At 41.6% G+C, this 115,141-nt stretch overlaps 4 protein-coding genes and 2 long non-coding RNA genes across 10 annotated transcripts; 3 read left to right on the forward strand and 3 right to left on the reverse strand.

Annotated features, from left to right (window-relative positions):
* The first annotated feature begins 2,265 nt into the window (after positions 1-2,265).
* On the forward strand, positions 2,266-7,609 carry ndufv3 (NADH:ubiquinone oxidoreductase subunit V3). Its single transcript, XM_053440279.1, has 4 exons — positions 2,266-2,461; positions 3,867-3,978; positions 5,440-5,667; positions 7,313-7,609. The coding sequence occupies exons 1-4, from the start codon at positions 2,417-2,419 to the stop codon at positions 7,480-7,482; spliced, it is 555 nt and encodes a 184-aa protein (XP_053296254.1). The 5' UTR covers positions 2,266-2,416; the 3' UTR covers positions 7,483-7,609.
* Positions 7,610-7,937: 328 nt separating this feature from the next.
* pknox1.1 (pbx/knotted 1 homeobox 1.1) lies at positions 7,938-32,944 on the forward strand. Of its 5 annotated transcripts, none has more exons than XM_053440274.1 (11): positions 7,938-8,133; positions 9,542-9,654; positions 10,740-10,867; positions 12,196-12,367; positions 14,121-14,321; positions 15,011-15,161; positions 15,278-15,375; positions 22,245-22,373; positions 22,460-22,536; positions 28,911-29,077; positions 31,119-32,944. In XM_053440274.1, exons 1-11 carry the CDS (start codon positions 7,953-7,955, stop codon positions 31,298-31,300), a joined length of 1,599 nt encoding a protein of 532 aa, XP_053296249.1. In that variant the 5' UTR covers positions 7,938-7,952; the 3' UTR covers positions 31,301-32,944. The 5 variants fall into 5 exon arrangements, with proteins under 5 accessions (XP_053296249.1, XP_053296250.1, XP_053296251.1 ...); XM_053440275.1 differs by lacking the exon at positions 7,938-8,133 and adding an exon at positions 8,189-8,268; XM_053440276.1 differs by lacking the exon at positions 7,938-8,133 and adding an exon at positions 8,290-8,511.
* A 93-nt stretch (positions 32,945-33,037) lies between these two features.
* On the reverse strand, positions 33,038-92,765 carry tmprss3a (transmembrane serine protease 3a). Its single transcript, XM_053440261.1, has 14 exons — positions 92,741-92,765; positions 92,535-92,584; positions 91,622-91,835; positions 79,391-79,504; positions 62,906-63,022; positions 61,591-61,714; positions 60,575-60,694; positions 43,724-43,770; positions 41,328-41,493; positions 40,864-41,033; positions 40,152-40,247; positions 39,876-40,018; positions 33,747-33,899; positions 33,038-33,133 (listed from the first exon to the last, which is right to left on the reverse strand). Exons 1-14 carry the CDS (start codon positions 92,763-92,765, stop codon positions 33,089-33,091), a joined length of 1,584 nt encoding a protein of 527 aa, XP_053296236.1. The 3' UTR covers positions 33,038-33,088.
* Positions 48,761-50,401, forward strand: LOC128456191 (uncharacterized). The gene is made up of 3 exons (XR_008341803.1): positions 48,761-48,795; positions 49,485-49,564; positions 49,806-50,401. It is a non-coding gene; the product is annotated as an uncharacterized LOC128456191 (long non-coding RNA).
* Positions 80,315-81,956, reverse strand: LOC128456192 (uncharacterized). The gene is made up of 2 exons (XR_008341804.1): positions 81,863-81,956; positions 80,315-80,375 (listed from the first exon to the last, which is right to left on the reverse strand). It is a non-coding gene; the product is annotated as an uncharacterized LOC128456192 (long non-coding RNA).
* A 17,217-nt stretch (positions 92,766-109,982) lies between the features above and the next one.
* Positions 109,983-110,995, reverse strand: fgf9 (fibroblast growth factor 9). The gene is given in 3 exon segments (XM_053440262.1): positions 109,983-110,165; positions 110,608-110,711; positions 110,845-110,995. Coding segments are annotated over 3 exon segments (438 nt in total).
* Positions 110,996-115,141: the final 4,146 nt, after the last annotated feature.

The raw sequence follows: 115,141 nt of genomic DNA on the forward strand, positions 1-115,141 counted from the left end.
TCATCCGCACAGCAGTGGAAATTTACCGAGTGTGTCCTGATAATGTTTCCTAGTGGAAGCATATATAATAAGAATAAAATTGGGCTGAGCACAGAGCCCTGTGGAACTCCCAGGTTAACTTTGGTGCGCACAGATGACTCATCATTAATTTGCACGAATTTGAAGCAATAAGAAAAATAAGATTTAAACCAGTTTAGGGCGCTTCCTTTAATGCGAATTAACTGTTCTAGTCTCTGTAATAAATTGTGATGGTCAATTGTGTAGAATGCTGCACTGAGATCTAACAGAACTGTTGTTTTATTATGTCTGAAGAAGTGGTCACTTTGGCTGCAGCACTGTTAGCGGAGAGAAAGATGAGCTGGATGTGGTGGAAACGTATGTTACACACTCCTATGCACCTTTGACGTGGGTTTGTACCCTGCCATTAAAGAACAAGGGGAAACCGTTGGTTTGGGGAGGAAGTTGTGTCTTGTCGAATGGTTGGACCGGAAAACTATTTTGTTACTTTGGCTTTAATTACGATTTTGGGATTTAGAATTCGGCGGGTGGCATTAACTGGTTTGTTACTGTATAAGGATGGCGACTCAGGATGATGATGATTTAAATTTAATAAGGAGCTTAGTGAGAAGTGATTCAGGGGCAGATAAAACATTTTTGAAGGCCATACATAGGTCAAACAAAGATGATTAATTAGATCATCATTAGATTATGGCTGTGTTGTATATGGATCAGCTGTGAGCACATCTCTAAAAGAAAATAGATATCATTCAATACCAAGCAATGGGATTATATACATGTGCTTTTAAAACAATTACAACAGCATTATACAGGTTGAAATGGGAGAAATGCCTCTAAATATGAGTAGGACTGAGCTTGCATTCAATTACCGGGCTATTTTACAGGGACACAGTAAAAAACATCCAGCATAGGACATTTTGAAACAAAAGACTTTGAATGGATAGTAGCACAGGGGGGGAAATAACATAACATAGCAGAATTAAATTTCAGTCCAGCATTACTAGCAATAGCACCATGGATATTATCCAATGCTAGTGTAGATTTCACACTTTAAAAAAAATGAAAACAAGTATAGAAGTGCAACAGATGCATCACAGACTTTATTCAATAAGGTCGGAGTAACAATTATTATTTCGGAATGTCATATTAAAATAGGGAGAAATAAAAGTGAAAGGCTGTCAGTATGGTATATATAGGCGAAATGATGCAATAATGTCAGCACTACAGTGCATAGACACACACAATCATTAAGAGCAATTATTTGTTTAGATTCAAGTTCATCATTAGCCAGCATACCAAAAAAACTTTATACAGAATCTGTGATGCCGGTAACGCTTTACTTAGTAACGCGTTACTCTAATCTGACCACTTTTTTCAGTAACGAGTAATCTAACGCGTTACTATTTCCAAACCAGTAATCAGATTAAAGTTACTTGCCCAAGTCACCTTGCGTTACTATTTCGGTATTTGTGGTTAAACCGCTGGGCACGTGCCGCGGCTGGGGGAGCAGTCGCCCCGTCGCCCTCCTCACCACGCCGCCGGAGGTTCGGTGTGCGGCACGCCTCAGCTACGTCCCCGTTGGGGGAACCCTCCGTTCGCGCGGGGGGGGGGGGGTTTCTAATAAAGTGACTGTTGGCAAAACCGGTAGGCATTTTTATGTTGAGGCGGCGGAGGTGTTGTCGGCAGCTGTTGAATGTAACTAATAAAGTAACTTGTAATCTAATTTAGTTACTTTTAAAATCAAGTAACTTGTAATCTAATTTAGTTACTTTTAAAATCAAGTAACTTGTAAAGTAACTAAGTTACTTTTTCAAAGTAACAATGGCAACACTGTACAGAATTCAAATGATGGGCCTGACAGTAGTAAACTTGCCGGCCATTCTCAGTAAAGCAGAGACTAAGAGCACCATGAAACAGAGCTGAAGGAAATGTAGCAGAAACAATGGGACGAAGACAGGAAAGGAGTATGGTAAGGAGTAATTCAAAGGAAATTGCGAGAAACAAGATGGGCAGGAAGAAACAGGAAGGAGGTAACCATAATATCAAGACTTAGATTTGGACACACAGGACCAAAAAGTACTTTGCAATAATAAGAAACATGATCCAGGAAAGTGTGATTATTGTGGAGGACATATTTTTACAAATCAAAATGCGAGTGTTATCGAATACTATGTTACTATCTGAAAATAGAACAAATACATCCTGAGCCACACTCCATACTAACAGGTGGCGGTAATGCACAAAATTGTTGTTTACCAAAAGCCCAACGCAGAAGAAGGAGCAGAAGCCGAAGCCGAAGAAGAAGAAGAAGAAGAAGAAGCAGAAGAAGAAGCAGAAGAAGAAGCAGCGTTGTGTTTACCTTCAGTTTCTCACCGGAGCAAAACACAGGGAACACAAAATGGCGACATCCATGCTGCGATTAGGTCGAAACGGTTGTTTCAAGGTAAAAACTAGCCATTTCTTTTCTGCCGTTTAATGTATCGTATTTGGAGCATACACAAATGGAGAGCAGCATAGCGTTTATTTAAGATAGTGCAGGCGAAATTCTGACCCCGGACCCTTAAACAGTTGGTGTGCTCCAGAGCCACCAGCTAGCATCTGTTCAAAAACACCTTACCTACCCACATCGTAACACCATGACATTTATACAAATGATCCTTCAGAAACTTGCTATCGATACATCGCATTTAATTTATTTGACATTGTCCAGGGTCACACAAGTGTGCTGTGGTGATGCTTATAGTCTGGTCAGAAAATATGACCTTAACAGGAAGCATTTATGTAGTAATACATTATTGCGTTAGTTTTCTTAGAAACAACACAGGTATATGATTTTTAGAAATGCAAACGGACCTTGCATTACATAACCAGTAATTCAGGTGTCCTTTACTGAATGAACTGCAATCTTGGTCAGAGAAATTGCTCAGTTCTACTGGAGATTATGTTCTCTGAGAAATAATACAAAAAATGTACATGATTTTTGCAATTGATATATGTGGCATTAAATTATATTTTAAGTCAATTACTGTAACGTAAACATTTTTAAGATAAACAATAGTTCTTATTCAACAGATACAGTGCCTGGAATCAGTGAGCTTATTGGTTGCTATTCATGGTGAATCACTGAAAGGATCAAAGTACAACTTCCTGTCATAGTCTCATCTTGTGTTATTTTGAGCTACAGAATATTCCGACTGTGTCCCTGTTCATCCTGGTTTGTCCAAAAATATTTCAAGGTACCTAAGGAACATTGTTATTTGAGAGGTTTGACACAGAGGGGTGGAGAAACTACGTGGTCATCTTTTTGTATACTTTAAGTGTATTTGTTTTACGAACAGATTGCAGCAAAAGAAGCAAAACTTGGCTTATGACTTAATGAAGTTTCCCAAAAGCTTAGCCTAATCAGTCACTGCCTTCATCTCAATCAGGGTTTTGAGAAATTCTGTATTTGCTGCTGTGTTTACCTAAAGGCTGTTCTAATTTTTGGATAACCAACCAAGGCAGGCAAAGCTCTGTAGACAGGGTTACGAACATCTTCCTGTATGAGAGACTCATCAAAGGCCACACAATAGGTGGGAGTGCAGTGCAGCTTTACTGATAGTTCAAATTTACTCCTTTTATATATTCACAATATATATACAGTTGACTTGAAAATGTTAGATTTACTTAACAAAGTCTATTACCACTTAAATGTCGACAGAGCACGTTGACAAAATAAATATGTACATGACCATGTTAACAAGTCAAAAAAAAATATCTGATGATCAGGGTCCAGAATGTTGTGATATAAGACAGTACATAGAACATGTCAGTGTTTTGGCTTTTACTCAAAAAGAGCTCTTGTTCAGTGTCTCCAGTTGGAGAGCTTGGGCGTCCTGAGGAGTGGATCAGCTGCTGCGCTCTGCACTCAGGCTGAAGAGACAGCCAAGTCAACCAAAAATACCAAGGCTGCGAGCAAGAGTAAGACCTTTTGATTATGTTGCTTTGTTTCAATTTATGTCAAACGTTTTACTAACTGGTTGATATTGTGTATTTTCTCTTTTATCCACAGTGATACATACTATATTTATATATATGGTTTGCGATTTAAAGCTTAACATGTAACTTTATTTCACAGAGAAAGGTGTAAAAATTCTCTCTTCCAGTCATCCATTCTACCCATAATAATTCAGTTTAAATCAAATTGAATATTATTAAAATTGTATCTGATTGTGTTTCTGATTGTGTTGAATTCTGGATGGAGATACGTTGACACCATAAACAAGTTAAACAGCACTGGAAGTGCATGTTATTCTGATAAATCAATTAAATGCTGGGAAGGCAGATTTCGTTGTAACATGAAGTCTAAGGAATTTCACTGTGTATGTTATTAACTACTCTTGTCCCATTTACCATTTTCTTCAGCAGCAGAAACACCAGAGGAGAGAGCAACTTTACTAACCTACAAGACTGCAGTTGCCTTCCCAGTTAGATTTTCACAGCCTGGGTTTTTTCCCGCACAGTCTATAGGGGTAGCTGTACCAGTGGCCAGTTCCACTGCCACTACAGAAGCAGAAACTGCTGCAGTAGCTACATTGCCTGTCACTTTTGTCAGTGATCCATATTTAGATATGACACAGGCAGAAGAGACTCCATCTGGTTCTTCACATCCAGCTCCCAGCCCAGATGTTGCTCAGGTTGTCGATGACACTCCTCCATCTGTAGTTGACACAACAGCTGAGTCCCTGGTCTATGCAGCTAGCACAACACTATCACCATTCGACAATCCAACTGCAGCTGCTCCCTTAGATGATGCAGTCCCAAACACCACAGCTTCCTCCGATCTTGGTGATCCAGCAACTGATATTTCTTCATCCTTATTGGACAGCTCAGACTCTGACTCTGACTCTGACACTGACACTGACTCTGACACTGACACTGACACTGACACTAGCTATGGGGATGAGAAGTCAGAAGTGAGGACCGAGACCAAGACCTCCCCACCACTGGTGGCAGAATCAATGAAAGAAGACGAAGAAGTGCAAGTTAATATGGTCACATCAAAGATGAAGGAAGGCACACATGAAGATAAGAAGGAAATTCTACCAGAAACTGTAGATTATCCTGCCCCTGCTGTTGATGCTGACCAGGACACTGCTCCAACAGTTTTAGCATCCATAGAAGCAGCTCAAGCTACCATGGAGACATCCACTTTCTATTCTGATGAGTTGGTGGATTCTGCTTCTGATATCTGCACTGCTGCAGAAGACACTCTAGAGGGCACTGTCTTAGCTGCAGCTGCTTTGAATCCTGCCCCACAAGTGATAAAGGACATTGCATCTCCTGCTGTCCCTTGTGCTCATGTAGAAGCTCCAGTCATAGTTATGGCGGAGGTTGCAAATACGGAAAAAAATCCATCTGATGCTCCCGTTGACACTACAGATTGTGCCTCTGCCGAGGCCCTTGGAGATGCTGCTGAAGAAGCCCCTGAAGAAGCTACTACAGAGCCTTTAGAAGCTGAAGCTGCCCCCGCTGTAGTTGCTGCTGAGACTCCAGCTGAAGTTTCTGCCCCTGTGGAAAGCCCCAAGGAGCTGATGGACCCTGCTCCAATCATAGTTGAAGCTGAAGAAGCAGATCTGCAGGCAGAGGCCACAGTTGAACCATCTGATGGTATACACTACACCATTCTTTCCCCAAAATCTCCACTTCTCTCTCTCTCTTCTCTGTTGATCATTGAGATTGTCTTTACTCATCATAGTATATTCTGTGCACTGCTAAGTTAAAGAAAGGCATCCGCTTCCTCATAGATGCTAGTTCCTTTTGCGTTCACAGATTTTCTTAATATCATTACTGAATTGTTCGTAAAAAAAAGTTTTTCATCAATGTGAAATCCAAACTCCATTACATTTTTTCCCTGTGTGGTCAGGTGGGCACAGTGTGCATGTATCTAAACAGTTCATGCTTCATTTTGCTACTCTTTAACATTGCCTTTGCTTGCATTTGCCAAACGTAATTTATACTTGTTTATCTTTGACCCACCAACACAACTATGCTGTCAATGTATAGTCAAAGTGACATTTCTAATTACATACTGTGACACTAATCCTACTCAAGTTTCTGTTTAATTCCACTCCTTTTTTGATTGGGAATCTACCATTTTTTATTTCTTTAATCCATAGTTGTATCTAACAGTTTCCAAATCATCATCATTCCCAGAAAATATGATTCATATTTCTGTGTATTTATATATATATATATATATATATATATACATACATATATTTCTCACTTTGGCCTATTTTCTGTTCATACTGGCTCTGTTTGTATGGAAAATGAGTTATTGGACTCAGCTCTGGGCAATCACTGCAAAATTGTAAACGTGGTTACAGGTGTTCTGATTTAATTTTAAGGTTGCCGGTAATAACACCATTGTTTTGTTCCACTGTGCCAGGTAATGCTATTGATAACAGTAAGAGAGTGCAGATGGTCAGGCTGTGGTAATAGGTAAGACATGTTAAATGTCTTCCTGTCCCTGGCAGCACCTGGATGAGCAGATCTGGGAGTGATTTGAGTCAGATGAAGTATTTCTGGAAGCAGGATTACAAATCACCTGGACGCTTTAAAAAGAGAACTGGCTCATGGTCATAATATGACTATAATAGTATAGGACTATTTAATTTGACTACAGTCCTTTTGTGACAATTTTGTCTGAGCAGGGGGGGTAATTCCCTGATTGTTTACGTGTATGATACTTTCCTTTTTCTTATATATTGTTTCTAACCTTACTGTTTGGTATTGGTATTGAAAGGATATCACACAAATGAGTAATCAAAACCATCAAAGCCTTGTTCATAAAACATTGATGTGTCCTTCTTAAAAATCTATTTCTTACATGCCTCTATTATTTTATCTAGTGGGCTTCCTTTGCTCTGTAAAAGCACATTCACACTGATGCTTTCCTCTTACAAACATGTTCCTTGAGGGTTTTCACACAAGTATGTCTCCACACTCATGATCCACTGTAAACCACCTTTGTCAACATGTGTGAATTTGTAAGAACCTTTCAAAATAGTTTTTGAAGTAAATTACATTTTGTTCACATTCTATTGCTTATCAGATATGACCAGATCAAAATTATTAACAACCTTTTTTATCTGAAAAATAGGAGGAGTTATAAGGACACAGATGAGAACCAGGATTGCATTTGGCTAACATTGTGCTATTTCTGTTGTAATACAGAGCAGCAAGACTTGCGATACTAATCTTTGCCCCAGACCTTCTGACATGCCCTTCTGTTTTTCCCCTCCTCCCGCAGAGACTGTCGTAGCAGCACCTCCAGAGCCTGAGGAGCCATTTGACAACAGCACTTATAAAAACTACCAGCACCACTGCTACACCCCTTACACATTTGCTGACCTGGATGTAGAGATGGCAAAGTTTCGTCTCCCTCAGCCGTCCTCTGGCAGACCCTCGCCCAGACATTAGAGGAGCGTACAGCTAAAAACCTGGTGATGGTGTTTTCCTTTTTCCATAAGGTCATCCCCCACCTGTCACAGCTTGAAATTCAGCTGTTAAAGATCTTATATTATTAAAGTTCCCAAATAGGAAATGATGTGTGTTTTTGCCTGGTGTGATTCTGTTTTGTCTCACATAAAGGAGTAGGTGTATAAAGCGATAAGAAAAGATCAAACGATTTTTTATGCTGCTATTCTGCCTTGGGGACATCATCGAAATATAGCTGAGTGTGCAAGTGGCTCATCTGTATTTCTCTTTTAATGATTACAATTTTAACTCCGAGCCTGCCTCCCTACACACAATCCCCTAATTATCCTGGCAGTTTTTCTTCTTTTAGGAGTAATCAATCAGCCATTGTTATTTGTGTGTAAGAGTGCACATGAGATAATCTGCATAACTACGTGTAAACGGGAGATATGCATAGAAAATGCGTTGTGTAAATGAGGGAAGTGAATAGCGAGCAACACCCCAGCAGGGTGCAGAGGGACGTCATGTCCCCGCCCCTTCACGAATATTCATTATCCGAGCGCCCCAGCGTGCCCTTACGTGATGACGCACCGCGACAACTGCGGGTCCCGATTGCTGCAGCCGCTTGTCAGTGTGACGAAGATTGGCACCCAGGTAAGCTGTCACTCAAATCCCTCTTTTTCCGTTCCCTATCAATCAAACAATCTGGGCCGCACGCAAAAATGCCCCGGGGCGAGCAGCGCGGACCTATTGAGGGCAGCGGAGTATGCTCGTGGAAGAGAAACACGGGTGGCGTAGCTCCGAGAAGAATAAAAAAAAAACTGTATACAAGAGGAGGGGGGTAAAGAATATGTCGGCGTTGTGGGAGCCGAGGAGGATTGTGGAAAAGCAAAGGGCGAGAGAGCAAGAAATGAGGCCCGACAGTTGTGTGGCTACCGCGGAGGGAGGGGAAGGACAGGGCAGCTGTCTAAGCGTTATGGTTTCATGTGGAGAGACTTATAGGAACAACCTAGTTCTCCTGGTGTGCAGACAGTACGTCTTAATGCGACTGCAGTCGAATTACTGAACTCTGTTGACCAGAAATGCATATTCATTCACAATGTTGATTCAAACATTATAACTGCTAATGCTTGTTACCCGAGCTAACGGCTTGCCTCGTATCAATCCGCAGCGGCGTCCTTTTAGGACCTGGCTAGCGAGATTAGCTTGTTTTCTGGCATTGATTCCCTTGCTAAATATGGCGCTTTGCATATAAGGTCCATCGCTCACACATGAGAAACACTTGAAGTAAATAGTTAGCAGCCTTGTCAACGTTAGCTGGTAGCTCGTCCGAACGGCTGCCCTTTCTCGGTTGGAGTCAACGAGCTACGGCGAATGTAGCGTTAGCGTAACCGACTAGCTAGCTCAATATTGTTGAAAAACAAGGCATACTCCAACCGAACTAGTTTGTCGCCGAGTAACACCAACATAGTCCTAGTTGGAGGATATTTGTTAACCCAAATATGATCTCAAACTGTACTTGCCGCCACAAATAATATGTGAGCAGCTAAGACCAGGCTAAAAGCTAAGTCCATCGTGGTGGGTGTGTTTATATCAGTAACGGGATATTACCAATCGTCAACTATTGCGTGTGAACTTATCTCTTTGTTTTAAGAGTCAGTGAATAGACATGCTTATGAATATTGACAATGGAATATATCTTCATAAAATTATTATTTTGACTGTCACCAACATTTACAATTTTGTCCTATTACTTTTTCTTTTAACCTACCTTTGATGCATATGTAATTTGCTAGCTAATTATACCTGTATTAGCTTTAATGTTTAACATTAAGTCTGTTAAGTCAGACTTTTGCCAGTACATATAAAATCAAATCTAGTAAATAATTATCCACCATCAAATATTTTTTAGTTCCTTGGACATATTGCCCAGTTAAAATAGCTAATAGTGTTTTAATCCAGACATCATGGTAGTCAAGTTACATGCCTACATTATGGGTACCTCGTGCTGGTCATGTCTATCTTGACAGGTAAAGTCTGACTGAAACTATGCATTGTTTAGGTTGGCCACCTGTCCCTGCACACTATAATGCCCAAGTGTTTGCAGCATCTGCAGTGAACGTGATGGCAGCCCAGTCGGTTTCCATAGACAAGTATCCAAAGGGAGAGCAGCAGGTGGGTGAGAGGGACAATACCTACATTTACAGTTTTCTGCAGTCTTTTGACAGTGATATGTCTGCCTGAATAACCAAACAAAAGGAAACACCAAATATATTTAACACTAGAACACAAGCAATTTTGATGCTATCAAATCGGTTTTATTAATCTGTTGTCACTGTGCTCTGTCTACGTTAGGCCACTATAAAAATGTAATTGTAGAAGGGACACTGATGCAATATGAAGCCCTATTTATGCCAAGCGTTTTTTAACTTCTCTTGCAATTTGGCTACAAAACATCTTGATTCAACTGCTACATTTGGTTGTGTCAGACTGAGAAAAATCTATGACTAATGAGACATTTTATACCTCATGCAAGTGATTATTTCTATCCTGTTGGCACTCAATCTGAGTCATTGTGCTAAGTCACATTGGTTGGGGATGGTGCTTGTGCTAGTAGTAGGGGAGGGGATCCTAGGGTAAGAAAGCACATTGTGTGTGAAAAATGTATTTCCCAGGTCCTGGATTATATAAAAAAATTCTATCAAATCATAGCATCAGATTGGGTAGTGGTTAAGTTGCTATTGCAATGGTAATACCTCACTTACATCAAGCTAGATGTAGTCTAGCCATTCTGTGTCCACAAAGAAAATCAAAGGGGCCAATCAGTATGGTAAAAAATGATTTAGGTGCATCTGGCCATCCCAGATATATAAGTCATTTTCATGTCAAAATAATTATGTTTTTACGTCTACACAAAAGGAAAAAGTATCTCAAATCAGATTACCAAACAAATGGTGCTGGTGATGGGCAATGAAAAATATTGGACTGACAACTCATGACACTAATAACTTTTTTGTTTGTTGAATATCACAGTAAACACGACTCCAAACATCCTTTTCAAAGAATACTGCACAGTTAAGTTTTTCAGACCATGTCATCATGACTTTCCAAAGGTTTATATTGAACCTAGACTTTGCCCCCAAGCTGCTCTGGCTCTTCACATGATGATTTCATGTCAGTTGTTCTCTGCCATTATCTTCCCCTCCTCTATCTGCTTCTGTCTCAATTGCTTTTTTTCATCTTAATGTCTTTCTCTGCAGATGCAAGGTGTGGTAAAAGTAGGGAGTGAATCAGAGCAGAGGTTCGAGGGGACGTTGGCAGAGGTGCCTAGCCCGGCAACAACAGAGCCGCAGACACCCATGGACGCGGACAAAGCCTCCATATATCGGTAGACCAAGTTTTGCATGTGTACTTGTTTGTTAAGAGAGAGAATATAACAACCCCCCTCAATTCTTAAATATCTGTCCTCCTCTTTCCCTGTTGGAACTCAGATTTGCCAGAAACTAAATTGCCCTAAGGAAACCTCAAATAATATTCGTGAAGCTCGCCCCTTTGTGCATGTGACTTTCAAATTACTCTCTGGTATTTGAAATTCAAAAGAGTGTGTTAAGACCAATGCTGATATTTTTCTTGTATTAACGAATGGGTCTTTTTGTTGTATTTTGACAATATATGCATGCTTCCTATTGAAAGTATAACCATGGGTGCAAACAAGTCCCACAATCTCAAGCTAATTGATGGTTGGTATTTGTAATTGGCCACTTAACTGAGCAGATTACTGAAGTTTGATTGACAGCAGTAAACTTGTGTGTGTTCATATTGCATAAAAGTGCTGTACGGAAGGAACAAATTATGATTATTTGAGACCGCAGTTTGTTTAGACTTCATTTCGATTAGCTGAGTATCTACTTCATGATTTATTTTCATTTATCATAAACAATTTTTTGTTTCAGGATTTGTGCATTTTAGAAGTATCTGCAGATCCACTGTAATTTCTCTGAGTGAGCTGTGTGTGTGAGTGCAAATGCCTGAGTGAGAGCATCCAAAGTTACTGCGGACTTTCTTTTCATGGCTCCCTAGTAAAAAGTCCGTAGAAAGTCTGCAGAATCTGCCGGATTTTGCACATATGCGCTCCTCCCAGATGGCAGAGGTGCAGGGAGGGGGGAGAGGGGTCGAGCATTATGTTATGGGCATTTCTGACACACCGGTCTTAATATATGTCTGCGAAGGTTGAGAGGGAGACGTCTATGATTTTTTTCCATAGTTCTCAATACTGTCTGCAGAGACTTCCGGTCTGCCACTGTAAAGTAGCAGTCGCTGTGGGTAAATCCTGTAGGGAATCCTCCCTCAGCAGGAGATCCCCTGCTGGATTCACCATGAGCGAGTGTGGGAGTTGATGACACTTCTAAAATGCGACAGACACAAAAATTAGAAAAAACATACATAGAAAAAAAAACACAGACAAAAACGTATCTAATTAATAATGTCTAATGTCAAGTCCTTTATCTGCCTCCTGCAACACACCTCACCTTAATCCTGCAGGGGATTTATTTCTGTTGTGAATGTATCTTTGCAGACAACCTCCTACTGCGTTGTCCATGTGTGAAAGTCAAACTGCAGAGAAAGTCCGGACCCAATTTTCCGGAGATCCTCTGCAGGTCATGTCTGATAATGACTTTAGTAACAGTGTGTGCATGTGTGTGGACACCTTCACAGACATCCCCTGTTCCCTCTGTTGGCCCTGCTGTTTGAGAAGTGTGAACAGTCCACACTGAGCTCTGAATGCATTACCTCGGCAAGCTTTGATGTGGACATTGAGAACTTTGTCCGCAATCAGGAGAAAGAGGGCAAACCCTTCTTCAGCGAGGACCCTGAACTCGACAACTTGGTGAGATAACTCTACAAATCTGGGTAGAAATTCACAGGTTTCCGGTTGTTGCGTTTATGTTTTTTCCTTGATGCATTTTGGTGGAGGATAACTCTTGTGACACACGTATAACACCCCAAGGTTTTAACCCTTTCCAACAGGGAACTAAATATCTATAAAACATGTGATTGTAATTGACAGCAGAAGAAGTGGAAGTGTCTTTTATAGGAGTGTTTGTAGCTGGAGAGGTCATTAAAAAAACATTTGAAATCGATAGAGACTGGTCTTTCTTGACAGTCGACATTAATTTGAATGCAGAATTTAAAGTAATTTGAGATGTTTGGGGGGGAGTTGTAGTAACACAAGCAAATGTCTGAAACAGTTACGTTCAGAGGTATTTGACCAAACTAAGTCATCGGCATGAGGTATTTCACAAAATAATACAAAATGGGACCTTTGACCTGAGCAGCATAATGAGATGCAGTATTGTTCACCACTGTTTATTTCGACCTGTGAATGGAAGTGTAGTACCTTCTGAGAATGATCAGATGTCCTTATCAATGTCATTAAGGCTGGTCAGGGTTGATATTTTGCGGTGGCTATAAAGAAAGTAATACATGGAGAAGCCTTAAAATGTGTTTAGTTCATTATCAAACTTTTGTTCGATAACAAATATTCACATGAGTAGACGGTCCTACACACGTGGCCCAGGACGTGTTTGCATTCCTACAGGGAAAATAATGTGGCCACATGCTTCCCAGACCTCCTCTGAAGGTGGTTTGAGTGATTGGATCCCAGGACACATTCAGGATTTATTTGGGTACTTTCAGACCTAACTACTTGTATCAGAGTGGACAGCTCAGGTACGGTCTTGAGCTGTGATACAGGTGTGAAAGCACTCAGATTTGATAGAGAACTGATCACTCCAGACATCATTCGAAGGTGGTCTGGTCCATGTGTGTCCACATTCTTTTAGCAGTGTGAATGCATCCTAGGCCAAATATGAAATACCTCCTACTCGGCTGACCACTGTCACAATATCAACCCTGATCACCACGTAATCATTGATACTGTCCTCAAAAATGTTCTTCATAGCTGCACCATATTCATTCATACTCTACCTCGCTTTCACTTGCTCATGCCAACACACACACGCATACACACACAAAGTCTGGGTAAAAGGACTGTGTAAAAAAAAAAACATAACTTGGTCAGCTTGAAAAGGGATTATGTACATGTTTGTTTGTATCGAGCAGGGAGATGAGATCCATTTGTGACCACATTTTTATGCTAGGTGTGAATGCACGCAAATAGAGCTGTCCACTTGTGATCGGATTACAAAAAACACTTGTTATTACCAGGTGTGTACAGGCCCTATGCTGGTGAATCTGTGTGTGGAATCTGACAGTTCTGTTTTTAAATGCCACAATAAACCTTTTTGATTGTTTTTTATTTTTTTGCTTTTGCTCTTAATAATCAAATCACTGTCTGAAGCATCCTTTATATTTGGTAGTTGGCTTTAGGGTTTAAAGTAATCACCAAAAATAAATATTACCGAAATGTCAACCTTGTGGCTTGCAGAAAGTTGTAAAAAAACAAGTAAAATACTGGGATAAAATCAGAACTACATGCCAAGGGTTTTCGAGGTCAAGTCCTCAACATCAGATACTTGGAGGACAGTGAAATGGGCATTCAGTTTGAAAGACAATTTTCCTTTGTCATCTGTCACAAACCTTTTTTCTTTTTTTTTCTTCTTTCTATCTCTGACCTCCAGATGGTTAAAGCCATCCAGGTGCTGCGGATTCACCTGCTGGAGTTGGAGAAGGTGAGTGACCTGTGCAAGGACTTCTGTAGCCGCTACATTGCCTGCCTCAAGACGAAGATGAACAGTGAGACGTTGCTCAGTGGGGAGCCAGGCAGCCCATATTCCCCTGTACAAGGCCATGCCCCGAGCCTCTCACCCACCAAGCCCCAGGTATGTACTGTTAATGGACTGTACTCTTTTCCATGAAATGGTTAGTGATAAGCTCTCCCTTCCAGGAGAAACTAACTCAAATTCTTCTGTACCTGAGAGTCGGACTGCCCATTGGAACATAGTTGGACTTTACAGACATGTGTAAAATGTTTTTTAACTAAGAATACAATTTATATCTTGGGAATTTGGCCAAAACGTTGCGACTATAAGGCCCTGTTTATGTAGAAGTAATATGATTATGTTAAGGGGATAAGTTAATTATATTTAATGAATTATCATTATCCTCAGGTCCCATCTCCGTAGGGGATGAGATTAATATGTGTCTGCATACAGAAAGTATAGATGGACGACATTTTTTTATGTTGCAGTCACAATGACAATTACACAATGACATTGATCCTCCTTTTGCTGTTTGTTCCCATTCACCTATTGTATACTTGGTCGGGTGGACACAAAAGTGCAAGAAATGGTCATCGTCTGTTGCTACCTATGATGTGAAAGTCTCACTCCAGATACTGACATAGTTATTGCATTGTATCAGGTTCCTTTGCTTGTAATGCATTTCAGTTTGTTTACTTTTTTAATTGGCTACACAATGAAAAAAATTAAATCAAGCTGAAAGAGCAATCAGTATGGAAAATGTACATATTTGACTCAGGCCTATTTTGCACGTGCATACTCTGATGCAGAACCACAGCTCCATCTCAGGGACCATCAGTCCCCAGGGTCAAATTGTGGTTCCAGCATCAGCCCTACAGCAAGGGAGCGTTACCGTGACAGCGGTCAACCCCACCCAGGTGGTCGCAGGTATGTCATCATGGCATACAACCCCTCCTTCAGGTAATGTACTGTTGTGATTGCAGCTCAGAAATTGTCATGTACCAGTGGGAATCGTTGGTCTAAGCTTACTGTGCAACCTGTGTGCGTGTGTGTGTTTGCGTTTGCCTTAATTTCAGGTGGCACAGTGTACCAGCCAGTTACAGTTGTCACTCCCCAGGGCCAGGTGGTGACACAGACGCTTTCTCCTGGGACAATACGTGTCCAAAACAATCAGGTAGTACATCTCTCCTTTACTGCTTTCAGACAAATGCACTAAATTCCAGAGAATCTCCAGATGTTCTCTGGAGGTGCTGTATATGTGAATGCAAATGTCAGTTAGAGCAAAGTTTCATTGGCCATACCCCGAGTTAAAACTCTGGAGAGAGTCTGACTCTGAGGAGTTCTTTTGCAGTATTCACCACAAGGGAATAGGTGTGTTGATGACGTTTCTAATACATTACAGTAGGGCTGGGTGATAAAACGACATATAACTTTTCCTCAATAGAAATTTAAAATGAGTCGAAAAACTCATCCCATCCATGTTTTCACAGACTATTTAAGTTTTATCATGGCATTAGCATTTTCCTCGTCTTCCACAAAGACCAAGGGCGTTGCTGTAGTAGCTAGATGTAACCTTGAATTCAAAATTCAGATCATAGCAGGGAGGCTGCTGTGGCCAAAACAGAATTTAGTGGCAAGACATTTTATCGGCGGGAGATTTATATGCACTTCGGGATCTAGTAGAAGACGGGACTAGCAGGTCTGAGACTAGGGATCAGGAGCTAGCGTCCTCAGCCTTACAGGCTTGGGCAAACGGTATGGGGCGCACAGATTTATGTCGGTTGACTAATCCACCTGTGGAAGACTATTCCTTTTTCTCCTCCAAGTCCTCTTCTAGAATCGATAGATATATGCATCACCTAAATTTTAACATAATTTTGCTGCTTCCCATTGTCCTCTTGGATCTTAAAGGTGTGCCCTGCATGGTGTTGTTTAGAAGTATTTTTTTTCTTTTCTTTAGGTGTGTATATATATATATATATATTAGATATGTATTTTTTATTTTAAATTTATTTTAAATTTCTATTTGATCTTATTTTACTCAATTTTTTCTGATTGTAATATTCTGAGCATTGCTATAAGAGAGCCTGCAACCAAACATTTAATTTCAAGCGACTGCTTCATGTGATCGTTGTGCATATGACTATAAACTCCTGAATCTTGAATCTATTTCCTCACGAGCGCCGAGGTGGAACGTCAATACCACTCTGTCAAAAATAAATTAATTTCATTCTCCGGCAGCGTTCAGAGTTCTTTATTCACTGGACTAGACAACAATATTATTTTCATGGATCAAGATCCAGCCACCTATTTAGCTATGAGAAATTAGATTTACTAATTAGAAAAACATTTTCAGACATTTCAATTAAATTACCAGCCGGAGCCATCACTACTGATTCTGCACAGATTAATGACCCTTTTCCTAGTTGTAACTCTAACCTTTACAAATCAGATGTACCTTTTGATGAGAGCTAATGTGATGACCTATTGGCTCAATTAAATATGCCCTGTCTTGCGGAATGTGACGCAAACGATTTAGCCAGACCTATCTCACTCGAAGAGCACAAGACTGCTGTTCTTAGCATTCAGAGGGGGAAATCGCCTGGGTTTGATGGCATACCACCAGAGCTATACTTGACCTTCTGAGATCTCCTTGGCCCATTGCTCCTCTACATGATCAGTTTCTCAATAGAGAAGGATAGTTTTTCAAGGGACGTGAATATTGCATTGATCTCCTTACTTCTTAAAAAACAAATAAATCCAACAGAATGTAGTAACTATAGGCCCCTTAGTCTGCTGACTGCTGACATTAAGATTTACACCAAAGTATTCATTCGCCGCCTGCAGCCTTCTATTTCATCACTGGTGCACTGCGACCAGACCAGTTTCATTAAGTCGCGTCTAGCTTCCGAGAGTATCCTACGGCTGCTACATATAATCAACTCTTCAATAGATATTAAAGCCCTGGTAGCTGCATTATCACTGAATTCAATGAAAAGGATTGAGTGGGCCTTTTTGTTGTCGATTTTGGAAGCAATGGGCTTTGGGGAGGGCTTTTTATAATTTATTTAGTAATTAATTGCTCCCCTCTATTCCCAATTTCTAGATTCTCTCGCCAAGGCTGTCTTTTGAGCCCTAGCCTCTTTGTGCTCTATCTCAAACCCATAGCAAAGTTGATTCGTCGATCATCTGTTTTCAAACCCATTATGATTAGAGACACACAAGATGATTGGGGTCAATGGTTCTAGGCTGTTGGGACTGTCCAAATTATCCACAGTCAGGGTTCGACTGTTGACTATGACCATGGTTTAGTAGAGTAGGGTCTGTAGAGAAACATCCTTGAGTCTGTCTTTGGTGATTGCCAGATTGGCATTTCTGGTCGCTGGCAGTCTCTTGAGTCTGCGTCAAGTCACACATTGACGGATGAATGATGCAACTTCTCTACTCATACCATGAATCCAGTAGCCACTGGATCTGATTTCGTTCATGGTTATACTTTTCCCTGATGCTTTACTCTTTCGGGTCTTTTACTATGCGATATTATCACTGATATTATCATTGATGTCACATGATGCTCTTTGGGAATGACAAGCTGAGACAAGCGAAATACATCAAGCTGGTGCAGCTTGTTGTGATGTGAGGGTTGCCTTCCTTTGCTCAGCAGCTTTATTCCCTTCCCATTGGCCTTGCTTTGCACATTCTGAAGTATAACATGCTCAGCACGTTCCTGTTCACCCACTGAGGAAGGAGCATGTGATCTGATTATCTTAGCGGGCCACAGCCTTTGTGCATCTGGACCATGAAGAGCACTTGGACCAACGATCTGGAATACTCTTTGGTTCTGTGGTTTTTTTTCAACAGTATCTGTGCCTTTCTGACTTTTGGATCTCCTATGTACAGATCCAGCACCATATCCTTCGGGGTTGGTAATTCTTGAGTTCCATCCTCGTGTAGCGCCTCGATATTGCCTCGCTCAATGATTTTGTTCATATATGTTGTGTAGTCTTCCTTGTATTTCTCATCCCTGATGAACTTTCGTCTTAAATGACTTAAGAGACATTATGAGTTGCCTCTGCCATTTAAGCAACAGCCATACTTACCTGATAACAAAAAGCTTGCTGAAATCCGACTAAGTAATTTTTCCTTATGTTTCCTTATGTTTATCAAGGAATACGAGATCCTCTTGTGAGACAGTCTTGTCATCTCCTTTCGTGTCCTTTAAAGTCTGACTCCAGGATGCTTTTAATATCCATCGGCGTTACTGGAAGATGTTCCTTTACATTGACTCTGTGATAGGCCGGATTCTGTTTCATCCAGGCATGGGGTTGAACCCCCAACAATGCTCCACCCTAAATCTGTAAGGATGGCATAGGGCTTGTTATCTTTTCCAGATAACACCTGTCTTGGCGCTAATGTTCTTGGACAGTTGTATCCGATCAGAAGTCCTATATCACAATCAAGGAGAGGTGGCATCTTATGGACAATTCCCTCTAGGTGAGGCCATTGTTTTGCTGTTTCATATGTGGGTATATGATTACTGTTCACTGGAATATGGTCTTTACTGTAGGAAGAAGGAAGGTCAACACGATAGCTTGAATTATAGCCTCTTACACGGAATCCAAATACTCTTTGACTCTTCACAATGGTATTTTCTCCAATCATATTGATCAGTTTCAATTTTACAGGGTAGGTATATGCTTGTAACTGATTGCTTAATTCTTCGTCGATGAAGATGCTGTCACTTTGGGTGTCTAACAATGCATACACAAGCTGCTCATTAGATGTTTTTTTTTTGGCTGTTGACACCCACACTGGGACGATCATGGAGGTGTTGTATGACTGGCCCACTCTAGTGACACTAAGTGTTGTAACCAATGTGGTTTCATTCGCCGTGTTTGGAGTTGTGTTCAAACTGCATACAGTCCCCTCTCCACCTGCGTGTGCTCTGTAGGTGTCATCATGGAGACAGGTAGGGTGCCAACACATCACATCACATGGGTGCCGGTGACGACATTCCCTTGCGTTATGACCTGATTTCATGCATCTGAAGCACAGTTTATACTCCATCACATATGATCTTGGCAACTGATGCTTATCATCTTTGCAACACATGCAGAGGCGTTTCGATTTTACATTGTTTGCTTCTGCTTTATCACGGTTTGTGAGGGTTTGCATTGTAAGGACATTGGCTTTCTTTCCTCTTATTTCCTTTGTGCTTCCGTTGTCGTGGAATTTGTTAGATGAGTGAAGAGCATGTAGAGAGGTGACCGGGTTGCATGCTATCTCCTCTTCCATTTTAACAAAGTAACACAAGTCCTCGAAGAATGGAAAATCTTTCCCTTCCATTAATGTGACACTGGTCTGAGGTTTCCAGATCAGGGGCTTTCTGTATCAACTTTTGGTTTTCTTCGGTCACTTAATATTTCTAGACCCTTTACATGTGGCATGGCTTGCAGGCAGGCGTTTAAGAATGTCCTTAAGATATATTTTTGGCCATTTTGACATCTTCTCCCTGAAAGCTCTTTGGACAACAAATGGCAGACCATAGCTTTGGTCTAGCTTTTTTCCATGCATCTCTGTATGATTCATAGTCATTGTGATAAAAGGTGCCTTCAAGGCATTTGTGTGCTGAGCCAGTGACATATTTCTTTAAAAAATGAAGTTTATCAGCTGAAATGATACTTTTGCGGTCGGTGAGTGACATGAATGAAGCCCTCCATTTAATATAGAGAATTGGGTCTCCACTAAACACTTAGGGCATTGGCATTGGGAGTCTCTTTATGGCGATTCTCTCTTGGATTGCTTGGGTCAACTGAGAGACGTCAGTATGAGGTGCTGGTGCAACAATGTGAGGGCCACACTAGGCCGCTCTGATCAACGGGGTAAAATAAGAAAGCTTACATAAAATATTTTTAAATAGCCAAACGTTACAGTATAAAAACTTACTAGATATGGTTATAATAATAAATAGTTATAGCAAAAGACAACTTTAACTGTGCTGAATGGTATTCCATGACGCAGTGCATGTCAATATATAGACCACTTTCACGGTTAGGTTCCCTTACTTTATTTAAAGATTTTGAGACCATTGAGGGACTTGTCAAGGGTTTTTTCTGTATAGAGAATTTTGCCGCTTCTGCCTCCCTACAAAATTCTAGGATAGTGGAAACTTCTAGAGATCATGTTTGTCCTGTGCCAAATTGATGTCTGCAAGCAGTTGATTACTATTAAAGTATTGCATAGCTTTTTTATTATAGTCCCAGAACCTGAGAGAAGGGTAATGGGGCCGGACACACTGACTCCGTCTCTCGCTCTCTCTCACACTCAGCTGACACCTCTTACTTTACATTACATTACATGTCATTTAGCAGACGCTTTTGTCCGAAGCGACTTACATTTTTAGTACACTCAACATTTTATGAGGGGCCATTTCAGGGGTTCAGTATCTTGCCAAGGACACTTCGGCATGCAGATGGGGAAGAGTGGGGTTTGAACCGGCAACCTTCTTGTTGAAGAATGCCCACTCTACCCCCTAAGCCACACCGCCCCTCTTACTTGCTACAATTACTTAAAATGTTGATTTGTTTGAAGTGAGGCCACTATATCAACAATGGTCATCACATAATGATCGATACTTTTCTTAATGAGTTAAATCTTTCTTCAGAGCAGCACGCTCATTCATCCGCCTGTCCCGCTCTCTTCCTCTTGCTGACATACACACACCACTCAGTTTTGCTCTATTCGGTTGGCAGTTCGAGCACGAATGATAGACACACAGAGAGAAGCAGTAAATTACTGACAGAGCAAGTAAAACGTACGTTGTTTTTTTTTACGGGCCAAACATGTATGAAGTGACCTCAAATGATCACTGTAAGCGGACTTAGTGGATTTGTGAATGGCTCCCTTGGTGGTGGCGCTTTGGCTGGCTGACCCTAACCCTCTTCTCTCCGTGGTCTCTGCTTCCGTAGCCAGGTGGAAGTCTTTTAATAAAGCCACGTTGTTGGATTAAAAATAATGCATACAATTTTTTTTTTTTCAGTGTCTGCATAGGCTACTCACTATATAGGGTCTGTTAGCAGCAAACCCAAAGCAGAAAGACTTAACACGTATACTTAAGTATTCGTTATCGCAACATTCATGTTGCATAGTGCATGTTTTCCTAATATCGTGCAGCACTAGGTGGATGTGCTGTTAACAAAAATACGTCATCTCTGTATCGGAATAAATCTGCAATTTCGTGCATCTGCCTGCTGTGCCACCCCTCAGCTGAATGCTCCAGAGAATTTTAGGTTGTTGTTAACGCGTCCAAGCGGAGAATCTCCTGCTGCATTGTACATGTATGAAAGGCAAACATTTGAAAAGGTTTGGACCCAATTGTGCGGATATTCTCCAGAGCATCCCGTTCATGTCTGACTGAGATGCTGTTGTATTTTCTAAATCGGTGGTTCCTTATAAAATAGGCTGTACAGGGATCCAGAGTTTGGCCACTTTAGCAGTTCACCTGTGCAACCAATGTAAAAAGTGATAAATTACACTCACTCCAAAAAACATTTGTTTTCTTTGTCAGTTTTAATGAAACTGTTTACATCAAGATTGCATGAAGTTATTAAACTTATTTCAAAGCTTTTATTCCAACCAGTGACAACCTGTCTCTCCACTGCTTCACTCTGCCTCTATGACACATTAACATGATGCAATTGGTAGACAATACATAAATAAAAATAATATATCAATCCATAAAATTCGCACAGCCCATATTCACAAATACCAAATTGCCAAAAAGGCTTAACAAGGTGTGAAATCCTCTGCCCTAAATTAGGGAGAAAAAACATGGAAGTCTTAGAAGTGAGGGATCCCTGTCCCAGGACAGATAGAAGTGCAATAGATGCTGCTTTACATTAAAAGAATAGTTCCTCAGTGACAGAGTTTAATATATAAATCAACACTGAAACTGCTGAAAAGGAGTGGAATTTGAACAGAGCAACATGTTGATGCTGACAGACAAATGAGAAGGTGGACTAATTACAGTTTTTTATTGCTTAGCTCCAACTGCAGTTTCACCAGGACTTGAATCTCTTTAATCATGATGACAATTCAACAAAGAACAAGCGTGGTGTTCTACCCAAACACGCCACCAATGTCATGCGCTCATGGCTCTTCCAGCACATTGGGGTGAGTCTTTGTGTGTCAAATATTTTCCTGTGTAATGCTTGAAAACACTGAACAATGAAACATTTCCTCTCCATTCTCTTCTTTAGCATCCATATCCAACAGAGGATGAAAAGAAACAGATAGCTACTCAGACAAACCTGACACTCCTGCAAGTCAACAACTGGTGAGTTATGGTGTCTTGGTAACCTGGTGTTCCATAAAGACACAGTCCAGTACCATGAAACTTTACCATCAAATGTCACTGTCTGTCCAGGAACTTTTGTTCTTGACTTTCATCTTTCTAAGCCATTTTGTTTATTTGCTTTATTGTGGTATTCAAGTCCTGAAATGATTGTAGACCAGAGTCCCTTTTAAATATCCAATTTGGTGTGAACCCCTTTCTTCGCCCATTGGGAAAAGCTAATAGGCCTCTGTCCTATAAGTAGTTGGTTGTTTTTAACTGATGGAGAGTTAAGGTGCTAAGGCATTGAATGGCATCTGAATCACATGTTTAATAACTGGGCCTACCCAAATTAGACATTGTTTGATAGAGTTGTTAGTGTGAATGATATCCTGAAGTCTCTGAGGAGAGACTAGCTCTTCTTCTAAAGCAGGGGTTTTCAACTGGTATTGTCCCAGGGACCACGATTCTGACTAGAAAGTAATCCGCTGCACACTGATGTGCCTAGGCGTGCGTTTGTGAGTGCACATGGATACAAGGAAGTTTTAATATTTGGTTTTCCATGTTGGTTTTATTTAAAAACCTCAAACAAATCTAGAAAAATCTGTGTAAAAAACAACAAATGGTTCATTTTCAGTGCTTAAGAATTGAAAACAAAATTAAAATGCAGTTTGTAGTTGTACTGCATCTTAGAACCATATGTACAATCAATATATAACGTTCATGACTTAAATGTAGAGACATGTAGCTGACATGTTGAGAGAACGCCAAAGTAACGTTGATCAATAACAATCAACATAAACTGGGGCTACAACTGAAGAGGGAAGATGACAAAGTAATGGTAAATGGATTTGTATTTATATAGCGCTTTTCTAGTCTTGATGACCACTCAAAGCGCTTTACATTACAGTTTCACATTCACCCATTCACACACACACACACATTCATACAGTGCATCTACTTGCAGCACTTTTGTTATTCTATGGGGGGCCATTCGGGGTTCAGCATCTTGCCCAAGGACACTTCGGCATGCAGATGGTTCAGAATGGGGATCGAACCGCCGACCTTCAGGTTGGAGGACGACCACTCTTCCCCTCAGCCACAGCCGCCCACCGTAATGCAGAATATGTCACAAATGATAATCATACAATTTAACACACAAACAATTGAGGCCTACTTAAGTTTAACCTCATGATCACCAGCAGTAAATTCCCACTTACTGCTAGTGTTGGTGGGGGAGGGTGGTGGGTGAGTAGTACTTCTGTGTGTGTGGACAGAGGGGAGACCTATCAGTTGGATATCTGGGCATGGGGAAGTCCACACAGCTTGTCTATTCGTGGCGAAATGGTAGACAACAGTCTCATGTCATTCTGATTCAAGCCTTGCCCTGTACTTATTCTTCAATTACGCCAGTGTAGAAAAACCGCTATGACACAGGTAGCTGGTTGGAAAGGGCAAAAGACACCGCATTGCTTTTGCAGCAAGCTGTGGAAAATCTGTCTGGCAACTTATCCAGAACTTAACAAGGGGCTGTTTGTCATACTATGAGTCTTAGAGCTCTCCTGAGAAATTGTTTCTCAACCAGCTAACGTGGTAAAGTTGACTGTTATTACAATTAATTGTTTTGGCTATTATGCCAATTTATTTGTCTTATTACAAAGTATTTGTTTTCGCTCTTTTGTTTTATTTTATATTTTCATTATTAATTCTGTCCTTTTGGGCCTTCTTTTTGGGAAAATAAAAATTCCCATCAAACAAACTACATCTCCAAGACCTCCTGGGTGCCACGACGCCATAGACCTGGGATAAAACCAAGTACTAAATAAAAGTCTTAATGAGAAGGAGCAAAATTAAAATTTCAAAATTTTGGAGAGCCAGCCCCTCATTCAGCTTCATCTATTCAGCAGTGGACATTTGAGTTTGGGCTGTTTGTGGTTCCAATTTTTTTTTTACAATTGGTGAATGAAGATTCTGCCAATGACCATTAGAGGGAGCTTGTGGGAGCATCAAGCTGACTAAATTAATTCTGGTTAGAATATTCATTGAGATAATTGAAGCAAGCGCTTGTAATGAGTTGGGGAGGCTTGAACATCTGTTAAGGTCCTTGAGAACCTCATTAAGCATATTTGTGTAATTTTACTTTACAGTCTGATTAAGATTGGGGAATATTTCAACACAGACGTATTTGAAGGGTTTGACGAACATCCAGTATGTATGAGTTAGTGAAGGCACTGTTACTAGTGCCCGAGTTAAGTAGGCGAAGGGAGCTGTTACAAAAACTGCTTTGCATCCGCAGGTGAGGTGAAGAGGTGTTTGGTGTATCCGTTAATTATCTTTATCAGATTTGCAAACTACAGCATGAAACCCTCAGTGCCCTTTTCTGGTGCTCTGGCCATAGGCAGTGAAAATGCTCTGTGGCATTTAGCCTTGTGGTCCTGAAGTCAGTGGAAAAATCAAAGCACCCGATTGCTGACCGAAGTCTATGTTTCTTAGCCACACCCAGGGTAGCTCCCCATGTTGAGAACCGGAGGCAGCAGAAGATGAAAGCCTGCGATTTTAGGTGAGCAAGTTCTTAAGCTGAAAACATTCTTGAGGTGATAGATACCAGCTTTGTAAGCTACCTGCTGAAGTCTAACATCAAGCTCCTCCGGCAGTGGGGCACTGACCACTTCAGCGATGGACTTGATATCTTCCTCTTTTATTTATATTTTAGCCATCTTACCATTTACCCCACATACCATTTATCCGTAAAGACAGCAGCCTGTTAAACGTAAAATGATGTAAAGGTCCATGCCACCAACCGGAAGAGTATACAGTGCCTTGCATAAGTATTCACCCCCCTTGGACTTTTTCTCATTATGTACTGTTACTAACTGGAATTCAAATAGACTTAAATAAACTTTTTCCCGTTTGATCAACAAAACATGCATAGTACTTTGGAGGTGCAAAATAAATTTTATTGTGACACAAACAATAATGAGAACAAAAAAGTTGACATCTGTTGGGTGCATAAGTATTCACCCCCCTGTGTCAATACTTGGTAGAACCCCCTTTCGCTGCAATTACAGCTGCAAGTCTTTTAGGGTATGTCTCTACCAGCTTTGCACATCTAGAGATGGAAAGGTTTGTCCATTCTTCTTGGCAAAAAAGATGAAGCTCAGTCAGATTGGATGGAGACCGTCTGTGAACCGCAATCTTCAAGTCTTGCCATAGATTCTCTATTGGATTGAGGTCTGGGCTTTGACTGGGCCATTTTAAGACATTAACATTCTTTAATCCAAACCATTCCTTTGTAGCTCTGGCTGTATGTTTAGGGTCATTGTCCTGCTGGAAGATGAACCTCCGCCCCAGTCTCAAGTCTTTTGCAGACTGCATCAGATTTTCTTCAAGGATTTCCCTGTATTTGGCTCCATCCATCTTTCCCTCTATTCTGACCAGTTTCCCTGTAACTGCTGAAGAGAAGCATCCCCACAGCATGATGCTACCACCACCATGTTTCACTCTTGGGATGGTGTGCTCAGGGTGATGGGCAGTGTTGGGTTTTCGCCACACATAGCGTTTTGCATTGAGGCCAAAAAGTTCAATTTTGGTCTCATCTGACCAGAGCACCTTCTTCCACATGTTTGCTGTGTCTCCCACATGGCTTCTGGCAAACTCCAAACGGGATTTTTTATGGATCCCTTTCAACAATGGCTTTCTTCTTGCCACTCTTCCATAAAGGCCAGATTTGTGGAGTAGACGACTAATAGTTGTCCTGTGGACAGATTCTCCCACCTCAGCTGTGGATCTCTGCAACTCCTCCAGAGTAACCATGGGCCTCCTGGTTGCTTCTCTGATTAATTTTCTCCTTGTCCGACTCTTCAGTTTGGGTGGACGGCCTCCTCTTGTTAGGTTTGCGGTTGTGCCATATTCTTTCCATTTTCTTATGATGGATTTTATGGTGCTCAGAGAGATGTTCAAAGCTCTGGATATTTTTTTATAACCTAACCCTGCTTCATATTTCTCCACAACTTTATCCCTGACCTGTTTGGTGAGCTCCTTGGTCTTCATGATGCTGTTTGTTCAGTAATGATCTCCAACAAACTCTGAGTCCGTCACAGAACAGGTGTATTTATACTGAGATTAGATTGCAGACAGGTGGACCCTATTTACTAATTATGTGACTTGCAAATGTGACTTGTGAATGCAATTGGTCGCACCAGATCTTTGTTAGGGGTTTCACAGTAAAGGGGGTGAATACATATGCAATCAACACTTTTCAGATTTTTATTTGTAAATAATTGTGAAATCCATGTAATATTTCCCCCCACTTCCAAATGATGCACTATTTTGTGTTGGTCCATTACATAAACTCACGATGAAATAAATTTTAATCTGTGGTTATACCATGACAAAATGTAGAAAAGTCCAAAGGGGGTGAATACTTATGCAAGGCACTGTATATAAGTAATCTTAAATACGGCTTCTACACAACCTTGGTGGCAATTACCGATAACTTGCGATGAGTCTTTTAATTTGCTGTAGAGAAACTTTGACTAGGCCACTCCAAATCAGTCAAATATAGTTATTTATTTTTTAACCACTCAGAGGTGGATTTGCATGAGTGCTTCGGATCATTGTCCTGCTGTGTAACCCAACTGCACTTGATCTTTAGTTTACAAACTAATTTTACCATTCTGCTTCAGGATATTCTGGTAAACGGCAGAATTCATGGTTCCATCAATGCTTGTACCCAGTTGCTGAAGCAACAAAGCGGACAGTACTTGGACCAACTTCCCTAGCGATTTTTGTAACTACACATCACGACTGACCCTGGAGGTTTTCGTCCTTATCTGGTTTACTTACTCCTTACCCTTAATACCCTAATATCTTGCGTTTGGCATCAAGACTTGTTGACTAGGATTTGCGCTTCCTTCTTGGAATGTGTGCTGTTTGTCTTTGATTGCTGTTGTTTACAGTTTTTTTTCTTCTCCTTCTGTTTTATTTCTGTGGTTAATGATAGGCTTTACAAAAGTAAAAGAGTTTCAAAAGCAAAAAGGAAAACTGTATATTTAACATAAAAAATGAAGTGTAATAAGAAACACAGGTGAGACAAATCATTTATGTATTTAGGGCTGCAACTAACGACTATCCTAATAGTCGATTAGTCATCGATTATTGAAATGATTAATCGACTAATCGTATTATGAATGACACAAATTCTCAATTGCTCTTATTTAGCTAACAGCTTTTAAATTTAGCTTGATGTTATTCGAGGCATGTTATGACTGAAAATAAAGACAATAAAGATCGATACTTCATTAAAAAAAAGTCTTTTAATAAACTTTGCTGCATATTAGGGTACTGTTGACACAAAAGCAAAGAAAAATCTATTTTTTGTCCATTTAAAACCAAGGACAGGCAAAGTGATAATAACAAATTAAAAATCAAGTATCCTTTTTTCCTGTTAACAAAAAGGACAGGGAAAGTATCAGCAATAAAAACATCTTCTTTGGACTGCATAACTGTGATTAAAAAAGACGTTTGTCAGGCAATAGGATAACATTACGCTTTTAAACTCGTTAAAAAAAAGTTTAAACCATATTTTTTGTAATGGATTCTAGAATCCTGCGCACAGGTATATACGTGTATATAGCAAGCTAGCTAACAGGCTATCTTATCAAGGCGAGTCCACATCGTTTACGTTACGATGTCAAACCTCCTCCTCAAATGCACGTGTCCGCCGAGGAGAGCAGCGTACAGCAGGTCCGCCGTACAGATATTGCAGGTAGTTTTTCTTCGGGCCATGTTGAGGGTGAAATTCTCCCCGCGACGGTGTTGCAGCGAATGCCGCCATTGGTCCATGTTGTGTCGCTATTGCACATGCGCGACTTTCAGAGATGGGAAGGAAGCGAGATGGCTCACTCGTCAGCTATTTCCATCAGAACCTCCGGTAAAACGACGTTTAGTTCAGCTGCACGGCACGAAAAACACGCACTACTGCGACTATTTTTTTCATCGAATTTCGTCGACGACGTCGACTAATCGTTGTACCCCTATATGTATTGCATTTGCTGTTGCTTTTTGAAACATTTTAGCCTACTTCAAATTACCAGGCGGGTTCTAGCTAAGTGATGTTTAGATTGAACATGTCTGGCAGTAGTTATGCCTGGCTGAAGCCAGTGACTTTGAACCAAATGATCAATTTAATAATAATAATTAAAAAAATGTAATTGGTTGTTTATTGGATGATTTAAAGGGGGATATGATTTCATCAAGGTCTGTCAGGGGGTGAGGTGTAAAGTCCAGCAGCACCTGTGAGAAACCACAAAAGCCCACATTTTTGCCAGAGCATTACAAAACAAGACGAACCAACTGAGGTTTTTCTGTTTCTCCAGGTTTATAAATGCACGGAGGCGGATCCTGCAGCCCATGTTGGATGCAAGCTCCTCTGACACACCCAAAACCAAGAAGAAAACGCCTCAAAACCGGCCACTGCAGCGCTTCTGGCCTGATTCCATTGCCACTGGGGGAGGCAGCCAGCAGCATATGACTATGCCAGATGGTACACAGCAATGTTTCTATGTACAGTTTGAATTTAAACTGAAAGGTTATAAAGAAATGGCCTCACAATGTTATGACAAAAAGAAGAAAAACTTACAGTCAGAACTTCTGGTAAGTATTTGAATGTTCTTTTTTTTTTCATGCTCTGAGCTTCAGCATGTTCAATTTGAAATAAAATAATGGATACTACAATAAACTCCCAAGTCTCAGCTTTAATTCAACCAATTTCTATTCGTGTAGAAATGACTATTTGGGTGATTATAAAGTAATTTGACAGATTCACCTAAGTCAAACAAATAATATTAAAATTTTTATGTAAAGCCGTACTTTTTTTTCCATCTTTTTGCGTCTCACATTTATCTTGACTTGCATAAGCACCTTGTCACTCCTAATATGGACAGACAACTCAACCTTAATATAAACCACCTCCGCTCCTAGCCAACAAACCTATCAACCTTCTGTGCATGAACTAATATTTAAATGACGTGCAGCTTCCGAAAATTCATATTCAAGGCGAGTGTCCAATTATTATTTTTTTAACCGGTAAATTTGAGCACTTTGTGTCAAGAGGACTTTAGAAAGTTCTTTCTATATTAACACAAACTTACTCAAAGCAGACTAAAGCATGGTATTTCAATGTAGGATCCATTAACTTCTTATTCAATGTGCTGAAGCTCAGAGAGGATACAAATTTGTAACTGTTTGGATAAGGTCTCAAAACTCAATTGGCAGAATATTAAAGGGAATGCAGGGGAAATTCATTATCTACTCACTACTATGCTGATGGAGGGGTGGGTGAAGTGTTTGAGTCAATAAAAACATTTCTGGAGTCTCTTGGAAAACTTTGTTGCAGAAGAGTCCAATACAATTTATGTCAATGGTGACCTAGACTTCAGATGTAATGAAACTGAAAAAACATAACATGCCTCCATCTGCTTGTGTGGTGTCATCCAAGTGTCTGCAAGCCCGGACATTCATATTCAAATTGAAACAAGGTCATTTAAACCGTGTTTTAAGCCTAAAAGTCCACCAGTAGTGGCAAAGCTAGCAGATGTAGCTACGTGATGTTGTGTCCGAGGGTCCGTGAATATATTAGTAGGCATTTAGGGTAAAAACTTGGTGTTAATGAATTTAGTTCGAACATTCCAAGTCAAGGTCACAGGTTGTCAGCACAATATATCACGAATGCCCGAAATGGATTTCATTACATCTGAAAAAAACAGGTACTTAACCTTCAAATGACCTAATTTTGAATTTGGGGTCAAAAAGCAAGGTCACTGTTTTGGCCTCTTGATTGTAACATCTCAGGAACAACTTTAGGGAAATTCTACAGTTGTAGTTTGGTGATGGATCAATGGACATGGATGATTCCAGTCTTTCACAAATCTTTAGAGATATCTTCTGCTATATTTCACAGATGATTACTTATGCTGCTCTTTGCTGAAAGGGTTTTGTTGCTCTTCTTCCACTACACACAAAAAGGGTTAAAACAATTGTATTGTATTCAAGTCAGGCTTGATTACACTGACTTGCTTACATCATAATTTTGGTATTGTTTTTTTATACTGCAAAATTCCTCTCCTCTTCATTCAGTATTTTGATTTAATCGTTAATTCACTGTGTGTTCAGTGTACATCAGTTTTGCCATCTCCCTTCCACTTGTTGGTCCCCTTAAAAATCTGTTTTAATGATGTGATGCATCCTTCTAAGACTTGCTAGAGATCTCCGGTATAATGTGTGCTTAATAAAATCCTCCGCCTTTATCAGCTTAAGACTCAGGTCAACACAAAGAATCTGTAAGTCTCACATCAAAGGAAGCAGTCAGGATAGGCAGCGTAAAAATCTTCTATAGTTCCGAAGTTGCATAAAAGATGTAATGAAATAACAGTAGCAAGCCAAGAACAGTTTCTGATGAGTCTGAGTTTGTTATAGCTAAACATGTTAACAACAGCTCTGCTGGGAGACTTCAGCCTCAACAAAGTTATTTCTCACTCAAACTTGTTCTTAAATGGTATTTCTTTCCCATCATCGCTCATTCTCAGGTACGATGGTGACGATGAATGTGGAAAGTCTTCATAGCCTGACATCAGATGGTGCTACACTGGCGGTACAACAGGTGATGCTGGGAGGCCACAGTGAAGACGAATCAGGAGACAGCGGAGATGAGGACGATGATGCAGACATGGCCGGGCTGGGCCTGGACAACAGCGACTCACTGCAGTAGAGAACATGCTCCCTCACCCACGGATCTACACGTACACACAAGTCATGCCTAAAATGTTCTACACAATATATGTACATTCTCAAACACATAAATCATAGTACAGACATAAATTAGGTTTACATATAGCACAAAATGGGACATAACAGAAGCTGTCCTGCATTCTTCCAACCCTTCGCCCTGCTGAACGGCGTTTTTGCTGTTGTGTGTACATCAGGAGTTTCATTTCAGAAACAGTTTTTTTATGTTTACTTGATGTAGGCGAGTGCACTTTTTTTATATTTAAGCCCAAAAAGATTAAATCAAACAGGAGAAAAAATAAGTGTTAAAAACACCCAAAGCAAGTTTGTATGCTCCGTTAATAAATTCTGAGTGATTTTTTTTTCTTTGCCCCTGTTCCCCATTTTCCAGCTTATTTCACATATGGATGCCAACACTTAAAATTTGTATCTGTAAGGGATTGTCTTCACTTTTTGCATGCTTGTGTTTTGAGTAGATGTGTACACTGTCTCGACCGACTCCACAGCTCTCACACGGATCCCTGCAGGCCAAGCAGAATCCAAGTGAAGAGATTGAGGGGAAAAAAAGAGATGCTTATTTTTATATACAAAAATATGAAATTAGTTGGGGTTTTCTTTTTTTTTGTGTTCTCCTGTTTTGTAAGGAGTATTCATGTACAGATTCATAATTACAGGTAGCAACCCTGTTTTCCAGGGTTCTTTGATGTTTTCTAAAAAACAGAAAAAGAAGTTGAATGCTGATGAAAATTGCTATTTAAATTGTTTTTAAATTTACAATACTAACAAGGCCTTATGTGTTTTTTTTTTAATAATTTTTTTCAAGAAGCACAAAAACAGTCTGACCCTTGTTGAAATTGGTCAAATAGACACTAAACAGCAGAACACTTGTGGCTCTGTAAAGTATTGTTAATAATGTTCCTTCTTGTGCTGCAGCATCAGTTATCTGACACAGTAACCTGACTGTCGTTCTTAGAATAAAAAAAAAATACAGCTCCACTTTTATCCACCTTTTTAATCAGTCTACATTAATAGTGTAGGTATCACTTTCTCAAATGCACAATCCAGAACACTATGCTAATCACACAATCACAAAGGTCTGAGATGGAAACACATTGGAGGGTAGTCTCCACAGTGAGATATGAACTTCATCATCAAGAAGCAGTGAACTTTTTTTTATGCATACATACATGCTACTGCAGTGAGAGAGCATGTGGAAAGTTGAACTCTGCTCATTGCCAGCCTGAAGGACTAAGTGCTGCAGCCTCTGTTGGTTCCCCTGTTACTACAGACACATGTAGTTTCACATTTGAAATGTCCGTATCAGTTTTTCTACAGCACAAATTGGGGTGCCTCTTGTATAATATTCATAATATTGTACTGTACAACAGTTGTCTGTCAATAGTTGCAGATACCTAGTTTATATCCCTCTTTCAAAGTTGAGACTTGATTGGTCGCAACCTCATGTGGCCTGAGGTTGCAGAGATTCTGGGTAGGCCCTTGCTGAGCTCTTGGTCCCTCACTTGCGTCCATCTTGCTTTTTATGACGCTCTGTTAACTTTAAATGTCTGTTTTGCCTTAGAGCTTTCTATTTTGGAATAAATTATGCCTAACTCTGCTGTGCACTGTCTCTTGACTCTGGCTCCATCAGATTTGTCCCCAAACCGGAATGTTATGGTTCACATGCTCTGTCATTCTGCTGTGGCACAGTTAGGGTGTATTTGTTAAGTTGGATACTGTCCAAACAGAATCCAGAGATGGAAGTACAGTGGATTTAGATGTCTGTACTCAGAGTTGGAGAAATGTGGGCCTCTTCTCTCTGAAAGACAGAAAAATTATGTTTAAGACAAATATACAGATATGGAAACAAGAAGACTGATGAGCCATTTATCTGATGTGCCTGTTGCAACTGACAAGATCATATCTTTATAAACTTCTATTGCAAAGTATCACTCAATTCGAGAATAATCATTTTTCAAAGCCAACAAATTAAAGTCCATAACATTGATTTCATTGTCCATCCAGGAGCAACAGGTGGTCAATTGGTTGAGCTTCAAAATAAGAGACAGTGGAATGGTAAGAAGTATAGCTTTAAATCCCCTCATAAAATCGCTCATCTGTATTACTGAAGTGCCATTCCATGGGTAAATTGTAATGAATTATTAAACTATTTTGAGCTTTTTAAGCTTAAAATAATCTGCTTTTCTTAGTAGCATTTAACCATTCTACAGTTAGCTAAATTAAGACTAGACAAACACTTAGTCAAATCATATGGGTCTTACCTTTAGGACCCACATTCCCGTTTCCTTTAGGAAGATTCTCGTAACTTACTCAGTAGTTACTATAGCCCTAGGATGTTATGTGAATACGGAAAGCCCCTTTCTCCTAAAGAGGAAGGTAATGAAACAGTGCACAGCTTGTCATGTACTGACCTCCATCTGTTGGCGGATCCAGCTGAGTGACTGTGTTATGCGTGTGTAAACACCTGGCTTGTTCCTCATAGCGCAGCCAATGCCCCAGCTGGTTGCTCCAACCAGCTTCCATACAGATGAGTCCTCACACGCTAGAGGACCTCCGCTGTCCCCCTGAGGAAAGACAGCACCCTTCACAAATGAGTACATTACAGGTGCATCTCAATAAATTAGAATATCATGGAAAAGTTGATTTATTTCGATATTTCAAATCCAAAAAGTGAAACTCATAAAATATATAGATTCATTACACACAGAGTGAAATGTTTCAAGCATTTATTTCTTTTAATTTTGATGATACAGAAATGTCAGCCTACTGAAAAGAATGTTCATATACAGTGCCTTGCATAAGTATTCACCCCCCTTGGACTTTTTCCCATTATGTACTGTTACTAACTGGAATTCAAATAGACTTAAATAAACTTTTCCCGTTTGATCAACAAAACATGCATAGTACTTTGGAGGTGCAAAATAAATTTTATTGTGACACAAACAATAATGAGAACAAAAAAGTTGACATCTGTTGGGTGCATAAGTATTCACCCCCCTGTGTCAATACTTGGTAGAACCCCCTTTCGCTGCAATTACAGCTGCAAGTCTTTTGGGGTATGTCTCTACCAGCTTTGCACATCTAGAGATGGAAAGGTTTATCCATTCTTCTTGGCAAAAAAGATGAAGCTCAGTCAGATTGGATGGAGACCGTCTGTGAACCGCAATCTTCAAGTCTTGCCATAGATTCTCTATTGGATTGAGGTCTGGGCTTTGACTGGGCCATTTTAAGACATTAACATTCTTTAATCCAAACCATTCCTTTGTAGCTCTGGCTGTATGTTTAGGGTCATTGTCCTGCTGGAAGATGAACCTCCGCCCCAGTCTCAAGTCTTTTGCAGACTGCATCAGATTTTCTTCAAGGATTTCCCTGTATTTGGCTCCATCCATCTTTCCCTCTATTCTGACCAGTTTCCCTGTACCTGCTGAAGAGAAGCATCCCCACAGCATGATGCTACCACCACCATGTTTCACTGTTGGGATGGTGTGCTCAGGGTGATGGGCAGTGTTGGGTTTTCGCCACACATAGCGTTTTGCATTGAGGCCAAAAAGTTCAATTTTGGTCTCATCTGACCAGAGCACCTTCTTCCACATGTTTATGTGTCTCCCACATGGCTTCTGGCAAACTCCAAACGGGATTTTTTATGGATCCCTTTCAACAATGGCTTTCTTCTTGCCACTCTTCCATAAAGGCCAGATTTGTGGAGTAGACGACTAATAGTTGTCCTGTGGACAGATTCTCCCACCTCAGCTGTGGATCTCTGCAACTCCTCCAGAGTAACCATGGGCCTCCTGGTTGCTTCTCTGATTAATTTTCTCCTTGTCCGACTCTTCAGTTTGGGTGGACGGCCTCCTCTTGGTAGGTTTGCGGTTGTGCCATATTCTTTCCATTTTCTTATGATGGATTTTATGGTGCTCAGAGAGATGTTCAAAGCTCTGGATATTTTTTTGTAACCTAACCCTGCTTCATATTTCTCCACAACTTTATCCCTGACCTGTTTGGTGAGCTCCTTGGTCTTCATGATGCTGTTTGTTCAGTAATGATCTCCAACAAACTCTGAGTCCGTCACAGAACAGGTGTATTTATACTGAGATTAAATTGCAGACAGGTGGACCCTATTTACTAATTATGTGGCTTGCAAATGTGACTTGTGAATGCAATTGGTCGCACCAGATCTTTGTTAGGGGTTTCACAGTAAAGGGGGTGAATACATATGCACTCAACACTTTTCAGATTTTTATTTGTAAATGATTGTGAAATCCATGTAATATTTCCCCCCACTTCCAAATGATGCACTATTTTGTGTTGGTCCATTACATAAACTCACGATGAAATAAATTTTAATCTGTGGTTATACCATGACAAAATGTAGAAAAGTCCAAAGGGGGTGAATACTTATGCAAGGCACTGTATATGCACTCAATACTTGGTCGGGGCTCCTTTTGCATGAATTACTGCATCAATGCGGCGGGGCATGGAGGCGATTAGCCTGTGGCGCTGCTGAGGTGTTATGGAAGCCCAGGTTGCTTTGATAGCAGCCTTCAGCTCGTCTGTATTGTTGGGTCTGGTGTCTATCATCTTGACAATACCCTATAGATTCTCTATGGAATTCAGGTCAGGTGAGTTTGCTGGCCAATCAAGCACAGTGATACCATGGTCATTAAACCAGGTATTGGTACTTTTGGCAGTGTGGGCCGGTGCCAAGTCCTGCTGGAAAATGAAATCAGCATCTCCAGAAACCTTCTCAGCGGAAGGAAGCATGAGGTGTTATGAGACGAATTGTAATTTGTGAATATGGGCTATACAAATAAAATTTGATTGATTGATTGATTGAAGTGCTCTAAAATGTCCTGGTAGTCGGCAGCGTTGACTTTGGACTTCATAAAACACAGTGGACCAACACCAGCCGATGACATGGCTCCCCAAATCATCACAGACTGTGGAAACTTCACAATGGACTTCAAACAACTTGAATTCTGTGCCTCTCCACTCTTCCTCCAGACTCTGGGACTTTGATTTCCAAATGAAATGCAACATTTACTTTCATCTGAAAAGAGGACTTTGGACCACTGAGCAACAGTCCAGTCCTTTTTCTCCTTAGCCCAGGTAAGACGCTTCTGACGTTGTCTGTGGTGCAGGAGGGGCTTGACACGAGGAATGCGACAGTTGTCCTGAATATGTCTGTGCTTGGTGGCCCTTGATGCACTGACTCCAGCCTCAGTCCACTCCTTGTGAATCTCCCCCAAATTCTTGAATGGCCATTGCTTCACAATCCTCTCAAGGCTGCGGTTATCCCTGTTGCTTGTGCACCTCTTCCTTCCACTCCACTTTCTATGAATATGTTTGTTTGGATACAGCACTCTGTGAACACCCAGCTTCTTTAGCAATGACCTTTTGTGGCTGACCCTTCTTGTGGAGGGTGTGAATGACTGTCTTCTGGACAACTGTCAAGTCAGCAGTCTTCCCCATGATTGTGTAGCCTACTGAACCAGCCTTAGAGACCATTTAAAAGCTCAGGAAACCTTTGCAGGTGTTTTGAGATAATTCCTTGATTAGAGTGGGACACCGTGAGTCTACGATATTGAACTTTTTCACAATATTCTAATTTTGTGAGATACTGAATGTGGGGTTTTCATTAGTTTTAAGCCATAATCATCCAAATTAAAAGAAATAAACGCTTGAAATATTTCACTCTGTGTGTAATGAATCTAAATAATATATGAGTTTCACTTTTTGATTTTAATTATCGAAATAAACAAACCTTTCCATTATATTCTAATTTATTGAGATGCACCTGTATTTTCACATATTTTACAGGTTCCCTGCAAAGGTTTATTTAGAATTCATTCAGTTTTTTTGTCAAATTAAACAGTGTTTATTTCTCCCCAATTGGTAATGTTGCCATGTGTGTTGAAAGTAGGCTGCATGTCAAATGAAAACAGAAAAAATACAATTTCAAGTGCCCAGCACAAACAGGGGCTTTCAGAGAACACTAGTATTGCTATTATTATTGGTTAGGTAATGTAATTAAAATTATAGATTTTTTATCTATGAAAATGTTATAAAAATACAAAAAATTATCACGATAGACTTTATATTTCACCCCTCTCTCTGTTCACTGCATGGTTCAGTCTTGCTTGCTTTCCAGGTGCGTTACAATGCATATATCATATTCCTAATGATAATAAAATCTACTAGCATAATAACGTTTTTAACAATGATTTGAGGTGTGCTTGAGAGGGGGCAGATCTAATATTGAGTAGTGAGCTGTTCCATAAGTTTGGGTCAAGGAGCAGCTCTCTAGCTGGAGGCTGAACATGAAGAAGTTCAGCTAGGTAAAGCGGTGCCATTCCATTGTCAACAACAACATTTTTAAATCAATCCTTTAACGAACAGGAAGCCAGTGGAAGGACTGCAACACAGGTGTAATATGGTCCCTCTTTTTCTTTCCTTTCAGGAGGCAAGCAGCAACATTTTAGATTAGCTGCATTGAACCCTTAGTTTTTAAATTCAAAGGCAAGTAGATTTCTACATCATCTAAAACACTGGAAAGAGACATAGAATTTCTCAAAAATGTATGCCAGGTGCATATGTAAAAAGAATAGGATAGGGCCCAGAACAGAACCTAGAGGGACAACACAGGTAAGAGGGGTTGTCTCTGAGAAAAAATCACCAAGGTGGACAGAGAAACTCCCTGCCAACACTTTGAAACATAGTAAACAGGGCAAAGACATTACCTACACCACATCCAGTTCTGTTGTCAAGGACATAGAAACCTGGATTACCCACAATTTTCTCTTATTAAACTCAGATATAACAGAGGTTATAATATTTGGCCCATTGCTTCCAATGAAACAGTCAGGAACTTGGGAGTGATCTTTGATCCTGATTTGTCCTTTAATTCTCATTTAAAACAAATTTCTAGGACCGCCTTCTTTCACTTATGTAACATCTCAACTATCAGACATGTCCTTTCTCAAAAAGATGCAGAAAAACTAGTCCACGCCTTTGTTACATCCAGTCTTGATTATTGTAATTCCTTATGATCAGGCTCCAGCAGTAAGTCGATAAAGACTCTGAAGCACATGTCCTGACAAGGACCAAGAAAAAATAGCACATTTCTCCTGTATTAGCTTCGCTACACTGGCTTCTGGTTAAATCTAAAATTCTCCTCCTCACCTTCAAGACCCTTAATAAAATGGCACCATTATACCTTAAAGAGCTGTTAGTTCCTTATCAGCCCACTAGAGCACTCCGCTCCCAGAATTCAGGCTTACTTGTCATCCCTAAAGTCTCTAAAAGTAGAGTAGGAGCCAGAGCTTTCAGCCATCAAGCCCCCCTCCTGTGGAATAATCTCCCACTTTCAGTTTGGGAGGCAGACACCATCTGTACGTTTGAGAGTAGGCTTAAAACCTTCCTTTACGATAAAGCTTATAGTTAGAGCCGGTGCAGGCTTGTCTTAGACCTGCTTTTAGTTATGCTGCTATAGGTCTAGATTGTCGGGGGACCGTGTTGGCATCTGATAGTGGTGGTGGACCACGATCGAGGTGACAGCTGATGATGGATCCTGATGGCGGCAGGGGATCCCTCACATGTGGCCCTCTCTGAAGTTTCTAAGTTCTTTTTACCCTGTTAAAAGGTATTTAACCCTTACTCTTGTTAAAGGTTAAGGGCAGAGGATGTCACACCTTGTTAAGCCCTACGAGACAAATAGTTATTTGTGAATATGGGCTATACAAATAAAATTTGATTGATAGATTGATAAACAGAGTTCCCTGCTAGTTTGACTAACGAACGTCTCTACTTCTTGTCTCTTCACAATGGTGCTAAAATCTGGAGAATTGGCTACAGAGTTTGCCACATGCACAACACAGCGGGAGGTTTTCTACACAGATGCGTTCCTCTGCATTATTTAGGCGAGAGATGGAGCAGCCAAGCAGAGACAAAAGTGACGTATTAAGTCTGCTGCAGAGAATGCGATCATGTTAACAGCACCCCATTGTCGGCACTTCACCACAAACTCTCTTGACATTTTCCATGGTGTCTTCTGCGTGTCTGTCATCACTTTTCAGTGAGAGATTTATTTCCTTATTGTTTATTTCTTTTTGCGTCTGTCGAGTGTCAATCCCCCCACTCGCTCACAATGCATCCAGCGGGGGATCCACCTCCCCCAGCTGTAGGGCTTTATAACAAATAAAATGATTTAAAAATCAATATGAAAATGAACAGGCAACCAGTGTTGGGACTGTGCCCCGTTCACCTCTGACAACCCTTCGACAACGATCATCTGTTGGAGCTTTATCCAGTAGCTCTTTAGGTGTCACAGAAATCTAAAAATGTTCAGTTGTTCAGGTGTTTATCTCCAATCAGAACTGTAAATAAGGTGTTTTGTCTTTTCAATAATTTATGTAATGTATTTTTAATTCAGAATTATTAATCCATAAAACGTGTACTGAAGCGGTTCCTGTCATTGAGGGTTTCTCAGATGCTCTGAATCACTGTGAGCCTCTGTGTTTAATGCTTCAAAAAATCTGTATAACCTGACATGAGTCAATTCCTCCTTCCAGATACCCGGCACAGATCATCCCGGAAGAAATGAAGCCATGGTAAACTTCTGGCTGGTTGCAGGTTTTAGTGGAGAGAAGCGGAATCATGGCTGAGCGCAGTAACACACTGGTTTCTCCTGGGAAAAATGACATGGACATTTATGTGATAGCAAAATACAAATAAGCTATGACAGGTTATGAGTTATAGCTATGAGTAATGCAGTTTTCATATTAGAGCCAATTCAAAATTGTGATCAGGCCGTCTCTCACCATCACCCTCAGTTGCTCCCCATCCAGATATCCAGCACATGGTGCCCTCCACAAAATACTCCCCATGGTTAGGCAGGCAGATGGGCTCCACAAAGCCTAAAGAGAACATTAATGGACAACATCTTCAATTCTACCAGGCTATGTGTGTGAGTTCATGTACTTTTATCTTTGTGAGGACCATTTTAAGCATAGACGCTACAGAGTGAGGATTTTTGGATGGTTAAGGTTAGGGTGTGGGGGTTAGGGAATGTAATATGTCCAGTCCGTGACTTTCCTCACTAAGATCGAAGTGTGTGTGGGGTTGTAGTAGTAGTAATAGCAGTGGTAGTAGTAGTAGTAATCATCATTAACAATCATTGAGCTAATGTGTAATCATATCATGACACCAAAATTCTGTTTCAAGCTGGACATTGCTCTGGACTGAATGATACATCAATCAGCTGTTTAAAAAACCACAAAATTTAAGCTAAACGGTACAGAAATAAGACAAGTGACATCTATTGGGTAAGGGCTGATACAGACAACTAATCCACATAATGACAGTCTGCTGTCAGAGAGAAGAAACAGAAAGTGAGGGGGGATGGGAAGTGGGATTGGGAGAGAAAGAGAGAATAAAATAAGCAGTAGCAGAGGTCTCAAAGGCTTTGCGCTATGAAAAGATGGTGGCATGCTCACCAGGATTTTGGAATAGTGTGACTTAAAATAACAATACCATTAAAAACAAGTGGTATGGTGAGTTTCATCAGTGCAATGTCGAAATCCAGTCCTTTGGGCCGATAGCGGGCATGGTAGATGATCTGCTCTACAGCCAGAGACTGTGCCCCGTGGACTAGTTGCTCTGTCAGCCCCACATGGACGACCCACATGGATGGATCTGCAAACCTGATTAGAGACAGGACAGAGGACGTGAAGCACAGAATTCATGTCAGTCAAAGTGAGGAGCCCAGTTAAATATATTTTTACAGAGTAAAGTTTCCTTTCTCTGCAGTTTAATGTTTTGCTAATTTAAACAAAATCCTCAAAAAATATAAGCCAATAGGAACACCAGTCATGTTTATAAGCTGAGCTTTATAATGATCTATTATTTGGATTATTAACTTACATACTTTGCATCTCCTTTGGATGTGCACATTAACATCTCATTGGGGATTGTTCAAGTTTGATCGTGTGACTCACCCATACACACAATGTGCCGCAGTGAGGATCCAGCGTGACGTTATGATGGAGCCTCCACACAGGTGTTCACTGCTGTAGTGGAGGCTGACTTGCCAGGGGAACTGACCCGGTTTTGAGATGTTCCCTCCAACAATACGAGTGTTGTACTGAGGCCTGGAGCCGCATTCTGGAGAAAAACATGACACGGGTCAAACTCAGCAGTTCGACAATTCCGGAATCAATAATTCAAATACACTGGGCTGAGCTGGCCAGTGTCAAGCGGAAAAAATTGACTCAACGGCGAAATGATCGCTTCACGGCGCTAGGCGTGGCGCGGCGCTTCAGTCCGGTGTGTACCAACCAAAGGTTTAACATGGGGGATGATGGGAGGCACGTGGCTTTTTTGGCTTGGTGCTGCGCTTAGGCGTCGCTTCCGCGTCCGGTGTGAACCCAGCGTTAAGGCCGATTTATAGTAGTTTTTTACGCAGGCACGCAAGCATGCAACGTGCCTCTTGCGTGCTTGCGTACCCACTCTTGCGGCTTGCGTGCATCCGCCAATTTTTCTAACTATACGACAAAGCTACGCAAGCCTCACGCAGCCCGCAAGGCTGTGATTGGTCTGCTTTCTACATCCTTTCCGGAGTCGCATTTCTGTTTTCATGCCCTATAATACCGGCAGAAACCACTGAAGATTTAGAAGAACGAATATGGACCTAATAGAAGAGCGTTTGGCAGAAGAAATCCGATAGTATGACCACTTGTATAACCCGTAACTGACTGGTGGAAAAAAGCTATGAGGAGCCGCACTGGCGATGTAAATAAACACTCAACGAAGAAGAAAGAAGGCGTCTCTAAGGTCGTCTTTGACAAAACACGTTACTCCGCCTAGTGTTCTGTCGGGGAATTGCTTTGCAACACGCGCAACCCTTGGGGAAGCATAAACCAAAACGAATCCGTCAATGCAATTGTGTGGCCAGTCGCCGTTGCAGTCGCAGTACTATAATTCGGCCTTTAGGCGTTGCTTCCGCGTCAGCTGATAGGCGACAGCCGAGGCGCACCGCCAGAGGGGGCCCCCCCGCGCGAATGGAGGGTTCCCCCAGCGGGCGCCGTAGATGAGGTGATCCGAGAGAAGGGCCCGACACTCGTCCAGAGTCGCCGACGCTGACCACCGTACCCGGGCCCCAACAATGGACTCAAACACTTCACCCATCCTCCATTGGCATAGTGGTTAATAGATAATTAATTAATTTAAATTATTCGGTACACTACCCCCTACAGGCTTGCAAGCTACCCAGTACCAACCATACCAACAGAGACTCAGCTGCCTAGATATATAGAGTCCTCACTGCAAAGGGCTCCCAGTGACATCAACCCAGAACCTGATTTGAGGGTCCCTACCAACACACAGTCTGTTTCAGTGTAGGGAGTCTACTCTTGTCTTGCGTCAGGGGTCCTAGCTGATATCTACTCTGTCCTGGCTGACGCCACACCTATTACTGCTTGCCAGTCCGCAAACCAGTGACCACCAGGTGCTGGTCCCCGGTTAGCTTACCCTGTACCTTCTGGGCACCAGCAGCCTTCGGTAAGGCATGTGTTCTCGCCTTGGCAGTTGGCCTCATGCTCTGCCTCCAGAGAGATTATGCCTTCCCTGGCGGCCTCCTGCTCTGCCTCAGGAGAGGTTCAGCCTTCCCCTCTGGTCTCCTGCCGCTGCTCAGTTGCTGAGCCATCCTCTGCCTGTATGCCCTTCCCCGGGCCACTTGCCTGAGTTCTGTTCTCTGTCAGCCCTGCCTTTGCATTATCCCCCCCGATTTGTCCTGTTGTCTAGCAGCTCTGCCATCGATCGGGGTACTCTCAATATTAAGCTTTTGGTCTTTAAGTCTTGCCTTTTACCTCTTTTTTTTGTATTTCAGATATCTTTGCCTGATCTAACTGCATATATGTTCACTATACCAGTAAGTCGGATTAAATACTCATTTGGAGCCTGTTTTTAGGTCCTCATCAATAAATCAATCTTGACAAAAAATGTTATATTCCTCACGAGTCATCTGATCTTGTGTAATATTTAAATTGAAGCTTATAAATATTGCTCCAAGTTAAGAGCAGTCTTGAACCATAAGATCAGTATCGACGGTGCATGCAAAAAGAGAATCACTCATGCAACATAAACAAATAATCGACACACTCATGTAATTACAATAAACTCAAGTAGAATTATAAAGGATTTCACATCATGAATAACAGCAATGAGTTATTCTGACTGAGTTTAAAAATGGATAACTAATGGACTTGTCAGAACAAACACAGAGGAATCACACACAAATACAGTGCAAGCATGCAAGCATGCAAAACCATAGACACATGTAAAAAAGAGCCAGGATAAGAAGATAGATCACTTAGTCTTCAATATCTTTTCTTACCCAGACATTTCAGAGTGGTAACCCTCCCTGAGCTGCACTCAGTCTTACTGTGATGACACAGGAGATGGAGGTCAAAACCACAGAGGAAACAAGTAATCTTTGAAGTATGATAAGATAAGATGTTAATATCCAGGTACTTTACATATCAGGAAAAAATTGCAGAATACAGAAGGTTCAAATGCATATAGAAAATAATCATTCTTATAGACGAGGAATATTCAGGGGTAGGGGATTTCCTCATGCAAAGCTTTGGAATTTCAAGATGTCTTAATAGTGTGATCATTTAGTGCAATATATGATGAAATGTTAGATTTATCAGTGTCTGTGCGGAGTCAACAACCGACTGTCAAATCCAAGACTGTTTACTGTAATAACAATTTAACAATATTTGTCACCAGCTTTTCACATTGAACTTCAGGGATTATAAATACGGACTCAGTACCATAAAAGTTAAATTATAACTGCTCTGTCAAAATTAAGCCGTTTGCAGAAATGAACTCTGGATGTCCACAAAATTGGGTCCAGACTTTCTCCAGAGTTTGCCTTTCACATATGAACTAGAGCTACTGCACTGCGGTTGTATGCAAGCGGTGCAGTTTGAGTGACAAGAGTCACTGTTTAAGTGTGTCTGTGTGTCGGCTTGTGAGAGAGAGGAGTCAGGAGGTGCTGAATGAACCTCGTACAACTACATTGAAGCAAAATTTCACTATTAGAAAAAGTTGTGGTCAGTGTTAATATTTTGGCATTGTCCACAAAAAGTGTATGGGCAAAGATACGAGTAAAAATAGGTTGGGTTCATAGTGAAACTGCAGCCGGTCATAGGACATCAGCTGAGTAGGCACTCCTTATGTAGCCCAGAACAGATTGGCCTTCACACTGCTTAACAACTCTGAATGTGGTCTAGCATGATTAGATCACTTTCCGATCAAACAAATCACATGTTTATACCAAGTTTCGCAGGGTCTTTGAAGTATTTCATTCAGGATTTAGAATCAGCTCAGAAGCAGCACAATTACAGATTCATTTTTAATGGCTGCAGACAATAATAATAATAAAACAACTTTGTTTGTGTCCTCTACATGTATAACTACTTTTTCACACAGAGATATATAAATTCCATTTTTTTCCCTCCATTTTTGTGTCTATCGTTAGAAGCAACATGGTAAATCTGTATAGTCTGTATTTATATAATGCTTTTCTAGTCTTGATCACCCCTCAAAGTGCTTAAAAATACAGTTTTTTCTCATTAACCCATTCACACTAACTTTCATACGGTGCATATATTTGCTCAGTTCCACGGACTTGTGTATTTATCTTGTGATACTGCTTTGAAGCTGATCTTCTCACAGTTCCACCTGACACATTTTTGCATGTGTACTTGGAATATGCTGATTTGTCCAGGAAGGCATTGATGTTTATTATGCAACGCAACTTATCTGTGTGAGTCTGGATTTTCAGCACTTGTGGCAGGAATAGGCTGGATGTTAAGCTTGATGTCCACCTGAAGTTGACATCAAAACTTTGACAGCCGCTATGCGGCAACAACTCCCCTGGTGAGTTACAGGTGAAATTAATTTTTACATGAAGTGTGATTTAATATCAAGTATAACGAGATAAACTGCTTGAGGATTTACTCTGGAGTAAATCCAGTGTTAATGTATTTTTATGGATTTGAGAGAATGAGTTTTTTTCAGGGGGCCTTAAACACCGCAAATCTGTCTTTTTCTTCTTCCCGATATAATTGTTGTGAAAATGTATATGTAAGTGTTCTGTTATACAAAGAGCAAGACTATAATTTTAACAACTATAATTTTAACAACTTTTTGTACTTAATGTTTTACATTTGTTGCTTCGCAAATTGTTAAGCTTAAATGTAGATGGGTTATTACAGAACCGTTTTTGACTTTTGAGACAGGGCTACGTTTTGTCCCATAATTGGATTTGCACTGCATATGTAACGGTGTAAATATGTTGTGTGTTAAATCCTGTTCAACGTTGGACTGCAGTCACAGTTTTTGATGTATTTCTTTTATTTTGCCGTGTCTTTTATTTTGAAAACCTATCGCGGGAGCTTCTGGCGCACTTTGTTTTTACCTCAGAAGCAGGTGCTCGCGCTGTAGGTAGGTTGTCTCTCTGTCCTGTTAGTGTTTTAGTTAGTTGCTAATGGTTGATTTAGTGTATGAAACCTGTTTAGTAATATGCAACTTTTCTTTTGTAGATGACTGTGGCTGTTTGTCCATTATATGTTACAGGTATGTTTAATATAACTAATTGTCTAACACTATACGATCACGTGATACTGAGAAGCAGGTGCTCGCGCTGTGGATAATTGTGGCTGTTTGTCCATTATATGTTACAGAGAATAAAGTTAAACTGTTTCCACTAAGCCTGACTCAAGTGAAGTGAATGAAGAAAGCAGCAGAGCAAAATAGAGACCGTCACACATACCCATGTTCATATATATTTATTCTGGCTATGAAATAAATAATATTTATGGAAACAGTTGATTCTAGTCCTATTTGTGAATCATATACAAAAAAATTGTAGTTTTCAAATTGGGCCGTGGCATTCCTATTTTGCGAATTGCTACACTAGTGGGTTGTATATGTGTTTTGTGAATGTAGGCAGAGTGCATGGCTCAAAATCTGCAGCAGAGGGAGCTCTTCTATCTCACAGGAAACACTTTTCCAGAGGCTGCTGAAACGCCACCTTGCAGAGTTTTTAATACCGCCACCTCAACTATAAGTAAGATTTCGGTCATTAGCATAATCAATGCCCTGCGGCGAGTCAGACGACTAAGGCAGTAAAGCTTGACCTAAACTGGTCCGAGAGGAGGGAGGAGGAGCCATATAAATAGGTTCGTAACTTAGACTGTATATAAAAAGGTTTATAATAAGAGTTATGTTTCGTTTTTGGTGCTGCATTCAAGTGCTGTCAGAAGATCAAATCCCTACACAGACTACAACCAAACTAGTGTCCCCAAGGTGTACACAGTTTGCCCATATTTCCTAAAACAAAGCGGGGTGGTTAATTACCACAGTATAATTAAAAAATAATCATCAATGTTGTTATAAATTGTAACGTCTGTTCACAACTTCCTTTCACCCTGACATACCTGAACTCATCAGCATCTGGCAAATCACAGCAGGCTGTGCTTTCTATAGATGGGATCAGGAGCTAAATCTAGTCTTCTGTGGCTGAAGCAATGAACAGAATAAAAAAACTAAAGCGTTTTGATAGGACAACCCTTACAACAACTGAACCATGCACCAAAAAGTTGCTAGGGAAACTTGAAGCAAACATTGCATTGGCCAGAATGAGGAACAATCCTAAAAATCAAGAAGCATCTCAAGAAGCAAAGGTAAGCGATAGGACCATAGGTACTCCCTCTAGAACAGGGGTGTCCAAACTACGGGCCTCGGGCCAACTGGGGCCCGCCATCCATGTTTAATTATTATTTTTTTCTTTTCTTTTAAAACTAACAATTTAGTAGCACTTACATGGCACTTACTTAAGGAACTTTGTAATTTTGCTTTATTTTTGAAGAAATTGTACTCTCTGGATTCTTGTTGTTTAAGGTTTGTACCCTCTGGGTTGAATGCACTTATTGTAAAGGCCGGCAAATGCTTCTGTAACTGCAGCTCCGGCTTTTCACGCAGCTGTCTCGACGGACTGGTTTTAATTTATGGTTCTCCAAGGGTTGCGCGTGTTGCAAAGCAATTAGAGACGCCTTCTTTGTGTGTGGCAGTCGTCAACTGTTTACTTACATCACCACTGCAGCTCCTCATAGCCTCTTTCTGGCGAACAAATCTGCCAGTAAATGACGGGTTATACAAGTGGTCATACTTTCGGATCTCTTCTGCCAACCGCTCTTCTATTTGGTCCATAGGGGAGTGCGGGTTAATGTGGGACATTTTTTACATTTGCTCCCTTCTAGCCGAAATAAAGTGATATATCAGTAAAATTTACACATTTCTCAGTAATTCAGGATGTTTTCTAGCAATGGAAATTATCAGAATGTCTTCAGGACAAAGGGCAGTGAAAATATGATTGTTTTAAAAAAAGTGGTTTTGTGTCCCACTTTACCCCAGCTACAGGGTAAAGTGGTCCACTTACTTTTTCCACTTTAAAACTACCATAACAACACATGTTGTAATAGTTAAAGTCCCGACAGCTAGATTGACAACCACTAATATTGGACTAGTAACAGAATCATGGGGATTGGTCAATTAAGCACATTTATGGTTAATATGATTCATGTGATCTCTTGCACACCCTAGCTTACCTTTACATTGTTTCTCTGTCCAATCGGCAGGGACAGGGATATTGTTTTTCTCTGCGTATTCAAATGCCAGTTCACGGCACTTAAGGCCAATGTATGCTTCTCCGTTTTGACGGACACGGACAGATAGGACCGCCTTCTCCAACGTGGAACGCCCTCTCCGGGCCTCTCCGCGGCTCATCGGAGAGCTTTTCGTGCAGCTCTCATTTTTCTAACTACACGTCGAAATGGCGGAGAGCCCACGGATAGCCCTTGGCTGTGATTGGTCCGCTAACGCCAGCATTTCGGAATGGAAACTTCCTGTTCCATTCCCTACATCACAATAAACCAAAATCACAACTACGACTCTATGATTAATGTGACAAGTGTGTTAAGCCTGCGGCGTTGTCCGGCTGACGGTGGCTGGTTAGAGCACTTACGGCATGTGTGTACGGTCACATACGGTTATAACGAACTTTCATAACGGGGCTAGCGGGCTAGCCACCATGCTAACTGCGGTGGGAACAGCGCAAAAACCCGCTGACTTTAATACCACGGCTGTCATGACACTGTTTCTCAAACACCGTCAGGTTAGAAGCAAACACTTGGTAGTAGTTAGTATCGGGTGTCCCTGCTGACTGTGTGTGGAAGCTGGGGGGGGGGGGGGAGCTAGCTGCCTCCGTGTAGCTTCAAGCTGTTGCAGCCATAGATATATATAAAGACTAGATGTCTTCCGGCGGAGTCTAGAACGTCATCACTGGCGGCCATCTTGCCATAGGCAGGCTTTCTGGAAGGATCTGTGGAACCTGAGGTAGGGTCAGTGATCTGCTCAAACACTTATACTCTTATCTCGCTGAAATCTTGACGGATTTACAAATGGTTTGGTTTCTTACAAACGTTATTAATGTGGTTATAATTCTGGATGCTTGAACATGTTGAAATCGCAGCTTTTCTCTCCGAAAAACGACTTAATCGTGCAGCTTAGTTGTGTACCACGGCTAGGCTAGGCTAGTACAGAGTAATTTTACATTTATGGGAGAGGCAGAATTGTTCTTTCTTTTCAATATAACTTAAGCTGCACATGATTTAACTGAGGTTTCACATCTTGCATTATGATTTATACAGGAAATTGCTGACTTTATTGCCAGTGGACAAGACCAGCTTCTTCCCGGCTGCAACTGACCCCCATCTGTCTTTGACTCTTATCCCCACGCCTCAATTCTGTGTTACATTTACACACACTACAGTTTATTGCATATTGCACATCCTCATTCTGTTCTGTTTTGCATTTACATCTTGTATTAATTTTATTTTGTTTGTTTCATGTATAGTTATTTCTTTCTTATGTGAAGTCCTTATTGTGTTTTTGTAGTACTTATTGTTTTGTTTTTTTTGTTTTTTTTGTTAAATGTATGCACCTTTTTTACCAAAGAAAAATTCCAGGTAGGTGTAAACCTACTGGGCAATAAATCCTTTCTGATTCTGATTCTGATTCTTAAGATACCAGACTTTTGTGCCGCCTACGGATGCTCCAATCGCCGATGTCTCGAAACGAGAACCCGTGGGATCACCTTTCACCCGTAGGATATTACAATATTATGATTTAGTTTTAGGATAATCGTTAGTTACTCATTGGAAGTATGTACAGGAACAGCGGGGCTATGGCATAATAGTATTGCTAGATTGTTTGGACACCTTTTTATTGTTTTTAGTGTGGTTCTTATTCTTAATTTACATAAATACATACATAAATGAAAATGCGGAATGAAAATGTTGACAATAATTTAAATATCTGGGTACATTTCTCACTTTTTTTTTAAGGTTTCCCAAAACCAGAGAGAGGAGGAGGACGTGGGAGGTTGCCCTAAGAAGGGACGGTTTTGTTGCTTCTGACAGGACGCTGCTCTGCAGTGAGGACTTCAGGAGTGGAGGGCATTAGCCAAATGTTACCACGGTTTTACAGAACTGATCTTTGCACCACACTTTTGGTTTCCTGCGCTGTTTTACCGATCAGCATCAAACATTGTTATTTACAGACGTACAGCTAGGTACTAAAGCAACATATCTTTAGAAAGCTAAGATTTTTCTGATTTCACTGATGTAAACCATTTCAAGATCCGATCACCACAGCCGGTACAATCAACGTCTCAGTCAGACCGGAAATAGAAAAAATAACGTTTACAAAGTCGATGCGACTCACCTAAGAATCACCATTATCATATCATATCAGCGTTTTAGGCGAATATCACCAGCCTCTTTAGAGGTTAGTAAATATTATAGATTTGTATTGATTTCCTCCATCTGTATACCTCCACAGTAGTCTAGTTCTCTCTAGAGAGGGTGGGAATTTTCATTTATATTTTATTTATATTTGTAAATGGAAATCTTACACCTTTTTTTTACTGCAAAGAAATGTCACTTTTATAAAAAGGATATTACTAATATAATACAATAATTTGAATTATTACTTGTTTAAACTAAACATGTAATAATTCAAATTATTTTATTATATTAGTAATATTCCTATTATAAATGTATACATATGTCTCATGTTGCCATTCTGTATGTTGAGTTTTAGTAGCCTATATATTGATTTAACATAAAAACCTTGTGCATGTGTGTATTTATTGCCCCTATCTATTCTGTTTAATGATATTTCCATATGAAAACCCATGGTTATAATTATTCATAAGTATACATCTCATTTGTAGAGGGAAATTTTGTACCTATTTTAAGAACATTATTCTATTTTTTAGAACATAACATAATTATTAATAAGTATGCAGTGTCATAACTACATCTCCAGCGTTTATAACAAACCAAACCGTTTAAAAATCGGTTGAAAATTGAGCAAGTTATAGTTAATTAAAAAGTACATGTTCCACTACCAACACAATGTTATGGGTGAGCGAGCTGCCTGTGGCAAGATGGCCGCCATGTGCGGACGTTCGACTCCATTGGCCGGCAACGCGGACGAGACATCTAGTGTTTATATATATCTATGGTTGCAGCTGTTGAATTAGCAACGCAGTTTGGAAACAAGACCGGGGAACCGCTGCGTTAAGACACGATAACATAAGCATTATGACCCGCTGGGTGTCACTTTATTTCAGGAAAAACTGTCGCGTCATCAACATCCTTTTTTCTGTTAGTTGCCATCGTTCACTGTGTGTGAGGAGCCGGGGGGACGTAAATAAACCAGCGTGGACTTCTTCTATATACCTCATGAGGTAGGCTTCTCTAAGCTCGACTTCAGTTGCGCCATCTACTGTTCTGGCGGTGAATTGTTTTCACAACAAAAAGGCTCGTAGAACTATAAATCAAAATCTTTTGAGGGTTGTCTTGTCAATATTTCTATCCCTTCCAGCTTTTCTTAAGGACTTCTTTTCTTGCATGACCTCAGCGGCGGCACTCTCCATCTTTGCGAGGGGTGTTTGGCCCCAGGTTGTCTTCCTGGTGTATAGTTTCTTGGCATGATGGCTTTTCTACAATGTTTATGACATAAAAAAAACCCATATATAATGTAATATAACACTAAAATATGTTTAAGACTAAACTTAACTTGTGCTTCATGGTGGGGTAAAGTAGGACACTGTCTCACCTTACCCCACAGCATTTGTCCCACTTTACCCCACAGCCACCGTTTTAGAAAAAACAACATCTCTTAGCAATTCAGGCTAATCTTCAGCTAGCATCAATCACATGGTTTTATGTTGGAAGTTCACCAACATGTATGATATAAGTTTTTCTACCTGATTCAATTTGTTTTTACACAACAGTTGATTAAGTTCAAAGCAAGAAAAATTTACTTTTACATGCAAAAAACACATTTTTGTGAAAAAACATACTTTCAACAGCACCAGCACCAACTTCTCTTTCATGGCAAGGGGGGAATGGGAGGATAAAAATAATGGTCAAATGACCACAAATGTGTTCCATTGCCTAGATACAGGGGGTGTCTCACATTACCCGATGTCCCACATTACCCCGCTCTCCCCTATTCCTTCTTCTAAATCTTCCGTGGTTTCTGCCGGTATTATGGGGTATGAAACTGGAAATGTGACTCCGGAAAGGATGTAGTTAGCAGACCAATCACAGCCTTGCAGGCTGCGTGAGGCTTGCGTAGCTTTGCCGTATAGTAAGAAAAATCGGGTGACGCGTTTTCAGGGACACGCAAGCACACAAGAGCCCCTTGCGTGCCTCCTGTGTGCTTGCGTGTCCCTGAAAACGCAGAAGCATGCCTTTAGTCGCTTTGGATAAAAGTGTCAGCTAAATTAAATGTAGTGTAATGTACTATGGCCTACTGTACTGCAGACCTTCGTATTTATTTCTGTATTCGGCCCTCGGGATAAAAAGTTTGGACACCCCTGATCTAGAACCTATGGTCTTAAGTGTCTGAGAAACCTATAAAAAGCCTCAAAGACTGAAAGTAGGTCCAGCTGGATGTAAACAGTGGTGCTTAAAGATTTATTTGGCCACTTACAGTAGTTGACATTCCTATCACAAGAGGTGAGAACATGGAGATAATGATCAACTCCTATTTGAGAAAGTGATTAAGAGTCCCAAGAGTAGAAGGAGTTTAAATGCAACAAAACAAGATTGGAGATGACCCTCTCAGAGTCCTGAGACACATCTATAGAGGCTGTTGGACCATCCATGAAAAGTGGACGGAAATGGACACCATAAGAGCAACTCAACAGGCAAAAGCAGCATTCCAGCACGGTGACATTATGGGCCATGTTCAACAGGGAAGAGGAAGTTTGGGCCTCGGTCAAAGTAGACCCCTGTAGAACAAGGCAACTCCCGCAGAGCAGCGGAAATTGGTAGTGTGATAGCAATTTTACTATTTGGGCAATGATTAATAGAAGGAACCACCAAGATATTACAAAGATGAGCAAATGGGTTCCCTTGGATATCAGGGTGTCGCTCAAGCAATGGATGTTATATGATTTCCTCACACACAGTGTCACCTAACAAAGGCTTCACAGGACGGGGGATATGTGTGGGTTATAAACATGGATAAGAGATCTCGGAGACAGATTTTTTTCAGTCCATGGGTCTGAGACAGATTAGGAGACAGGGTATTGGCCACCTATTTCTAAAGATCAAAGAGGCTGATCGATAACTTTATTACTCTTCAGGAGAAGCTTGAAAATGTATAAAAGTGTTGTTTCTCCTCTATGTCATCGCTCATAGTATGATAAATCATTCCGTGATTTGTACTGAGGGCCCATCTGCAGATGTGAATTAAACTTACAGAAAGACAATTGCAATGACTTTTTGCTTGACTATTGACAAATTACCATGACAGTAATCATGGAAATCTGGCACCAAGAAGAGGCAGAAAAATGTGCAAAGGCTGTCACTCAAGCAAAAGAAGGGCTATGGATGAAATGGGAGAGTATAGAGATAAATTGGAAGTTGGATCAGCTGGAAGGTGTCGTGGCAATTTCTACAATCCTACCTTAGCAAGGAGGAAACGAGACACAATTCTATTACAGTTTTGTCACACTTTAAAGGGGACATATTATGCCCATTTTACCACAGTTGATATGGTTCCTTGGGGTCTTAATGTCTGTAACATTTTTTGGTCAAAATACCACAAAGATAATTTAAAACAGCACCCTTTTTACCCTGTCTAAAACAGCCCTCCTCAGATTTATCTGTTTTGAGGGCCCCGCCCCCTCTCACCCCGCCCCCACCTTACCCCACCCCCTTTCACCCCTCTCACCCCTCCCCCCTCTCATGGAGGTGTAGGACATAACGCTTTTACCTCCATTAATTAGCCTGTGTGTTTGAATGTGTTCTCACTACAGAATGCATTCAACATCTATAGGGCAGATTATGGGCCTTTACGTCTAAAGGCCTCTGTATAATTCTCCGAGTCCGTTGCGGACTGACGGACGGACGGAGCGGACGGACCCTTTTTGATTTATAGTTCTACGAGCCTTTTTGTTGTGAAAACAATTCACCGCCAGAACAGTAGATGGCGCAACGGAAGTCGAGCTTAGAGAAGCCTACCTCATGAGGTATATAGAAGAAGTCCACGCTGGTTTATTTACGTCCTCCCGGCTCCTCACACACAGTGAACGATGGCAGCTAATAGAAAAAGGATGTTGATGACACGACAGTTTTTGCTGAAATAAAGTGACACCCAGCGGGTCATAATGCTTATGTTATCGTGTCTTAACGCAGCGGTTCCCTGGTCTTGTTTCCAAACTGCGTTGCTAATTCAACAGCTGCAACAGCTTGAAGCTACACGGAGGCAGCTAGCTTCCCCCCAGCTTCCACACATAGTCAGCAGGGACACCCGATACTAACTACTACCAAGTGTTTGCTTCTAACCTGACGGTGTTTGAGAAACAGTGTCATGACAGCCGTGGGATTAAAGTCAGCGGGTTTTTGCGCTGTTCCCACCGCAGTTAGCATGGTGGCTAGCCCGCTAGCCCCATTATGAAAGTTCGTTATAACCGTACGTTACTGTACACACATGCCGTAAGTGCTCTAACCAGCCACCGTCAGCCGGACAACGCCGCTGGCTTAACACACTTGTCACATTAATCATAGAGTCGTAGTTGTGATTTTGGTTTATTGTGATGTAGGGAATGCAACAGGAAGTTTGAAGTCCCGAAATGCTGGCGTTAGCGGACCAATCACAGCCAAGGGCTATCCGTGGGCTCTCCGCCATTTCGACGTGTAGTTAGAAAAATGAGAGCTGCACGAAAAGCTCTCTGAGGAGCCGCGGAGAGGCCCGGAGAGGGCGTTCCACGTTGGAGAAGGCGGTCCTATCTGTCCGTGTCCGTCAAAACGGAGAAGCATACATTGGCCTTAAGAGGAATAGAGCAGTAAGTTTTTTTTTTTTTATGCATGAGATATCAGTCATTTCTGCATTACAAATATGACTGAGGAATAAAATACAATAAATTACTCTTCCCTCTGTATTACTTTGCTAACTGCTCATCTTACACGTGTCAATTGTTGACATATTACATATCAAACACTAAAAGCACACAACTGTTTCTATACACTTTTATTGTCAGAAAGATTGCTAGAAAGAATGCCACAGAGCTTTTTAAACATAGTTATTAAATGTACTGGTTGGGACAGAGGTAATAAATACAAAAATTACCAAGTATAATAAAAACATTGATTACAAAAATACACTTTGTGCCATCAGTAGCCATACTGTAAACAAAGGAACACTTTATATTTGTGTGTCAACTTTTATTCTCTAAATACAATGTAAACTTTGCTCAGCCGTTACAGGTATTTGGCGTACAGAAGCTTTGTTAGCTGGTGTTGGGGCTATCTGGGCCGGAGAATCAGGGTGGTCCTGCCCTCCTGCGTGGTGCTCCAGATACGCAGAGTGTTCCCTGATGCTCACATAGCTAGCTATAACTTCCTGCTTGTCAGGTTTCTCATACTTGGCAGAGAGATCCTTGGGTATTGAGATCTTCAGCACCTCATTCACATATGGGGCCGGGTCCTGAAAAACCTCATGAAAGATGAGGTCCAACAGGTTATCCACGTAATCTGTAATAAAAATCGGGAAAAAAAGTTATTTATGTTTGACATACTGTTTGTACATTGTTTGGCTTTTAAATAAGCCTGTGAGACTCACGGAAGGCTGCATCTGCTTTCACCGGCTTTGCTGTGCACTCGCCCTTCTTACATCTGTCCCCCGCCGACACACAGGACACACCTCAAACAGCTCCAGGAGGCAGTTTTCAAAGACAATATATGTGGGTGTCCAATGAACAGGGTTGGAAAATTCCATTCTATTAGAAAGACAAAGATTTCACCAAAAGGCTGCAACAGCTAAAAAAGTGTAGGATGGTAATCCATCTGATTATTAAAATGTTTAGATTAAATATTGAGTCACTCACGTCACATCTGCTGACTCAGTCAAGACTGTGATCGAGTCATCAGGATCATAGGTAGCATCCTGTGGATCTCCGAAGTCCATACTTGAACAACTTGGGTTGTCCTCTCCTTCGTCCAAGCAAGGTATCTTACAGCTGAGGTCCCAACACCGACATCAGTGCAGGGCACGGTTTTCTGTGTGCCTATGATAAAACAGACATTCAGTATCCGTGGAGTCACAACAAATGAGACGCTGTTACAACTTTAACACGGAGACACAATCAATGACATGACGGGCGCTGTAGCTGGAAGTTAGCTATGGGCGCTGTAGCTGGAAGTTAGCTACAGGCGCTGTAGCTGCTACGGGCGCTGTAGCTAACTTCCAGCCCAGTGCTGCCGTGGAAAAAAATCTGCGGCACAGTGCTCACGGGAGGACACGCGAGCGGAGGGGGGAAAAGAGCGTTGAGAGCACAACACTCACGAACCTGCAGTGCGAACACCGTTCACCGTGGACGCCAACGCCGTCTTCTCGCTAAGACTCGCCAGCCGTCCTCGATTAATTGTTCAATAACGTTATAAATAGTCGAACATGAAAACTCCTGTAAAGTCTCTACCTATCCCCAACCACTACATACTAGCCCCCCACCCCCTCACACACACGCCACAATATGCTAACGTCACTAGCCTCCACACAAAAAGAAGCAAATACCAGAATTATAAAAAAAAAAAATACTTACATTTCCCTCGTCTTCAGTATTGCGAGGGAAAGATGGCACCGATCCCTCTTTCAATAACAACCTTTTCGAAAATTCAAAGTGGTTAGCTCACACTAACAGATATTTGCCAACTCTTGCAGGAACGTTGCCATCATATATTAACTCAATCCATCTCAATCTTGTGTCTTCTGAAGCTGGAGTCACATGAAGACATTTGTGCTGATTTGTGCAGCCGACCACTGAGCATCTCGGTTGTCGAATTCGATTCATGCTGTTAGTTAGCTTATCGAAGTGTTTCCAAGGCTTGCAAGAATGAGATGGCGGCCGGACACCGATAGACTGTCTATAAAGTGGGTGGGTCCATCTATGGGTGGGTCGAGTGGTGGTGGGGGAGTGCATAGATCTATGGGGGAATGTACTACATGGGTATGGTGCGACTATCACGTCTATTTCGGTTGTAATCCCATTGGACGCACTCTAGCATATCATTTCTGAAATAGAGGAACCACATAAATCGCGGGAGTTTTTTTTTTTCCAGAGTTCCCATTCTGGAGGGGGTTGTTAAACAGTTAATGACATACAGGAAAAGCAGCACTTTAAACATCTTCAATCTCCTCCTAGAGAGGAACAAACTTATCGATCAGCCTCTTTGATGTTAGGAAAAAGGTGACCAATATCCTGTCCCCTACTCTGTCTCAGACCCCTGGAGTGTAACATCTGTTTTCAAGATCCCTTTCTCAATGTTTACAACCACCACAAATCCCCAGTGCTGTAAAGTCTTTGTTAGGTGACCCAGTCTGTGAGGAAGTCATATAATATCAGTTAGTTGAGCAACACCCTGACTTCTCAGACGACACATCAGTCATCGGACTCATCCGGGATAATGATGAGTCTGCATATAGGCGGGAGGTCGAACAGCTGGTCCTGTGTTGCGGTCGCAACAACCTAGAGCTGAACACGCTTAAAACCGTGGAGATGACAGTGGACTTCAGGAGGAGCCCCCCAGCACTGCACCCCCTCACTATACTCAACAATACTCTGTTAGCTGTGGAATCATTCAGGTTTCTGGGATCCACAATCTCCAGGAGTCTGAAGTGGGAACCCAACATCAACACAATCATCAAGAAGGCCCAGCAGAGGTTGTACTTCCTGCGCCAGCTTAGGAAGCACAACCTACCTCAGGAGCTGCTGATCCTGTTCTACACTGCAGTCATCGAGTCTGTTCTGTGCACATCAATAACTGTCTGGTTTGGATCGGCCACGGAACTAGATAAGAACAGACTCCAACGAACAGTCAGGTCTGCAGGAAAGATCATCGGTGCCAACCTGCCCACCATCCAGGACCTGTACACCTCCAGAGTCAGGAAACGGGCAGGAAAGATCACTGCAGACCCCTCACACCCTGGACACAACCTATTCCATCTCCTCCCCTCCGGGAGGCGCTACAGATCTCTGTTCACTAAAACCTCCAGACACAGAAACAGTTTCTTCCCCCACGCCGTCTCACTCCTGAACAGCCAATCCACCGTGGCACTGTGCAATAACCCTGGTTCTTTATAATAACCAATGTACAAATACTCCTGAAGTTATATTATATTGTAATTAAATTTAATTATATTATTTATTTCACCCTCACTGTACAACTGTAATACTACCATTCAATATTTATCTCTGCACTTCATTTCTTTCTTATTCTTAGACCATCGCATTGTTTGTTTTGTTTTGTGTTGTTATGTGTATTCTATGTAAAAACATTGAGAGCCACTTCACCATGTCAAATTCCTTGTTTGTACAACTTACTTGGCCAATTAAACCTGATTCTGATTCTGATTTGCTCATCTTTCTAAACATCAAAGTAGTTCCTTATATCAATAATTTGCCTGAATAGTAAATTACTATCACACTGTGTCTAGACTAATTAGATTACTGTGACTGGAGTAATCAGATAACGTGTTTAGACTAATCACGTTATAGTATCTAAACTAATCAGGCCAATACACATTCAGTAGTACAGGAGACAGCATGATCAAGGTTACATTGTAATAGATTCAATCAAGATCAATAACCAGGGAAATAACCATAATTATATTATGGTTAACTGTAATATTTCCCTTACAACGGACATGTGGGAATGGAAGCAAGCATGATTAGCTTCCTGCTTAGAGCAACCTATGGTGTCATTCCCTCACCCAAAAACCTACAGCAGTGGCTGAAGGAAAATTCATCCTGCCCACTATGCTCAACTCCAGCTGCCCTCAGGCACATCCTCACTGGTTGTAAATTAAGTCTCTCAAAAATCTTTATTGGACTGTATCGATGCACAGTAACTGTGTCTCATGTTACACCGGGGCATCAGTAGTAATGCCTTGTGGTAGACAGGGGACATTACAAAAGAAAACCCACACAACTCATCTCAAAGCTTCATCACACATGCTCAATGTTTTTAACCCAACTGTGTAAATTACTAGTAACTGAGATAGAGGCAATGTTGAAACTTTTTACTTAAAAATAACCCAAACAACACATAGTCGTATCAGTGGATAAATAGTAGAAGAAAATGTTCTAATTGTACCTGTAAACTAATGTTACATCAATAACTGTCAACTTTAAGATCTCTGACAAATAATAATCTCTCATGTATTCGATAACAACACAGAAGAAATCAGTAGCAGTTCAACCATTTGTGGATGATTCTGAACAGTCTTTCAGATTGATGCTGCCTTAAATGTTTGGTGAGCTTCCTACATGCAGGACACCGTTTATCTCGGCTCATCTTAGCCATGTTAACCATGCATGCTAGGTCGCGTCGAAACAAATAGACAGCCTGTTGCGTGGTGCATGACGTAGTCACATAGGCAGATCCTGGCAGATACATGCAGTTTAGGAACCGATAAGCAGAAACAATTTTTTTTTACGGGTAACCGATATTTTCCATTTTGGATTTGGTTCTAATTTGAAACAGAGTTTCGGTTTGCAACCCTACCAGGTAGTATAACATTGAAGAAGCTAATGAGGGGAAATGGCTGCAGTATGCAGACATGGCATTTGAGACAGAGCAAAGTAGCTGGAAAGCAATCGTTTGCCCTGTGGAGGTTTTCTGCAGGGGTGTCATTGCAACATCCACCATGAGGTTGCTCAAAGATCTGGAGATCCATGGACAACCCTGCGTCAAACCATAAAATGAAACATCACACACTGCAGAACGCTTCAGCCAATGGTACTGGATCAGGTCAAAAGATCCCAACTGGTCCCCAAGTTGTTAGGGACATGCAACCAGATCTGATCAAACTGTGGTGGGCCTGCCTCAGAAGAGGGTGTCTTGTGATAAAAAGGCTGAAACCCCTGATAACTCTAAGGTACACAACTGAAGATATGTCCCTAACATCCGCTGGTGGTCACTCACATCTGATAACATCAACTGGCACCATTAATTAGTGCGGCAAACCGTACCAATTTGTCCTATGTTCTTTGATTTGAAAGCATTTATTATAAAAAGGCTTAGAGGTAATGATGTCTGATCTACTGAGCAGGCCACATGGCTTTCATAGTACCACCATACAAGCCAGTAGCCAGTCATATATATCCATATATAAGTTAAGCCTGTATCATTGATTACGATGAAACACTTGATTACACTCAGTTACTAAGGGAAGTTCTGTCCCTAAGATCCCATGGTGGCAAATAACATCTGCTAACATCTACTGATGGTTGATATCCTAAATCATGAAGACGTACAAGAGACATTCAACATCTTGTCCTATATTCTAAATGAATAGGTCCGTCTCAGGTGAGTCCTGAACCATCCCTAGGCCTATAACAGTTATACTGCTATAGAACTAGAATGCTGGGGGAACTCCCATCATGCAGTGAGTACTGTTTTGAGCAATATATGTTTATTATTCTGTATAAACCTTTTAAAAACACCAGGATTTCTGAGCAAATGTATGAAATTGACCATTAGAACAATTAGCCTGCATTTTTCCTTGGTTCTGATTGGGAGGTGCTTTGTACCTGAGGGTTGTGGTGTTCTGGAGTTTGATGATCCGTGACTTATTCAGGCTGATGGACACCAGGTTGTGCTGAAGTTCTTGCTCAATGGATGTTAGAGAAATGAAGAACGACTCCACATACCTGACATGACAGAGAATGTAGAGCTAAAGATTAGACTGCATGTGAAGGCATTAACTTCTGCATTCCACTTCTCATGACCACTAAGAATACACATGCCAAATGTGAAGTCGACAAGTCGATAAGTGAAATATGCAGACAGACAGACAAGCTCTATTGTTGCTGTAATGTGTTCAGCTGAATTACAGAGATTTTATTTTGAAAAGTTCTTAACTTGGGTCTGAAGATTATATTGATGCTAAATACACTTCCGAAATAGCCAACATGCAATCATAAAAAACTTAAAACTTAAATTGAAGATATCAACCATGGTAAGCACTATTTAATAGCAGAACCTTGTTAATTATGTTAATAACATGGAGGGGAATTATTTATATGGAAAATTTGTAATATTGGCAAACCGCTTGTCAAATAATGTTGATTTTATCATGGTGGCACATTTTACATGTCACTGTTTATAACACATGTTGGATGAGCTGCTTTTTAAATAATCAGTGTCATAAATTAAGAGTATACCACTGAGCACTATACCCAATGACTTAGATTGATTAGAAATGTTACTATGAGAAGTGGTGAAAAGAAGTTATGTTTGGCCTGGCAGTGAAAACAGTGTTAAATGTCACAAGGATTTAATTTGTGGTCTCTACAAAACCAAAACCACCACTATCAATCTAATAGTTGATGAGACATTTTACTCCGGACGAGCATGAAGAACCAGTATACAAGTGGGCTATGGTTTCTAAGCTGTAAAAAAGAGTTCTGAACAAGGAGCAGGAGTGTCAGCGTAAGGAAAACATTTTGAATAAAAAGTGGGCACAAGGACAAATCTGTTATCACAAACAAATAACATACAGATAAAAAAGAAAAACTAATCCAAGAGACTTAATTCCAGCCAGGACCTTGTGTATCCCAGCTGCTTGCAGGCAGAGACACCCAGCCAGTTGTTCCATTCCTCTGAGCAGACTGTCCTCCATGAACCCCCTTTCTGGACCTGCAACACAGAGCTCTTCCCACTTAAACGCACTGACATCCAGACATCAACAGACAGACAGACAGACAGGTAAACAGACAGAGAGAGACATATGAATTACTTGCCAAAAGTCAAGTTTGAATTCCAAACAGGCAAAGTAAGCAACTGTGACGTGTCTACGTGGTTGCCATATTGTAAGGGTGGATTTATTTAGAGATGTGTATTTCACCAAAACTCGCTTAACATTTTTAACTTTGATTTGTTAAAAAACTTAATTAATTGATAGCGCCCATGTCCAATGTGCAAGGAGTGTGTTTCTGCGTGCATTTGGTAAGCTGGTGACAGGATGCGCCTGGGTCAGATGTCCTGGGTGTATTAGCAGCAGGATAACCAGCCATTGTTATTTTTTTTATTAAGTGAGTTAGACAGTTTACAGATACACCTTGTTATAGTGCCCATCCCTTCCTCCCCTCTCTCTTTCTCTCTGTGATTCAAATAGTCAGCCCTGACCAAAACTGTGGTCTTCGCCTTGAATGATGCCATCCTTCTACCTATCCTTGAGACCTTCTATCAAATTTATGAAAGAGGTTTGCTAACCCTTTCTTCTATTTTAGGTGGCTAATTGTTTTGAATAGTTATTAAGCTCTATGACAGGAAAGATACAATTATCTGGATTTGATGTGCTGAGTTCCCTAGTGGTCCTGTTGCAGTGAGCAAGGATTTTTGTTTTCAACTTTCTCTTTTAGTGGGTGTTTTTTCTAATTTTGGGGGAAAAGTCACTAGAACAGCTATTTCTGTTAAATTAAGTGGCGTGGCTATTTATTTTGTATAGTTCACCAGTCTTGTTTAGGTTGGTTGAATATATTTTGATTGCCAATGGTAATAATTAGGGTGTTGGATATTTATATTCTAAAAACACCATCAGCACACAAATTACACTTTAAATTTGTATCATATTTGGCCTTAGATAATTATGGAAGTATTTATCTCTGCTTTTATTGTTTATTGTGTAAGATGCACTTCGTAACATTGCTTTTGGTGCTAAACAATCTAGCTTTATTGTTATAATAATAATAACAAGAAGAAGAAATATGATAGTTTAGGAAAATAGAGTTGTTTTGTATTCTGATACATATTTGCCATGACTAAATGACACTGTTGGGTTTACAAACAGCAGATTCAGTCATCGATAATGCACATCTAGTTCTATGTGTTTAAACTGTATGTGTGTATGTGTGTCTTACCACAGCCGAGCTCATCCTCTCCATTGTCACAGTCCACCTTTCCATCACACTGAGCTGAGGAGCTGATGCACTGAGATGATGAGCCACAACGAAACCTTCCCACACAGCTCAAACCCACTGTAGATACACATAGTGAAGCAGGTCATTAAAAGATACATTTGTTTCGCAATGATTTAAAGACCAATATCAAGTGCATTTCTCATTATGTCGTCGGCACAGTTCAGGATGATTGTAAAACAAGAAGGAAAGAAGAGGAAAGGAACTTTTTATTCACTAATTCTCCATATAAGGACATCCGTTTGTCATTTAGAAAGCAGTGCAAAGATCAGAGAAGTTGAAGTTATCAGAGAGAAAATGTAAAATAGAGAAGAATTTTACAGCAGAAATTGAAGTAATTGAGTCAGAGGTGGAATCCACAAAAGGAACACTTCTCTGTAGCGTGTCCTCCAGAGTGACAATGTTTAAAACATTTTTAAACCTGGGCTGCAATAACCGAGGTGCTGAATGCTGTACCCTTCACAGAGCTGAGGACATTTCTCGATTCGAACATGAACGTAGACTCCACAGAATATTTATATGAATAACAGCGCTGCTCTAGGATCAGGATAAACGCACATTAAAGGGAACATATTATGAAAATTCCACTTTATAGTGATTCTAAACGTTAATTTGGGTATCTGGCATGACTACCGTCCCAAAAACTCTGGAAAAAAACAGGTCAATCTGAGGAGGGCTGTTTTAGACAGGGTATAAAGGGTGCTGTTTTAAGTGATCCTTGTGGTATTTTGACCAAAATATGCTACAGACATTTCATTCTTCCTCTCTCCTCTGACCTGCGCTCACTTACTAACAATAAACACTGATCCCAAGTTATTAGGACGGATGCAGGACTGACGTTTACTTTGTGTTTGTTTGATTCACTTTAGAGTTTGAGATACAAGTTTGAACCTGCTACACAGCACGTGACATGACGTGCTGTCAGGACATCAGGGTTAAAGTGACCGGAACGATCCAGGGTGATCAATTAAAGGCCAATAAACAACTTAACAAAAGCCAAAACTGTTGCATTTCAGCATTCTTATATACTATATTGTAAACTATATCAACTGGTATAGTTGACAATAAAAGATAACGATAAAAGGGTCTCAATTTCATGGTAATTGAATAGAATTAGTAAATTTTATTATTGTCTATTAAATATATTATGCATTTGTAACCCAATTGTGGCCAGGTTACTATCTACTAGGTCCGATGAGGAGCTGAAGGACATAGACTGTAATAACCATAAATGAAAGTACACAAGATATACAACCAGTTAATTTCAAAATGTAACTTTACTAACTTAAAGTGGCAGGTGATAATTAACAAGCATTTGAAAAAACTATTTGTATGAAAAATTGGGCCCTTAAAGTATTTTTCCTGTTATCAGTCTTGTTGTGTTTTGTCAAATCACTTTGGTCTGTAGATAACAGTCACTGTTCCTGTGACAGTTCCTTAAAAGAGCATGTACCCTTTATGAGTGTATGTAGCAGTCCGGGTGACTAGAAAGGTTGTTCTCACTCTGTCCATAAGACCTGACCGAGTTGGGACATGGTCAAACTATCAATTCTGAGTCGATGCTCTCCCACTAATAGCTAAAACTTTAAATTCTAAGAAACTGACTTCTCACTAATTCTTGAAGAATAATCCTTGATGTGTATTTTAACCCTTTATTGTTACTGGGTTACACATTTAGTTAAAAGGGTGAGTGTTTAGATATTTCAGGTGGGCCTTCATCATTTGTGGATACGCATTGGTCTGTGGAAGTTCTATATTTGTTCATACCCAATTTGGGTACGAAATTATTGATGAATTCCAGATTTGTGCGTCAAACATTCGTATGCAAGGTTTTAAGCACAGATGTGTGCGTACGCACTGTTTGTGAATGAGACCAATTGTGATCGTGAAAATAAAACTGTAGCACAGGGTTCAGTAATTGTGGACAACCACAAGTTACTTTTTTTTTTCACTGCTCAGTGAGGGACAGCATTATTTCATAAGTGGTGGCAATGCAGGAACCTGGTAAGGGCAGAGGATGTCACACCTTGTTAAAGCCCTATGAAACAAATTTTGATTTGTGAATATGGGCTATGCAAATAAAATTTGATTGATGGATTTATATATTATACAGATGTTTTGTTTAAAACTTATTTTTGAATATTGTATTAGTGTCATTTTTCCATGAAGTAATGGGACTGAAGCTGGAATAATACTCATAAAGGAAGACTGAACAATGACAATGACAACTTAATTTAGAGTTTACTCAAAGGACTCTTGTTTCTGCCTTAGGAAGTATTTTTATAAGCAGATTAATTCAACAAAATATTTGTGAATAGTTGTTGTTAGAAGCTACAAAGACAAATTGATTGGGAATTCAATGCACCATGTACAACCCTAACTGGAATATTTTTATTTTCATTTTGGTGCTGAAGATAGCATCAGAGAAATGCTTCCTGTATGTGTTATAAATGTGGTGTGAACATCCAGTAAATCTGGCAATAGGTTCCTCCACATAAGATATTGTGAAATATGTGGTTGCAGACTGCTTCAAGCACGTTTTAAAATCCTCCTTTATGCTGCCATGCAAAATTACAATAGGCCTCGGGCCAGACCATTTTTATTATTCTCATCCTAAATTTCTCAATTTCTTTTTGTATAGTAAGGTTGTATGAACATAAAAAGGCAGATTAAACAAATGCTCCCAACTTCAGAGAAGTGTGTAAATTACCTCTGTACGTGATGAATGCCAGCTGTGCGTATTTGAGCGAACACGAGGATAGGAAATCATTTTAGATGTTATTTCCTAGTTATATATTATGTCCGTATAAAAGGCAACATTTCCTGCCTCATTTTTCAGGAAGTGTTTACTACAAAACAGAAACAAGACCTTAACACAATCAGAGATTGAAGTCCTTCTTTAAGCGATACACAGAGTAAAGTATTACAATTTTAGCAACATCAGTAGTGGTTGGGTGAATTTGGGTAATCTGGGAAATTTTTTGCAATTTTTAATTTTGTGAATTATTTTGCAGAAAAAAAAATGGTAATATTGAGCTCAGCATTAATAAAGGAAGGTGATTTATGCTTTTTTAAAAGCATAATATTGTCCCAGATAACAAAGTTACCTGTCACAAATTAAGGCATTTTTTTCCCATAAAGAACAGAGATTTACTTCAATTGTATTTGATTTGGCTGCAATGCTGTTATTGTTACTATTCAAATCTACTGTAATCAAATCGACCATCAGCTCTGTTATCCACCAACCTCTGTCTGTATTATTGAGGGTCATGATAGAGTAATGTCATGAAATCTTCCTCCTGTCCTTTAGAAGTTTGACCCACTAGATTTTTAAAAGAGTTCTTTGTGCTTTTATCATTAGATATAACATTATTTAATAAATCATTATCCTTTGGAGTTTTTCCTCAAAATTGTTGATCAATTGTTGTACCACCTTTACCTAACAAAGCTAACATTGACACTCAAAATCCTAATAATTTTAGACCCTTTTCTAAATTACTGTCTTAAATGACTTTGTTTTACCATTATGGTGCTGCAGAGGATCTTTGCTGCGTCTGATACATTACATTTAGCTGATGGTTTTATCTAAAGTGACTTACAATAAGTGCATTCAACCATAAGGGTACAAACCTAGTCCAACAAGAATCAAGAAAGTACAATGTTCTTCAAGAAAGATACAAATGATCAGAGCATTTTAATTGATCGACTTGAAAAATGGATGGGTGTGAAAGGGACAATGCAAGACTGGTTGAAGTCTTATCTGTGTAGTAGAACCTTCTCGATTTTATTTGGTACTGTTTTCTCAAGCCAGGCAAATATTACCTGTGGCATTTTTTATGGGTCTCTTCTTGGCTTTTTACAGTTTTCAATACAAATCCAACCATGGCGTCATTTTTTATGCAGATGATTCACAATTGAAGCTAAGCCAAAGTTCAGTCACGAAGACGGTCTTCTTGTGCATGCCAATTAAATCACTGGCACAGTTCCCGCTCTAACTAGGCTCCACCAGCTCGTCCTTTTTTCATCTAATCACACCCTGACCTGCTCACCTTGAGCCAATTTTGACAGAATTTTTGCTTCTTCTTAAGAGAGGGGGGATTTACAAAGGCTCTGAATGGGCCAATTTGGGAGATAACCAATAACAAATGTATAATCCCAAGTTTTATTTTCAGTCTATAAATCATATAAATACCTCTGTCGGAAGACTCTCATACACCCTAGAACCTTTCACAGTAAATATTGAAAATGAAAGAAACATCAATAAGAGCAACAGAGGGATCCATCTCTCAGGACAGATGTGGCCTGTGCCAATTCAGCTGATTAAAAATATATATTAAAACCAAGTGGTGCATTAATTTTGCTTGCTCTCCGTGGTTCTATGCTGCATCTGTACTTCGGCATCAGTTCCTCTTAGAGTCTGTCACCGTCTGACCTGTTGATCTTTATCCGCTTGGGTTGAATTGTGTTAAATCATGAAGGCTGTGCAAGATACTGCCCAATTGGTCATCTTTTGGCAGGATGTGGAAGGGTGGCAGGTGAAGTGGACGACAAGTGGGCTCACTTAGAGCCTGTGGTGACCTTGAGTAACCTTCTCTCATAGACTCCATGAGGGCTGATGCATATCCAGTGGGAAGGAATTTTTTTTTAGATCACATTCAGGGATATTATAATTGACTCATGTACATCATAGTTAGGGACTGACTGAGGGGGCTAACAGTATGATGGCTTCTCCTTTAAAGGCCCGACTACCCAGTCACCTTTGTGGAACCTTGGGTAGCGAACTGCATATCCCACCTCACCATCACTGGTGCAAGTAACCTCTCAGCTGCCATTACTTTTAAAATGCAGGGCTGCAAAGAGAAGCCTGAAGAAATTTTGGTTATACAATTCAAAAGCTGTACAAAAAACTACGCCATTAACTATCCCAGTTGATTAAATTAAGTACACCTGCTAATTTTAATACAACTGTCCTGCAATATCTATTGGACAGACCAGTCAGGTGAATCTCTAAATTCGAACTTGAGTCTCACATTTTCCCATTTGAAACCCAAGCTGATGGATTTCAGAGTCGGCCTAAATGTGTTTTTCCCAAACAATGTTGTGGTGAAAAGGCATTGAGGGAGATCAAACCATTTCCGTTTGTAATTATTGGCTTTTGCATCTATCTTCATGGCTGTTGTTGAGGTGATATCATACCACTTCAGGGGCTATATGAGATGTTGGTACAAGTAAACTGATAACACTAGACCTAGATTTTTTCTTGGAAGGAAACTTTGGTCAATCTTGCTCAGGCTGTCCGTGAGCTGGGATGTAACAGAGGCAGCCACGTGCTTGTTTGAAAGGGCGGCTGTGGCTGAGGGGTAGAGCGGTCATCCTCCAACCAGAAGGCCTGCAGTACTATTCCCAGTCTTCCCCATCTGCATTCAGAAGTGTCCAAGATGCTGAACACCGAATTGCCCCTCATAGAACAAAAACTGCTGCTAATAGATACACTGCATGAATGTGTGTGTGAACGGGTGTATGGCAAACTGTAATGTAAAGCACTGCGTGGTCATCAAGACTAGAAAAGCACTATATAAATACAAACCATTTACCATATACAGGTGCAATTTGTAATGCCTTCCAAGGCTTGGCCCACCAAGACCAGGATTTTCTAACCATGAACAGCCAAAGAAATGACTTCTTTCCGGATTGAGAGACTGCGTGACTTGGTTGGTGTACTGGGCCCATATAAGCAGTTCATCCAGCCTGTTCAGCCATTGGCTTCTGAACTGCCGGTATGAAGCAAAGAGTTTCAAATTTGATCAGCCTCATCTTGGCTGTTTAGAGCCAGCCTGAGGTGGACATTACCATTTTTGGATAAAAGGTAGGACCTGGGTCGAACCTCTGACTTCCAACTTGAGGAGCTGAAACATGCCCACCTACACCGGCTAGTGACCACAGCTCCCAACTGCGTTGTGAACTAGCTGCTAATACTATTAGCTTTGATAATCTGATGTGAAAAGCCAGTGGTCACATGTCCACATAGTTCAGAGTTGTAGCTTAAGTTAGTGTGGGAGCTGACACTAAATCGTGTGTAACATATTTTGTAAGTGATGTGCTTGCAAAAAACTGCACTTTGAGGAAACAGAATACATCTCAATCAATCAATCAATCAAATTGTATTTGTATAGCCCATATACACAAATTACAATTCATCTCATAGGGCTTTAACAGGGTGTGACATCCTCTGTCCTTAACCCTCAGCAAGAGTAAGGAAAAAGGGTAAAAATATGTAGAAACCTCAGAGAGAGCCACATGTGAGGGATCCCTCTCCCAGGACGGACAGAAGTGCAATAGATGCCACGTGCAGGAGAACATCATCAATAATCAAAGTCTCTAGCAGCATTTGATGAGGGTAGACATCCCGAAGGACAACCCCAACATGACATGCCAAGCAGTCCCGCTGCAAGCACAGTCCATGCTCAGCAACCATCTAGACCACGATCCACCATCCAGACCAGACGCCACTCCAGTCCTCAGTCACTGTCCACCGCCGACCACCAGGACCCATCAGAAGCCACCACCGCGGCCCTGGTCCACGGCCCGTGCCCAATGCCAACGCGACACAGGGTCCGCCACCAGCACCACGATCAGCCCACATGACTCAGAATCCGCCACAATGGATCCACCACCGCGACCCCCGGTGCACGATCCACAAACCGCAATCCATGGTGCGGCTACAGAGGCCCTGGATCTGCGGGTGATAAAGCAAAGGGATTCCGGGGAAGGGGGATAGGGATGGAGAAGAGGAAGGAGAAGCTGGAAAGAGAAGCTCCGTGTGTCATGTGTCATAAAATAGAACAAGTAACGTTCTGGCGCACTAATTAGCTCTAACTATAAGCTTTATCAAAAAGGAAGGTTTTGAGTCTACTCTTAAATGAAAAGATGGTGACTGCCTCCCGAACTGAAAGTGGTAGATTATTCCACAGCCGAGGGGCTTGATGGCTAAAAGCTCTGGCTCCTACTCTACTTTTAGAGAATTTAGGGACGACAAGTAGGCCTAAATTCTGGGAGCGGAGTGCTCTAGCAGGTTTATAAGGTACTAACAGCTCTTTAAGGTAAAAAGGCGCCATATTATTAAGGGCCTTGAAGGTGAGGAGGAGAATTTTAAATTCTATTCTAGATTTAACTGGAAGCCAGTGTAGCGACGCTAATACTGGAGAAATGTGCTCTCTTCTCTTTGTTCTCGTCAGGACACGCGCTGCAGCATTTTGGACAAGCTGTAGAGTCTTTAACGACTTACTGCTGGAGCCAGATAATAATGAATTACAATAGTCCAGTCTCGATGTAACAAAGGCGTGGACTAGTTTTTCTGCATCTTTTTGGGAAAGGACATGTCTAATTTTTGAAATATTATTGGAAAAAAGCGGTCCTAGAAATTTGTTTTAAGTGACTATTAAAGGATAAATCAGGATCGAAGATCACTCCCAAGTTCCTGACTGTTTCATTGGAAGCAAGGGCAATGTCGTCTAGCGCAGCTATATCATTAGATAATGCATCACTAAGGTGTTTGGGGCCAAGTATTATAACCTCTGTTTTGTCTGAGTTTATCAAGACAAACAAACAGTAAAAGTGTCGGTGTAAAAACTTTCTCCAGTGACTGATACCGACAGAATCACAGTAGATGTGAGAGAAGTGAGTGAACAGGGTGTAAACACAGGTCCTGTTTTCCTCCGGTGATTCTCTCACTTGTTTGGCGAGTCTGATCTGCCAATCAAACCAACCCAAACAGCCCCGAAATATACAACTTTTTAAAAGGGACATATTATGCCCATTTCACCACAGTTGATATGGTTCCTTGCGGTCTTAATGAAATGTCTTTAAAAAAATTTGGTCAAAATACCACAAGGATAATTTAAAACAGCACCCTTTTTACCCTGTCTAAAACAGCCCTCCTCAGATTGACCTGTTTTGAGTGCCCCGCCCCAACCCCTCTCACCGCCCCGCCCCCCCTCTCACCAACAACCCACCCCCCCTCTCACCCCAGACACACACACATCCAGTTTCACGTCTTAAATCTCCCCTTAGCATAATTAAGGTTGTTAAAATCATTTTAAGTCACTGTCCTACACATATATTTCTGTATCTGTTTGTTGTGTTTCTTCATTGAAGCTACAATTTTCAAACTACTAAACCTTCTGATAGAGATGAACATTATATAAATACATGCATTAGATATGTGTGTAAACAGTATATAATTGTACGTGTATATTTATTCATACAGGGCGAAATGGACTTAAAATCCCGGGTATGAATTTATTTTAAAGCGACAAACAGAGGCGGCAATGAGCTGCTGGTGACCGTCACCGGTGTGCAGCTCGGGGTGCGTGGAGCAAATCTGTACGGGCCACAAAAGTTATAAGGCGCAGCTCTCTCCCCCCCCCCCTCTCCTCCTCCTCCTCCGCTTCGCCGCCCGGGCATCACAGGAGAGGCTGTCCGTTGAGCGAGCGCCCAAGCATGGGTACAATGCAGCCGGAGACCGGGTGGGGGGGGGTCCTGGAACACGTTCCGGTGCTATTTTCTAACAAAGCTCCACAAACATCTGTTTTAAGTTATACCTGCTGTTTCAACCCGGGGCAACACACACAAGCTACGACTCCGAGAGCATTGTTCCTCCACTCCAGACCCGAAATGGGATCTCTCCCCCCACCTCCCAGTCCGATGCTTCCCGGCCGGGGTTCCACATGCAATACTGCTGTAAATACGTTCACAAGTAGCCATTCCAGAAAGTGCTGCAACTTTAAACACAAACTAGCAGCAAGCTAGCGTTAGCTCGCTGCTGCTAACCGTAGCGGGACACACACAGGGGACACACAGGCTGGAGATTTGTCACAGATCGATAATGATCAAGGATGATAATGAGACATACCCTGCAGAAGTGGGGAACCCTGAACCGGTGAGACGTGTCCGGCTGTCAGGTGTGTGAAGTCAGCGGGAGCACCGCCAGCCTCGCAGTGAGCCGCCCGGGTACAGCCAGGATCCAACCTCCCACCGAGCAGCCGTCTGCCCGCTGCCACTGCCGAAGACGCCGGCCGGCAAGCCGGGCACTCATTGCTATGAGGCTAACGCCACCTAGCTTACACGCCACCGTCAATTACCGAAACAAAACAACAGCTTTTCTAGTTGAAGACACTCACTGGGACACGAAACACGCACAGTCAACTCTCCCCTGTCCGTGGGGAGATCAGTCAGGCGGCTGCTGCTAACCGTAAACAAACACCTATAGGTCCACCAGAAGCGAGCCGCTGACATGGAGCCAGCAACCCGACGACATCACCTAGCGAGCCCGAGCTGAGGAGGGGGCTTTGGCTTGTGATTTACCGCGACCGCAGGCTCGGCTTCTCGGCCAGATCTCCGCTGCTTCCCGGGTGGGCTGCCACATGCAATACTGCTGTAACACCGTGCACAAGCAGCCATTCCAGAAAGTGCTGCAACTTTAAACACAAACTAACAGCAAGCTAGCGTTAGCTCCCTGCTGCTAACCATAAACAAACACCAACACGTCCCCCAGAAGTGAGCCGCTGACATGGAGCCAGCGAGCCCGAGCTGAGGAGGGGGCTGTGGCTCTAACTTACCCCGACCGCAGGCTCTGTTTCCTCCGCTCCCCGGCTGGTTAGCGTCCCCCCTCTGCTAGCTCCCCAGCTAACACCCGCCGCCTTGAGTTGAGCAGAGTGCTGTGGCTCGTAATTTACCCTGGTCTCCTCCTCCGCCAGATCTCCGCCTCCTCAATTCTGGTCGTATTCCCATTCGACGCACTCTATCGTATAGTTTCTGACATAGAGGAACAACAACAAATCGCGGGAGTTGTTTTTTTCCAGAGTTTTTGGGACGGTAGACATGCCAGATAGCCAAATTAACCTGTAGAAGCACTATCGAATAAATTGCGAGGTGTTTTTCAGATTGGACCACCAGATCTCTGATAAAAACGTCAGTATCTATCGATGAGACCATAATTTTCCTTTTTATAAAGTATTTCATCTGAGAAATGGGCGTTTTTTGAATGATAGTCTATAGAGCCAGAGTTTTCTTGGAGCCAGTTGAGCCAGCCCCGCTTGATCTCCGGTGGTATAACACTTAAGCACTTCACATAGGCTTCTTCGTTTGGAGCTAGAAGCTACATGCTTCAAGCTCCATGGTTGTGTAGCAGATGTTGTTGAAGTAGTCCTCTACTAAACTTTTACATGCTGGTATATGGAAGAATTTGAGAGCGCATGTGAAGAGTTGGTGGGTGATGAGTTGATGGATTCCAAAGAATCATGGAGAACCTCATAAAAGATCGAGATGCTGTGGTTTGTCTGGATGATCTGCTTGTCACAGGAAAAACTGTACAAAATGCTGCAGATGTTGAAAGAGTAGTGTCCAAGTGTGAGTTTGGAAAAAAACTGATTGACCGCTCGGGTCTTGATGATGTTTTCCTACACGTGGCATCTATTGCACTTCTGTCCGTCCTGGGAGAGGGATCCCTCACATGTGGCTCTCTCTGAGGTTTCTACGTATTTTTACCCTGTTAAAAGGGTTTTTAGTAGTTTTTCCTTACTCTTGCTGAGGGTTATGGACAGAGGATGTCACACCATGTTAAAGCCCTATGAGACGAATTGTGATTTGTGAATATGGGCTATACAAATACAATTTGATTGATTGATTGATTGGGTCATGTGTTGAACAGCCAGGGCATCCATCCATCGCCAGATAAAGTCAGAGCAATCAAAGCGACATTCAGCCCCACCTTTGTTAAAGAGTGGGGCATTGCATTGGTGAGTAGAAGTCCAGAGCAAAAAGTGAAAAGATCCTGGTGAACTATGATCGATACCTACCCCTCACTCTGGCTTGTGATTTGCTGCCATATTGCATTAGAGCCGTTATTAAGCATAAAATAGCAACAGGGGAGGAGTGCCCCATTGCTTTCAAGTTACATACGCTATCACCTGCTGAAAAGAAATATTCTCAGATCAAAAAAGAAGGATTGGCCCTGGTTTTTGGAGTTTAAAAGTTTCACCAGTACATGTGGGGGAGAAAATTGAATTTCAAAGTTGAGGGAGATTGCGTCCTTTGGGGTAACAGGGTAGTTATACCTGAGAAATGGAGAAAGACTGTTTTGAAATATCTACACTATGGACACCAGGGGATTGGGAAAATGAAGGCCCTTGCACGCAAGTACATCTAATGGCCTAAAATAGATGCAGATGTTGACTTCCAGAACATATTGTCTATGGAACGCAGTTCACGTCTAGTGAGTTCAAAGACTTCATGCAGCAGAATAAAATTGTTCATTCCACAATCGCTCCTGGCCACCCAGCCACTAACGGCCTTGCAGAAAGGTACGTACAAACATTCCAACGGGGAATGAAAAAGCTTGCACACGACTCATGGATGTAGAGGACAAGGTCTCCTTTTTGATGCAGTATCACAATACTCCAAACTATACTACTGGTCAGTTCCCTGTTGACCTATTCCTTAACAGACATGTGCTTTATCCGCCCGGATACAGTCGCTATTCGTCGGAAATAGTACCTGCAAAAGTTCTGCCATGATCAGCTAGCTTCTGACAGATTTCACCGGTGTCCTTCAAAGTCTAGGGAATAGATATAGCCATCACTTACAAGTTACATTATTATAATTGGCGGCAGTGGACAATGACTGTGGACTATAGTGGCATTCGATCTTGATGGTGGATCATGATCTTGCTGGCTGCTGACCATAGACTATGATTGCAGCAGGACTGCTTGATATATATTACACTTGACATCTATTGCACTTCTGTCCGTCCTGGGAGAGGGATCCCTCACATGTGGCTCTCTCTGAGGTTTCTACATTCTATTTACCCTGGGGTCTTGTCTGCGCTTTTTGCTCCAATTCTCTCTCGTTTTTGCTCATCAGCCCCGCATGTATGATACTGACCGTGTTAAGATGGCTTTTGTTGTGAGTCTCCTCTCGTGTCGGGCAGCGCAGTGGGCCCCGGCGCAGTGGGCCACGGCGCTGTGGAAACGAGACTCTCGATAGAATTTTTCATTTAAAGCGGAGATGAAAAAGGTTTTTGATCACCAATTTCGGGGCAAGGAGGCAGGCAATTGCTTGCTTCGCCCCGACAGTGGACAAGCTCGTTGGCGGATTACGCTGTTGAGTTCAGCTTTCCTGCCGCGGAGAGCGGCTGGGATTCGCTCGCGCTGCAGAGCATTTTTTCTCACGGCCTAGGGGATGACATTAAAGATGAGTTTGCAGCTAAAAATGACTGAATCCCTAGATAACCGCCTTAGATAGAGAAAGCGAGAGCGATCAGGACGCCAGCAGACCCCAGCTTCACTTCCCCGCACCTAATTCAATACACCTCCACCGAAAATCTGAAGGTCTGGGCCACTCACGCCGCCATGCCCCCCTGCCCTGGAGCGGACTGTTGACAGTGCACCTCAATCGCGTCGCTTAGGGTGGGGGGGGGGGGGGGGGGGGGGGGCCTGGCGGTTCTGAGGGTACAGCTGGCAGGTCAGGGGTAAGTTGGGTGCCACCTAGTGTCAAAACTGAGAAGTACAATACAGTGGGCCATAGTCCATTACATTACAATTCATTTAGCTGACGCTTTTATCCAAAGCGATTTACAATCAGTGCATTCAAGGGTAGGGGAGAGCGGGGTAATGTGAGACATCGGGTAATGTGAGTCACCCCCTGTATCTAGGCAACAGAACACATGTGGTCATGTGATCATTATGTTTTCAAGCCACTCCCATTCCACCCTTGCCATGAAGGAGAAGTTGGTGCTGGTGCTGTGGTTAGAATGTTTTTTCACAAAGTAAATCTTCTTGCTTTGAACTTAATCAACTGTTGTGTACAAAAAAATTGATCCAGGTAGAAAAACTTATCATACATGTTGATGAACTTCGAAACATATAAAACCATGTGATGGATGCTATCTGAAGATTAGCCTGAATTGCTAAGAGATGTTGTTTTTTTCTAAAATGATGGCTGTGGGGTAAAGTGAGACAAATGCTCTGGGGTAAAGTGAGACATGTAGCACAACTTAAGTTTAGTCTTAAACATATTTTAGTGTAATATTACATTACATACGTTTTATTTTTAATGCAATAAACATTGTAGAAAAGCCATCATGCCAAGAAACTACACCAGGAAGACAACCTGGGGCCAAGCACCCCTCCCAGAGATGGAGAGTGTAGCCGCTGAGGTCATGCAAGGAAAGAAGTCCTTAAGAAAAGCTGGAAGGGATAGAAATATTGACAAGACAACCCTCAAAAGATTCATAAAGAAAAAAGAGAAAGGGGACGTAAAATCAGTAGCCTGGGGTGCAGTAGCTGAGGTAAAGAGAACATTCACAGATGAGATGGAGGAGGAGCTTGCCAAACACTTGAAACAACTAGCTGACCAGTTCCATGGCCTTGCTCCAGTTAAGTGCCGTGAACTGGCATTTGAATACGCAGAGAAAAACAATATCCCTGTCCCTGCCAATTGGACAGAGAAACAATGTGCAGGTAAGCTAGGGTGTGCAAGAGATCACATGTATAAAAAATAATCATAAATGTGCTTAATTTACCTATTACAACATATGTTGTTATGGTAGTTTTAAAGTGGAAAAAGTAGGTGGATCACTTTACCCCCTTGATTTCTCTGGTCTGTCTCCCTTTACCCCTAAGCTGGGGTAAAGTGAGAAACAAGACCACTTTTTAAAAAACAATCATATTTTAACTGCCCTTTGTCCTGAAGACATTCTGATCATTTCCATTGCTAAGAAACATCCTGAATTAATGGGAAATGTGTACATTTTACTGATATATAATTTTAGCTCACCTAGAGGGGAGCAAATGTAAAAAATGTCTCACATTACCCCGCTCTCCCCTACCCGAGGGTACAAACCCAGAACAACAAGAATCAAGAAAGTACAATTTCTTCAAAAAAAGAGCAAAACTACAAAGTGCTATAAGTAAGTGCCATTTAAGTGCTACCAAATTGTTAGTTTAAAAAAAAAGAAAGTATATATATATTTTTTTTTAGGCAGGCCAATTTAAAATGGATGGCGGGCCGCAGATGGCCCGCGGTCCGTAGTTTGGACACCGTAGTTTGGATAAAAGTGCCAGCTAAATGAAAGGTAATGTGAAGGACTATGGCCCACTGTATTGGTGCTGTCCCTCAGAACGCAGCCACGCCCCCCCAACTGTCAACAGTCCGCTCCAGGGCAGGGGGGCGTGGCGCTGTGAGTGGCCCGGACCTTCGTATTTTTTTCTATATGTGGCCCTCGGGATAAAAAGTTTGGACACCCCTGCTCTAGATCAATGGCTTCTCAGACCAAAACAAAGGTTTCTTTGGCAACAACTCCAATTTCCCCTCTGCCCTACCTGTCTTATACCTACTGCAGAAAGCAATATCACCATTGACAAACAAATTAGTAATACCTGTAACAGAGGTTAAGCTAACAATAATATGAGGATAAATTATGTAGGAAAAAAGCCACTGCAGTGGGTCAAGTGGCAGCTCTTTAGTTTATAGGAATCCATATATGGTTTTATGTAGGGATGCACCGATATGGAAATTCTTGGCCGATACCGATATTTAAAATAACAATCTGGCCGATAGCCGATACCGATATTTGTTTATTTTCTTTTTGTTGTTACTCATTCACCCTTTTGTGCCAGAAAAATAATTAAATCATTATTTAGAAAGCACTATTTAAAAAAATGTCAGCCCTTCATCACTCTTATCTTTTAATGAGCACAGATTGGATCAGATTTATGAAACAATCTTTGATGTAACTAAACTTTATTTAACAGAGACATATTATGCCCATTTTACCGCAAGTTGAAATGGTTCCTTGGGATCTTAATGAAATGTTTAACATATTTTGGTCAAAATACCACAAGGGTAATTTAAAACAGTACCTTTTTACCCTGTCTAAAACAGCCCTGTTAAAGTATCATTATAGAGAACGCTCTTCTCATTGATTTACGGTAGCAGTATTGCCCGTTTATTAGATGTGTTACGGCTTCCGTGTGTATTACGTATGTTGTCAATTCCCTTGTTACCTGTGCATGAGACGGATGAATAGAGCCGGTGCACATGAGAATAAAGTACTTAAACAGACGCTACGCTCATACTTTTTACGCCAAGTTACACTGCGTGAGTCAAGATAACTTATCAAGCCCTCCTCAGTTTTACCTGTTTTGAGTGTCGGGCAGAAATCACATCGCGTCAACACCCACCGTGGCCCTTCGCGATGCTTGTTTTAATTAAACAGTCGGATTCCCCTGGTCCGCACCAGTTCTCAGTCAGCTGCTAGGCGCCAGCCGAGGCGCACCGCAGGGTGCCCCCCCCGCGCGAGCAGAGGGTTCTCCCAGCGGTCGCCGTAGCTGAGGTGATCCGCCAGAAGGGCACGACACGCGTCCAGAGTGGCCGCAGCTGACCGCATACCCGGTCCCCTCCAACGACCCGCCTTCCGCGCCGGCGATGGACACCGCCCCGCGGTACAAGAGAAAGAAAGCCCCCCCACCAGTGACGCCGTGAGGTGCCACCAGATGAGGACCTCCCGGTGCCGCACACTGAGCCTCCGGCGGCGCAGAGAGGAGGGCGACGGAGGGACTGCTCCCCCAGCCGCGGCACGTGCTCAGCGGTTTTACCACAAATATGAACATCGGCCAATGATATCGGTGAAAGTCAAGTTTATTACCGATAAGCCGATATCAGTAAACGAGGCGAATATCGGCCGCTACCGATGTTCGGCCGATAAATCGGTGCATCCCTAGTTTTATGTCATGTCTTTGTGCTCATTTTACTTTAAAAACGTTAAATAAATTCTGAAAGGTTGATTTTGCCAGAGTGCTTCTGGGCTCCCACTTTCCCAATGCTGTGTGGGTGGTCACAGTTTTGTTTCTATAAATGAGAAGAGACCTAACAGTTTCACAGAGACTCAGATGCACTAACATGCACAAAGAACAGAGGAAGTTTGAAGTACCATCAGTGAGTTTATATATGAGTGTGAATGGGTCTATGTTTGATTAAACAATAAAAGTGCAACCTACATGCAGTATAAACATTTACCAATTAGTCGAGGGGTCTACATGTCTTGAATAATTTAGTCATATACAAAGTAGCCTTTAGGAGCATGCTGGATTTTAAGAGACCAATGAAAGAACAGAGTTTCCTTGGTACTAGGACCAAGGACAAGATTGAGTTAAAAGCAAAGCAAAAAAAAAAAAAGAGAAGAATCCAGATCACATGGCTGTTTGTGTGTGTGAGTGTGTTTGTAGGCGGAACATAAATTGTATAAAATGTAAGGAGTGCATCATAAATTGATGGAGTAAAGGCAGCCCTTGCTCCAGTGGCTCCATTGTTGCTCAATGTCCAGAGTTTGTTGCTCAATGTCCAGAGTTCACACAACACTGAGCTCCTTACCTCCGAGGCCAATGCTGAGAGCGAGAGCGACCACCAAGATGAGGCATGAAGCAATAAGCAGCTCAAAACGATGGGCCAAGAGTCTGTTCTTCCAGTTTTCTTGCATGTCATCTTCTGCTGAGACAAAATAGAGCAATACATCACGTGTTTCACTAATCAGGAAAAAAGGTGATTTCAGAGAAAGCTGATAAATAAAAATCAATACAATTTGGCATTTTTCCTCAAGAATACTACATCATTGAGAAGATTATCAAACAACCCATTGTACCTGTTATCAATTGTTACTCAAACAGGAGGAAAATGTAAATTTGTTGAAGACTGCATTTGGTACGCAGTATGCAATCAATCATATAGGGATTAACAAATTGTGACATAATCTACACTTAACCCTCAACAAGAGATTGGAAAAACTTCCAGAAAAACTCTGAGAGAAAACTGCAAGTGAGGAATCTCATAGGACTGACAGATATGTAATATAAATGTTAACACATCAACATCAACAAAATTAACATATTTACAAAGTTCATGACAGCATTATGGTTGTTGTGTCAGACCCCAATTCATTTCAAGAGCACATACAAAGCACTCTACACTCCAAACCTGCAGAGGGCGACCACACAAGAGATGGTGGTGGAACCCAAACCCAACAGGAACTCTTAAAGGGGACCATATTTGCCTGCGCACCCACTGGGAAGGCATGGCACAAAATGTTTGGATGCAGTCAGCTAGTCTTAGCACTTGCTCCTGGGAAGAAGGAATGACCACAGCTCCTGATCAATCTGAAAGACGCAACTGGTTATCAACTGTCAAGTTCTGTGTGTTTTCGTGACCACATCTCTGCCCAAACTGCTTGATCAACCATAGAAGGGTGCAAAGGACAACTCAATTCTTCTTATTCTTCCATTTTTTTTATTTTCTTGATGTTTGATTCTTTCAGTGGACATAAGTAAATCAAGGAATCGAATAGAATGAATAGGTTGATAACCTTTGAAAACAGAAAAAGACATGCATTAGTCTCAAATAAATTAATAAACCAGTAAACATTTTCCTATCAAAATGACCCCAGTTCCTTAGTTCTTAAACAAGTTCAGAATTAACAAACAATTCCAATTAACCTAGACTCTGAGTTACATAAAGTATCATCATAATTAATTAACCCCATCTAAAGTTTTCAACAAAGTTCAAATTAGCATGCTAAGGTTATTCAACTTATAACTAGGGATGCACCGATATGGAAATTCTTGGCCGATACCGATATTTAAAATAACAATCTGGCCGATACCGATATTTGTTTATTTTCTTTTTGTTGTTATTCATTCACCCTTTTGTGCCAGAAAAATAATTAAATCATTATTTAAAAAGCACTATTTAAAAAATGTTCAGCCCTTCATCACTCTTATCTTTTAATGACACAAATTGAATCAGATTTATGAAACAATCTTTGATTTAACTAAACTTTATTTAACAGAGACATATAATGACCATTTTTCCGCAAGTTGAAATGGTTCCTTGGGATCTTAATGAAATGACTAACATATTTTGGTCAAAATACCACAAGGATTATTTAAAACAGCACCCTTTTACCCTGTCTAAAACAGCCCTGTTAAAGTATCATTATAGAGAACGCTCTTCTCATTCTTTTACGGTAGCAGTATTGCCCGTTTATTAGAGGTGTTACGGCTTCTTTGTGTATGACGTATGTTGTCAGTTCTCTTGTTACCTGTGCATGAGACGGATGAATAGAGCCGGTGCACATGAGAATAAAGTACTTAAACAGACGCTACGCTCATACTTGTTACACCAAGTTACACTGCGTGAGTCAAGATAACTTAACAAGCCCTCCTCAGTTTTACCTGTTTTTAGTGTCGGGCAGAAATCACATCGCGTCAACACCCACCGTTGCCCTTCGCGATGCTTGTTTTAATTAAACAATCGGATTCCCCTGGTCCGCACCAGTTCTCAGTCAGCTGCTAGGCGCCAGCCGGAGGGTTCCCCCAGCGGTCGCCGTAGCTGAGGTGATCCGCGAGAAGGGCCCGACACGCGTCCAGAGTCGCCGCCGCCGACCGCCGTACCCTCCAACGCCCCCCTCCATCGCCGGCGATGGACACCGCCCCGCGGTCCAAGAGAAAGAAAGCCCCCGCACCAGCGACGCCGTGAGGTGCCACCGGATGACGACCTCCCGGTGCCGCACACTGAGCCTCTGGCCGCGGAGAGGAGGGCGACGGAGCGACTGCTCCCCCAGCTGCGGCACGTGCCCAGCGGTTTTACAACAAATATGAACATCGGTGAAAGTCAAGTTTATTACCGATAAGCCGATATCAGTAAACGAGGCGAATAGTGGCCGCTACCGATGTTCGGCCGATAAATCGGTGCATCCCTACTTATAACTGTAATTTAATAATAATAATTAACAACAGTCGTGGAGAAGCATGATCTTACTGCACCATCCACATCAAAGCTGTTCTTTCCTACCAGTTGCGTCTTTCAGATTGATCAGGAGCTGTGGTCATTCCTTCTTCCCAGGAGCAAGTGCTAAGACTAGCTGACTGCATCCAAACATTTTGTGTTTCTGTGAGGTGAGTCTGCTGGATGGATTTTCCGGCTCCATTCTGTACCGTGTTTGGAAGCTTAATTTTCAAGCTTTGATTTTTCCAGTTGGTCCAGAAACATGTAAAGCTCTTTGAGGGCAGGTCTGGCTCCAACAAAGTTTTTTCCAGGATCCGACCACAGTTTCCTCGGATGCCCTCTCAGTGCTGTGAATCGTTGGTAGGCCAACAGGAAGCCTTCAGCTGACTGGTCACTGACGAGGTCTGTGTGTATAGCTCTGGATGCCATGCAGCAGAAGACAATTCCCCACACTTTGAGCTTCACCTTTTTTTTCACCTCATCTTTGACTTCGTAAGGTCCAAATAAGTCCATTGTTGTGTACTCGAATGGACTGGCTGGTGTTATTCGCTCAGGTGGAAGGTCACTCATGATCTGCTGGCCTCTTCTGGCTTTGGCTTTTCTGCATGTTACGCAGTTGTCAACAATCTTTTGAGCTAGTTTCCGGCCTCTTACCACCCAGGCTTTCCTTCTCATCCGGAGGAGTGTACCTGCGATTTCTTCATGATTTTTATTGTGGGCTTCTTGAGCTAGAAGTATAGATATCCATGATGTGCAAGGTAAGATTGGTACTGCAGTTTTTTCTTCATTGAAGATTTGGAACCTTCCTCCACAGAGCAAAAGTCCGGTATTTTCATCTCTGATCACAGCTAGTCTGTTGAGTGTGGTGTTTGGAAAGGTTATCTCCTCTTGAGCCGCAAGGAAGAGATCCCTGAGCGCATCTTCACACTCCCTTACAGTGAGTGCAGCTTCTTTAGCTCTGGACTTGATCTTTTGGGCTGAAGGAATTCCCTCCCACTTTGGCTTACTTGTGGCTGAGGTTCTGACCAGCACTTTTCTCCACTTTGTGGCAGCTCTCCACACCCAGGCAATGACTCTGGTCAGCTTGGTTAAACTGCTGAACTTGCTGATGTCAAGGATTTTTTCAACTGCAGAACCAGCAGGTGGTCTCTGGACTTGGATTTGGTGTTCTTCTCCACTAGGACCGCTTTGCTGGTCCTTGCTTTGGTCAGCCTTGACTGGAGCAGAGGTTGGAACCATTTTCACCTGTGCTCGGGTTAGTGCTGCTGTGAAACATTTCCTTTGGAGCTTGTTTATACCTTCTTTAGCATGTGCAGCGATGTCTTTGGCTGACTTTGTCGGCCACTCATCCACAGGTCGTTTCAGAAACTCTGGTCCATTTTGCCACACAGATTCCTCTTTGAGGTCTTCTGGGGTTGCTCCTCTCGTTATGATGTCAGCAAGGTTTGCTCACCTGGAATCCATCTCCAGTCTTCAACAGATGTGGACTTCTGAATCTCTCCCACTCTGTTTGCAAAAAAGGTTTGGAACCCATAGCTGTCCCTTTGGATTGCTCCTAGCACAGTTTGACTGTCTAGTAGATGGAGCCAACGTTCAATTTGCATCCGACTGTGCTTTTCGATGTATCTTCGGAGTCTTGCAGCGAAGACAGCACCACAGACCTCAGCTTTCACTGGTTCTCCCTTTTGGTCCAGTGGTGTGAGCTTTGCTTTAGACTTGACAAGCCGGACTAGGATGCCTTGTTCAGTCTCCCACCTGACATATGCAACAGCTCCATAGCTCTGGTCACTTCCATCGGAGAATGTTATCCCCCAGGGTCCTCCAATCCTCTTGACTGGTGTAAGGCTTCTGTGGAAGGTTATTTGGTTGAGACGTGTATATTCCTCAAACAGGTGGATGGCTTCTTCCCTCAGTCTTTCAGACAGAGGTCTGTCTGGCAGGTGTTGCGAGGCCTATTGGGTCATATAAGCTAGCTACTTGGCTAAGCAGTTGTCTCCTAGTCAGTGGGTTTGGAGTTTTTTGCCGACTCTCATCTTCTTTTTTCTCTTTGAGAAGTTGATTGACGTCATGAGGTACAGTTTGTCTGATTCAACTAGGTAGCCAACTCCAAGGGCTTTGTTGTCACCATCTCTCCTTTGGTTGGGAAGAATGAGGATTCGATCTGAAGATGCTGGATGTTCTGCTGCATCTTTCTGCCTCCCACTTTGGCCTGACCGGACCCACGGCTTGAGGAAGAATCCACCTGCCTTTAGGATTTCTTCAACTGTTTTGGTGGTTTTGTCTAGTTTTCCCAGGTCATTGTGAGATGTCAGGATGTCATCTACATAGGAATCCTCATCAAGGATCCTACGCTCCTCCTCCAGGTGAGTGAAAATGGGCAGCTTTGCTGTCTCTCTCATGGCCAGTTGTGCGATACACCCTGCTGGTCAATCGCCAATGTTGACCCTGGTGATGGCATATTCCTCAATTTCTCCATCTTCACTATCTCTCCAGAGAAATCTGTGGAGGTGCATCTCCAGGTCTTCAAGCCACACAGAATTATACATTTTCTTGATGTCACCTAGGGCAGCATGGACTCCTCTCCTGAACCTTAGTAGCACTGCTCGGAAGGGATTCAGGACATCAGGCCCTTTCAGAAGGAGGTAATTCATGCTGAGCCCTTTAAACTTCTGGCTGCTGTTCCATACCAGTCGCACAGGTGTTGTAATGGAGTGTGGGTTTGGCGCCACCAAGTGGCTGACGTACCATACTGGGCCTTTCCACTTGGCGATGGTCTCCTCAGTGAGTTCCTTTGCTGCCCTCCTCTCCACCATCTCATGGACTTGAGTTGTGTATGCCACACGCCACTCTGGTTCTTTCTTGAGCTGTCTCTCTGTCCTTAGAAAGGTGGCTTCCACTGCTCTCCTGTTGTTGGGCAGGGAACTTGGGACTTCAATCCAGGGATATTTTGTGTCCCAGTGAGGCTCCTGACTGTGAGCATCCGCTTTCACATAGGTGAGGCCTTGCCTGATAATCTCCAGCTCTCTTTCCTCACTCAAAGTCATGTCTTTGCCTCCCGGTTGACAGTTACCGCACCGGCATCCACCACACATGGTTTCGCAGGCTGCTCCAATGCTGTCCCACTTCCTCCAGTCTAAGAACTCTCTGCCAGCAACTGTGCCTTTGGTTTCAGCTTGTTTCTCTGCAATTTCTTGATACTTCACTGCTGTGGTTCTCATCGATCGTGCAAAGTGAGTCTCAGAATTGTGCAGAGCCATGTCAACTACTTCACAGAGGTCTGGATGCGCTCCGCCAACAGTCTTCCCTAAAGGGCCCTCCCAAAGGACGAGGTCTCCTACTACCTTTACTCTTTGTGGAGCGAGTCTTCCTTCACGGTGGCTGATGAGAAGCTCAACGTGCTCTGGTTTTTGACGGTCTTCCAGGTTGGTGTTGGGGAAGAACTTCTTGAGCTGTTGTGGTTAGATTACTCTCTGCACTTTTGCAATTTCATCCAAGCCATAGCAGATAAGCTCATGAGCTCTCTCTGTCCCTTTAGGTGTCTTGACTCTCACCTTGAGTAAATATCTTTTGGTCTTCACCTTAAGGGCCATGCCTCCGACTCCATGGACAACAAGCGTGATCTTTTCACTCCATAGCTTCAGACTCCTGGCTGCTCTGTGAGTGATGTAGTTGGTATCCGATGCCAAGTCAATGAGGGTTCCAATTCTCTGTCCTGCATTGGTGGTTACTTCCAGAAGAATTGAGTTGTCCTTTGCACCCTTCTATGGTTGATCAAGCAGTTTTTTCAAGTTTGGGCAGAGATGTGGTCACGAAAACACACAGAACTTGACAATGGTATATAAGTGACTGAGTCATAATTAACTAGGCACCTAGCCCAAATGCAAACATGTGTTTAAATTTTTCTTAATGGTGCTCTTTGGTAGCCTGACGTTGTTATACTCACAATTCTAGTCAGAATGTGAGTCTGATACCGCTCCATTGGGCTGTGATTATAGGGCGTGTTTCAACCGAACCAGAAAAAAAAATGCCTCTTGTCTCAATTGGATAGACCTACAACCAATCAGAGTAACGAAGTATGTGACGTATGTTAAGCGACTCCATAGTTATGAGCTAGGAAACATTATCAGGACACACTCGGTAAATTTCCACTGCTATGCGGATGACACCCAGTTATATTTGTCAATAAAACCTGAACAAAGTAATCAATTAACTAAACTTCGAACATGTCTCAAGGACATAAAAACCTGGATGACCCGCAATTTTCTCTTATTAAACTCAGACAAAACAGAGGTTATAATACTTGGCCCCAAACACCTTAGAGATACATTATCTAATGATATAGCTGCGCTAGACGACATTGCCCTTGCTTCCAATGAAACAGTCAGGAACTTGGGAGTGATCTTCGATCCTGATTTATCCTTTAATTCTCACTTAAAACAAATTTCTAGGACCGCTTTTTTCCACTTGCGTAATATTTCAAAAATCAGACATGTCCTTTCACAAAAAGATGCAGAAAACTAGTCCACGCCTTTGTTACATCGAGACTGGACTATTGTAATTCATTATTATCAGGCTCCAGCAGTAAGTCGTTAAAGACTCTACAGCTTGTCCAAAATGCCGCAGCACGTGTCCTGACGAGAACAAAGAGAAGAGAGCACATTTCTCCAGTATTAGCATCGCTACACTGGCTTCCAGTTAAATCTAGAATAGAATTTAAAATTCTCCTCCTCACTTTCAAGGCCCTTAATAATATAGCACCTTTTTACCTTAAAGAGCTGTTAGTACCTTATAAACCCACTAGAGCACTCCGCTCCCAGAATTCAAGCCTACTTGTCGTCCCTAAAGTCTCTAAAAGTAGAGTAGGAGCCAGAGCTTTTAGCCATCAAGCCCCTCGGCTGTGGAATAATCTACCACTTTCAGTTCGGGAGGCAGACACCATCTTTTCGTTTAAGAGTAGGCTCAAAACCTTCCTTTTTGATAAAGCTTATAGTTAGAGCTAATTAGTGCGCCAGAATGCTACTTGTTCTATTTTATGACACATGACACACGGAGCTTCTCTTTCCAGCTTCTCCTTCCTCTTCTCCATCCCTATCCCCCTTCCCCGGAATCCCTTTGCTTTATCACCCGCAGATCCAGGGCCTCTGTGGCCGCACCATGGATTGCGGTTTGTGGATCGCGCACCGGGGGTCGCGGTGTTGGATCCAGTGTGGCGGATTCTGAGTCATATGGGCTGATCGTGGTGCTGGTGGCGGACCCTGTGTCGCGTTGGCATTGGGCACGGGCGGTGGACCAGGACCGCGGTGGTGGCTCGTGATGGGTCCTGGTGGGCGGCGGTGGACGGTGACTGAGGACTGGAGTGGCGTCTGGTCTGGATGGTGGATCGTGGTCTGGATGGTTGCTGACCATGGACTGTGGTTGCAGCGGGACTGCTTGGCATATCATGTTGGGGTTGTCCTTCTGGATGTCAAGTATATGCTTTTATACTACTGGATCAACGGGTGATATTATTAGCGCAGCCCGGCGGTTCAGCGTCGCTTCAGTGTCCGGTGTGAACAGCCAAGCGCCGGCACGATAGGGATTAGCGCATCGCGGCGCTTTGGCGTCGCCTCCGCGTTCTCTGTTCCTCTTTCAAAATGAACGCGCTGTCGATGTCTTCTAAAACAGACTCAATGGCAGCATCTACACGTCTCAGCTCTCCAGCGGAGGTTTGTTGAAAACGAATTCAACCTAAGCGCACTTTGATGACGTGGTTGATTACGTTACCGTTGATCATCTGTCCATCATCGTATAAAGCCCGCCCTGACAATCTGATTGGTCCGGTCGATACCGAACCGGGCATAATTTCTCCCCAACGGAGCAACTCCAGACCGAACTTCCCGACCTCAAATGTTGTGGGCGGGGCTAAGTTCGTCTGGCATCCAGGCTAGCTCTTTGGTACAGTAGAGCAAGAATCAATCAATCAAATATAATTTGTATAGCACACACGCACAGTCACATGCACACGTCCCAAAAATTAAGGGAACACTTAAATCAAACATCAGATCTTGAATAATTCAAGCTGAAAATGTTAACTGATGTACCATGTATTATTTGTTGAGAAGTAAATTATGAAATAACAGTCAATGGAAACCAATATGTTCAACCCATTGAGGGCTGGATTCAAAACCACACAAAAATCTAAATAAACGATTATGACAGATTAATCCAACTCGTCAATAAATCAAGTTGAATCAAATTTTATTTTTATAGCCCATATTCACAAATCACAATTTTCTCATAAGGCTTTAACAGGATGTGACATCATCTGCCCTTAATCCTCAACAAGAGTAAGGAAAAACTACAAAAAAAAACTTTTAACAGGGTAAAACGAACGTAGAAACCTCAGAGAGAACCACATGTGAGGGATCCCTCTACCCGGACGGACAGATGTGGAATAGATGCCACGTGTAATGGAGAACATCAGAAAGATAAGGGTATCTACCCTACTGATTAGAATAAACACTTTGTAGCTTAATGGAAGGTCAATTAATTGATGGATTATTGTCAGTAATGGTATCTAAGTTGACATATTGTATATCAAGCAGTCTTGTTGTCATCATAGTCCACGGTCAACATGCACCACGATCAGGATCCATCATCACGATGGGATGCTACCATAGTCCACAATCAATCGTCAGGATCCACCATCAGCTGCCACCTTGATCGTGGTCCACCAGCACTATCAGATGCCAACACGTTGCAGGATCTGCCATTATTATCACTATCAGCCAGTTGTTGTGGGTTTACCTCTAGCTGCGATGTATAATGAGCATCAGTTGGAAACTGGTGTATGGTACCTCCAAATCATCGACCAGACGTTTCAGCGCAGGGAACATTGTAAAAACTAAAAAGTCCTTCATTCAAACATGGATAAGTGTCCACGGTCCCCCATGGAGACTAAAGAGTGACAATGGTGGAAAATTCAACAATGTGGAGAACAGTGACATGGCATAAAACTTCAATATTGAGACCAAAAAAACAGCAGGATACAGTCCCGGGAGCAACAGGCTACTGGAAATACATTATCAGACACTCAGAGAGCTCATCCTGAAGGTGAAATGGGAAAATGGATGTGACTTGCACAGTGCCCTGGACTGGGACCATATTGCTAAGAACAGTATGCTCAAGGTTCAACTGGTATTTTGGCCGAATCCTAAGCTCCCTTCTGAATCTCTTAGACTTAATCTGTCAAAATATGTGGGAAATCCATTCTATGGATATCAAATTTGCCTTTTTGCAGGGCATACAGCTGTCCCCCAACTTGAAGCAGGCAGTGACAGTATTCTATGGAAGCTAAGAAACATGTACAGTCCTGCTCACCATTATTGACACCCAAGAAGTTTAAGTACATAATGTGGAATATCTCCTGAAAAAAACATTTTTTTAATAAAGAATTTGTGTTTGATACAATAGAGCAAATGATGAACATAATTTAAAACAATAAACAATGGGGGGGGGGGGGGATTGAAAAACTATAAGCTTGCTGTGTCGCTGATATTGGCACCCTCTGTTGTAAATCAGTATGGAAACACATTATGACTCGCCTGTGGTAAATCACAAATGAGAATCACTTGTGATAAATTGTCTGTGCCCATGTGACATGAATTAGCCAATGAATGATGACTTCCGTGTTTTAAAAAGCCACCTGTTATTCCCTGTTCTTTTGTCACAATGTTGAAGACAAAGGAGCTGTCTGAGGACATCAGAAGGGCTATTATTAGCATACACAAGACCTCCAAAGGGTATAAGGCCATCTCTAAAGACCTTGGTATCCCTGTTACAACATTGCGTAAATCTGATTAAGAAGTTTGTCAAGCATGGACCTGTCAAGAACCTCCCTGGACGTGGGGGGAAGAGAAAAATTGATGAGAAGTCTTCGTAGGTTTGTGCGAATGGTGGAAAAAACACCAAGTCAAACATCAAAAGACCTGAATGCCAACCTGGAACAGTCTGGGGTCATGGTTTCAACAAGTACCATACGCCGCACACTAAACCAAACAGGGCTTTATTGGCGAAGGCCAAGGAAGACACCATTGCTGAGGAAAAGACATAAAAAGCACGACTGATCTTTGCTAAAGAGTACCTGGACAAACCGCAGTCCTTCTAGGAAAGTGTTCTGTTGACAGATGAAACAAAAATATAGCTTTTTGGCAATGCACACCAACAGTTTTTTTTTACAGACGGAGCAATGAAGCCTACAAGGAAAAGAACAGCCTCCCAACAGATAAGCATGGTGGAAGATCCATAATGCTGTGGGGCTGCTTTGCTGCGTCTGGTACTGAAGGCCTTGACCGTATCACAGGAATCATGAAATCAGAGAATTATCAAGAGATTTTAGAGCGAAATGTCCTACCCAGTGTAACAAAACTTGGTTTGAGTCGAAGATCATGGGTCCTCCAGCAAGACAAAGCACACATCCAAAAGCACGCAGGAATGGTTGAAAAGAAAAAAATGGACTGTTTCAAAATGACCAGCAATGAGTCCTGATCTCAATCCGATCGTTGGGGTGAGCTGAAATCTGCTAATGGGGAAGAGACCCTGCAAACGTTCAAGAGTTTAAACAAATTGCAAATGAAGAGTGGGAGAAAACACCAGCTGAGAAGCGCAAGAAGCTTAGAGATGGCTACAAGAAACCTTTGGAGGCTGTCATCACTGCCAAAGGGTGTGCAACCAAATATTAAAGAGGGGTGCCGTTATTGCTGCACGTGATGTTTTTTCTGTTTTTTTCTTTGAAGGGTCGGTTGAAAGGTCGATCAAGCAGTCTTTTATTGGTTAGATGATCAGTTTAAAGTTACTTATCATTTTTACCATTTTTATTTGGGCAGGCTCACAAGACTTTTCAACAAATGTTTCAACTTTTCAACTACTAAGGTCTGCGATTCCATGTTGAAAAATAGGACAGATACTGTGGGTTGCTAAGCAGACCAGACCAGATATCATCTTAGACACCTGTAGGTAGCAACTAATACAAAAAATGCCACTGTAAAGTCTATCTATGAAGTGAATAAAGTTGTCCGTAAGCTTAAGGGGGAAAAGCTGACTCAAGTTTCAGCATTCAGGTGACAATAATGCTTTGAACCTGATTGTCTTCAGTGATGCTTGGCAATCTTTTAGATGGAGATACACAGGGGGGAACTTTAAGTACCCTTGTGGGAGAAAGGGGGATGTTTTCCCCCCTGTGTTGGCAATCTAAGAGAAACAGACTTGTGATGTGGAGCACTCTTGCAGAAGAAACCCTTGTATTGTTATATGTTGTGTGTTATTTTTGGGTCCATCCAGACCAAGCTCCGTTATCATTTAATTTTTTTTATGGAATTGCGGGATTTGCCGCAGTTCCTCTTATAGTCACCATATGTTAGACGGTCAGCTCGAGCAGAATTAACTTAGTGACTTTGGATGTTCAGCAATCATATTAGAAAACATAAATCAATACCTATTCGCTGTAAATGAAAGTGGGAGTCTCTGCGGCGCAGAGAGCTGCGTCCCACGGATAACAAATCTGCGACAACCAATTAAAGAGAAGCTTCAGGTCCCGTGTCAGCCAAAACTTTAACGACCGACATACACTTTCTTTTGGCCAGCGCCCCTCACAAGGTATGACTCGCAGTATGGATCACAGGCACTTACAGTCTACAAGGTGCATTTAACGAGTAAACTATTATCATCTAATTAAATAAGGTTCAACATTTATATACAGGCTTTTATGTGTCAGGATGTTGGAGGGAGCTGTATTAACACACTGTATTAACACGCCGTTCACTGCTCAAGAGCATCACAGGGTCTCACCTTGAATAAATGGCTGCACCTTGGTGATTGGCATGGTTAGACTGGGTGGAGCTGGAGACTGGGGCTCTTCAGGTTTGGCTGAATTATTGTCTGACAAGGAGACAGCAGTGAAGCTGCCCAGGGGGCTCACATTCACTGTGTTTGGGGTCTCGACAATGGGGAGATCCTCTTCTGTTACAGAGACCACCTCTATCCTGGAGGGGTCCTTATGTTCCTAAACAGGACAAAATGTAACAAAACTGAATTTACTCGAGAATTTATTTAAAGTTTCCATTGCCACATAATTACAGTTTACCAATGTACATTATATATATATATATATATATACATATTGTATATATTTTTACATATTTTCCCATTTAAAATCAGTATTGCGACTAACCACATGCTGACTACCATTGCCGGTCAGGCTTGGGGTCCCAGGGGACAGTGGTGAACATGAATATTGGCAAGATAAGTGAGAAATTACCAAATGAACAGTTTCATAATTAACAGGTTTCCCTGTTGGAGTGTCTGGAGGGTATTTAAAAGATAAAGATGAGGCTATAAAATGTTGTAAAAAACTAATCAAACATGAATTACATGAATTGATTTAAATGGTAAAGGGATTTGTATTTATATAGCGCTTTTCTAGTCTTAATGAACACTCAAAGCGCTTTACAGTACAGTTTCACATTCACCCAATCACACATACATTCATACAGTGCATCTACTTGCAGCACTTTGTTATTCTATGGGGGGGCATTCAGGGTTCAGCATCTTGCCCAAGGACACCTCGGCATGCAGATGGTTCAGACTGGGGATCGAACCGCCGACCTTCAGGTTGGAGGACGACCACTCTACCCCTCAGCCACAATCAAAGAATGTGATCTTATAGCTTCAGCACTAATGTGACTGCATTGTGTCTACTTACTGATGGGGGGGTTGATGTGTCAGCAGCAGCAGCAGTGTTGGCAGCAGGATCTGCAAAAAAGACAAGAGAAACAGTAGGATAAGTGGAGACACTGACAGAACAATAGGATAGAAATAAAAGTGGTGGAAGAGGATATGGTGAAAAACTATCAGCAATTATCAAAGCTGGATGTTTCACTGAGTTTGTCCAAATTATGTCCTACATACCGTTCTCCCCAAAGACTTCCGTCATTGTGCCATTCTCCACAATCGTTATGCTTAATCTAATTCCGGTAACCCCTATTCCCGGTCATTTTTTCTTTCTGTCCTCTCTTGCTTTTCCTTTTTCTTCCTCCTCTCTGCCTTAATGGCTGCCTTACTGCCGTGCCTAAACTTTAGTACAAAATGACATCTGAGCAGGTGAGGGCTGTCACTCTGAGTGGGGATCAGTTGACCAAGTACCTCCCATTCTCTGGGTAGGATTACATACTCATGTGTCCCCTGAGAAGTGCAGGCCAATGCATGGACACTGTCCAATAGCTTCACTGTCCAGCTGCTTTATTCAAATACACTCACACACATGCACTGTAGAATAAGTTGTGTTTTTGTTACTCAAAGATTTACCAGAGCCATGCAATTAGTTTGGACTGTATGGCAAGCTGTAGATATAATTTAAATGACTGTCTCAGATTACCTAAAGCATGCTGTCCGACATTATAAATCATATTTGACATCTGAAAAATGTTATGCATATTTTGTTGCTTTAATACATCACAAACATAATTTGTTAACAATTAGGAACAGACCTTTCTGTGAGATTATCCCCATGAGGTCATTGGATTTCAGTTAAGGACTGGATTTCTTTACTCAAAATAGAATAAGTGTGTTTATGTGGTAGAAGTGTGTGTAGTAGCAGTTTAGGTGGTTACTGCCAGTGTGTCTGTGTAGCATGGCTGCTGCAGGTGGCCGTTGGTGGTTACGCTGCTTCTGCACAGGGGCTTCAGATGGTGGTGAGGCCTCTGTTCCGATGGAGCCACAAAGCGACAAACAAGGTTCACAGGAGGAGAAGAGTGAGGACAACCATTAGGAAAATAAGGTCGGAGATATTTCAATGATTCAAACATAATATACAAATGTTGGTCACACAGCCACTAGAGTCAGTGTTAACTTATGAAGAAGATTTCATGACTGAGGAAGATTTTTCCAAGCTGTCAACCAAAAGAAAAAGCCCAGAAAACAAATCAAACAGTGAAAAAGCAAATAAAGTGTCAAAATTAAACCTACCGTGTTCTTCCTCTCAGTCCGAGAACAGTTTGATGAACACACAGCAGAACCTGCAGGTGGATGAAGAGTGTTTACTCCTTCACTAGAATCTGGACCATTCTACATGACATTAAGGGCAAAAGGCTGGTTAAAGTAGAAGATTTCATCCCAGTTCTAAAACTGTTCTGTCAGAGTCTTCATGAGAAACACAGAAGGTACCAACCAACCAAACTTCACTGATCAGGAAGTTTTCGCCTCAGAAAAACTAGCAAACTAATGTCCAAAGTCCGAGCACAAATGGCCATTGAGAAACGACCTTGAAGACTCATTCGACATACATGTAACGTGTATCTTTAAATGAACGTTAAAGGCAAGACTGAAAGCTGATTTCACTGTCTTTCTTTTGGTAATGTAGAAGATTGAGAAGATGCCTCAAACAAGTTTTACGTTCTGTGAAGAAAGATTAGCTGTTTTTTGGTCATATTTTGGATTGAATATGGTCAGATTAAATTTTTTGATAGTTGGTATTTTTTTTTTTTTTACTTTACTGAGCAAATAAAAGTGGCTTGAAAAATCTAAAAATCTCTCTGTGTGATTTGGACAGCACATTTATCTTTGCTGTTGGATATTTTAGCATATTTGTTTCACATTTTAATTTATACTTTCATATATATATATTTTTGTTAATCAATATGATATAAGATTTTTGTTAAACTTAATTAGTGAAGATAAAGAATTTTTCATCCAGAATCCACACAGATTAAAGCTGACTTTACCCCCATTTCAGAATCAGATTTGGGTTTTATTGCCATGCAAATATAAATATACCAACTATAAAAATATTAAGCCAATATAAATATAAATAATACTTAGTATCAGGGTTGGGATTGTGCAGTAAGTAAACACTAAAGACTGGATTGTGCAAAGTACAGTTAGTTTTTTATTTATCACAGGAAGTTAAAGTGTCAAAGTCAGAGTTGGGAACATAAGTGCAGTCCAGTGATAGGGTCCCAGGGCTTGTTGACGAGGCCAGCAGCAGCAACAGGATCCAACTAAGGCTGCGTTCTTTGCTCTCAAAACATTGGAGATGAGTGTGGACTTCAGGAAGAGCCAAGTCCTGCCCACACTCATCACCCTGTGTGACTTTCCAGTGGACACTTTGAGGTCATTCTGCTTCCTTGGCCCCTTTTATTACCCAGGACCAAAGTGGGAGCTGAACATCGTCTCACTCACCACAAAAGCCCAGCTAGGATGTACTTCCTGCGGCAGTTGAAGAAGTTCAACCTGGCAAAGCCGCTGATGGCAAACTTCTGCATTGCAATCATAGAGTCCATTCTCAATTCCTCCATCACAGTATGGTATGCTGCTGCTACTGCCAAGGACTGGGCCTGACTGCAGTCCATCATTTTCTACACCAAAAATGTGATAGGCTGCAACCTGCCTTCTCTCCAGGACCTGTACGTCTCAAGGATCATAAGGATTGCAGGTAAGATTATGGCCCACCCCTCTAGCCCTGGACATGGAGGCTTAGAGACACTTTCATAAAATTAATCAAATTAAGGTAAAACCTAAAAGCTTGAAGTCCTGAATGTATTGAATATGTTAAATTGAGGTTAACAGTAATATAGATCATGCAGAGCATATACAAAAATTCTCTTTTGCATGTACAAATTGTATTGATACATTGTACATGTATTGATGAGATATTAATTTCTTTGACGTGATCAGGATGGAGAAGCGGAAAGAGAAACTGGAAAGAGAAGCTCCATGTGTCATGTGTCCCCTGACATTCTAGACCTATAGAAGCATAACTAAGAGCAGCTCTAGGACAATCCTAGACGGCTCTAACTATAAGCTTTATCGTAAAGGATAAAGACCACCACCTGTGGAGGTGGTCCCTGCATACAAGTACCTGGGTGTCACACTGGACAATAAACTGGACTGGTCCACCAACACAGAGGCCGTCTACAAGAAGGGCCTGAGCCGGCTTTATTTCCTGAGGAGGCTCAGGTCCTTCAATGTCTGCAAAAAGATGCTGCAGATGTTCTATAAGTCTGTTGTGGCGAGCACCATCTTCTTTGCTGTGGTGTCCTGGGGTGCAGGCATCAAGGCTAAGGACGCCAACAAACTGAAAAAACTGATTAGGAAGGCAGAGTCTGGGTGGCGCTGAACCTGATGGCTGCTTGAAAATCTCGCTCCCACCCGGTGTGATATAATCCCCTTAGAAAAACCCTACTGATAAAAAAAAAGTACTGATATTAACCATGGAAGGGGAGAAGCAAAGAAAGACTAAACTTAAACCAAGCTCAAAACGTGATAAATCGGCGACATCCGACGAAACATATGAAGACGAAGACGGCAATGAGTACAATGGCGGCGCTGATAAAGAAGTAGCTAACCCGAACATGCAGGCTATCTACAACGAGATTCGGGCACTCAGGTCAGATCTAAAAAGTGAAATGAGTGAATTCCGACGCTCTCTTCGCAACGACATGAAGAAGGAACTGAACGAGTTTAAAGGAGAAATCAACCAGAAACTTGAAGAAGCTACTAGCGAGCTAAATGCTACTGTAGCCAAAGTTGCGGAGGTAGAACAACGTATATCTGATATCGAAGATAGGGATGAAGCTGCGAGGGAGGCTCTCATCCAGGCATTAGAGACCCAAGAGACTTTGCAGGCTAAATTAACCGAATTAGAAGCACGCTCACGCCGAAACAACCTCCGTATACACGGAATACCGGAAGAGTCTGAGGGGCCCGATCTGTCGGCGTTTGTGACCAAGCTAATAAAATCAGAAGTCGGCATGCCGGTAGCGGACATGGACCTCGGCTTACAGCGCTGCCACCGGGCACTGGCTCCAAAACCTCCCCAAGGCGCTCGGCCAAGATCACTGGTGATTTGCTTCCTCGAGTTCAGAGTGAAAGAGCAGGTGCTGCACACAGCATGGAAGAAAAAAGTCGTTCGATATGAGGGGAAAAGGATCTATTTCGACCAAGATTACCCTCCCGAGATCTTGAAAAAGAGAAAGGCATACGCGGGAATGCTGAGAGAGCTCAAAGCCAAGGGTATCCGCTTCCAGACGCCACATCCAGCTAAATTGAAGGTGTTTTTTGACAGCGGCACCCGGATCTACGAGAGCGCGGCGGAGGCTGCAAAGGACCTGAAGAAGAGGGGAATCACTCTGGAAAATGAGATAGAGCCAGACCCTACCGGGGAGAAACAACGGAGATTATCGACGTGGGAGAAAGCGGGTGCAAATCGATCCGGACGGGCGGTGGATCGCGGACGGATAAGGGAGAAACTACGGAGCTTTCAGCGCGCCACTCCGGGAACATCTGACGCTGCAGAGTGAAGCGTCTGTGGGTGAGCTACTAAGACACTGACTATCGTTTCTCACAGAGCTGGACAGGTTTGAACTTTTTACCGATTGTTGGGAGCTGTTCTAAATGTTACCGGTGCAGAGTACCATCTCTGACACAGAGAGGCCCTCGATGGACGCGAGGATTTCCTCTCATTTTGAAGCTTTATTGGAACTTCGGACTTGGAAGTCTTTTTTTTCTGTTTTTCTAGTTCATTGTTCACTGTTCGTTGTTCTTGTTATCATGGGTAATGTCACACAAGTTAACACAGTTTGGAAAAAGATATGCATCGTCAGGAGTATAAAGTAGTCACACTGAACGTCAATGGGCTGCATAATCCGATAAAAAGGAGTAAAATTATTGCAAAAATGAAGCGAGAAAAGCAGCAGATAATATATTGGCAGGAGACACATCTCTCTTCTTCTGAACATGAAAAATTAAAAAAGCTTGGGTTTCAAAATACCTATTATTCATTTCATAAATCAGGCCGGAGGAGAGGTGTGGCCATACTGATCCCCAATGCAGTAAATTTTGAATTTATTTCTCAGGTGAAAGATAATGAAGGGAGATTTGTCTTAGTAAAAGGCAAATTAGATAATGAAGCAGTAACTTTATTTAATGTGTATGCTCCCCCAGGGAGTAACAAATCTTTTTTTAAGAAAATATTCGAATTGATGGTAAAGGAAACACAGGGAACCCTGATTCTTGGTGGTGACTTTAACATCCAACTTCAACCAAAATTAGATACATCTAACCAACGCCAAAAGAAAAGCCCAAATGCCATCTTGGTTCAGCGAATGCTTACACAACTGGGCCTGATTGATGTGTGGAGAGAGTCCCATCCCATAGAAAACAATTTACATATTACTCCCCTTGTCACTCTGTTTACTCACGGATTGATTACTTATTTATGTATAAATCAGACTGGCATAGGGTCAGAGATTGTGAGATAGGGATTAGAGATGTATCTGATCATTCAGGCGTATATTTAACCTTATATTTAAACAACCAACGGAAAAATACACTTTGGAGGCTTAACACAAGCATTTTAAATGACAAAGCAGTACAGAAACAGATCCAGCAGGAATTTGAAACATACCTACAGTATAATGATAATGGAGAAGTGTCTCCTAATACTTTGTGGGATGCAGCAAAGGCTGTAATTCGAGGTAAAATAATTGCCCTTACGGCCTCACGGAAAAAAGAAAAACAGAAAAGACTTAACGAATTACAAGAGGAACTTAAGTCACTAGAGATTAGACATACAGAACAAAAAGATCCTCAAATATTAATTAAAATAAATAAAATCAAACAAGATATAAATGGTATATATGATGAGGAAATTGAAAAACAACTTAAATTTACCAAACAAAAGTACTATGAGACAGGATCGAGGTCTATGAAACTCCTTTCTTGGAGGATACGAAAACAACAGGAAAAGAATACAATATATAAAATTAGGAACCCTATGACAAAAAATATGAGCGGTAATCTAGAAGACATCCAACGCTCTTTTGAACTATATTATAAGGACTTGTACACTCAACCAACCAGAGCCGATACCACAATAATAGAGACGTTTCTAAGTTCGCTGGACCTACCATCCATAGGAGAAAAACAGAATAAAGAAATTATGGCTGAGATAAAGCTAGAAGAACTGAATAAAGCCATCTCAAGATTGAAAACTAATAAAGCTCCTGGTGCAGATGGATATTCGTCTGAATGGTACAAAACATTTAGAACACAAATAACCCCTATGCTGCTTAATTGCTTTAACCACACTTTGAGAACAGGAGAAGCCCCGCAGTCATGGAAGTAAGCAGTCATTTCTGTCATCCCAAAAGAAGGTAAAGATAAAAAGGAATGCAGCTCATATAGACCAATATCAGTACTCAATGTAGACTATAAACTATTTGCCTCAGTCCTATCTAAAAGGCTGGAAGCTATTATCCCGGAGCTAATAGATTTGGACCAAACAGGCTTTGTACTAAATAGACAGACACAGGATAATTTAAGGAGAACATTACAGGTGATGAGTCATGTTACTTCGGCCAAAATTGGTGCAATGTTGGTTAGTCTAGATGCCGAAAAGGCTTTCGACTCAGTAGGTTGGGAATATTTGTATAGGGTACTTGCAAGATTTGGCTTTAAGGACTGCTTCATCACATGTATTAAATCGTTATACTCCTCTCCAACAGCCAGGATTAGGATAAATGGAAACCTGTCACAAACTATTCGCCTAGAAAGAGGGACACGCCAGGGATGTCCCCTGAGCCCGACCTTGTTTGCCTTATTTATTGAACCTTTGGCCCAAGCAATTAGAGAGGACCCTGAGATAAAGGGGATAACTATTAGAGGAGAGGAACATAAAATTTGTATGTTTGCGGATGATGTCCTACTCTTTATCACAACCCCTGACTCGAGCATCCCCAGATTGATGTGTCTATTAAAGACTTACAACTCGTACTCTGGATATAAGCTAAATACTTCAAAAACTCAAACCCTTACATTTAATTATACTCCCCATCCAGATATAAAAAAGAAGTACAACTTTAAATGGGACTCTTCCACAATAAAATATCTAGGAATAAATCTACCAAAGGATATGTCGAAGCTTTCTGAAATTAATTATGGCCCCATCAACAAAGCGGTAAAATCAGACATCTCTAGATGGACGATGCTCCCGCTGGATATGAGCAATAGAATAGAAATAATCAAAATGAATGTGTTGCCACGATTTCTTTATCTCTTCCAGTCCTTACCCCTGGAGATACCACCCAAACAATTTGATGAATGGGACGGGTGGATTTCAAGGTTTATTTGGAACGGTAAAAGACCGAGGGTGCAGTTCAAGACACTGCAGCTGAAGAAGGAGAGGGGAGGGAGAGCTCTACCATGCTTACAGGCCTATTATCATGCTGCACAATTGAAACCCTTAGTATACTGGTGTACACCAAATTACGAATCTAAATGGAAGTCTTTGGAAATTACACAGACAGATATTCCAATACAATCAATATTAGGAAACAAAAGCCAAGCAGAAAATAATTATAACAGCTTGAATCAATGGACCCTATTCACAGTTAAACTGTGGTTTAGGGTGTTGAGGAAATTGCAGCTAGAGAAACAGGCCAGGGTCTTGAATTGGGTAGCATATGATCCAGAGTTTGAACCTGCGAGACTGGACGGGAGCTTTAAACAGTGGATTAGGAGAGGCATCACATCCTTTTGTTCACTCACTTCTAACGGTAAATTTCAGAGTTATAAGGCAGTTTCTGACTCATTTGGATTGGAAAAATGCAATTTTTTTAGATACCTACAAGCCAGAGACTACTTTAATAAAATATCACAAATCAAAACGGGGAAAGAATATAACCTGATCTCTATATTCCATGAAGCATATGAAAAAAACAACATTAAAAAACTGATCTCACGAATATATGAAAGTATACAAACCTCCAAAAATCACTCTACGTTATACATCAAACAAAAATGGGAAAAAGAGTCTGGTACAGAAATATCAGATGAGTCCTGGATGGAGATATGTGAGACACAAGCAACCACTGCAAACTCAAGATCATTAAGAGAGTTTGGTTGGAAGAATGTTGTGAGGTTTTTTATCACTCCTAAAATAACGGCTTTGCAATCAGGCTCTCAGAGTCCGGGGCTTTGTTGGAGACAATGTGGAGCCATTATGGCCAATCATTTTCATATCTTTTGGGCTTGTCAAAGAATTCAACCATATTGGAGGGAAGTAACTAATGAAATATGTAAGATGATGGGAATTAAATTAGACTACTCTTTTACTACTTTGTATCTAGGTAAAATACCAGAATTTATCCCTCACAAATACAAATACCTGCTAAAGATTCTCTTGGCATGTGGTAGAAAGGCTATAACCCGAAGATGGCTCCAAACTGACCCCCCAACATTGCACCAGTGGAGGGGGATAGTGAAAGAAGTTTACTGTATGGAGAGACTGACTTATATTTTAAGATTGGAATTGGAGAAATGTGTTGAACGTTGGGAAAAATGGATTATGTATGCACTGTGCCTGGAATAGTGTGACACTGTACTTCGATGTATTGAGAAGAATGTGACCATATACTGTTACACCCATGAATATGTTGTATGTTTGTTTTGTTTTTTGTTTTTTTTTCCCTTTATTTCTTTCTGTTCAAAATTCAAAATCCAAAATAAAAAGTTTAAAAAAAAAAAAGGAAGGCAGAGTCTGTGGTTGGCTCTAAGCTTGTCACCCTGGAGGAGGTGGTGGAGGACAGGATGCTGGCAATCATGGACAATCCCTCTCACCCCCTCCACATAACACTGGACAAGCTAAGGAGCAGCTTCAGCCACAGACTCATTCAACCCCGCTGCTCTAAGGAACGATACAGGAAATCGTTCCTCCCAACCGCAATAAGACTGTACAACTCATCTACCTCTGTCACAGAACTGCACTAAATATACCTGTCTCAATTCATCACTTTATACAATAATATTGTCTTTTGCACACTCAGTCTACATATTCTTACTTTACTTACTTTTAGAGACTTTAGGGACAAGTAATCCTGAATTCTGGATACTCAGTGATCCAAGAAATTAGTTTTAAGTGAGAATTAAAGGACAAATCGTGATCGAAGATCACTCCCAAGTTCCTCAATGTTTCATTGGAGGCAAGGGCAATATCATCTATATTATTAGATAATGCATGTCCAAGGTGTGTAGGGCCAAGTTTTTGAACCTCTGTTTTATCTGAGTTTAATAAGAGAAAATTGCGGGTCATCCAGGTTTTTTATGTCCTTGAGACATTCTTGGACTTTGGTTAATATATTACATTGTTCAGGTTTTATTGACAACTATATGGTTACATCTGCATAGCAGTGGGAATTTACCGAGTGTGCCTGATAATGTTTACTAGTGGAAGCATATATAATGAGTATAAAAAAATTGGGCCAAGCACAGAGCCCTGTTGAACACCGTGGTTAACTTTGGTGCGCACAGATGACTCATCATAAATTTTCACGAATTAGAATCGATCAGAAAAACATGATTTAAACCAGTTCAGGGCAGTTCCTTTAGTGCTAATTAACTGTTCAAGTCTCTGTAGTAAAATTTGATGGTCAATTGTGTCGAATGCTGCACTGAGATCTAACAGAACGAGGACAGACACAAATCCCTGATCTGAGGCTATTAGAAGGACATTAGTGACTTTTGCCAAGGCTGTCTCTGTGCTGTGATTGGCTCTAAATCCCGACTGAAAGACTTCATATCAATTATTTTCCTGGAGAAACTCGGACAGCTGATTGGCTTCAACTTTTTCAAAAAATGTTGACAGAAAGGCGAGATTTGATATTGGTCTGTAATTGGGTAAACCTCGGGGTCTAGGGGGGGGGGGGGTTTGAGTAGGGGTTTGATGACAGCTATTTTAAAGGACTGTGGTACATATCCTGATGATAATGACAGATTGATTGTGTTCAGTAACGAACTATCAACTAGGGGCAGAATTTCTTTCAGTAATTTTGTAGGAATGGGATCTAAGATAGGTTGTTGGTTTAGAACTTGAGATTATTTTGGTAAACTGATCACGGGTGATCAGAGAGAAGCTGTCTAAGTAATGGGAAGGATTTGCAGCCGTTTCTGAGATCTCTGTTGTTGGGAGGGTATTAGTGCCAATTGAGGGCAGGAGATGGTTGATTTTATTTCTAATAGTTAGAATTTTATCATTAAAAAAGGTCATAAAGATATTCCTATTTAGGGATCGAGGAATACTGGGTTCGGTGGAGGTGTGACTCTCTGTCAGCCTGGCTACAGTGCTGAAGAGAAACCTTGAGTTGTTTTTATTCTCTTCTATTAGTTTGGAATAGTAGGCAGCTCTTGCTTTGTGGAAAGCCTTTTTATATGCTTTAACATTACTCTTCCAGTCTATGAAATTTTCAACACGGTTGCTGGATAGCCACTTCCTTTCTAGTTTTCTTGATACTTGTACCACGGAGCTAATTTACTATGTTTTACATGTTTCTTTTTTAGAGGGGCTACTGAGTCTAATGTAAATCTTAACGAGTCTGCAGAGCTATCGACAAGATGGTCATTCTCAGCGGTGCCAGGGTTTTTAATTAATTTGTTGTTTATAACGACGAATAAGACGGGTTTAAATGTAATCGGAATTATTTCCTTAAATTTAGCTACAGCACTATCAGGTAGACATCTAGAAAATTATTTTATTATTAGTGGCATATATTAAGATAATGAAAAATCGAGGGTTATTAAATTATGGTCTGATAGAATTGGATTGCGCGGAAGTACTGTTAAATGTTCAATTTTGACACTGTATGATAATACAAGGTCAACTGTGTGTTTACAACAATGAGTAGGTTTGTGTACACACTGACTGAAACCAATTTATTCTAGTACTGAAATTATTGCTATGCTCAGGCTATCATTATTATTGTCAACATGAATATTAAAGTCACCTACAATAATAATTTTATCGTGTTTTAGGACTAGGTCTGATAAAAACTCAGGGAATTCTGTGAAGAATTCAGAATACGCACCAGGAGCACGGTAAACCGGCGGCTGTGGCTGAGTGGAAGAGCCGTCGTCCTCCAACCTGAAGGTCGGCTTCAGATCCCCAGTCTTCTCCATCTCAAAGTGTCCTTGGGCAAGATGCTGAGCCCCAAACTTGCCCCTCATCGAACAAAAAAAGTGCTACTAATAGATGCACTGTATCAATGTGTGTGTGAATGGGTGAATGTAAAACTGAACTGTAAAGAACTTTGAGTGGTCCTCAAGCCTTGAGAAGCCTTATATAAATACAAAACCATTAACCATTTAAACTACAGCAAATGTGATTGGCTGTTGGTGTTTCTTGGATTGGTGTGGAAGAATAAGAACAAGACTGAGTTGGAGTTTAATTTAAATTTAGGAATAACTGATAGACTGGAGTTACCAATAGCAGCAACTTCAACTCCTCTGCCAAAGTCTCGGGGAACGTATATACAGTGCCTTGCATAAGTATTCACCCCCTTTGGACTTTTCTACATTTTGTCATGGTATAACCACAGATTAAAATGTATTTCATCGTGAGTTTATGTAATGGACCAACACAAAATAGTGCATCGTTTGGAAGTGGGGGGAAATATTACATGGATTTCACAATTATTTACAAATAAAAATCTGAAAAGTGTTGAGTGCATATGTATTCACCCCCTTTAGTGTGAAACCCCTAACAAAGATCTGGTGCGACCAATTGCATTCACAAGTCACATTTGCAAGCCACATAATTAGTAAATAGGGTCCACCTGTCTGCAATTTAATCTCAGTATAAATACACCTGTTCTGTGACGGACTCAGAGTTTGTTGGAGATCATTACTGAACAAACAGCATCATGAAGACCAAGGAGCTCACCAAACAGGTCAGGGATAAAGTTGTGGAGAAATATGAAGCAGGGTTAGGTTACAAAAAAATATCCAGAGCTTTGAACATCTCTCTGAGCACCATAAAATCCATCATAAGAAAATGGAAAGAATATGGCACAACCGCAAACCTACCAAGAGGAGGCCGTCCACCCAAACTGAAGAGTCGGACAAGGAGAAAATTAATCAGAGAAGCAACCAGGAGGCCCATGGTTACTCTGGAGGAGTTGCAGAGATCCACAGCTGAGGTGGGAGAATCTGTCCACAGGACAACTATTAGTCGTCTACTGCACAAATCTGGCCTTTATGGAAGAGTGGCAAGAAGAAAGCCATTGTTGAAAGGGATCCATAAAAAATCCCATTTGGAGTTTGCCAGAAGCCATGTGGGAGACACAGCAAACATGTGGAAGAAGGTGCTCTGGTCAGATGAGACCAAAATTGAACTTTTTGGCCTCAATGCAAAACGCTATGTGTGGCGAAAACCCAACACTGCCCATCACCCTGAGCACACCATCCCAACAGTGAAACATGGTGGTGGTAGCATCATGCTGTGGGGATGCTTCTATTCAGCAGGTACAGGGAAACTGGTCAGAATAGAGGGAAAGATGGATGGAGCCAAATACAGGGAAATCCTTGAAGAAAATCTGATGCAGTCTGCAAAAGACTTGAGACTGGGGCGGAGGTTCATCTTCCAGCAGGACAATGACCCTAAACATACAGCCAGAGCTACAAAGGAATGGTTTGGATTAAAGAATGTTAATGTCTTAAAATGGCCCAGTCAAAGCCCAGACCTCAATCCAATAGAGAATCTATGGCAAGACTTGAAGATTGCGGTTCACAGACGGTCTCCATCCAATCTGACTGAGCTTCATCTTTTTTGCCAAGAAGAATGGACAAACCTTTCCATCTCTAGATGTGCAAAGCTGGTAGAGACATACCCCAAAAGACTTGCAGCTGTAATTGCAGCGAAAGGTATACTACCAAGTATTGACACAGGGGGGTGAATACTTATGCACCCAACAGATGTCAACTTTTTTGTTCTCATTATTGTTTGTGTCACAATAAAATTTATTTTGCACCTCCAAAGTACTATGCATGTTTTGTTGATCAAACGGGAAAAAGTTTATTTAAGTCTATTTGAATTCCAGTTAGTAACAGTACATAATGGGAAAAAGTCCAAGGGGGGTGAATACTTATGCAAGGCACTGTATTTACATGACTGGGGGGAGTAGATTCAATTAGGCTGACATATTCATTGAGATGCAGCCACGTCTCAGTGAGGCACAATAAACCTATTTTTCGATCTGAGACTAGTTCATTTACTAAAAAAGGCTTTGATGACAGTGATCTTATGTCTAAAAGTCAACATTTTAAAAGTCTTTGTTTGTTGAGCTGCTGCAGAGGTTGTGTTAATTTTTACGAGTTTTGTATAGAATTCTCCCACTGTTATTGATTGATTTACATAATTTAATGGGATGGTGGACAGACACAGTCTCTATGGGGTTGTTGTTGTGTCACTGATCCAGAGGGAGCGCAGAGAAGTGTATGGCAGTGCAGCTCTGCATCCTGGTCCCAACCCCAGGGTTGTTGTTTCATAGACTTATATTCCTAGAGAGCTGCCCCATCCCAAGTGGGATGAACGCTGTCTCTCCTAACAAGACCAGGTTTCCTCCTAAAAGTTTGCCAATTATCTACAAAGCCCACACCATTTACAGGACACCACCTCAACAGCCAGCAGTTAAAAGACAACATGAGGCTAAACAAGTCATCACCTGTCGTGTTAGGGAGACGGCCAGACAAACTACAGTGTCCCAAATCGTTTTTGCAAAAGCACACACCGACTCAACATTACAATTTTTTTGCATTAGCACCATATTTCCACAATGTTTGTGATATATATTGTCGATGAAAATGTTATTACCTTTTGTGGACAACAATACAATTATATCTGGTGGCGAAACACTATTGTGCAAACAGGGATGCTCCATGTTTGACAGCTTGCATGACCCCATACCAAGCATGGCAGTGTGGATCTCCACAGGAGTAGGAAGACAACTGATCACGAGAATGGGGCTGGAACATTTTGCTGTATTAAGCACTGAAACTGTAATTAGGTTATTAAATATACTTTAAACCAGTGGTTTTCAATAGGTGAGGCGCGCCTCCCCTGGGGGGCGCCAAAGAGCCAAAGGGGAGGCGCGACACGAGACACTCGCAAAAACAAAATACACATCTGTATGCAGCTCTAGTGATATCGATAATTGTGCGTGCGTGTATTAGTTTTAAAATGCATCGTTTCCCTGTCCCAAGTCAACAGGAGTCAGCATTAAGGGAGGAGACAGGACCCAGCAAAAAACGTAGGAAAAATGATCTTGAATGCGTTTCTGGTTGTCTGTGGAGAGCGAGTTCCCCCAGATCTCCAATAGGGCTATGGAAGTCTTAATCCCCTTTACCTCCACGTACTTGTGTGTGTGTGGGTTTTCCACACTGACCGTGATTAAAAACAAATACAGATCAAGGCTGCAGGTGGAGGACGACTTGTGTATATTTCTCTCTGCACTGCAGCCCCGCATCGAACACCTCTGTGCATCAAAAGCGAGGCCTCATTGTTCCCACTGATATGGACGATTCAATTGAAAGTCAATGTTGTGTTGTCTTGAATCCATGAATTGGGTGGGCCATAGGGTTGATGCCGCTCGTAGCGCAAATGATGTGAATTTGACGCATTTTGTTTGTTGTTTAAATTTGAGGTTGTACGTGGCTGAAATCGTTAACAAATTTCATGAAAATATGTGAATCTGTTCGATCTGATAATATGCCGTTGTCGTTCATTGATCAGAGAGTTGTCCATTGTGCAGATTCTTTTCGAGACGATGTGCATCTCCTTCAAATGTGCGCTTAAAGCCCGGTCACACAGCACCGATCAGCCGTCGGATGTCGTTGGTTGTAGCTTTGGCGATTTGCTGTTGCAAAGAATCGTTTATGAATGCACTTTTAAAAAAGTTGTGGAAATAAAATGTCTTCAACATTACATTTGATTAGTTATTGAAAATCATCATTGCCTGGAACACACAAAAGATGGCATTTACTGAAGAGGCGTGTGTGGGTTAGGTCAGGCGGACGGGATTCATTTTTTTGGAGGGGAGGCTCGGCTGTCCTTACCTACTCTAAGGGGAGGCTCACATTCACCCAATTTGAAAACCCCTGCTTTAAACAATTAACTGTTAGATCTTAAATTTCAAATTCTAATTTGTTAAGCAAAATCATATTCTGTGTTCTTACAGTCAACCCTAGTTTTGGGCATTTTGAAGAAAAAAATTCATTTCTGGCACCATTTAAGCAATGGAGCTGTTTTAGGTTTTAGCACTGGTATCAGAAAAAGACCCAGACAATTACATAGTGTCTTCCCACATGCCCCAATTGCTAAACCACTTTTGAATTGGTTGCCAAGGTGGCACTGTTGGAGGCTAAGGCCTTTTATAAACGAAATATTTCACTTCTTTTGTTGTTTGAATAATGTCAACAGTAATCCAATCAAAAAGCAATTACAGCTACAGACACCAGGGGCCTCATGTACTAAGGTTGCGTACGCAGAAAAACGTGGCGTACGTCCTTTTCCACGCTCACGTTCAGATGTACAAAACGTGAAATGACCGTAAAAATGTGCGGTCCCCACGCCAGCTCCAGAGCTGTCGTACGCACGTTTCTACAGCTATTGTTCCTTTGGCGACACTTAGAGGTGACGCTGGGAAACTGGGAAAAAAGGTGAAAACAATGACGGGCCCGGCAGAATGTGATTTCAAGCATGTAAAGAGGCAAGGACAGAATTTACTTTGACACAAGTGTATTTATTGACGCGCTTATGTCACCGAGTACATTTATAAGCCGATCATTAATGCCACCGATGGCTCTGACGATTTCTGCCTGTGACTCCAGCACAGCTCGGTTGAGGACACGGCCGGTCGGGTGGTTGGCAGATGAATTGGAGGCGCCGCGTGCAGCGGAGCCGGTGGAGAAACCGGAGTCAGCGGTGACGCTGGAGACGCCGGGGCCGACGGAGGAGACGCCGGGGCTGGAGACGCCGGGGCCGACGGAGGAGACGCCGGGGCCGACGGAGCAATCCGTGCCCTCTCCTTGCTTGTCTATTCAAAAATAAAAAATTTAAGTTAATAAACACGAGTCAAAGTCTTTAATATCCTGGCATCTTTACGCACGACTTATGTGTATTGTAAGCAGCCAATTGTATGACCAGTATAATTACAGCATTTATGAATTCAGCATATTTACCTTGGGGATGATCGGTGTCCCCTTCATGGGCTCCCACCACTCCGGTGAGAGCTGTGTCACCGATCAAAGCGGCCACTCTCAAATCGAAGGGGGAGAGTTCCCCCACTCCCGTCCCCCCACCTGTTGCGGTCACGCTTCGGCGGTGGGCAGAAACCCTCCGCTTCACCTCCACCTTGAGGTCTGACCACTTTTTTTTAAAGTTAAGTTAACTTTAAGAGTGTGTGCGCTGCTGAGACCCCACTGCATTGACGGCCTCGCAAACACGCTCCCACTCATTTGTCTTTTGTTTAGCATTTATCCCTGTTGACAGGGTACCAAATAACATATGCTTGCGCATTTCTACCTCAGCAAAATCTCGAGCTCGGACTCCGTGAAGTTGCGTTTTTTAACTCTGTTCATGGTGCCAGGTGATCGGATTAAGAGGTGAATCTCAGGTCCAGGGGCCTATTTAAATGAAATTGCATATTTAAATGAGGGCGTGGACAGGGAGGAGTTTGGCACGTCGGCATGTGCGCTCAATTCCACGTTGATTGAGATGTACAAAAGAAACGTGCTTGGATCCATGCGTTTGCACACTTTGATACATCTGAATTTATTTGTGCGTAAGACAGTTTCTGGGTTTTGGCGTACGCCAAGTTTCAGTATGAAATCCACGCAAGTCTTAGTACATGAGGCCCCAGGGCCTTTTGGAGACTGGTAGAGTGAGTATGGCTGTAAACTCACTATGAAATGAAACCTCTTCCACCTTTGTTTTCATTGTAATCTACAACATGACAAGACATAGCCATCAATATGGGCTAACTCAACCCTGACACAATAGGAAATAATTTCTTTCTGGTGAGACTCATTTTTTTGCACTACGGTTACAATCACAAGGAAAAGTGCCTGAATGTTAACCTTGTTTTGGCAAAGAGTATTCACTCTTACTATTATCCATAAGACTGTGTGGCGTCTGTTCTGTCGCACTGAGGTCCATAAGGAACAGCCTTTTGTCAAGTTGTATGTGTGTCAAGCATACATATGTGGAAATGACAAACCTGAAACCTGCTGTGTGGAGGTCTGTTGCTCTCCTCACATGGACTGGCAACATGAACTATATTTGTAATTTGGCTCCATTTCTCAAAAAGCTGGCTCTCCTGTGCCCGGATCATGGTGGTCTCCTAGGAAGGAATTATGTGCAGGACTGGTGGCGGCCAACACTGCTACCTTTTCTGAGGTCTCCTTTGTGGGAAAGAGCCAGGTAGATGCCCGGATGAGACAGAGAGGAATAGGTGGTGTAATGATTTTCTTCCAGGATCTCCTTCAACAAGCAGTCAGCAGAAAAGTGCTCCTGGAAGAGAAAACCACATTTATGATGTCCCATTATGGAAACCTAGGTATATGGTCTATTTTGATGACCCCTTAAAGAGCTTTACAGTTTTTGACATTAACACAATTTCATGCAGTGGCTCTATATGTATCTATAAAACATCACACACACACTGCCAACACAGCCATCAGGTGCAATTTGGGGTCAGTATCTTGCTGAAGAAAACTACATCTTGTGCAATAGGGAGCAAGGGATCAAACCTCCAACCTTCTTGTTAGTGGATGACCTGCTATACCACCTGAGCCACAACCACCCAGTTACCTGTTTATAGTGTTTAGGTAAAATTGTATTTTTATTTTACATCTACAGCTTTTTTACAGCTCTTTGACAAAGGTTTGAGGAGTAAACATATATGACAGATTTAAACCATACAGTATTGAAGATGTGAAGGGGGACTACATACTGCGCCATATGCCAGGCCTTCTCGGCTCATACAGAGATACAAACCGCTCTTGACTCCTTTAATTCCCACCACTCCATGCTTCATAGCAAACACCTTGAGCCAAGCTTGTGGAGATTTAGAAATGCAGAATAGAGCAAAGCATAAATGAACGGACCAAATTTACAATACAGACTTAATAAACTTGAAACATTAACACATGCTTATGGTAAGGAGGTTGTATGTGTGGACTGAACTTACAATACTCTGTGGGTTTGTGGATGCCTCCAACAGAACCACTGGGCAGAATCTGGAGATGGTAGCCAATGCCAACCCGGCAGTAAAGCAGCTGCTGCTTGACCCCTTCTTCGACTGGATGAGGACTACCGTCCACAGTTACAGTGCCTTGCATAAGTATTCACCCCCTTTGGACTTTTCTACATTTTGTCATGGTATAACCACAGATTAAAATGTATTTCATCGTGAGTTTATGTAATGGACCAACACAAAATAGTGCATCATTTGGAAGTGGGGGGAAATATTACATGGATTTCAAAATTATTTACAAATAAAAATCTGAAAAGTGTTGAGTGCATATGTATTCACCCCCTTTACTGTGAAACCCCTAACAAAGATCTGGTGCGACCAATTGCATTCACAAGTCACATTTGCAAGTCACATACTTAGTAAATAGGGTCCACCTGTCTGCAATTTAATCTCAGTATAAATACACCTGTTCTGTGACGGACTCAGAGTTTGTTGGAGATCATTACTGAACAAACAGCATCATGAAGACCAAGGAGCTCACCAAACAGGTCAGGGATAAAGTTGTGGAGAAATATGAAGCAGGGTTAGGTTATAAAAAAATATCCAGAGCTTTGAACATCTCTCTGAGCACCATAAAATCCATCATAAGAAAATGGAAAGAATAAGGCCCAACCGCAAACCTACCAAGAGGAGGCCGTCCACCCAAACTGAAGAGTTGGACAAGGAGAAAATTAATCAGAGAAGCAACCAGGAGGCCCATGGTTACTCTGGAGGAGTTGCAGAGATCCACAGCTGAGGTGGGAGAATCTGTCCACAGGACAACTATTAGTCGTCTACTCCACAAATCTGGCCTTTATGGAAGAGTGGCAAGAAGAAAGCCATTGTTGAAAGGGATCCATAAAAAATCCCGTTTGGAGTTTGCCAGAAGCCATGTGGGAGACACAGCAAACATGTGGAAGAAGGTGCTCTGGTCAGATGAGACCAAAATTGAACTTTTTGGCCTCAATGCAAAACGCTATGTGTGGCGAAAACCCAACACTGCCCATCACCCTGAGCACACCATCCCAACAGTGAAACATGGTGGTGGTAGCATCATGCTGTGGGGATGCTTCTCTTCAGCAGGTACATGGAAACTGGTCAGAATAGAGGGAAAGATGGATGGAGCCAAATACAGGGAAATCCTTGAAGAAAATCTGATGCAGTCTGCAAAAGACTTGAGACTGGGGCGGAGGTTCATCTTCCAGCAGGACAATGACCCTAAACATACAGCCAGAGCTACAAAGGAATGGTTTGGATTAAAGAATGTTAATGTCTTAAAATGGCCCAGTCAAAGCCCAGACCTCAATCCAATAGAGAATCTATGGCAAGACTTGAAGATTGCGGTTCACAGACGGTCTCCATCCAATCTGACTGAGCTTCATCTTTTTTGCCAAGAAGAATGGACAAACCTTTCCATCTCTAGATGTGCAAAGCTGGTAGAGACATACCCCAAAAGACTTGCAGCTGTAATTGCAGCGAAAGGGGGTTCTACCAAGTATTGACACAGGGGGGTGAATACTTATGCACCCAACAGATGTCAACTTTTTTGTTCTCATTATTGTTTGTGTCACAATAAAATTTATTTTGCACCTCCAAAGTACTATGCATGTTTTGTTGATCAAACGGGAAAAAGTTTATTTAAGTCTATTTGAATTCCAGTTAGTAACAGTACATAATGGGAAAAAGTCCAAGGGGGGTGAATACTTATGCAAGGCACTGTATGTTTTATTGAATACCGTTTTTCTGCACTGATACAGTTTCCATGCTGAGTGGTGATAGTGATATATTTTAGTATTCACGACAGTAATTAACCTACACACAGCTATCACGAGAAAGGAGATTTAAATCAGACTAGGGTTCTTACTTCCTAACAGCTTTTCTTCCACACCATGTCCCACTAACATCATCATCACTATGTGTTCATAACACAGTTTAATCAAGAGAAAAAAAACATTTAGAGGATAAGCATTAAAGAAAGTTTCCTATGTGCTGTTTGACCTCTACCTTTCAGCAGGGAGTCCCTCATGTGTAGCTTCCAGAGACCTCAGAGGCGAAAGTTATGGTTCTCAGGTGAAAAGACTGGTTGTTGTCTCTTTGCCCCAAATGCATGATCATACACACCGAAAATAAGGAGCAACAGGAAACCACGCAGCACCAAGAAAACATTCATAGTGAAACATATCAAGCAGCTACCAGCAGGCAAAACAGTGATGTACAACCAACAATCATATCTATTGAGAAAGGTCCACAGTCTCAGATATAGTGAGAATCTGTCCGGCAACACCAGGTAAGGCCTCCTGTTTGTCTCACTCTGACAAATTTGTGCTCTACCGCCTTCTCTGCGCATCTCCTCTTCACCCACTTCCTCTTTTTATCTCTTCGGGGCCTTTGTCTACTCTGAAGCTCTGACAGGGACACAGTGAGATACTTACACTCATCAGTTATGTATTATCTTACATATCAGTAATACTGCCAACATGTGATGTTCTCTGAAGCTCCTGCAGAAAGCATCTCGTTATATTTTCACACTCAATCTCTCCAGTGGTACCCTACAATAACTGATCTAGTTTCATTCCACCATAGAAGGATGAGGAAAGTACATTCAGAAAAACTGACCTGCATATATGAACATGTTTTTATGTTCCCCATAAGACCTTTGCTGGACAAGAGACATGTAAACTGTATGTGCAGTATCTCAATCACAGTGATTGGAGAGTGAGCTGATAAAGCAGCAAGTAGTCTGAGGGAAAAGAACATGGTCCTAATTTAAATACAAACTAACAAAAGTCCAATGATCTTGTGGAAGATAACCTCAACTAAATCTTTGTTTCTTTGAAAGTTTTACAGAATTGTGTTAAAGGTCCAGTGTGTAGAATTTAGTGATAACTAGTAGTGAAGTTGCATGATGCAGCTGAATACCCATCACTTCACCCTCCCCATCCACACATGAAAGAGAACCTGTAGTAGCCTTCATGTTGTCATAAAAACTCAAAAGGTGTTTAGTTTGTCCAGTTTGGACAACTGTAAATAACATGGCGGCCTCCGTTGAGGACCCTCTCCAGATGTAAATATAAAGTATTTTAATATAAAAATGGCCCATTGTAGGGTAAATAAATTAACAAATCGTTCAATTTAGATGAAACACACCGGTGAAGACATCACTAGGATTATTTTATATTAAATTACTGCCAATAGATCCCTTTCACTTAAATCTTACAGACTGAACTTTTAAGTGACAAATACACTACATGTCCAAAGGTAGATAATTGAGCATCCAAACATTAAACAAGATCTGAAGATGTCAAATCAAGGCACTGATGCTTTAAAAACCTTATTTCCACTTATTCAGTCTTCTAATGTTGAACGTGATTTGTTCCTATTCAGCCACATGGCCATTAGTGAGGTCCAACCCTGATGTAGGCTGAGGAAATCAGACTCTCAGGTAGTGTTCTGATTTCTTTGTTGGGAGATGGTTCTTGGGCTATGTTCAGTACAGCCAAGTTCTTCTACACCAGATTGGGAAATCTATGGTTGTGTACATGGGGTAGCAGGAAATACAGTGTATTCAGGAAGCATTCCAACCCCTTACATTTTTCAACTTTTCATGTTGCAGCTTTAGGCTAAAATAATCTATCAATCTAAACTCAATACTCCTAAATAACCTAGTGAATATATAGATTGAGACAATTTAGCAAAATTTTATTAAGAAGAAAAATTGAAACATCACATTGACCTTAGTATTCAGAGCCGTTAATGGGTACTGAGTTGAAACACCTCCATCACAGCTTTGAGTCTATGATTTTCCTTACCTGTGTTTGCATTTTTCTGCCCGTTTTTTCTGCAGAGCCACTGAAGCTGTCAGGTTGGATGGGGACTGTAGTTGGACAGCCACCATCAGATCCCTCTAGATATTCAGTCGGATTTAAGGTTCTGAGAGCCTGCTCTCGGAAATTTCCCGGTTGTTCTAAACTTCATCCAATTAAGTATTATGAAGGCCACTGACATTTTTCCAAGCATCACAGGTGCAGACACATCTCATAGATGATACTTAAGTAAATTAAATGTTTGAATTTTGAATATTAAAAAGATTTGCAGAAAGTTTTTGATGTTTATTGTTAATATAAAGTTTATTGTAAGTAGATACATTTGCATTCTTAATCATTTACAATTAAATCAGTGTAAATTACTCTTTTTTTTTTTTAAAGTCTTGTGTGTCTCCAGAGACAGCTGTGTGAAATCAAATACATATCCT

The sequence above is a fragment of the Pleuronectes platessa genome, chromosome 14 (assembly GCF_947347685.1).
Source record: "Pleuronectes platessa chromosome 14, fPlePla1.1, whole genome shotgun sequence".
NCBI lineage: Eukaryota > Metazoa > Chordata > Actinopteri > Pleuronectiformes > Pleuronectidae > Pleuronectes > Pleuronectes platessa.

Coding starts and splice junctions, on each gene's coding strand:
- ndufv3 (XM_053440279.1), top strand. CDS start 2,417: ATGGCGACATCCATGCTGCGATTAGGTCGAAACGGTTGTTTCAAG. Junction 2,462..3,866: donor GTCGAAACGGTTGTTTCAAG/GTAAAAACTAGC, acceptor GCTCTTGTTCAG/TGTCTCCAGTTGGAGAGCTT. Junction 5,668..7,312: donor CACAGTTGAACCATCTGATG/GTATACACTACA, acceptor CTCCTCCCGCAG/AGACTGTCGTAGCAGCACCT.
- tmprss3a (XM_053440261.1), bottom strand. CDS start 92,765: ATGACGGAAGTCTTTGGGGAGAACG. Junction 41,494..43,723: donor TACCACTCTGAAATGTCTGG/GTAAGAAAAGAT, acceptor GTTTTTCTCCAG/AATGCGGCTCCAGGCCTCAG. Junction 33,900..39,875: donor GAGGAATTGACTCATGTCAG/GTTATACAGATT, acceptor GTCTTTCCTCAG/GGGGACAGCGGAGGTCCTCT.
- pknox1.1 (XM_053440274.1), top strand. CDS start 7,953: ATGAGGGAAGTGAATAGCGAGCAACACCCCAGCAGGGTGCAGAGGGAC. Junction 8,134..9,541: donor TGACGAAGATTGGCACCCAG/GTAAGCTGTCAC, acceptor TGCATTGTTTAG/GTTGGCCACCTGTCCCTGCA. Junction 22,374..22,459: donor GGCTCTTCCAGCACATTGGG/GTGAGTCTTTGT, acceptor TCTCTTCTTTAG/CATCCATATCCAACAGAGGA.